General features: G+C 39.9%; 4 protein-coding genes across 4 annotated transcripts; 2 read left to right on the top strand and 2 right to left on the bottom strand.

Annotated features, from left to right (window-relative positions):
• The first annotated feature begins 14107 nt into the window (after positions 1–14107).
• On the top strand, positions 14108–51253 carry LOC139306176 (astrocytic phosphoprotein PEA-15). Its single transcript, XM_070930137.1, has 4 exons — positions 14108–14216; positions 50432–50606; positions 50810–50965; positions 51161–51253. Exons 2-4 carry the CDS (start codon positions 50435–50437, stop codon positions 51223–51225), a joined length of 393 nt encoding a protein of 130 aa, XP_070786238.1. The 5' UTR covers positions 14108–14216; positions 50432–50434; the 3' UTR covers positions 51226–51253.
• A 17288-nt stretch (positions 51254–68541) lies between these two features.
• Positions 68542–71937, bottom strand: mrpl48 (mitochondrial ribosomal protein L48). Its single transcript, XM_070929969.1, has 8 exons — positions 71797–71937; positions 71315–71373; positions 70938–70969; positions 70695–70774; positions 69799–69968; positions 69532–69634; positions 69327–69416; positions 68542–68792 (listed from the first exon to the last, which is right to left on the bottom strand). The coding sequence occupies exons 1-8, from the start codon at positions 71815–71817 to the stop codon at positions 68715–68717; spliced, it is 633 nt and encodes a 210-aa protein (XP_070786070.1). The 5' UTR covers positions 71818–71937; the 3' UTR covers positions 68542–68714.
• Positions 71938–73599: 1662 nt separating this feature from the next.
• LOC139306235 (E3 ubiquitin/ISG15 ligase TRIM25) lies at positions 73600–79512 on the bottom strand. Its single transcript, XM_070930186.1, has 8 exons — positions 79105–79512; positions 78881–79059; positions 78225–78333; positions 77154–77249; positions 75348–75581; positions 74911–74933; positions 74331–74479; positions 73600–73895 (listed from the first exon to the last, which is right to left on the bottom strand). The coding sequence occupies exons 1-8, from the start codon at positions 79510–79512 to the stop codon at positions 73600–73602; spliced, it is 1494 nt and encodes a 497-aa protein (XP_070786287.1).
• Positions 79513–102478: 22966 nt separating this feature from the next.
• LOC139305827 (GTPase IMAP family member 9-like) lies at positions 102479–104101 on the top strand. Its single transcript, XM_070929779.1, has 2 exons — positions 102479–102547; positions 102883–104101. Exons 1-2 carry the CDS (start codon positions 102505–102507, stop codon positions 103968–103970), a joined length of 1131 nt encoding a protein of 376 aa, XP_070785880.1. The 5' UTR covers positions 102479–102504; the 3' UTR covers positions 103971–104101.
• The last annotated feature ends 17032 nt before the right edge of the window (positions 104102–121133 follow it).

The following is a 121133-nucleotide window of genomic DNA, read 5'->3' as shown; positions in this document are numbered from 1 at the left end:
TCTCCCCCTGCCAGTGTGGTGGGTCAAACAGTGTGTGTGTGTGTGTGTGTGTGTGTGTGTGCTTATTTAGATGCCAGTGAGGGTGTGTGCATCAGATAGAGCATCATGATAGTGTGAGCTTTCAGATATAAAAATGTTTGTCTACTCGTATGGGGTTTGTATGATATGTTTGACTTAGAGGTAGTGTCATAGTTTGGTTGCATCAGTTCTGTAAAAGATGTTTAATGTTACTGTTTAATCCGAGTAAAGGGCCACTTCCATAAAGTTGGGGGACTTAAAAAATACACATAAATACAATTGTCAAAATCTGTGCAGCAGAGTTGGACATGGCCCAACTTCTAGTCCTTAATCAAACTCCAAAAACACAGGAACCTACATTTCCCACGATGCATTGTAGTGTTCAAGCCCAGACTTGACAAAGCCTCTCCAGATCTCAAAGTACCTCTCAGCCTTTTAAATGAAAGAATTGAGTCCACATGTTTTAATCTGGAATATATTTACTTTATTTTTTAATTCTTTTTTTTTTTCTTTTACATTTCAACTTCATCATAACATAACAAACATCATACTGTACAGCCTCCACAAACAGCTGGAGCAAGGTGATGCAGAATATATACGTATGTCGTCATCAGACAGTGTGGAATAAGGGGATGTTACCAACCTTAAAGCTAATTAAGGGAAAATAGACATGTAGAGATCTCACGTTATACCTGCTGCTTGTTTCACTGGTGCTGCAAATTTCTTCCCTTTTCCAGCTGTCAGAAAGTGCAATAAGGATCTGGTGAAAAGCTGACTGAAAGGCTTTGGGTTACACTTATCAACTCCTGTATCAAATATTTTGAGAAGTCGCAGGCAGGCAGTAACGGCAGGCAGCAGCAAGATTTGACATTTTTTTTCAAAGACTCGTCGGAGTTCATGCTGACAGAGAGTGGAAGAGACTTGACACAGAGATACAGGCCGACTACACACATCCCTTTTTCTGTATTCAGCTTCTAACATCTATCATCACCGGAGGATCAGGTTCAAAACGAGACTTTCACTGCCACTCGGAACTGACATTTCCCCTTAAATATGAGCAGATGTGTGACCTATAGCTGATACTTCCACCTTCATTTAATTACCCTCTGTACAGGCAGTATGTATATCTGTGTGTGTGTGTGTAGATACATGTGTGTGACAAAGTGACCCCCTAACTGTTGCACCTCTGAGGTAAACAGCACCCTCCTCTGGCAGTTGCACTAATAAACCTCATGTGCTTTTGCATTATTACAAGTCCATCTTCTCCCTCTCATCCCTCCTTTACCCTCTTTTCAAAACGACTCGAGCTAGATGGATGATAACAAGCGTCCGAACGGTTTGTGCCGAGTCATTTGACTGTGTGTGCTGTTGCTACGGCGACTGGAAAGTTGTCTCAAACAGCTGGCTTTATCAGATGAGAAAGCACAACTCACACTACTGCAAAGATGTCTCATGTCGAGGATTTGATGAGGTAAAGTCCATCCTTCAGTCCCAGTTAATGCAGATACATTCTATTGAATGTTGTTTTGTAAAAAAAGCCTTTTATAATTTATCTGCGTTAAAGGTGCGGGCTAGTTTTTATTACTTTTTCAGACTTCAATTCATCAGCTTCGAGGTTCATGATGATATCACAGGCTGTACTGCTTTGTCCCTTTACAGTAATGATTGAATTGGTCCTGGTTGGAGACAGGCGACCCTCAGCGTGTCTCCTCAGGGTGATGAAAGGCCTCCATGTTGTACGTCACCTCCTCCGCCATGGCAGAGGGTGAGAATCTGACACGTCTGAGTTCGGCGCTAATGAGATCTAAAGGCTCTATCGCAGGGAGACAGAGTCCGGGAGAGACGGGGGGAGGTGCGAGATGTAATGGGGAAAAGAGGTGAGAGATCGAGGGGTGGAGAAGAGAGGGAAAGTCATGAGAGGAAGAGGAAATGAAGGAACAGCGGCACACGATGGAGATGGGGTAGACATTAAATAAGGGAGTAGAAAACAGTAAAATGTGCCCGTGCGACTAATAACTAGGCAGTAATTAATGTGTATAATAAATGCAGTGGAGTGCGGTGGAGACTCACCAGAAGAGTGGAAAATGAGCACTTACACACACTTCAATGCAAATGTTCAAAAAACGGAGATTAAAATGACTGAAGAACTATATTTCATTTGCAAATTCTCAAATCTGCTCTCATTAGTTGTTGCACAAGATGTTTAATGAGCTAAAAAGCATGACCTGCTATACCTGTCAGCTGAACGGCAGCTAAATAAGGAGACATTCATTGGAAATGTATAACAATATATATTGAGGAGACTTTGACGATTGGACTCTATGGATATGAACCTTCTTAATAAATATGAAAATAGGGACAATAGTAGGTCTGAATTTCTGGGCTTCTGGTGTGAACTTGTAACTCTCATTTTAATGTTTCTCGTTGAGTGAGTCACTACAGTGTTTGCAACCAAACATTGTTTAAAGCGCCAGAAATTAGCTCCAATACATGGAGATACATTTCCACCTGATGGAATGACGCAGCCATAAAAACAACATGGAGTCTTTGGTCTTTGGAAGATTTCACCAGTACCTCATCATACAGATGAGACACAAGAATAATATGTTCATTTAAAAGAAAGCATAATGTATTTCAGCTTTGAGGCATTTTTGTATTGACTTTAACATTCAGCCCTGATGGTTTCTGCTTGGTATAACACAAGTATCCTGCAGGCGTAGCAGTGGGCGTGCACATATGACATCAACCTGTTGCAATCACGATTTCATCTCGTCTGAGTCACATCAACATACTGCAGCTGACCAGATTTCAGATTTAACATGTTTAATAAATTATTTGTTTGACTTGTAGTTTATCTAATCTGAGTAATCTGCCAAATCAGACCCCCCCCCAACACACACACACACACACACACACACACACACACACACACACACACACACACACAGTGCCACCTCCCACCAGGACCAGTCTGGCCCTGGTGCCCGCTCTCTCCCTCTCTCTGTCCTACACCCACGGTCCGTATGCTGGCATAAATGTTGCTAAGCGTCTCCACACGCAAACAACACTCTCTCCTGCTCTGACACACACACACACACTAACATGCCCAGAAGTTTGTAAAAAAAAATCACAGAATAAAACAGAGACCGTGGCAAAGAAGGTTAGAAAAAAAAACACACGGAGACACAACACAATCATTCAAATGTAAAGATAAACATGAAAACACACACATTCATCTCTCTTGGTAAAGCGATGAGTTGGCACTCAGAGTGAAACACAGGCCATCCTCTCAGTGCTGGTGTCCAGGCAACCAGAGAGGGCAGAGAAGAGTGTACTCTCTCACACACACACACACACACACACACAACAGCAAGGACAGATATACGCGTCGATTCTTTGACATGCAATTTTATATTATTAGCAGTTAAGGCCTTGACATTTCCAGAGGACCGGGGGAAAGGGTGTGTGCAGCGGCTGTGAGTGAGACAAATCTTTTACAGTTCAGCGGTCCCTGTCTCTCAGGTGAGACACTTTGACTGGCTGTCAGACTTCACCCGTCTTCCAGCACTCAGCTGTGAATAAAAGGGCAGTGCAGTTTGACTTCATGCAAGATTCAATACTTCACTGCAGTGTCAAATAAGAGGCGAGGCCTGAACTCGACTCAGCTCAAAAACAGAAGTAGCATACACAACGAAATACAGCATGCTGCAGGGTAAGAAGTAGCTTTAAATCATTTTATATTCAAATGTTATTTTTAAATTGTTTTCATTTCATCAAAATCCAGATAGACAAAGTTAGCGACTAGCTAGTGAACATAGCATGTAGCAGCCAAAGCGCCAGATATGAATATACTATATCAACTTAAGAGGTGATGATATGGAAATATTGTGCTCAGAATTTGTTTCTGCTGCCCCCAAGTGGCCACAAAAGTCAGCTATTGTAGATTGTAGATTTTGAGTTTTTGTATTATTTCAACATATTCTCATCCCAGGTCGCAGCTTTGTCGCGCCCCTTCGCGTCATGTATGAGGGGTATAATTGGGTTCTGGTATTTTTTATGCTTGATTACATGTTTATGAAAATTATTAAAAATAATGTGAAAAAGAAATAGAAACTGACATCGTTGCTGAGATATTGGGCAGCAAGATGTCATGTTTGCAGTTGCCTTTTATTTTTTTGTTGCCCTACTGCTGGCTGTGTGCCAACATTTCCAACTGCTTCAGGCTGCGCGCTCGGTTTTCTACCACTTTTATTTTTCACACCCAGAATGCACTGGAGAGAATCCCCCAGTCACACATCACCCACGTCGGACCTCGGGGGACGGCATTTGCATCCTCCATGAATATTTGGCAAGTCAGGGAATAAAATGTGAACGTAGTGAGATGCAAAGAAAGTGCACACCTAATCAGGGACACTTTGGGTCTTTTACTGCTCATTTTATGAACGTTTGAGAGCATCTGTGCCTGGAGCAGAAGTTAATTCTGACTCTAGCTTCTATTCTCATGCCAGTACTGTGAGACCATTTAGTCTCTGTCAAGAAATGTCAATATGAAGAGACTATTTGACAGTTGGCTGATGACTGGAGGATGAAATGTTGCTTGGTAACCGAAAAACCTGACAGACTGACTGATCAAGCTTCAGACCGAACAGTTGGTGTGTGTAGGATGGGTATACGTGCTGTAGAAAGAGTGTGTGTTGTGTGTGTATGTGTGAGTTGGGTAAATCTTTGAAGAGGAGATGTGGCAAGAGACAGTGAGGGGAAAATGCAAATGTTTGAGGCAGGGTCAGGGGTTTAACCTCTTTACAATCAGGATGCCTACAATCAAGAGACTGAAGCAGATGGTTGTTCAATCAGAAGGCCACAGCTTGTCCTTGAACTCCCTCCATGTGTATGTGTCACCAGTGACATCAGAACATATTATGAAGAAAATGATGTGAAAATCAGGGTTGTGGCTATGAGTTGATATTGTCTGAATAAATAATGAAAAAAACACCATAATGTGGGATTTGCAGAATTGTCCAATATCAACATTATGTCTGGTGCATGAGTGGGACTTCCCTAAATTGGTACCTGAAGCAACCCCTTGTGTCTTTTAAAGACAGGATTGTTTTGGTTCAAACAAACACACAAATGAATGACCTGCCTCAGCTGCTTTCCCGCGTTTCACCAGTTGCATGCTGGGAGGAGATCCAGCCCCGAGCCCGACTGCTATTCGAAAACGTGTTGGTGCAACAACTCCTCCAAATAAAACTAAACTAAAATATATCGGTTTTAAGATGTGACATTGCATGGTTAATGTTTGGTTAGGTTTAGGGAAACACTGCGGTTTGGGTTCATATCAGTACTTCATTCAAGTTAGGGATCCTCCATCGTCATGGTTACAATAATACAGTAAGTATGGTTAAGATTCGGGAACGATCGTGAAATGGAAACTTGGTAAAGTTTGATCTGTTGTCAAGAGGAAAATGGATGGATGGATGGATAATTTCACCACACCTCTTTCTATTGTGTTTGGGCTTCACCATCCTCAAGACCCGGGTGAGGAATCAGTATAAGGACATGTTTGAGAATGAACATGTTTTTTTAAAAAGCACATTTGCTTTGAATGTGAGTGTATTTACACGTGCAACTTGTTCCTGCAGGATTCTTTAATTTCACTCAGTTTGCCTGGATCATTTTTGGATTGTCGGCTCTCTAGCGAAGCCCGCCCTTGTTCAATGTTCTAGATTTACAATAATCTTTCTCATTATCTCCTCAAATTAACTTTGAGACTCTTTTCCATCTATAAATCCCCTCAAACCATGCACAGCCTGCCGAGCCAGCCCCACTGAAACAGTTGTGCGCTTCGTGTTGGAAAAGACATCCACTTCTTTCAAGCCTTTCGTCTCTTTGTTGAATAACAATCATTTTTCCAACAGCAAACCCTTTTTTCCCCACACACAGCTAAAAAATGCAGCAGCCATTTTGTGTTGTGATTAATGAGCTGTAATCAATACTTCTGCAGGTTTCTGAGCAACACCTAATGTGACAACCCTTTCAGGCCGTAATTGCAGATTGTAATTGTGCCCTGGCTAACAGGCCTTGTGGGGATGATATAATTAAGAAACTGCTGGTAATGGAGAGCAGCTATCATTGTAGGGATGTCTCACCCAGACCTGGTTTAATGCAGCTGTGTGTGACAGCTGGGAAACGGTGGAAGCAGAGACACAAATAATAAATACGAAAGTGACTAAGGGAGAAGAAAAGGTGTTGAGAGAAGTGATGTGAATCTGCACAGCGGGAGAACGCATCAAACCTGACTTCCATTGTATTTCACTTTGGCTGAATCAGTTTGTTTTAGTAGATTCTTCGGCTTTTTATGATAAAAAAATAAAATAAAAGAACACAAAGACGGAAAATGGATAAAGACTCCAGGAGCTCACCTTCCAGCTGGGGATGATTGGACGGCGATCTGCCTGATGACAATGAGCGAGGAACCCAAGAGCGACCCTCATTTTCATGTTAACAGAATGTGTCATGAAGTGTAATGTCATGCCCATGTTATGACATGGTACAAAAATAAAAATCTTTTCATTTATTTATTACTCCTCACAGCACCAGACAACGTCACCGGGATGCAATTAGCGAACCACGCTGAGGAGTCACGACCGTCTGACACATTGAGACGAGACTGGAGTATTTCAGGAGGGGGCAAACAAAGCCCCGAGTGACTCAAGGCACCCCGAGAAGATTTGGATTTTGACTCGTGACCATCATCTCGAAAGGCACTCATCTTATCAGGCTTAATCAGAAAGTGGGGGTGCAGTTAATTGTTACAGGAAGACAAAACAGGAGAGCCAAAATTATCCAGCATAACCAGAGAGAGAAACAAGTGGCCGATATTCCTTCATCTTCTTTCTTGTTGTTTCATCCACTGATGCTGTCTCTTGTACTGTAACTTGAAAATCGGTGCGTCACTTACTGTATCCACCTTGAATGCTGTTCAAGAAACTTAATTAATTTTAATTTTAATTAAATTAGCAAGTGAAAATGTACTTCTAGGCACTATTTCTGTGGAAACATGATATAATGTTGATATATTTTGATTATGATTATCTGGTTTTGGTGTCAGTCCTGCATTAAAGCTGCATTAATTGTTTTTTATTCATTTACCGTTTGCTTTTCTATTCTCTACGAAATTAGTCTGACTAACCTGTGGGTTTGTTGAAATCTTATCAGACTGCTCATGTTTTTTTTGCCTTGTCGGACTGCTTTTTTGCGATGCCACTGTGTTCCCAGCTCTCAGCAGGTTACTTGGTAGCCGGTGAGAATAATGTCATTATAACTGACATGATTGATGGCTAAAAACTACAAAAAGAGCCAATATGAATAAACACGTATTATCCTTTAATTGAGGTGCAGAACAACATTTACATGAAAAGCCCTGAGTTCACACCTGTTGACTGGTAATTGTGAACAGCATAATAATAACTATAATTTTTACATTGTTCACAGGCGTAAGCTTTTAGTTTTAATATTTAATCAGAGAAGCAAGCACATCAGAAAGCATTAACTGGTGTCATGGTTTAACAAGCGAGGGCAGGGCCGCCTCTCTGTTATCAACCGGCTGCTTTGTGCGGTTTGTCATTACCGCTCTGAGCCGACTGTCTCTGGGTTTATAATGGGGTCTGATGCCCTAAGCTGCCGGCCTGCACTTAGCGCTGTTGGTGATTAGAGCTCGGCCTTTAATTTCTGCTGCGGAGTCAGTGTCATCGGGTGGAAGGGCGAGGACAGGGGGAAATGAAAGAGAGGGTGAGGATGAGAGCAGGAAAGATGCTGAACAAAGATTAGATGAAAGTACAGGTGAGCACCTTCCGAGTTTCAGTGAGTGAAGCGAAACATACTCGAATCTCAGAGTGAACTGTCTGTAGTTGAGTTGCATTGTGGGTAATGTATGCACCAGGTTTTGACAAAGAAGACGAATGCATGGAATGTCCACTCTGTAGACCTTCATGTCCCAAATTGCTGCTCATGTTGGATTTAATTGGTTGTATGTCTTTTAGTTTTTAGATATATTTATAATAAAGTTCATGAGACAAAGTCGTTCGGCTGTTTTTATCTGGCTTGGTTAGAAAAATAACTATTGCCATAAAGTTACAAAACATTCATGTAAATGTTGAAAACAAATGTTTGCATGGAAGCAAAAAAGGCTTTTTATTAGGCTATTAGGTTTATTTTATTGACCAAGGCCATATAGAGCACGTGATGTGATGTAGATGATGGTAACAGGTTGCTAAAATCCCAACATCCACCCCAGATCCTTGGGACATGACCCCAGCGTCCTCAAGTGAATTAAGAAAAAAGAAAATAATAAGAAAAATAATGATTTATGCGTTCAATACATGACAGGACAAAAATATAGGTTATATACCTCAAGGTTGATGTTTTTGTTTGACATATCCACCTGAGCCAGATCACAGTGATTAATAAATACCAGAGCCCACTCAAAATGTGGTGATAAAAATCCAAATTGAGGAAACATTCAGCCGAAATGTGAATGAGGCCTTCAGCCGACAGAAAGGAGAAAAAAGAGGTAGAGAAAGTAAGAGCAGCAGAATAAGAGACGTGAATGAAAGGGGTGCAGTGACTCTGCATTTTCATTGTTTCTCTTTCCACTGACTCATCCCTTTCAATGAGCACATTCACACACAGTGACACAACAGTCCCTCTCTATCCCTCTCTCGCTCTCTGTTCATCTTTTTTTCCCTCCATCCTTTCAGTTTTCTCTTTCTCCATCCCTTTGTCTTTGTTTCGTCTTTTCACCTTCCTGCCTCTCTCTCTCTCTCTCTCTTCCTTCCTTCCCTCGCTCCTTCCTTTCTCTCCAGCTGAACCCTCGGAGTTGTTTTCTTTGGGAGAACTTCCTTTCTGTGGCTCTTTCTTCTCCCCTTCGAGCCAGTCTTGTGATGGGAAACAAGAACTTCCTTATTTTAGTCTGCTCAGGGGAAAACACACAGACAAGCGCAATCACATACACACACATATATATATATATATATATACACCTACACACACATTCAGACAACTATACTGTACATGTACTTTTTTATTCAAATGTCCTCAGATTTACATGTATGTGTGCGTGTGTGTGTGTGTGAGAGAGAGAGCTTGCCGTTGTATATTCAATCTGGATCCTGTTTGTCGGTTAACTGCCACATCCACATCCCCAGGATGCAAACACACTCACATGAATACACACACATGCTCTCTGCACATTTTACATGCAACAAAAACACATCCAACACAGCAATACATGCAACTAGTCTAAAATTCAATTCAAATCAAATTTAAGTATTAAAGTATGACATAGTATGTGCATCCTTTTATACACATTTCCCCCAAATTCATTGGTATCTTTGGAAACTTTGGGAACTCCTAACCCTAACCCTTTGTACTGACTAGCCCCCCATCCCTGAGGTATAAGGGGTTAAAGAAAGTGAGATGGGCAGTAAGAGGTTTTTACTTGGTCCTTTGTAAACTGAGCATGTTGTGAAATTCCTATAGAACCACTAATGGATTAATGCTCCACACCGAGGCGGTGCTTTCTTCCCTGCAGCGGCTCTGTGAGGTGCCCTTTTTCCACGTCACTTTTTCTATAGTTCAAACTCCACGTGAAAGCTTTTGGTTGCCGAAGCAAACCTGAACAAATGTACTGATGTTAGCGGTTAGGGTTATATGTATATGCTGATACCTGTTGATCATTTGAACAATGTAATAATATAATAACTCTCCAACCAACTAAATGATATAGAAACAAACTGTGTTCCTTCATTATTCTCGGTAATGTTGGGAGCATTTCCATAAATCCCAGCGTACTAATCAACATATGGCCTCCCGGGCAGCCAAAGATCATCCACTGACTCATACATCACCCACTGAGAGCTATTTGAATGTCTGTAAAGTACAAGTTAGAAAAAAGGTTGTTTTTCACTTCATTTTACTTTTGATAATGTATTCGGTTTTGTTCATGAAAGAATAATTTGCTTTCAGTTTGGGTTTTTATACGTTGGCAAGTGGGGATGCTAGTGTGCATTTTCTGTTGCTCCAATGCAAATGACTGTGTGCTTATTTGCATACATTAACAACAATACGCCGTTTGTTTCGGTGAAATCAGCCACTGAGAGGACTCCATTTCATTTAGCTGGTCACAGGTAGAGGAAGTAAAAGCAGGTGGATGGAAATGCCCTTACAATGATGGCAGACGTGTTGATTACAGGCCCGCAGTCTTCTCTTCAGTAATGAGACGAGGCAAGATAAAGGTTGCATGGATGTAACTCCAGTTCTATAAATATGCGTGTAGTCCATCATCTCTGTATAATCACAAAATAAATGAAAGATTGTAAACACAATTAGAGTAGGGAATATAATTAAAGCACAATCCGTCCCGCTGTAGATAGCTAGAACTAGAATAAAATAGTAGAACTGACTATCCTCATTAAAAGCTTATTAACAGACAGTGAAAGCCGCAGAAACGATCATGATGTGATCAATCTGTTGCAGATACTTGGCTGCCGAGCTGTTAACCTTATAAACAGTGTTCATCTGCATCTAAACATTGAGCCGACTGCTCTGCTGCTGTTTGTAAAATGTGTGGCTGCCTTTTGAATTGAGGCAATATGATAAATAAAATCAAATATGGTCATTAAAAAATCTAAGTCAAAAGGGTTGGAAACTTCAAGCGCAGTGTGTATATGCTTGAGGACGTGTCTTTGTGCAAGCATGTGTGTTTACGCTTGTGCAGTTGTGTTAAAAAAAGAGACTTCGTCCGTCCTCGCCTCGGGGTCACCGACCTCACAACAAAAGTCTGATTCATGTCCAAAGCTTTTGAAGATCCGCCTCATCATGAGTTATAGACCAACTACAAAGTCACAACTCTTTTTCTGATGAAGCACAGTTTGAAAGACTGAAGGTCATCAGATGCACAACACATTTTAGGAAATTTCCCGACCACAAAATAGTTTTCAGAGTGACTCGTTTCAGAGCCATGCACCGCTGCACATCCCAGATCCAAATGAAAGGAAAAGAAATATTATAAAAGGTCAAAAAGACTTCGACTCAGTCTCTCTGTGCTAAAATGTACTTTTTTTATTCATGTTATCTGTTTGGATCCTCTGACCTTGGTCATCTTACAAATGGAGGGAAAAACACACAAATTCACACAAACCTGAGTTATGTGAAAACATCAGGAGTCATCAGCCCTGAATCATTTCTTTCAGTGGCTTCATGTTTGGTTGTGAACGCTCGGGGTTTAAGTTACACTTAGAGACCGCTGACAAGAGCTGAAGCAGCTGTGCGCTTCACACCCACGTATGAGCAGTTTTGAAGAGTTTTGTGGATAAAATCAAAAAAGAAGAAGGCCTTTTAAGGAAAAATATACAAAAACAACAAGATATTACAGCATCAGTTTTCAGTTGTGTGGTTGTAGACCGCTGACTTTCTGACTGGCTTACCTTGAAAGAGGCTTTGTCTGCCAAAAGCTTTATATTACAGTAACTAGTGCTGCAACTGTCCACACATCTTTGCAAACTGAAACATCAAGAGTGAGCACCGACGCAAGTTACGTTTACTTAAGAATGCCGTGGGATACGGTCAAAAGCTGGTAGAGGAAACCTGAGTTTAGAACATTTCAACCACAGATGTGTTAAGAATATCCACGCTCAAATCAACAATAAACTCATCCACAATTGACAGTAGCCTCAGTAGACCAGAATGCAATGCAGCCACAAGAAATGGGTAATTAAACAGAGTAATGCTCGTTTTTGTTTACTGGAAACTCTCTTTTTTGCCATTGTTGTCATTCATTGATCATACAGTCCTGTTTTCCCCACTAGTATCCATTTTAATTGTACTACAGGGCAACTTTTCTTTCAGGAGGACAGAGAAGAGAAAAGTGATGAATGATTTAACTTCACTGGAGGAATCAACACCCAGCAGCACAGCTCCTGCTGGCTCTCTGACACTTTTTAAAAGAATGGTGTTGGGGTTGGAGGGTGGAGGTTGTGGGAGGGAGTTGGTGTTTTGGATCGTGTTGTGATGGAGAGAAAAAGAAACAGGAGGAGGGATTTGCGGACCGGATAGCATGGTGACATCAGCTTTGAAAAATGTGTGTGTGCAAGTGTGTGTGTGTCTGAGTGTGTGCCAGTGTCTGAGAAAAAGCAAAATCAGAAGGGAGAAGGACACGAGCACAAGAGCTCTCACTCTGTTCTTTTTTCTGAGGACCAAATGTCAGGCAAAGAGAGCAGGAAACCAAAACCGTGGTTGCGTCCCAATTCCATGTTACATATTATATTACATGATATTACATATTCCACATGAAGTCCCAGCAGGTTTTGAGTATGTAGTGTGGTCTAACTTGAAAATGACTGAATGAAGATACTCAAAGAAAATGCCATGTACACTAAAATTGCTTGATTTATGAGAGTAATGTTGATTAAAAGTTAATCAGACCGGTAAGAAAATCTACATAAACTGTGGATGGTGGTGAAACAGCTCCAGAAAAGTATTAAATATTTTGAACAACAATTAGCTGTCTGTTAAAGTTTGACTCCAAAGTTGCAGCTTTATAATATACAATAATTAATAGTATGAGGTTCCTAACGGATGCTGTTGGTATGTAGTGTGGAATTAGGACACAGTAGATAGGGTTACACTAGGTGTCGCTACAGTCAGACATTTTTAAATTCTACACCAGCGTTAAATCACTTTAGCTTAGCTGTCCTGTGCGAACTAAAGGTCTTCATGGGTCCACTTGGGTCCTAGTATCCAAGACCTGGTTTTTATTGAGTCTAATCAAACCGTGTATACTGCAAAGAGAGATGTTGTGCAGAGTTCGAACACATCTAGCGGGTGTGGTCAGGGACTTGCAGGACTTCCTAATACCCAAATGTATCAGAGCAGCTCCTATCAAGTGGGGCGTCAAAGTTATTGCAGAAAAGAAATGTTTTGTTGAGATGGAGAGTATAAACTGTGGTGCTGTAGGTGTACTGTAGGTGTAGGCGCCCCCTGTTGATCCCTCCACCTACAGTGTGTACAGTATGTACCCTCCAAGTTCCCAAATCCAGTGTAACCAGTACTCCTATGCTGGAATAATACTTCATTTGTGTTAGTTTTACTAGTAGTAGTTAGTAGTTAGTAATTTGAGTGAATGCAGCTTTATTCAGAACTAACCCTAACCCATGAAGTGAGCACAATACAAACAAAAACAATAAACCTAGACGGTCACATTGTTGTTTACAGTTCATATTGTGCTTTAGTGGTGCAAAGTCCCTAACAAATGTGAGATTAATCTAATTGCCAAAACCAGGTGACATGAAGTAAACCTTTTGGCTTGTCGGGCCCTGGGCTCAGTTGCCCAGTTGGTAAGCCTCGGGTCCGTTTGGATTGGGGCTGATTGTCCTCGGGTCCCGTTCAGATCAGGTCTCCGTCTTTTCAAATTTTACTTATGCAAGTAGACCTCTTGTGTGACCGTCGACGTCATCCACATAAATAATTTATTATTGTTGTTATTTGAATTTCACCAAATTTTCATTCACCTATTCATGCACTCCTTCATTGAGGAGTTTACTGAGGGAGTGAGCCGTTGTCTGCAATAGACGATCTCAGGACGAATCAGACAGCGTGCTGAACCGTGACCGAGAGAGAGAGAGAGGGAGAGAGAGAGAGAGAGGAGAGAGAGAGAGAGAGAGGAGAGAGAGAGAGAGAGAGAGAGAGGGAGAGAGAGAGAGAGAGAGGGAGAGAGAGAGAGAGAGGGAGAGAGAGAGAGAGAGAGAGAGAGAGAGAGAGGAAAAGGCGTTTCCACGTTTCAGCAGCCGGTGACAGAGCAGCGGACAGCGGAGCAGACGGAACCCGGCATTCCTGTTTGATTATCTCCAAACACTGACAGCTCGCCTCGCCCGTGTCCCCTTCACGGCCGCGTCTCCCCACGCTGATGAAACTGACTCAAATCCATCACTGAGCGACTTGAACTTGACACCGCCGACGTGAACCGAGACTGACGGAGTGGACTTCCCCCCCCCCCCCCCCTGCAGCACGTCTGTCCTCTCTCAGGCCGAAATTAATTTCCCACAGAGCTGCTCTCTGTGAGATCCAGAGGAGATTATCTTCCCGCAGACTCCCGCATTTCTCTCCCCGTCTGTCGCTGACTCAGTTTTGCTGCGCCCGGGGTGAGTAGCCTACATCTCTGTTTAACTCTCCTTTTCTGCCTTCCTCACATGCAAACCGCTTTCTTTTTTCTATTTCTTTAAGACAAAAAGCTCCAGGGGTGTAGTTCATAAATCGGAGTCCGGCAGCCTCCTCCAGTCATGGATATGGATCATTTCTCTCCTCGCATACCGTTACACGATGGCTGTGTGAGAGACTCGCCTTACTTCACAGCCTGCCTGTAACATTTAGTTTTCGGCTTGTTTTGGCATCAAATGGGTCAATTGCTCAGAGGGAAAAAGTTGGAGAAATGGGGCGTTCAGGACCCTTATGGATATATGAGGTATTGTGGATGATATTTATTCAAGTGGACAATTGGGACAGTGGAAGAAAACTTTCTTCCTGTTATCTATATAGGATTTGGTCAAAAAAATGAAAAAGTCAATATATATATAATATATATATACATATATATTATATATATATATATATATATATATATATATATATATATATATATATACAGATAAAAGCGTTTTGTATCTGTAAAATGGGCAGTGAAGTAACAAGCCATGAGAAATGTGCATTCACTGTCATGAACTTGCTAAGTGGCAAGTAGACGAATTTCCCATTCTCAAGAGGGCATTTAACACACCATTGATTAAACTAATTGGATTGGGTTTAGTGTGGCTGTAGGCATTCACGTATCCAATGTCCTTTCCATTACTTCACAGCAAAATATTCCCATAATACTCATATAAAGACTTGATTTAGTGATATTATTATATATTCTCCTGTTGAATCCTAACACGTTCCTTTATTTAGATAATATTATCCCACATGGGTTTGTTCCCTAAGTTGTCTGCAGTGTTTTTACTGGGCCATATCTGTATTTGTAAGGATTCTTAAGTTCTTCTCGACCAGTTTATCTCTAAACCAACGTGAAATTTCAGTCAGAGGAAAGAGGCGACCACCTGTGACCGTCCCGGATGGCTCTGTGTGTGTGTGTGTGTGTGTGTGTGTGTGTGTGTGTGTGTGTGTGTGTGAGCGGATGGGGAAGGGGTGGGTCTTTTATGAATGGATGTGTCTGGCCTGCCATCAATGTATGAGTGCATGTGTGCTGGGAGGGGTGGGGGAGACTAATACTCCTCTCTCTCACCAATAGCCGGTTTATATCACCTAGTATCACTGTGTTTAATCCCCAGATAGTGTCACAAAAGTATTCATGTTGAATCCTTTTAGGCCTACAATGTAGAATTTGTGAAAGACAAAGCAAGACAAGTTTTTTTTTTTGTATAGCAACTCAAAGTGCTGCTCATACGACATAAAATGGCTTTAAGACAAGGTAAAAAAAAAAAGAAACCGGAGGGGCAAAGTAGGCCTGTTTTGTAAAGTTTCTGTTAAAGGTGAAAATAAATGTATTAGCTTTTGTTTAGCCTAAAATAACTCTTATTTGCACAATAAATAGAATGGGAACGGGAAACATATTCAGTTCTAACTTTAAGCGATTTAAATGTTTTGCATGTGTTGAATCAATGTCCTTCCCTTGCATCCTGAACCCATGTGACACACATACATCCACATACTGCACACAAACACTTCAGAGTTTAGGACACTTGCACAGCATGACAGCTGTCAGTCCATTTCCTGTGAGGCTGCATTCCAGTCGTATTATCCCCCTACAGTGTGTGTTTTTTACCAGCTGTTAAACAATCCGAGTACAGTAGAATAGAGAAGAGTCAACTTCATTTTATAGTAACAGTAACTGCAAGTTCCTTCAAGTTTCAGAAAGAGTAGTAAATTCTAGTTAAGTTTAGTGTCTAGCAACAGTAAAGCGTCCCTGTAATCGGTGCATTGAATGTGTGTGTGTGTGTGTATGTATTCTTGCAGGTTTATGAGGACGTTTTTGAAAAGAGGGGACATTTTGACTTCCTCAGAAGGGTCTTTTGAGGGTTAAGACTTTAGGGCCAAGATAAGATTTAGTTTTAGGTTTCAATTAAGGAAAGGGAATGCAGTCGTGATGGTTAAAGGCGAGGGTCCTCAAAAGTATACGAGTACAAAAGTGTGTGTGTGTGTGTGTGTGTGTGTGTGTGTGTGTGTGTGTGTGCCTTGACTCAGCTTTTTGGGAGCCGGTCTCCTCTCCTCCCTGATACATATCGATCTGTCTTCTCGAACGGAGAAAAAAAAAACTGGGCAGCGCAGCAGAAATGTGCTTCCTCTCTCGAGTTCACTTCCTCTGTGTGTGTGTCGGTGGTGTCGGTTGTCCCCTCGCCGCCGCCAGGGGAACGTTTGTGGTTGACTGTTTGCAGGCGCTGAGTCAAACACAGTTTTTGGGAAGATCAGCGTTAAACTGGTGCAACTTGAAACAATCAAAACAAAAGAAAAACATGTCAGTTTTGTTTTTGTTTGTTTTTTGCATGGACTTTCTCGACTCCCTTGTCAGCAAGCTGTTCGTTGTCACACGTTCCAGACGATTTCGGCCTAACAACCAAAATCTTAAAAGGACGTGTTATTTTTAGCATGCACAGAAAAGCATCTCTTCACCGCACACTGAAACCCAAAAATTCACTCAAGTTTAAGGCGTACAGTCACTTCTGCAACCACAGGAAATGAGGAATCGAAACTTTGTTCAGACAAAAATGGGCTCACCAACATCTGATCTATTTCCTCTCTTCTTTGTCCTCTGGGGACCATCAATGTCTGTACAAAGTTTCATGGCAATCCATCCAATAGTTGTTGAGATATTTCAGTCTCATTTTTAGCTCTCATGGCTAAAAATACACATTATTTCATATTGCTATGAAGTGTCACCTATGTTTCAATTAAGCAGAGCAATTTAATAATCTGTTTCATCACAGACAAGAGTAGAAACTCAACGCCTGCACACTAATGAGTCTGCTCCTGCTGTTTATGTGTCCTGACATCAACTGACAACTGGTTCGCTTGCATTAGTTTCAGAATAGTTATTCCATTAGCATGTTGAAAGAATAGTGTACCTGTCAAAAACACTTTGAATGCCCCGATGCATTTGGCATTGGCCTTCCTCAGGGGGCGTCACTAAGTTTCCAACAACTGTCAGTGGAGTAGACTGAGAGCTTTTTAAACCTTTAGTATAAAGAGACCCTTGGATTTTGTTTTGTTGCACTTTGAACAAAACAGGCTTGATGTCTACACCCAAATGTAGCTCTCTCTATTCAGTTATTTAACTAAAATGTCGTCGCTGACTTTCTTTCTGACTGCTGATATTCAGTTTTCTGTGATAAAAATCTGCTTTTATTACTGTTAGGATTGAGGATTTGCTCGTGTAGTGTAGTGTTATATCATTATGAGACCCTGGCTAACCTCCATTGCATCACTTGTGGACGACACTGACAGGCCAACATTTGATATTTAATAAAGCCCAGCATCAGCCTGATCTGACAACAATGCATGTCAATACAGTTAAGATCACATCATGCTGGAAACCAACACAAATGTGTGTGGTCTCAAAGTAGGCACTCAGATATCATGAAAACAACCTGTGTTATTCAGCAGAGCAGCTCTGAAAGGATCACTTCCTGCAGCCGTGGATTGTCTGACATGCCTCCTGGTACACAGAGGGAACAGATATTTCACTGTCAGACCATCTCTGCCTTTTGTTTCCCCCCCCCCCCCCTTCTGCGTGTTTGTTTACTTTCACCATGTGTGCGCCACGATCTCAGGAAGCTATGAGTTACAGAGGGTCAGTGTCATTACGTCGCGCTACATCACTGCCTGTAATCTGCGCTACGGCTGCTCGCTTACACCGTCTTCAGCTGCCGCCCACTTTTCTCAGCTCTGTTCTAGGTGTCCATTTACAGCAGAAGCAGATGCCACTTTCGACCAGAACAGGAAACAAACACACATGTTGTAGACACACAACGAGCAAAACACCTTGCGGTTAGAACATGCAACAAAATTTGCATCGTAATCCTGCAGCCCACATCAGATGCAAAGTTCGAAGTGATGCAGATAACGATAACATTATGGAATAATCCTCTGACGACAAATATTCAGGCAGTTAGTATATGAAGCATCAAAACAGCACTTAACAGGGCATTGCTGTAAACAAGCAAACAGCCAAACTACCAGAATAAATAAAGGTTAAATACACAAATTGTTGATGTTTAATTGACTAATTGTCTCCAAAGCTTTGGTTCCCATTGACCCTAACCTGGATTTAAAGAGGCTGCCGCTTAAACTTCAATGATATGAATCATCAGTTGAGAAGCCCTCGAGCTGAACCTCATTTGTCAGTCAAATCACTGCGCTTTCTTTTAGCTGCGTCATTGTACACAGAGCCATGCAGTGTTACAGCGTGACAGGTTATAATGGAAATAGTGAAGGGTGATGGAGGCGACGCAGGGCAGCACAATTTGCTGAATTTTACCAAAGTCGGCTAAATTACTTTAAATGAGATGCTGGTACAACCTCCAGCTGTTTTCTTTCTTTGACTGTGTACAAGTCTGTACAGTTGACTGAAGTCCTAATACAACTGTATATCAGGCGAAACTGCATAGGAAACATAAGCCTGATGTCTCTGTCTCAGTCACTGGGGTCACAGGAAGTGATACTGCAAACAGGACAGAGTAGGACTGGGCCAAGAGTGAAACCAGTACCCAGAGCCAAGCTTACCGCCCCCACTGTATTAAAAATGTCTTTAATAAACACTGTTTATTGTGTTATCTGCAAACAGGAAGTAATGCCTTAAAGGGGAAGTCTGCATTTCCAGTTACATCACTGGTTTTTATTCCCTGTCACAGATTTCTCACATTACAGATGATCTTATTAGGTGGGTTTTGTTATCCAACTAGCCTACAGTATATGAATAATTTGCAGGTTAATGTGTTTGGCAAGATGATTATGTTTACTTGGAAATTAGCATAAAAAAAACCATGTATATGTTACTTGGAAGAGGAAACGTAACCTGAAGGAGAGATTTACCTTGATACAGTGTTTGAATATCTGAAGCATGTGCAATGATTTATTTTAAATTCCCCAATGCCACAAAGGTTAAGCCTTTCTCTCTCAGGCTGCAGCCACATGGACACATAGAAAAAAAACGACACGCATTTAATCCCTCCAGCAACTGCTTGGTTGCGTGGTCGGTCGGTTGCTGTGCTGCAAGTGACGCCCACACCAGCAAAAAAGCTACTTTTTAATGCTTGCTTCCACTTTTGATGCTGTTTATCTGCTGTGTGTTGTAATTGCGTCTGTGCAAATACAATAGAAGCTGCAGAGATTTCAAATTTCCTATTTTGGGGTGGAGCAGGAAGGCATCAACAGGGTAGTGGGGATGTAAAAAGGTACGACTTTAGCATTAGGTTCTGTTCAAAACTGATTCTGTTGATTTTATGGATGGGGGGAGAAATGTTAGGGCGTTGCCTGCCTTAGCACATCTGTGGAAGTGTTTCATAAACCCAATCTGTCTGACTGGCTTTCACAGTGGCCAGAATAATGGATGAAATGATCCGCACACACATGCAGTACACCTAAGCCCACACAGACGGGCAGAGCCACACAAACATTAACAGTGCAGATGGGCTGAAGCGCACACATGCACAAACACGTGGATATGCACACACACACACACACACACTAGCTCTTTCTCTCTGTTTTACGTACACACTTTGATTCAAGCCATTCCCCTTCGTCTGTGCATAATCTACTCTGCCGCTCGACTCCAAATGAAATGCCTCAGTGGGTCTGATTGGATTTGATTCGATTGATTTGAAGAGTTGATTCGATAGAAGCAGGAGGGGAGGTAGGTGAATACAGTTCTGCAGTGTGAGTGCATGTGTGTGTGTTTCTTTCAGTGTGTACATTAGTGTAAATGTGTGTTTGACCACACCAAACTCTCCGCCACTTCTTGAGCGCCATCTTTTCATTTAAGTTGTGGTTGAGTAGGAAACATCATGAGACTGAACGCACAGTAGTCAGCTATTCAGCAAGCTGATCTTCTCACATAACCTGGTAAGAAAGTGTATAAATGTCTTGCACTGTGAAATTTCAGGGTCGTCCTCTCAACAACCTTAAAATGCAATTACAATATAACTGGAAAAAGATATGAAATACCTCAAAAATTTAATTCAATTGAACTGCAATAACCCTGATTTGTGTGAGTGTGTGTGTGTGTGAGAGTGTGTGTGTGTGTGTGTGTGTGTGTGTGAGAGACACAACTAACTTTTTGGCCAGTTTGTTGTCTTGCAACAGACGAGGACTCAGCCTGTGGCACCGTGGAGAAGCTGGCAGTGCCCGTCGGGGGGTCTGGTGTGTGTTTGCGCTTCTTCATCTGCTCTTTGGATGATGACAGATATTTGTGTGTGTGTGTGTGTGTGTGTGTGTGTGTGTGTGGGATGCTCGTGGCGTGGACGGTTGCTCTGATGAGCCATGAGTGTCTTGATGAGACACTTTGTGTTGCTGAGGTGATTCAGAGCGGCTGCTTTTTTTTTTTTATGCCACCCTGAATTATGTACTTAATTGCACATGTTTTATGGGAGATTTTTGGTTGGTTCACTCTTTTTTGGAGAATAACAAGCTGCTTAAAATCTTCTTTTAAAGCTCATTTTCTGGCATTTCCTGGTAACTGTTCACACAGCACCGCTCAACTATGAGCATCCATCCATGTCATCCATCTCACAAAAGGAAGTTTGCTTCCTGAACTCATCAGTTGAAGCTCAGAACGTGTCTTTGCCCGCCTTAATGTCGTTACCTCCATCCTCTTCTCTAGTGCATGTGTGTTCAGGGTTGTGTGTGTGTGTGTGTGTGTGTGTGTGTGTGTGTGTATGTTCATGTACTGTATGTGTGGTTGGAAAAGCCTCGGGAATCAGGTTAACCTCGTTGCCACAGAGATGAAAAATTCACAAAGTACACACGCACGCACACACACACACACACACACACACACACACATGTACCTTCTCTCCGCTTCGACTCAAACTGATAAAATGCGATGCAGGCGTCAAACTTGCTCTGTGTATGTTTATGTAACCCTCTGGGGACCCGTGTACCCACCTAGTGCTCGGGGTGTTGCAGCTCGCACTAATGCATTGTACCATTACACAAAGGCCCACTAGAAGCTTTAATGTAATACCTTTTCACAGAGTTTTTGGAGAAACTAAACCCATGGCGGGCAACGAGCAACCCACAAGCCACATCTGCCCTTGTCATTGTTTAATTTCAGTCTGGTCCCATATCTGTTTCTGTATTTGCATCACTTAGTATTCAACGTTTGGAACATCTTCTCATTGAAGAGTTAAATTATAATAATAATATTATAATATAATATATAATATTGTCCCAGTGCTTAAAAACTGCTTTAACCTGCCTGCCTCTTCTTTCAAATCAAAAGAATCATAGTTTTCAAGAGGCAGGTAGTGTTTCTCTTTGTGTATGTTTAAAATAATGAGCACTCATTTGTATCAACCTTCAAACCTAGGCCCTTATCCTTTTACATGTGATTACATGTGCAACCTAGTTAGCAAATGAGGATCCGCTCTATTAAGTTCAGCTGAAGCTTCATTTACACACATTTTGTTACCATTTAACACAATTAGCTTATGTCTTGGTATCGACGCTGGGACAAATTGGCTACAGTGATTCAAGGTGGATGCTTGATGTGTGGATTTCTGCAAAGATGATCATTATAGATTTTCGACTGTATGTACTGTTTTCAATGAATTACCTAAAGCTTAAAGACAAACTTTGGAAGTCGAGTGAAAATGTGTCGACGTGCAGGTATTTGCTATAATAAGTATGTAAGTTATATCTGGACAAGAAGAGGAGAGAGAGACGCTGGTAAAAGATTGTTGTGTGTGCATGTAGATAACTAGAAAATACTTGAGGTTTTTAATTTGTCAGCAAATGCCATGATGACGTTAATTGTAATTAAAATAACACATTAGCGGGTTAGCTGACCAATTACTTACCTGACGTTAGCTAGCTAAGCTGGCATTATATAAAACCATACACTATATATAAATAAAGATGGAAGACATGACAACTCCCCAAAAGTGAAGCCAAAACGTCTCGATCGCCCCCTGGTGGCTGGCTGTCATAAGCCCCGCCCCCTCCATGTTAGCGGATGGGACATGGCAACATGGCAGCCGTCCATCTCTATATACAGTCTTTGTATGAAGTGATTTGAACGTCAGTAAATCAGTTTCCAGACAGAAACAGCACAGAAATGATTAACATTTCCAGTTTGACATGCAGCTCAATATTGGAGTCACTAACTGAGTCACACTCCACTGTACGTACACTCCATTATTACAAAAAACCTCTTAGTCATCACGGCGCTGCACTGTTTCCCATATTGATGGAGTTTTAGACAGAGCTTGGACAGACGGGGAACTATCAGGCAGGAAAGTCAATATCACTTCAGCGTTATGTTGATGTTCCTTTTTAGAGACCTCACACAGCATCTAGTCTGACATTAGGACGACAACAAGGATGTGTAATAGAGCAAAGTGGTCTTTAATGGTCGCATTACATACGCAGTAATTGAATCACAGCAGTCTTAGTGATGAAAGTTGCATTTCAGCTGCACTGATAATTACTGTATGAAGACAGAGCTGTGAGCTGCTTTGGTTGCTAAGGCAAGTGGTTTGGTAACCATGGAGCTAATTAGCAATCTTTCGTAATGGCATCCTACTACTACTACATCTTGTAATAATTCCTTGTCTGTTCACATGTGTTGGTAATGATATGGTGAAAAAAGAAACATCCTTGAGGTTGTTCTTCACTGTAATTGTGGGTACTTTGATGGCTACATAACTGCTCTTTAAGTCGCTATGTACCACGAGTCGGAAAAAAAAGATGTCTTCTCAGTACTTTAAGAAATTACGGTTATACATGAAATTGGCAGATGTCCATGATACCCATTTCCTCTACCGCCACCAGCAGGTTAATGTTTTTGTTTTTTAGTGAAATTTCTCAGCAACTTTTGGACATTTTCTACAGACATTCGTGGTTTCCAGATGATGTGTCCCACTGACTTTGGTTATCACAGAATCGTCCTCTATCGCCACCAGCAGGTTGACATTTGGTTGAGATATCCGTGTTCCCCTCTGAATGAATTGCAACAACTTTGGAGATCTCTTAGCTAACCATGTAGCAACATTATACTTTGGTTTATGACGAAATACCTGCAAAACTAATGACATTCCCATCAGCTTCAACTGTACTTTGTGTTTAGAGCTAATTAGCAAATGTTAGCATGCGATCACAAACATTGAAAACATTATACCTGCCAAACATGTTTATTTTATTTTTATTAGATGGGGTCAATGCACAATTAATTTATTGCACCAAATGCAGCTAAATGCTAATTTCCATCTGTAGTCCCTACACCACAGTGCCTTAATTCAGCCTTGCAGAGCCGCTAGCAAGGCTGTAGACTCTTAGTCTTGTTCAACAGAATGAGGTGCAACTCTTGCCGTTGAATTCTCGTCAGTCAACAGGTTACGAGTGCAACATGGCCATAAATATCTCCATGTATCCTGCTTCGCTGACGGGAACACTCATTTAACTGTGAGTTATTACCTCAATAATGTGGAGGAGAAATAGCAGGACTGCACACGGAGCCCTGCAGTGAATTCATCTACTGTTGTGTTATTATAGAAATCCATAATGGAGCCATAATGCCAAGAGGCGATGAAGGCAGTCAGGTAAACTACACCAGTTAGATGTCCCCCCGATGCAAGGTGATCTACTGAGTTTCATTTCCTCTGAATTGCCCCCATCTTCCTCCCTGGTACCAGCGTGCTTAATCCACTAATGGAACAATAGATGGACGGAGCTATAGAAAGGAGAGACGGAGGGAGCAATAGAGGAGGACCTGAAGAGAAAGAGAGCGAGGCGGGGAGGAGGAGAGGAGGCAGACGAGCAGGCAGAGTAATCTGAAAATTTGAGTCACGCCTGGAGTCTGAAACATAGACTGAACAACTTGTTTAATCTCTAATGGACTGTTTGGGGACTCCGGCCCATTTATGTGTGTGTGTGTGTGTGTGTGTGTGTCAGAGAGGGGTCAATGGCTCTAATATGGACAACCATTCCCCACAGTCCCTGACCATTTGACTCCACGTCCCCGTTAGTGAAAGAGAAGGGGAAGCTGCCATTAAAGATTGCCTCTCCTCTGTTTGTGTGTGTGTGTGTGTGTGTGTGTGTGTGTGTGTGTCTCTTATCCCCTTCGGCTCAGATGATGGCTGTAACTGACGATGACTCAGACTACACCCCACCCCTTCTTCCTCCCGTCCGTCCTCTTCCTCATTCTGCTCTCCTTCCTTTCTCTCCCCCTCTTTTTTCTCTGACCTCCTCGCGTCTCCTTCCTCCCCATTTCTTTCTTAGATTTAGAGCAGCAGCAGCAGCAGCTCTTGTGTTTCTCGTGGCGGTTACTGTAGATTAAGGCTCACAGTACAGATGTGCTCTTAAACGCTGACAATTCAAGATCAAGAGGAATCTTAATCCCTCAATTAAAAGCCTTTTTACAGGCTAATGCAAGACCTTCATTGACAAAAGAACCCCTTTTCATAGTGGTCCTTTTCTATTTTAAGGTATTTAAAGATGTTATCAACATCATAACACTTTAACCAACAGGATCCTCCACATTTTGATATGGTTATGTTGATATATTAGCAATATGAGGGATGTTGCTCTCTGATCGAAGCCTGTAAAACCTGCAATGAGGTTTTTATTTTATCTCTACCTTTGTGCTCTTTATTTTGCAAGCACATTTTTAAAATCAAACCAGTGATGCTGTAAGTTGGAACTGGGTAATTTCCTAATTCTATCCTTTTTTTTGTGCTTTAAAAGCTCTTTCATAAACGTTTCTACCTCAACAAAAACACAGTTTACGGGGGCCATTTTTGAACCATTAATTGGTTACAATGAATCAAACCAGTCAAAGTAAGAAGAAAATTATTAGAGGGAGATGCAGAATATCAGCAGTCTTTCTCAGTCATACAGTATTGGCAGGTATGGTGACTATTCAACAGAGAAATATCCTGTTAGATAAGAAGGTTGTTGCAGTAGATAAACGGCAGAATGCAAGTAACGCTGTCTAAGAATATAAGTTATCCCTCTGCCGGGGTACTTTTGAGTCCTGCAGAAAATGAGACAAACAGGCATAGAATTGTTATTATATAACCCAAGGTCTCAGATGTACATGCCTTCTGGTGTGTGTGTGTGTGTGTGTGTGTGTGTGTGTGTGCTAGGTATGTTTATGAGTAGACACTAAAACCCATCAGAGGAACACAAAATAAGATTAAACAGCAGCAAAGGATTACAATATATGAAATCATTATGCATCAAAGATTATGTTAAAGTAGCATTGCCCCATTTCTGTTGCCTTCAGGAGAAATAAGTCTATAAACTCAATAGTTTAGCCAAAACTTGACTGGAAATGGAAGTGATTGGATGGATCTTCACACAACAAAGTTTAGTATCTGAAAATATCAAGATATTGCATAATAATTGGAGTTGAAGGCATTGGATTGGAGTCCATAAAAATTAGTAACAGAGGCTGTTGTTAACTTCTGTAACTGTAAAAGTTACATAAGAAAGAACTCCACTTTTTTTAACAAGATGCAGAATCAACAGTCATGCTAGCTGCTCTGTGAGGCTGTACTTAGGCAGAGCTACATGCTAGCATCAGCATGCTAACATGCTCACAATAGCAATGCTAATATGCTGATGTAAAAGATTTGCCCTCGCATCAGTGAAACAGCTGAAGGAAGAATCGGAATAACAACACTGTAATTTAGAGTAAAGTAAACAACTAAGTACAGATCAGAAAAAATGAAAAGCTAACACAGATCTTGTTGCGGACCCCCCCCCACCCCCACCCCACCCGCTGTGCTCTTGAAGGGGTAAACCAGCTCTGGTGCAGAGCTGCAGAAGAGGAGGCTTTTTGGCTTCCTTGTCTAAACAGGTCAGAATGGGGCGGAATAACATTATTACTTTTCAGCGACAAATCCTCTCACACATCCTGGCTCCTCTCGCCTTTCTTGTCGCACAGAGCCTGAAAATACAACAAAAGGCAGTCTCTCCACCTCCCACTCCTCTGCCACCTTTACTTTCTGCTCTTGTCTGACTGTGGAGCTGCATGATTACAGCCAACACTCGATATGAAGTGTAGCTACTTTATGTAAGGGTGTGTGATGTCAGTGTGCACTGACACCAGTTTTGTTGTGTTGTTACGTTGAATGTCGCGGCTCCTGTGCACGAAACTGTATGTGCGTGTTTGCAAGTGTGTGTCTGAGCACGCCCGTGTCTGCTTCTGTGTTTCACCAAAACATATACAGTAGATATGACGATATGCGTCTGTTTTTCTCGAGATGCAAGCATTCATGTGGGTTGATGCAGGCGTGGGTGATCTGGCCTGTTTATCCTTGTGTGTGTGCGTGTGTGTAAATGTGTGTGTCTGCAGCTGTGGCTCTTGTCCACTGTGTAAGGCGAGGTTATGGCATCCTGTTCCTTTTCCTCGCTGCCTCTCCATCTGGAGCCGAGCCAGCCTCAGTGAACTGTGCATTACAGTGGACTACAGCCCCATTATCACTGTGGAGAATGCCGGCATCCGGACCAAGGCCTGCTGTGTAACAGTGTGTGTGTGTGTGTGTGCTCATGATTGTGTGCAAGTTTGCAGCTATGTGAAATGATTTTTGAACTGAATCTACTTGCTAAAATACCCCAAACAGTGGTGTATGTGCGTGTTTATGCTGTTGTATTTCTATATTTGTGAGAACCAAATGTCTTAACATAAACGTGACAAAAAGTGACAAACATTTTGTGGTAAAATCAGGATTAGTGTTAAAGTGATGTACTTTTTGAGTATGAAATAAACTGCCTCTGTAGACTTGAAGGTGGCTATAAAAAGTCTTTATTTTCCTCATTGACAGAAGAGAGGATGTGGTCAGTGGCGATGGTGAGAATTGTGACAAACGCTTAGTCAACATGGGTTTCTTTTAACCATGACCACTGCTGTTCCCTAACCAAGTGTTTTTAATGTAACTATGACAACGAAAGTCCCTTAACCTTAAAGAAGTAGTCATTTAACCCAAATCAGTTCCTTTATTTCAGTAAAAGTGGCCATACTACACCACAAAAATACTAAAAGTAAAAGTCCTGTTACTTAAGTAAAAGTATGTGAGTATTATCAGCAACATGTACCTATCAAAAGTAACAGTACTCATTGTGCAGTAAAATGGTCCCTGACAGTGTTTTAGTATTATATATTGGTGCATTAATGTGTATGTTGCATTTTACTGCTATAGATGTTTAAGGTTGTGCTAATTTTAACTACTTTATATACTGTTGGGTAGTTGAATCTACAGCGATGCATCATTCGATGTACATGTAAGAACATTTTTAATCTTAAAAGTAACTACAACTGTCAGACTAATATGCAATATTTGCCTCTGAGATGCAGTGGAGTAGAAGTATATTGAGTAAATGTTGTATTCCACTACTTCCCCTCCCCGACAGGCGAAACAGCAGCTGCTGTAACGGCAGTGATAGGCAGACGGCACAAACCCCGAGTCGCAGGCTAACACTCCTGCATACGCTTCACACTCGTAAACGCCACAGGCCAACAATAGGAGAGAGAAAACATGTTGTCGAAGGCACGATGTTCTCATCGATAACAGCTTGAAAAAAAAAGGTGAGAATGTGGGTTTGTGCAGGTGTCTGTCAAACACAGACTCAAAAACATACAAATACACCTACACTGTGTGACAATATGCAGCGGATGAAGTGAACGGTAGCTGGAGAAAACCTGTCTCGTATCTTATTCAGAAGAAGATGCTATTTTGGTTCGTCCCAAACGGCAGAAAGCTCATTGGCATGATACGCAAACACGTGAGCAAGAATGTTCTTTCCCCGTCTTGTCCAAATGCTCCAGCAGACTTTTTCCAATCTAGCCTTTTCTCCATCTGGGATCAGGCAGGAGCCAAACAGGAACTATTTTTTCTTTCTTTCTTTCTTCCTTTCTTTCTTTGTTGTTCAGTCAGCAGCTGGAAGTTATTTATGCAAAGGTGCTGCGTGCAAAGTGAGAGGGAAACAAACCTTGCACCATCAAAGTCAGAGCGGGCCTTTTATCAGCATTGCTTTGCATGTCGGCTCAAGTGATTTTTGACCCAGTGTGTGTGTCACTCGGCCCCTGTGCTTGTTGCTGTGAGAGAGAGGGAGTATACTGTATGTGTGGCGGAGGTGTTGTTTTCAGGGTAAAACGCCACGTCGTGGCCCAGTCTGAACTCCCCTTTATCTGCTACAGTTAAAATGTCTCCTAATGTTAAAAAGGCCTCCACCATGGGAATCATTTTTGAGAAAGTGGCAAATTTAAAGGAATAGTCAACAAATAGTTCAACACATTAACTCCTGTTAAACCGCAAGATGTTGTTTAGCTTAGCATAAGGGCTGGAAACAGATTCTTCCTATCTCTTCCTCTAAAGCTCACTAATTAACACGTTTTGTATTGTCTGTTTTAATCTGTGCAGAAACAGGAAGTTTCCTGCTGGAACTATTTCTTGCCTGGCATCGATCTTCTTATCTAATTCTCGGCAAGAAAGGGAACAAGCGTATTTCCCAAAATGTCTAACTATTCTTTTATGATGAAGATTAGGACAAAGTTGTTGAAAAAGTGGTGAACAGTGATGGAGTTTGGGAGGAAATAGTGTCGGGGAAGAAAAGTCTGCAGCGAGTGATGGCAGGGAACAGGAAGTGAGTCTCTTCTGTAGACAGTTTTTGCTAATATCTGATATTTTCTGACACTCTGAAAGTGGAAAACATCTAGGTTGCATCCGCATTTAGACCAACATAATAGTAAGACTTTTACAGAGAGTTTGTGGTTGCTTGATTTACATCATTTTGATTTCCAGAGTGTAACGTGTGTCAGAGATTAAAACAAAGACAACAAGATCAAGAGGGTCAGGAGGCCGGCTTCACATACATCAAGAGTGTAAGATGTTGGAAGAGTCTCAGAAGAGAGAAAAAGAGAAACGGGGGAGAAAGTAGAACGTGTGATGATTACGTGAGCAGCACCACGAGGAAAAAGAGAGATGTGATAATAGGAGTGAACGAGAGGGAAGGGCGGAGGTGGTGGAGATGTTCGGGGGTGAATGGAGGAAGTAAAGCAACACGATGAGGGGGGTTGGATAGTGAAGGAAAGGTGTTGGAGACTGTGAGGATGTGAGAAAAGAAAATGAGGCGTGTGGTGGGGGGGGGGTTGTGGGGGAGGCGGTGTCTGCAACACTCGGCTGGACTGACATCACCTGAAGTGTTACATGTATTTTTCTCTTCAAAGACACCAGGATGAAGTTAGTCTGATAATCACAAGGTGGAAGTTGGGTTGGCAGCACTTACCACCTTCTCAAACTAACTAAATACGGACCTTTTATTGACCTGTTTAGTCCGACACTTGCAGCAACTCAGTAACTACACCACAAGTGTTCACATGCAACTGAACAGTTGGACAGAAACCGAATGTGTTGCTGCACACGATAAACAGATATTAGACTAATGAAGGAACTTCCATCTTACAAACTCAACGCCTTTTTGAGCAGCGGCCGTGTTGCCTTCGAGTGCTCCTCGTAAACTTGTATTTACAACTTCAGAAGTCGTAATTAGGACTGTCAGGCGGGCGCTGACATGTTTCAGTCGGAAGTAAATAAGATGAGCGCAGTTGTTTTGTTGCTGTTGAGCTTCATGATGTGAAGACACCATAGAAAGATTCAAGGTCCCTCGATAGTATTTTAAAAGTTACTACAGTATTTCAAAGAAATTCTGTTGTAGGATCCTCTTACAAGTATCAGATATCATCAATATGTGATGCTTGATGTATTTACTCAGAGATGAGGTGATTAAAGAAATTAGTTTCCTTCACCGTGTCTACGTTAAATTTAGGATCGAAGGAGGCTTCAAACTTGTAATCAGCTTTTTAGGTGAAAATGAATGTTCCTGCTCGGCTTCCTGTCCACAGAGTATTAGTCCTATTCACCTCTTTCCTCTTCAAATGATGAATTTGCTGTGTGAACTTCAACCCCTTGAGGAAATGAGATGCCATTAGAGTGACTGCTCTGCCATCTGGCTCTCATCTTCTCACCAGGAGACGGGCTGTAAAATCGTCTTAAACACAAGTCGGAGCTCACTGAAAACGCAACTTACAACAGGCTGCTCGAGTTTAACATCTCAACGCCGCCTCACCTCCTCTTCCTCCTCTCCCTCGGGCCCTTCCCTGCTTGTCTTTTTAATTCAGTGCTCCCTGTACACACACAGCCAGACACGTCATCAGCTGATCACAAGAAACCAGCCAGACTCCTGTCCGATTTTCTTGATTATTGGACAACCAATCAAAACATCTGACAGCGTTTCCCTGCAGGCCGACTGTGTCTGAACGTTTTTGGCTCTTAATTATTTTTCCCGCTTGACTACCTGGCCACCTGTCTGTCTGGCTTGCTCACTCGTTTTTGAAGCAGAGCCGCACATTTAGGGGCAAATCTTATAGTCCTGATTATTTTGTTGAATACTGGGGTTCAGGTTCTGGATGTGAAGAGGAATATAAGGTGTTTTGGACCTTAAACTACTCGTCTGGTGGTATTGCATGTTTTAGCCCATTAACCACAAATCACAGCTGTCCAGTGAAAAACATGTATTTCAAAATTTGGTGATTTTAAGTGTTCAGATAAACTCAAATGTTAAGTGCTCCTATACACCATCAATGGATTATCTGAAAACAAAAGCTTCATAAAGTTGAAAATAGATTGTTTGTTCTTAGCAATTTTTTGTAATGGTTTTATGGAGATACATGGTTTTCATAAGACATAAAATATTTAACATTACTGCTGATCAAGCCCTTAAAACGCTCACTTTTTAGTGTTTAGAGATTGATTTTCATTTTTTTCAATACGCATGGAAATGTACATGCAGTAGAGACTTTGCTGTTATAAAGAGTTTTTTTAACTCAAGCGTCTTCTGGGTTTGATTTCCAGAAACATAACTGGTGAACTCGTTGAACATTAAGAGTGTGTGATTGGTCGTGTGTCATGTGCCTGCAAGTATCCCCATTTCATTCATATGAAATGAGTGCAATTTGGTGTAATGATGCTGAATTAATTGTCAGAGCAGATCAGAAAGGTGTTAGCCATACAGTATGTTGCTGTTAGCCTGAAAAGCAGAAATGTATGAAAATGTGTTCAAGTTCAGTTTCAGGTGGTTGATTTAGCTTAAAATATATATTGAAATATGAATGTTTTTGGATACATTTTCCTACAATTTTCTTTGTTGTTGGTTTCATGGTCACCAATGCACGTCTTCATGCACCGCTGCATACGCGCTCACAAAAGTCCGCAGTGTGGTTTTTGATGAAGGAGCAGGAGGAAGAAGTGAGGAAGAGCTACAGAGTGAAGGAGGCAGCGATGAGGAGGAGAGATATTTTTGACTTCACAGCAGGATGTCTGGAGAGGCTGACGTCAGCTCGTGATTTGCACCTTTTGTCACATTTTGCCTGGAAGTCTTGCTCAAAACGATGTCACTGTTGCCGTCTCGCTTGTGCACAAAACAGACCACAAACACACACACACACATTCACAGCAAAAAAAAAGAGAAAAGAATTTAAAAAAACTCTCGCATCCTCATTTCATCTCCACACACATTCACCAACACACAAGCCGGCCCCTCCCCTCCTCATCCTCTCTCCTCCCAGAGGCACAAAGATATTTTTATCTTCCATAAAGCCCAAACGCTAATGAAGCATCGACGACACAAATACATTTCCATGATTTTTCAAATCTGGTTCCTACCACCACCGCTGTGACACACCGCAGCATCTCTGTCTGCTGTTGTGAACATGAACTGTCACAGCGCATGAGAGTCAACATTATAGTAGCAGCCGCGTCTGCTGCATTTCAGTGATGATTGTACATTTTAAAATAGCCATTTAATCATGTCTTAAAATCTCATTAGGTGAGAGAGGCAGCGAAGTGAGACGATTCCACTTATTTCCAGTCCATTTAGCTGTTTCAGGCATTTTCATGAAACAGTTGACAGTCACAAAATAAGACCCACAGCTCCTCCAACACAATGTGACACTTTCATTCATGGGGAATTTATTAGCATTGGAAATGAGTGAAAGTAATCAACACAGGTTTTGTCGTGTTTTAGGAAAACAAGATGTAAAAGAACTGGATCACTGGATGAGTTTTGCTCTCATTCACACTGTATATCTGGCAGTATTTTGTACTGCACGAGCAGACATAAAGGCTTACACAAGGAATGCAATCAGGAAATATCATCACCTTTACTGCTGCATCATAAGATCAAAATCACTGTTTTCAAACCCTTAATCTATGACTATGAACATGGACACACAAACCCAGAGATGTCTGTATCATGTTATTGCTATCGAGGGATGTGCTTTCAGTCTGCATGATGCAATAGATTGTCATCGAGCCTGACGTTCGGAGGCAGTTTAACTCGTCAGCCTGTGGCCGAACCACGCAGGCCGCAGACATGATATCATTCCTCTCCAATGGTATGAGCCCTGAGGCGATGTGATATACCTGTTCTTTGATTATTTACTATCAGGATTTATGTCAGATAACCCTCAGCAAACATATACAGTTCGTATGATGCAATGCTTCATGGGTAAATCCAGTTGTTGTGCAGGCGAAGACTCCTCAGTGTACGCCGCACTTCATCTTGTGCAAAATCTGACAAATGCAGATGTGATGGAAAACCATGAAGACAATTTGCTTGTAAGAGATGCCTGAAGGTTTGTTATCTTAATGCTGGAATGTAATTTAGACAGGTTTTCTACTTAAAGTGAGCATAGCGACGGATTGTGTGATAGATGTGTTGGCTTCAAAATTCATTGTCGATTAACCAGCAGATCATTTTCTTGATTAATCCATTTATCGTCTAACAGTTCAAAACCCCAAAATATTCAGTTTACTGTCGTTTATGACAAAGCAAAGCAAAAAATCCTCACATTTCAGAAGCTGGAACAAGCGAATATTTGGCATTTTTGCTTGAAAAATGCCCAAAATAACTAATTGATTATCAGCTTCATTATCACTTCACTGGTAAAGCCTTGGAGCAGGTGGCATGAGCACAAACCTTCCTAATTCAACACACTGGGAGTGAAAACAATGTGTTTTCTTTCACATCGTTTACCACTTAGAAAGGATCCAACAGCAGCAGTATACATGGCTGTGTAACCTCAATGCTTCATTGGTACAGAGATGTATCTTTTCTTTTGTTGTAGATGTGTAATTCTGTGGTCGCTGATGGATACGAGGCTAGTAAAAGTCAGCGTTCACTTACAGTAATTTACACTAAAAGGCTTGTTTGCGTTATGATTTCATTTCATGGTTTCCCCACAGAACTCACTTCACGTCTCTCTAAGCTCCAGTCAGCAACACCTGCATCATCAAAACAAAAGGAAATGACATTACTAATAGCACGTCCAGCAGCTTAACACTACCTTGAAACATAAACAGCTTGTAATGCCTGTTGACTGTGCCGCCATATCAGGTGCTGAAGGTTTCTGACTTGCTTACGGTAGCTTAGCCGCATGGAAGCAGGATTTTAATGGATTAGGGAATTAAACCTGGCGGTTCAGCGTTGTGGGGGTGCGTTGCGTGACTGCTGGCTGTCGCCGTCTCACTTGGCCTGACCGCTGTCGCAGCGGGGTCACCGAGTCGTGAGGTTTGTCCCAGAATAAACAGGGCTTTGCTTTGATTAGAGGGAGTACAAAGGACTGCGTCTGTCTGTGTGTGTTTATACATGTGGGGGCTCAGTAACTCACTCCTGGTATTTCTGCACATGCTCTAACCCATTTACCTTCATCTCCTCCTCGTCCGTCGTCTTTATTTCCCTTCCTTTTATGCAGCCGGTATCTCTTCCTGCATCTCTACACACCACATCTGGTCTCTCTCTCTCTTTCTGGTTTTACTCGTGGCCATCTGGTCTTTTCCTGCATCCACGATGAAGCGTTTGCCATTTAGAATTTAGATTAAGCAGAAGGCTGCTCCAACGACGGGATGGAGTAACTCACTCTCTCGTCTCTCTATGTCTCTTGTCCCACCAGAGCACTCATCCACGTGTGTGTTGCTATTCATGCATACAGTTAAAGACATTATCAACCCTCGTACAGACATGCAGACCGTCAGTTCTTAAACTGTTGAGGTGATAGAGACAAACGTGTGTCTGTGGTTATGTTTGCAGCAAAAATCCATCCAATTTAAACAAAACAAAATAGGTAGTTTGTCATTGTATTAGCAAAAATGCTGTTTTCTGATCCTGCAACTCATCAGGGGCGATATGCTTCCAGTTTGGTTTATGCAGCTAAAACAATGTGGTTAACAGTCATGGCCGCTGCCAGACGGTGTCTGTCCAAAGTGAACGAAATCCACCTACCAGCAACTCTAAAGCTCTCTAATTAACACGTTTAATCGCATTTGTTTAATCAGAACAAAAAAAACGAGTAAAAGCGACACATTGTTCCAGACTTCCTTGCACATATTATCAATATTTCATGAATATATATATACATATATATATATATATATATATGTATATATATATAACCTTTTTGTCATCAGTGAGTCCTGCACAGTTCAGTCCAACTAATAATGATAGTATGTTGTCAACAAAGCCGCTAAGTCTCATGTGCAGCCTAGACGTGTTCCTGTGGATATGTCTATGTATTTTTGAGAATGTGGTTTGACAAATGAGAGCCACTGTCTGCAAAATGTCTCTCCATAAATCCCCGAGGCGAAGAGTTTGAGAGAGAGGAGGAAGAGGGTAGTGTTGAACAATGCAGAAAGGGATTAGCTCCAGTTTTAATTCCGATGCCGGGTCCAGCTGCTGCTTTTTTTTTCTCTCTCCATCCTTTCTGCTGTCCCTTTCTCGCCCCTCTCTATCTACTCACTCTCTCTCTCTCTCGCTCTCTCTCTCTCTTGGCGGCGGCTGTTTTTTCCGCTGCCCTAAACCACGGGCCAGGAAGTGTGTCCATGGTGACGGCAGGAAGTAAAGTCTCGGCCAGGTCTCCACGGCACGCAACGCAGTGTCTGCGGCTCCTTGAATTGTCTTGTTTTCTCATTCATCTAAGCCCGAAGAATCATTAAATGTTGCATCTTGCATCATCCTCTTACAGTTATGTGATTTCATGTTAATATTGGATAAATATAATCCTGATTGTATGTGTTATTCTTCTTATTTTGTTATGGATCAGAGAGGAACGACAGGCGAAGTTGCACTCAGGCTATCAGGTCTGTGTTTTGTTTGCTCACTCAGTGTTTAGCGTTGAGAGACGTGACAATATGTGTTATATGGTTTTACTAATGAATCTGCCCCCGTCTGGACAGAACGGCACATTTTGCTCCATCTCTCTTCCACCACTGAACAACAAATCCAGGACATTCTTGGACGTGCATCCACACTCCCATTTTGTATTTATTCCAGTGTTCACTCAGCGAAACACTTCGATTTAGTTGCTGAAAGTCTCCTGTGGTGTTTTTCTCTCGCTCTCTCTCTTTCTGTGACCTTTACCCTCTGGCTTCACGCAAGCTTGTGCCAAAAAATGAGGGGTATCTGTATGCAGGACACATCCACACAGTGCCTACAGTGTGTGCGAGTGTTTCTGTGTTTGTGTGTCACTTGGGAGGGATTGATTGTTGGCTCTGCCTACACAAACTCCTCACCGATGTTCTTCTATAGCTTGGAGAAAAATGAGAGGGAGGAAAGCGCCAACATACATGTGAACAGAAAATAAGCAGATGAACAGATGTTATTACATATGTGAATACATTAAGTAAATCAAAAGATTGGTAGGCGTGTGAAAAATCCACCTCATCAAGTAGTAGATTATATAAACGTAATGACACAATTGAATGATTTCTAAGATGGCAGCTGGGACTTTAAAGGACTAATTCTTTGATAAAAGGTCGTTCCAGGGACTACTTTTCGCAGTAAAGCCTTCAGCATTATTCAGAGCCAACATGGAATTATTATTTCTTTTTTTCTTCAAGGAGACATTTGCACGTCTCAGATGCAGGTGCGTTGGGAAGTGTCACTTCAGTCTTGAAGAAAAGAGCTCCTGCTAACTTTATTGATCACACTTACGTTTCGGTCCCTCTGGACCTTCATGAAGAGACTTTTGATGAAGGTCCAGAGGCTTCAAGGGGCTGCACAGGAGAAGACAGAAAAATGACTGATGAAAAGATGAATATATTTGAATCAACTGCACTATTTTTACACACAGCAAATCTTCTTTTCTCCTCAATGAAAAATGGGCCAGTGGCCTATATTCTCCGGCGCTTCACTGCTTCTCCCCAGATTAGCGCTTCCTCCTTTCCTCCGTATCTCTCCCCCCCCTCTCCCCCGCCCTCTCTCGCTCTGGGCTTCTGAACTGATAAGTGCTGGCAGTACTCGCTGCCTCATTGGACACGAGGCCGTCTGTAAGGAAAAGGACCTAGCCTCCTTCTTTCTCTCTGTCCCTCTCCACTCCATCGTCTAACCTCCTCTCATCCCTCTTTTTTCCCCCCTCTCATCCCATAATCCCGTGCACAATATCACTCTCTCCGCTCTTCCTCTTCACTTCTATATCCCTGTTTTTCGCTGTCCATGCCTGTGGTGTGAATGAGAGGGGAGCGCTTGAGGGAACATGACCGACCAGACAAGGGTTAATCCTGTGGTAATGGGTAGGGAGTCTCTCCCAAAAGCATGCAAAAACAAACAGGACATCCGAGAGAGAAACTTACAGGAAGAGGAAGAGAGAGCAAGTGAGCAAAGCAGTTAAAGGAGGGAGAAGACAGGAGAGGTGGTGTTACACAAGGTGTTTTATTTGGCGAGTGTACATAGGCAGTGTTCTCGACGCGAGAGACATCAAAGTAAGATTAATGGTCAGAAATCAATTCTAATGTTTCCCGGCAGCAAGATGCTCCTGTGATGATGACGGCTTCGTTCCTGCCCCGTGTCTGCGCTATAAAGAGCACAGCGAGGCTTAAAAGAGCAGTTATGAAGAATGAAAGAGAAAAGCAATGCCAGCGTAGTGATGACGAAGGGAGAATCCGAAACTAAGAGGAAGAAAGAAGCTAGCGTTGGTTTAAAATGATGTGGATGAGGAGAGGGGGCGGATGGCACAACCTCGGAGCATTGTGTTTGACCTTTTGATGGCAGGATTGTATTTTAATTTGAGGCGTCTGTGTGTGTGTGTGTGTGTGTGTGGGGATGCATGTACCAGATGGCAGCGCTACGCTTAGCAGTGAAAAATGACACACTGTACAAGCGACATAAATGTCATCTCTGTTTAAAATCCACCTCGCTCAAACTTGCATTTTGCAAAACGGAACATCTGCTATTAACAGCCAGAAGTCTGACTGAGTGCTTCACCATTAGTGGACTAACTTAACTGTTAGCTCATCACTCGTATGAATAAATCATAACATGTCCATTACTAAATCCATTTCATATTTTGAGAGATGGGATTATTATAAAACGTGTCAGCAAAATTTGAATATTTACTTGCCTTGAAAGGGCAGACTAGAGCAGGTGCAATGTAGGTACTTTTACTCAAGTGCTGTATTTCATGCCACTTTAGGCTTCTACTTATTACTTACTTATTCAACGACTATAGCAACTGGTTAATTTACATTTATTTAAATTAAGGTTTTAGAAACAAAACATACGATAAGATTATGAAATACGATGCATTGTTATTGATTAAAAGTTAAGATGAACTCTACCTTGACCAAGTACAACAGTGCAATGCTCCTTACATATTAATGCATCAGTAATGAGTGGCAGGGCTATTTTTATGCATTGAAAACTTTTACTTTTGATACTTAAAGTGCATTTTGCTCATAATACTTACTTTTGCTTATGTAGAGTAGGACTTTTCTTTGTGATGGAGTATTTTTATAGTTTAGTATCATTACTTTTACTTAAGTGAAGGATCAACTGGACATTTATCACAAAAACATTCCTTACTTAGGACTTCTTAAAGACATGACTTGAATGTTTTGACCTACTCAATCCTGGAATAAATAATAATAAAAAATAAATAGGATTGTGACAGGCAGACCTTGCATGGCGTCACAACTTGAATTATTAGGGCTATGCGTTGAAGTGAACAAAACATTGTAAACACAGCTTTGAAAGGAAAATGTATAAATGATGCTTTAAAATGATGAGATTGAAGCCCTTTCAATGGTCAGCATTTAGAGACCTGACTTTGAATAGCTTATTAAAAAAAAGGCACAGCATTGGTTTGAGCCAGTTGGCTGTGGTTTCCAATCCATTTCAACCGCTAACCACGAAGACTAAATTCCCATTGAAAAGGTTCTGTCTGTAGTGTGTAGTGATTCAATGGCACACCAACGCCAACACCAAATTGAGCGCAGCTACTACGACTAGTCTCTTCTGAGGGAGCACCAAGGTTGCCTTCATGTTCACATAGTCAACCAGTGTGCTTTCATTGCGGCATTTGGTACGTTTATTCAGCATTGGTGGGATAATCCGGAGACCGAGGCAACAGCCGCTAGACTGCCAGAAACCGAACAGAAACAAGATGAGCACAAGCAGAGAAACCAAACTCAAACTGTCCCCGACCACCTCAGTAAAAATGAAAAAGGAGACACAGCCGCATGCTAACAGCATGGTGTCATTTTGTATCCCAGCAGGGTGCTGCAGTGTAGCAGCGGTGGATAATGCTTTTACATGGCGATGTGCAGCGAGGGCTAGTCGGTCCCTGCAGCGACTGGACAGTGTTTCCTGCTCCGCGGTGGCCGTCTGCAGGGGGCGTCTGTTTGTTGTTTGCTATTGGAAACCTGCAGCTAGGCAGGTTGGATATCTGTAGCGACTGGTGCATATCGAGCACTGATCAATGTCTGACTGTTGCTTGAGAGCCCGCGGGTTACAGAACAGAGAGCACACAGCATGTGGTTTTCATTGTTTGACGTTACGTTCAGTGTATTGACTGTGTTACGTCCCAGAGAGGTCCTGGGGTGAGGGAAGAAACATAAGGCCGATGTGCTCAAGCGCTGGTCGCCGTTTATTGTTTATGGTCAAATAAATGAATACAACTTGAAAACTGGCGCACCGTCGTGCCAACCTCAGGTAGCCAACAGGAAGTTCTAGTTTGGTGACTCGCAATTAGGAGAGTATTTCTGTAGTTAGTTATGCAATTATTATGTATTTGTTTGAATTACAATGTTTACAATGTCACCTCACCATGACATTCATTTATCTTGAATCATGATGGGAACATTTTCCATTCCTTTAAGAAACGTCTGAATAAGAAATGTGTATGTGTGCGAGAGAGAGAGAGAGAGAGATTAAGTCTAAGGGAAAAGGAGGTATTATGAAAAACAAAATATTTAACCAATTTCTTTAATTATAGCTGTCAGCGTGGCCAGCAACCACATCCAGTACAACACTGCTGTTAAAACAGAATAGCTTCTGTGTTTGTACAAAGATAGCCTTTCATTACCTCATCTAGAATTACTCACTTCAACCAACCCCAGTATTCAACCCAAACTCAATACTTCTGCTGGGTTGTGGAGATAACCACCCTGCACAGCACAAGGGGTTCTTTGTAGGGTTTGCATTATTGTGTTTCCTTGTTTGTACTAAGCTGAGAGACATGCAGTACTAAACCTGCAGTAACTGATTTTTTTAAGTTGATATGGTGAAGTTATTAGCACACAGCTGCCTATTTACACATCCAGCAGACAAAGAGCAACATTAGCATTCATTTAGAATCAAGTTTCTAACAGTAATCACTGTCCTTTTACCTCTGTTTTGGGCTCTGCTTTCTTTACCAGCAACTAACCGTGTCATCCTGCTGTTTGGTGCTGGACAGGTTGCATACAGAGGGTTTTTAGAGATGTAGAGCCAAAAACGATGCTAAGATAGCAGTCAGAGTGAACTAAAACGGTAAAGTTGTGGGCCAGAAAATTATAACAATGAGTTGAAAGATGCTATAAAGCCTCTGTAAAGCTGAAGGGACCTGCAATTCTCTGTGGGATCATCACTATAAACAATCCATCTCACATTTACACGTAGTCGTTTGATCCATTGTTATCATAAAAATATTGATCAGAGGTGCTTTAAAGAATAAGGGCTGAAACATTCTTATTTACACGGCATCTACAAAAGTATAAAGATCCTCTGTTTGCTTTTTTTTGTTAGATGTTATAGAAATAAACTAAACAAATGTATACCAATACTGTTCCTATGGCCTACAGCACACAAAGATACCAGGTATCTTATACAGTAGCTAATAATTATGTGTGATGCACGCTGCTTGTGCATTAAAATGAAATGTAAAGGGAGATACCAGCACTCAGGGACGATATATGTAACAGTGGACAGAATTTAAACATAATATATGTTTTAGTAATTACTCATTGTTGGTAATGCATGTAGTCACCTCAAGGAATAAAATTCTGCTGCATTAGGAAGCCGTCCCACAGCAGCAGAAGGACAAACAGAGAGCTGAGCTGAACTTAACACCAGAAGCAGCTGCAGATTGCAGAGTAATTTTTGCTAAATTTCTTTAATTTAATGAGATTTTTTTTTTTTGCTCTTTGTTTCGTCATGAGTGAATGTGAATAGGCGTCACGTGGGTTGACGTGAAATGCTTGAAAGAAAAGGCAATTAGCTGCATGCTCAGAGATGCAAACATCTTACATCTGTGGATGGGTGGGTGAGACTTCTGACCTGAGAGGTAGATTTTGGAGGCGGACATTTGCTACGACCTGCAACAGTAGAGCTCTTCGGCCTCCCACTCTCTAATCCCTCACCTCCTGCTGCTCCTGCAAGACAGAAGATATATTCTGAGAGAGGGGAAGAAGGCGAGAGTGAGAGATATAGATAAAAAGATGCATGGCGAAGGAAAGACGATATGAGAGAAAGACACACCTCAAACTGTGGTACGTTTTAAAGTAACATTGTCTGAATTAGAGAAAGATTACATGAGGTAATTATATAATTTGGTGTGGCATTTTGTCATTTTTGGAGCGCTATGCTGTTTTAGAACAGACACTGCCATACATGGACAGCCGAACAGATTTTTGTAAAGTCGAGGTGAGTTTCATGAGAGAGATTTAAAGATGGAGAGTGGGTGGGACTCCTACACTCTGCCTTCTTTCGGTCCATCTGAGTGAAAAAGAAAAATATACTGAGAGAGAGAAATAGAGGATAGGAGGTTCTGAAATGTCAGGGTTTATTTAATGAGAGATTTAATGAAGGAGACGGAGACTAACTGCTGCGTCCCCGAGTAAAACATGAAGCAACAGGGCCGAAACAGACAGAGTGAGAATTAGAAGACAGAATTAGGAGGTAGAGAAGTTGTACAGTATTAAATTGTTTTTTTCACATTTATTTTGACACTTAAATTACTCATATTACAGCCTATGTTGGCCTCTCTACTATGTCTACAGTTTGATGCCACTTTGTCAGATTTATAAGGGATTGTTGCTGGATTGTTTTATAGCAGAAAACAGAGAAGAAGAAGAAGACGCTCCTCTTCTTCTAGCACAAAGTCAACCAAAAAATAAAAGCAATGGTGGAAAGTTTAATTCCTCAGTCAATTGAAAAATAAAACCAACATACTTAGAGTGACGCCAGGGAAAGACTGGCAGCTTGTTGATGGAGAGGAAGTTATCTGGTTTATGGGATTTGTGGTTTTAGATTTTGAGGAGTAAAAGCACTGACGATAACAATGATGTAAAATCATCTACGGTATCATGTTATCAGCGCTGAAACAACTAGTCGAACAGAAACCTAATCAACATCAGTTTTGATGATTTCCATTTCTAGCTTTGATTGGTAGACAATTAATTGGCACGTATTTTTTATGAGTCTTTTTTCAAGGTAAAAATGCCAATTATTTGCTGGTTTCAGCTTCTCAAATGAAGATCTGCTGTTTTTCTTTCACTTATATGATATTAAATTTGAACTATTGTCTGTTTTGTATAAACAAAACCATTAATTGGCCGAAAACGTTTGGTGTTCTGGAGAAGAGTTGCCATCTGTTTTAATTTGAGATTGCTTTGGTAGGTAGCAAACATGTCAAAGGTCATTAAGCATTTTAATCTTAAAGGTCCAGTATAGACACTGAGAAAAGTATGAATTCTTTTACTCCAGCCTGTTTGGTGAAACTCAAACAGCTGAGAGTTTGAGGAGCCTGAGAAAGACGCATAAAGACGAACAGCAAAAAAGACAAAAGGCCAATTCGTGAGGGGAAGGAGGGATGGAGTAGAAGAGCAAGTTAAAAAGGAAAAAACAAACTGGCAAAGACAAACCAGGCACACAAAGTCTGGATATATTGTGTAGAAAACAGAGTACAAAACAGTACAACAGAGTCTATTCCTCTTTCCAGATCTCTGTCAGAGAGATTTTTGAGCTGCTATCCCGGTGGTTTGGTTGCCATGGTAAAATCTAAAGGCTTGTCTCCATGCTGAAGTCCAGCACAGTTGGTGAGCGCTCTGTGTGTGTGTGTGTGTGTGTGTGTGTGTGTGTGTGTGTGTGTGTGTGTGTGTGTGTGTCTCTGTGTGTGTGTGTGTGTGTGTGTGTGTGTGTGTATGCATGGCTTTGATAAGAAGAGAGACCGAGGAGAAAGAGTTGCAGAGTGTGCGAGCATGTGTATTAATCATATGACTGTCACGATGCGATCAGCACCCTGTCTTTGTCTTTTTATACTCACTCTTGTATTTGTGTGTGTGTGTGTGTGTGTGTGTGTGTGTGTATGAGTATGAGTCTTTTTTTGAACCAACACTGATGTTGTTCATAACAAAATGTAATGTTTCCCTGTTGCAATTAGACTAAAATTCAATGATAATTTAATCTACAGAAACATATGACTTACACACTTTAAATGTGTGTGTGTGTGTGTGTGTGTGTGTGTTTTTGTGTGCGTCAATCATCCTAATGGGGGATTTTATTCTGAAAGGGATGGGGAGGGTGCGAGGTGAAGCGAGAAGGGGAGGGAGGATGGTCTCTGCCCTGTCGCTAGGTAACAGTCTTTAGGCCTAAAGGCAAAGCCAGGCCTGGTCTCCATGGCAACGTCACTGGTGTGGAGGATGAATGGAGTTTTGGTGGTTGTGGTATATTGGTATATGTATGTATGTCTGTATATATATATGTATATATATATGTGTGTGTGTGTGTGTATGTGTGCTCAACAAAGGTTGAGTATCTGTGGTGAATAGTGAAATATGAAATATGAGACGTATAATAGAAAATAAAATAATAGATTTGATCTCTATAAGTGCTCGAGGACTCAGCCGATATTGTCACAGCTTTCACACCAAGGTCTTCTACACTTAATGTTATCTTTATTTGTACACACAACGACCTCAGGACTGCATTCATGTACTTGATAGAATATATTGATCGACTGCTGCTGCGTCTAAATACAAAGCATGTGCGCCTTCGTTCTTATTCCCTCTCATTTATGAAACCCCTTGTGATCGGACATGGAGATAAAGACAGACGTGAGGGAAAGGATCGAACAGGAAAAGAGACGAGAGGAATAATGGAAAATAAAGGGCCAAAGAGGAGAGAAAAAAAGAGCTGTATAGGGAGAACAGTGGGTCTCGTCTGGATGGATAATGGACTGATTGCACAATGTAAAGCAGACTATGGTGGAAGTGGTGGTGGGGGGTGAACAGTTTAGTCACGGAGTGAAAGAAGACTGCTTGGCATCCATTTACACCATGAGCAGCCATGGACGTTCAAGAACGGCGAAACTACAGAATGAGTGCAGAAATAATCCAAGCTGCAGTTATAGACTCATTATTGACTTTAAAATTAAGGAGAAATGATATAAAACACATGCTTTGCCATACAAACCTCGGCTTCTTTGACTTGCTTTGCAGCTTGAAATAAAACCGTATCAATTTAACAAAGCAAAGTATAGTTTTTGAAAGTCAATTCAATTCAGTTTGACCAGAGAGTGAAGCATGTACAAATAGGTTTATTGGCTTTCTGTGTTGAGAGTTATATGAGAAAACCCATGTGTCATGTCTGTATGCAAAATGAGAAGCTCGAGTCAGGACGCGTTTAGCTTTAGCTTAGCATAAAGACTGGAAATGGAGGAAAATGAGCGCAGTGACTTCCTGGAGTTTTAGTGAGCTTTTGAGGTGCTGGTAGGTGGATTTCTTTACCTTTGGGGAAAAAAAACAGGCTAGCCGTTTGCCCCTGATTACAGTATTTATGCTAAGCTAAGCTAGCTCACTGCTGGCCCTAGCTTCATATTTAACAATTCAAGATGGGAGTGATTTCCTAATCTAACACTCTCCAAGTAAACAAATAAGTGTATTTAAAGACTTTCACTGTACCTGTAAGATACAGTATGGCCCTGTTTAAGCCTATGTGACAAAAGTTGATGATAAGCTCTCCAGAATCAGTTAAAACTGCTGGAGAAAACAGTGAGAGAAGAGAGAGTTCATCTCCTTTTAGTGCAAATCTTTCCCTTGCAGACTGATCACAACTTGAATCCATTTACTTCTCATCCAAATGTTTTGTCACTAATTAACTTCCATATTTAACAGCACCACCCAAACAGCATTAACGGTGTTTATTTGGTTTATTGAAAACAACGTTGAATCAGGAACCGTTGTTTCTCCACCTTACCCTTTCTCTAGTCTGTTAGTAGTTTGTTTTTTTTTCCTGTGTCTGCTTTGCTCTCGTCGCAGAAACCTGTTGTCTTTGTTGCGTTTATTGTTCGGACTCAATGAACAATTCAATATATAGCTGAATTGGATTTTGTAATTATGATTTCAGTGACAACTCTTCCTCTCTCTGTCTCTCTCTCACATTTAAAGACACACACACACACACACAGGCAGCAGAGACAGAGGAACGAGCAGACAAAAGCATGTTTGTGTTCATGAGAATGTGAAGCACAGTGGGTCTCTATGTATGGAGGCAGTGTCAGGCTCGTCCCAGAGAGACGGGGGGGGGGCGTCAGTTAGAGGGGATTTTTCACAAACTCTTTTACTTAGAGCATGACTACAATATTGCACAGGAATTTAAAAATACATATATATACAGAACCTTTTACAAAACGCTGATGCATGGTAGTCAGCCCTGTTTTTAGTATAATTTACCTAAAGTATCAAAAATAAAAGTTCTCATTCTGCAGTAATATGATCCCTGTCAGGGTTTCCTATTATATATGATGCTTCTGGATTAATATTACTGCCTATGTTGCGTTTTACTGCTGTAGATGTTTAAGGTTGAGCTAATTTGAACTACTTTATATACTGTTGGGTAGTTTAATTTACAGCAATGCATCATATTCTATAAGATCAGCATATGTTTGTAGTGTTTCTCTCCTGTGAGAGGCACATGTCTCTAAATAGTCAACCTTTCATGAGCTCATAAAAACAACAGATGCATTTTCCAGCTAATCCAAGGGGGGTTTTAAATAGTTTATTTATCTTAAGAAATAGCAGTGTCAGAAACTATAGTAAGTAGTGACTGAAGTTGTCAATGTAGTGCCGTTAAAAAGTACAATATTTGCCTCTCAGATGTAGTGGAGAAGTAGAAAGTAGCATAAAATGGAAATAAGTAAAGTACAAGTACTTTATAGCTTCATTATAGCTGATCACGCAATACAGGTGGTTTCATTCATTGTCCAATTTTTCTGTCTTTGTTGGCAGGCAACAGCAAAAGCGTGGATATATATATATATATATATATATATATATATATATATTGATTTGACTTAAATACAGCTGCCAAGGAGCTGCTGTTAGACGTGGTTGAGAGGAAGCATTTATGACCTATGAACGCTCTTAAGATTTAAGACTCACTGGAGTTTTCTGCTTTCATCTAACAGCCGAACAAAGAGACATGTCATAGAGATCACCTGTATTGTATATATGTATGGAAGCGCATTTGTGCCAAAATAAGGTTTTTTTTGTCTTATAATTGTGATGAAAGTTTCTTTTTTTTTTTGGATTTTGGATAATTATGGGATCTAGAAGAATATAGAAACCAAACACCAAAGATATTCAGTTTACAAGGATATAAAAATGAGAAAAGCAGCAAATCCTCAAATATTTAAAAAAAAAATAAACAAGTCATTAATCAATTCTGAAGATTTTTTACAGATTAATTTTCAGTCAATTTACTTAAAAATAAATGTATTCATTGTTTCAGCTCTAGTCATAATTATGACAAGGTTTCTTGTAATTTTCGTCTAGCATCTCATCAAAGTGGATTTTCCTTTTAAAAGTGGCAGAAATGAGCTTCCACAGTTAGTGATTAAACACAAAATGATTGAGAGCTAGAGCTGAAAATCAAAAAGAACAGACTCATTTTAGAATAGAACAAATAAGAACAAAGAATAAAATAGCAAAGAAATCATAAATAGTAAATGAAAAGTACTATAAAAAAACCCAAATAGAATTTCATTTTTTCAAGTGTGAAGCATGGGCGACTATTTTGATAGAAACATCTCAATTTTGTGGCTGAGAAAGAGTTAAAGGCAGCAGGGAGAGGGAGCGATGAGAGGGAGGCGCTGGGAGAGAAACACTAAATGTAGCCACTCTATCTATTGTTTGGGGGAGTTTTCCCTTTTCTCCTCTAAAAGTACACAAAAGCAGCGCCAGTCCATTGTGGTGCAAAACAGAGAGCATGCAGGGCGACCTGGGTCGAGAGAGGAGGCACACACACACACACACACATTCATTCATTCATTTCAGTCTGCCTCCCCTCCGACACACACACACGATTCATAAGCTCGCGGGTCGAAGCGTTCAAACACACATTCACTTGAGTGTGCACGCAAATACATGCACACACGCAATTCACAAACTTGCATTTCAAGGCAGGAGGCACACACACACACACACACACACACACACACACACACACACAGTATTCAGACCCTTGTATTGAAAGGAGTTAAGGTGCATATCCCTGCTCTCTCCCACGCAGCGCTTTGTGTTGATTGAGCAAGTTGCTCTGGTTAGAGTGGAGATGAATGTGACATTTAAGACTGAAATAACACACACACTCTCTCTCACACACACACACACACACACACTCTCTCTCTCTCACCACATGCACGGTAAAAGCGCTCTGTCATCGTTGCGCTCTCGACCTGAGGCTGAGACCATGGATCAGACAAACCAAACCAAATGCCACCATTAGCCATTAGAGAACAGACAAACAAATCTGACCTTAAATCAGCCCGGTGGGACGGTTACATTGGACGTCATATCTGCTCTGGTGTGCTGCAGCATCCCATACATCGCATGCTGACTTAAAGACTTTTTAACTGTCAGTGTTTGTCAGTACAGCATGTAGACCTATTCATCAAGTCGCCAGTTATTAGCTGGAAATGCTCATTTTTGATGCCTTGTTGATTTAAAAAGTCTGTATAAAATCATCCTTTTCCTGTCACTGTTGTTTATCATCTTTTCAGGGAGAAATTGTGCATATTATCCATATGCATCCGTATGAGCATGCTTAAGACGATTAAGTAAAGATAACCTCATGGTTGTTGCACCATGAAATGCTTAAATAAGCTGCCGCTACAGTGTCCAAAGCTCCACAGCGAATGGGGGCCCTCTGGTGGTAGCTGCAGGTAACAGCAGCTCTGTTATATAGGTCACACCACTCATCACAGAGCTCTTCTGGGCTTTCTGTATGGCGTGTTTATCTGTGATGAGACTGAGGGGATCAGAGGCAGACAGAGCTTCGTGCCAGTGCCCATGATGCACTGCACCAAGCGGCAGCCTCTCGCCAGATGCATGGATGCCAGGGAGGGGTGGGGGGTTGGGGCTGCAGTGTGTGACACAGAAAGAGATGTATGCCTTCAGATGCACGTTTATATTGTAGGAGGCTTATGTTTCATGGTCGCAGGGACGGATAAGGGAGGGAAGCAGTCCGGCTGCGACTTGTATCACTCCCCAAAGTTGCCAAAGTGTCCCTGAAGTGTCCCATTCAGCTCAAATGCAGCTGGTTTTAAGTGACCTTAATCATTTCCACATAACTAAACTGGTGGCTGGGGAAAATCTCTCCAAAATGTTGGGATAGGAAGGCCTTTGGAAATCCCGAGGCAGCCATTTGATTGGATGTGAGGTTGAAAGTGTTGAACCTCTAGTCACTGTAGCATGATGTCATTGGCAGCCCACTACAGTATGTCTCCACCTTTTATCTATACAACTTTTATCCTTCATTTTGTTGAGACCTCTAACTCGCATGTGATTGTAAACTGAATTTCTTTGGGTTTTATGCTGTTGGTTGGACAAAATAAGTCATTTGAAGACATTGCGAGGGGTAATTTGTCACTATGTTTTTGACGGTTTGTAGACTAAATGATCAACGAATCAATATACATGATAAGAAAAAGAATGATTAATTGTAGCCCTAAATCACTTGTTCTATTAAATGTCATAAAAAGGGTCCCAGAGCCCAAGATGATGTCTTCCAATATCTTATTTTGTTTGAGCCACGAGGCAAAAACCCAAAGATATTCAGTTTACTGTCACAGAAGACAAAAATTTGCAAATGTTCACCTTTGGGACCAGAGGGGAATTTGGGATCAGTGACAGTTTTAACATTTTTGCTTTTCTGTCAATCTAATTATGCATTTTTTATAAGGATTTTATACGCCACCCGCACAAATTACAGACTTTTTTGTTCCTTTGTAGCTCTTCACATCGTGCAATTCACCATAATATCTACAGTAATATAAACGGCTATCTGGATATGAAGGTGCATATGAATAGCTTGACCCAAATGTGTTAATAGCGCCCATGGACTGTAAAAGCCTGCGTTTTCTTCTTGATCTATTTCCTTTGTTTTTTCTAAAGAGACGCAGCTGAACAGAGCAGACGGCCTCACAACATGTCTGAATCACTCTGTCTGTTTTTCTGTCTCTCTTTCACTGTGTTGTTTTGTTTTGTTTTGTTTTTGGTCTTTTTCTCACTAGCTGCCTGTTTCTGAACAACTCGCATGCCAACACACACACTCACACACACAACACACACACACACACACACACACACACAGACAAATACCCTATCTTTGTGAGATAACAATCCTAAACTTTGACCCATGAGTCAAGAGTTAAAAGTAAAAAGTAGTTGTAAATGTTGAATGCAGTTAAGTGTTGAAAAAGTAAGGACAACAACCATGTCTACCCAAAATGCCCTCCCTCAAATGAGTTACAGAAGGGTATAGTAACCATTTTATGTATGAGAACCAATTTTTGTATTTTAAATAATTCCTTCTGTTCTTCTTTCTGTTCTTCTTCAGTTGGTCCACTAGAGGACGACAGAGAGCCATAGAAACTTCCATTAGAGCTTGAATTGATTTGATGAAAAGCAACTAATAACTCATATTTTTTCCCCCCTCTTTGCACATGATGCTGCAGGTCAAACTCCATTTTTAGGGTACATGCTAATATATGTGGAAGGTACAGAGTTTGTATTTACAGCGGCAGGACGGTGGACTCAAAATAAACTAGTGTCCATCAACAGTGTGGCTCATTGATGTGTTTCCAATTGTTTTTGGACAACAATGGAAGTCAGCTCTTTCAGGCTCACAAATACACATCCCATGATACACAGGAAATGCTTGATAGTTGTTTCAGTTCGTTGTTGGGTTTGGTCTTTCCATGAGGTGTGTCGACAACAAGGATAATATAGAATATCATCAGCCTTATCAGTTAATCAAAGATCAGTTCAAGTAAAATCACTATAAATGGATAACCTTGTGATGGAAAACAAAAGCCGAATGCTGACCAAAGTCCTTCACTGTGTGCACAGATCTCCCCGTTGGGACGTCCTTAATTAATGAACAAGACAGTGTTTCTTCCCGTTTTGTCCCGTCCTGTCTTTTCAGTCAGTCTCCTCTTTCAGCTGTTTGCTAAAAACAAAATCTGCCACACAAAGAGAGAGGATGGACCTGTTCGATATGTTCTGTTCTCAGTGTCTTTGTGCTTTTTCCATCCCACTCTGACAGTATGCTATTGTCATTAGCTAAGATGTCCTAACTGTTTCTGGACTTAACATTCTGGAGTCTGGGAAGTAGGTGGGCTGTTTGAAAATATCCTAATGTTGTTAAATTGCCCGGTGTGCAGTCGCAGTTCTTTGTTTCTTTCTCCCCGTTAGTTTCTTTTGCCTCGCTCTGACGTCCTCTTTACTTTTGTCATCATTTTATTCCATCTATCTAACGGTTTCTCCCCTCTCTGCCTCTCCAGAACATGGCGGAGTACAGCTCTCTGCTCAGCGACCTGTCTGAAAACATCACCAACGAAGACTTGGAGCAGCTCAAGTCGGCCTGCAAGGAGGACATCCCCGAGGACCAGAGCAACAACATCACCTCCTCCAAGGAGTGGTTCAGCTACCTGGAGAAGAACGACAAGCTGGCCCAAGGTGAGACATCAAATCATCCATCAGATCATTCATCTCATATTTGATAATGTCTTGCTAATTCGCTATCTACCTGGGTGAAGAGGTGAGCTTTTCTCCTCTTATTTCCACATCCACTAGGCCTCAACTGATGAAGCATCTTTGCGTAACATGTCTGATATAACTTTGAGGCTTTTTCAGTGAACCTAACAACACTTCTCATGCAGATAATCTATCGTACATCGAGCACATCTTCGAGATTTCGCGGCGACCAGACCTGCTGACGAGGGTGATTGAGTATCGCACCACCGTGCTCAAGATCTCTGAGGATGACGAGATCGACACCAAGCTCACACGCATCCCCTCAGCCAAGAAATACAAAGGTAACACACTCAATGCTTGATCTGTAGAACATGTAGATATAGGGTTAGATTTATGTGTCAGTTTCCTAAAATATCATTAAGGTTACTCTGATTGGCTTTTCTGTTTTGGATAGAGCTTTCTTTGTTTATGGTGTAGGTTTCTTATGATTATCTCTTTTTCTCTACCCTCTTTTTCCAACCCCTCCCCCCTAAAAGACATCATCCGCCAGCCCTCTGAAGATGAGATCATCAAGTTGGCCCCTCCCCCTAAAAAAGTGTGAGGTCACGACCCCCAGCCCTGATCTTTGCACCTTGATTTCTTCACTCCTGGCACTCCAATCAACCAACCAACCAACCGTTTCTGACCAACCCCATCACTCCCCCACCTCAGCCCCCTCACACTTACTGCACACACCCCCCACACACACACACACACCACCCTCCTTGCACTAACACATGCCGTGACACAGAACCACGCAGGCAGCCACCTACAAAGCAACCAATCAGATCGTAGCAATGCAGCCTCTTCCCGAGCTGATGGGAGACAGGAAGCTGAAAAAAAGACAGTAGAAGAAGAAATCTGGAGACGGACCGGCAGCGTATGTGTGTGAGGAAGGAGCGCGAGAGAGAGCCAAAGTCTACCAAAAGCTGAGTGGGTCAGTTCAGAACGAGTGTTATCTGTAAAAACTGTTCAATCTGTGATGCTGTGTTTATGCAACCGTCTGTGTGTGTGTGTGTGTGTGTGTGTGTGTGCATGTCAGTCAAGGTTGTTATAATTAAAACATCCACTCACAAAGAGTTTTAAACTACAAACCCTGCCTTCAAAACTCAACAACAAAATGAAATTCTAAAAATGTCAGTAACCTGATCGGTAACCATAGAAACAATTAAGCTATGACACATAACTATGACTAACATAATTCAGCAGTGCTTAATTGTTTTTTTGAGGAAATGCAAAATAGCCAAAATGTCAAAACGGATGAAAACTAAAACATGTAAATACACAGTTTACATGATCAAAAACTATTTTAAAAACAAAACTGCAGTTAAAGTTAATACTTAGTCAAAAGAAATTAAAACTTATCGAAATCTCACACTTATGACTCTGGTTCATTTCTATGAGGGTGCTTGTTTTAGTGTGTAGCCGCATTAATTGTTCAGGCGTGTTTGTAACGTGAAAGGGATAGTTCGACATTTTGGGAAAGACGCTTGTTCACATTTTTGCTGTGACTTAGATGAGAAGATCAATACCACGTTCATGTCTGTTTGTTATTTAAATATGGTGCTACAGTCACCAGCAGCTTAGCTTAGCATAAAGACTGGAAACAGGGGGAAACAGCTAGCCTGGCTAGCCTCGTTTGAACACTTTGGTTTTTGTATGGATTAAATAAATTGGATATATTGTGTTAATTAGTGAGCTTTAGAGGTGCTGGTTGGCAGGTTTAGTTGCCTTTGGACAGAGCCAGGCTGGTGATTTCTCCCAATTTTCTGTCTTTGTGCTAAGCTCAACTAACTGGCTCAGTTAACGGCTTCATATTTACCATACATGAGTGGTATCAATCTTCTCATCTAAGTCTTGGCAAAAAGGACAGGACTTCCCAAATTGTTTGATTATTCCTTTAAAGCCTGTATAGTTCATTAAAAAAATGACAGTTATCAAGTTACCATCTTCTTGCCTCTTGTGGCCACGTTGCCATGAGGTCGCTGTATTTGAAACAAAACTTTAAGTCCAACTTAAAGGACAGGACAGTCACTGTTCCTCAGCTAGAGGTTTTGTATGCATTCCCTTTACTCTTACACAGATAATTATATCATGTTTCAAGAGCAAAAAAAAAAAGTCTAATATTTTAGAAGATACTTAAAGCTGATTTTCATAGGAAAAGCCAATATTTGCCTTTAGCTTATGAGTTACTTAGAGTAAAATATTTAAATGGGAAATTATAGCAATTATTTCTATACTATGGATGTTCCTTATTCACAGGTTCTCTTTTCATCAAGGGGATCAGTTAGCATGAAAGTCTGTTGTGTGAGCTGGCTAGAGATGTAAATATACAAATAATATATTACAAGAAAATATAGCAGAAATAATATATTGACCTGCAGTGTGTAGTCCATAGAGGACACTGCGGCTCTAGCAGCAAAATTCCACCGTACGTTCAGTTTCACCGTGTCTAGTTTTGTAACTAAGACTTTCACCCTAATTGTATGTAATTTGAAACTATTCAGTGTCTCTCAGTGACAGATTGAGATGAAAAACACATAGCGAGCACTAAAAGTACGTCTACTTTGGACTACATTGGGGAATTCAAAAGTATATTTTGAGAGAGCATTACTGTGTAAAAATGTTGTGTTACGTGACACACAGAGAGACAAACGCTAATCTATTCATTCACCCATTTTATTTGTTGCACAGAAAATAACTGACCAGCTCGGAAAGGGGACAAACTAAAGCCTGTGGAATTAGAAATAGATGCAGATGAAAGTGAAAGAACATTTCAGAGCGAGAACATGGCATGTGATAATAAAACATGTCCTCTAATAAACTGTACATAAAGTAGATTGTGATGAACACAACAGCTCATAACCCGCTGACTATGCCATTCCCACCATGCACCAACATAATAGCTAGCAAGACTGTTGAAACTAAACTATAATAACTGCTCTTTTGAACACTGTGTCTCTTTTTTCCCCGCGTTGAAGCCTTAGCGGACTTTGTGTTTACCCCGAAATTTTTCAGAACTGTGAGAGATTGTGTGTGAAGCGGAGACAGACGCCGGCACACAAGTCAAGTTAATCAAAAACGGCTCTCACTTTTAAAGAGAGTGATGCTACTTTTATTCTGAAATTTGCTAAGGACTTCAGTGTTGGTGTGTACAGAATGTCTGTGGGACTATTTCTGCCCCCATTTTTGTTGTTATCGAAGCTGTAGGATCAAAAAATGAACCAACATCATAAAAATCAGTGTATGACTAGTCATTTCTCCCAGCCCCGCTACCTCCCTCCTTCCTCTCCCTCACCACCACGCTCCACTCCAACCCCCAGTGCCAACAACCAAGACTTTTATTTTGATCGCAGTTTCTGTGATCTGTTTTGTTTTTTTTCTTTTGTATTGCTCGCTGTATATTGTAGTGTCGGACCGATTTGTATCCTATGCATTTACGTCTGTAGGAAAACTGCACTCTAACACATCCTCCCAACAACTCACTTAATCTAAAGAACTTTAATTGTGACAAGTCAGGATGTTTGACAAGATCCTGATATTGAATTTGCATGATTGATGTGCTGAGTGGAATGGCACTTGATAAGAGGAATTGAAGGTTGGCAGTTTCTGGAAAGAAAATAAATGCTTGTTACCAATATTCATTGTTTGAAACTGGAAAAAAACAACAACTTGTTAGACCAACTATACTGTACAACTCCCATTCTACTCTCTTGCAAGAAAAGTCTGAAGGTAACTAAAACATTCAGGAGTTCTTTAATGCCAGCAATTGTATAGCTAGGTTTAATAGTCTGAAAACAGTGGACTTGCATAAAACATCCAGTTTATCTAGGCCAGATCAAGCTTTTTATAGTATTATTAAAGGAATAGTCCACCCTTAAATACTTTAACACTTTTATATTTGCTATACTTTGAATTGAACTGGGCCCATGTGTCATTAACTATCAGATTGATTGCCATGAAATTGGGTACAGACATTCATGGTTGCCAGAGGATGAATCCTGATTAATTTGGTGATGCCCTGACTTTTTCTCTAGCGTCACCAATGAGTTAACTTTGAGAAAACTAACGCCAGCCTCAGCTGTGCTTTGTGTTTAGCGCAAATTAGCAATTAGCATTGTTCTCACCATCTCACCTCTTTCTGCAACTCAATACTCAAATATACAAAGATATCCTGTTACATGCACTGATCTTTTCAGACTGATAATATATAACAGTGTCAGAGTATTTGTAGGTGGATTTTCCCCTTCAGCGCCCCGACTAGCCCCCGCTAGGCCTGACCCTAAGTGAAGCGGTAGCTGCCCTCCTATAGCTTGAGCCTAGTGAACACCAAGTGGGACCACTGCATTTATCACAGAGCTGAAATAAGAGCATTTTGTCAGGCAAAGGGAGGCAGTTGTACTTACTGCTATGACCTGTGGGTAATGGTCTTTCCTAGCGTTACAATGGATGTGACTATTGGCCATAAATGTTAGATTTCCACTCACCATTTTCAGTGAAGAGCTTTGGTAAGTTTACAAACCAAAAGGCAGGTCTTTCCAGATCTTGGCATGTGTTTCCATTATTGTACAAATATCAGCAAGGGAGGATTTGGGCCATTGTATTTTTTTTTTCTTTTTATTTGAAGTGCTTTTTGAATAGCAACTTGTGAATTTAGATGTATGTGACCAAGTGACTTTTATTTTATTTGTTTTCCTCTCTCTCAGATTTTCAGTAGGCAATGGACTCATGTTAACAATTGTGTGGTAGTTTGTCAGTAGTTTGTCCATGCAATATCTGTAAACATCAAAAAAAAAAAAAAAATCCAATTGCGTAATGCTCTAGATGCTCCTGGTTTAGTTAAAACAGCAGTTTATTCAGTGGAGTGCTAAAATTTGTGTCAGCATCAAAATGTGGCTGTGCCCCATTTCTTGTACTCTAAAGTCAACCCCCATCAATGTCACCATGGTAACTGTGGCACAGCCCCTCCGACTTCATCACCAGGCAAATTATATGTTTGGCATTGCTTAGTATTTTCCTCTGTAGCCATCGGCACATAATATATCAACATATCAGTCACAAATGATGTCAAATTTGGATATCCACGTACCAAGTACATATCAACTTAGTAAATGCTGCAAAAGTATAAACCTACTAAAATGTGTATGTATTTATGGTGAATACCTGATTATAACCAATACATGAGCATAGATGAAGTAGGAAACGAAGAGGCAGATATTGTGTCAAGGTATTCAGCACGTAATGCTAACAGTAAATTAAAATTCATTCAAACAAGAGTATCATTTTCCCTTAAGGATAAGACTGTGTTTTGTTTTTTGTTTGTTGTTTTTTTTTATTTTATTAGGTTGTAAATATGTATTTTGAATATATATCACTGTGTTTGTTTTGAAATTGATTAATTTATTTAATGCCTATATATTGTTGTTTTTACGTATCCTGATTTTGTTTGACTAACTGGAAACAAATCAAGGGGATGAAAAAGTGTTACTTATCTAATGTTAAGCAGACCATGCATCAACACTTTTATAATTCATGTTATTCTCTTCATTTATGTTTTGCTTGTTTCGGCTTTGGGTGATGATTTTACAAAAAAAAAAAGTGATATTCATTTCATTGTATTTACTGATATGTAACATATTATGTTTTACTGTGTCGTATTTGATCAGATGTGTCGTGGTCACTGCTTGTGAAATGATTTTATTCAGAGAGTTTCCAAATCATGACAAAAGATAAAGCAGTCACAAAGTCATAATCTGCCATTTTGTTCGCATGAGACGTGTTGTCACTTGCACATTGCACCAAGAGCAGGAAATTTAAAGAGTATAGTGTCTTAAAATGTTGGGCTATGTGCATGTAGAAAGTTAAAGAAATGTTGACCCCTGAGAAACAGACAATTGACAAGCGTCATCTGAAAGATAAGCAGTCACTCTAGTTTTGTATGTAGCCAGAAAGTGTTCAATATTAAATAAATAAATAAGTAATCGTGACATGAATAAATAATTGAGCAAACAAGCTCAACAACTGCTACATCATTTAGCCAGTTAGCTCCTGCAAGCTAGCGCAAAAACAATGTCAAATAGAGGCTGCTGTAAATAAGTGCAGTACACGGACACTGTAAATATAAGAGAGGTTAGTTACTGTGTCTGTGTTTATTTACAGAAGCTTGTAGTTAGTTGAATCAGAAGGACTTGGTTGTTGTTTTTGCTCGAGCTAACTGGCTAAATTTGGCAGCAGTTGATGAGCTTGCTAGCTTAAGAGAGGCTGGGGGAATGTGATTGGCTCAGAGAACATTTTGAAATAAAAAGATCTTTAAAAAATAACATTAAATGATAATGAAGTTGAACTTTAATAATTCCTTGAATTACATCACAATTTATTGGTTCTTTTGTATATTTTACACAATGTATTAACATTATTATTTATTTCATAATGTTTATCTATTCAATACTGAACGCTTGACGCTCCATAGTTTTATTTGTTATTTTTAAAGTGATATATTAAAAATGGCACATGGATGAAGTGATAGAGTGAAGAGGTAACTAAACTAGTAGTGTAAGTAGTGAAGAGTAGTTTGGGGGGCTGTAGCTGTAGATAATAATTGGTGTGAGCAGAGAGAAATATGTAGGTTCATACTTTGGGGAAACATCTCTCGTGTGTGTGTACAAGATGTCACACCTCTGCATCCAGTTAGTATCATTTTGAATGTGGCAGGTGTTGCACAAGAATGCTGTATAATGTTGAGATGTAAGAAATGATAAGGTGTGGTAATGTTAGAAATGCTGAATGTCTGGTCTGTCGCATAAGATGGTTTTATGTTTTCCTTTGCACCTTTTAACGTTACAGGAAGAGTGTGAGTCATAATAAGTTGGGCGCAATATTTTTAACCACGCATACTTACAAATAAAAGTGTTTTTCTTTTCATTTTGACAAATACAGTTTAGATTTCATGCACAAAGAAGCAAGCTTTCACATTGGAGGTAAAAGTGCCAACTTGATTCAGTTGCAAAGTGCTGGGGTGGATGGACTTGAAATGCTTGACATTTAGCAACGTCTCCTGAGGTTTGTGGTGAACAATCTTTATTTCAGATGTTTGTGGCAAGATCGCAGATTTTTTTTAAGTGTGTGCGTTTTACAGTAACGGACAATAGAGGCTATTTTGAAGTGTAATCTGATTTTTGTAACTGAAGGTTTAACGTAAGGCTTAAAAACATTCCTGTGGTGTGGTTTAAGTTTCATGGCATCTAACAATTTGACTTTGCGTGAAAGGAGTTGTAGGTTAGAGGAGGTTTTTGCAGAGGTATCAGACAGGACTTGAAAAGTCTAATAGTGTTAGTATTATACAAATGATCTCATTGTCGTTGAGGGTGGACATATCTGTGATTTTGAAACACTAACCTCCAAGTAGCAGATATATTTCCCAAAATGCACTTGCAGGGTTTTGAAATGAAATTCAAATTTTTCCGATGCTAACTTGACTTTTGACAGTTTTGTTGCGTTAGTGCAGATGGGCAGCATTTAGAGCAAGCTTGAAGAACATAAGCAAATGTGAACATTTCAGCTATAAATAAGCGTAACATAACGTTGCTGAGTTTAACTCTTAGGCCCTGAGAGTTGCCCTCTGTGTGTCACTGCCTTGAGAGTCAGTCAGTGGGATGTTTTCTCTCATATTCTGTTATTGTAAAGTGCTTAGTGCTCAAATGGTGTAGCAAGTGACAGGTGTGTTTTTTTTCACAGAGTCAATCCAGTCCATCATGTTAGTCAAGACCTATTGCTGTTAAACAAATGTGATCATTTAGGTTCACGCCTGTTAGATAATGTGCACACAGAAGTGATCCAGTTCCAGTGACAAAGAAACTGACATGGTTTTGGAGGATGTGACACTGTGCTTAACAATGCAGTGAAGGGCGTCATTACATCCATTTTTACATTTTCGCGTACAGCTCACAACGTAACCCTGTTGGATGCCATGGGCTCAATGCTGTTAGAAACTTTTGCTAAGGTTTTCCTCTCATGGGGCAAGAAGTACTTCAGGATTTATTTTGCAATGACTGCAACAAAATATGATATGAGGTATTATTCAAACAAATATAAAGGTGTGGCTTTTGTCATGATTTAAATGAGACTGAACTGAAATTATGCCATTTTGTCATTGTGCTAAAATGAATATAAATATTATATATTAAAATATATTTGCTAACCTATACTGTGTTGCGTTGCTTTCTTTCAAAGATGGTTGAGAGGTGACAAAAAGAAGAAATTTGCAATAAGCCCACTGAAACCTTATAAGAGGACTCCCCTTTAAACTAATACACAACATGTGCTGAGAGGTTGTTGTTTGTTTCTTTTTTCAAGCGAAAATGCCAAACATTTCATGGTTCCTGCTTCTCAAATGTAATAATTACACTTACAAAACTATTAGATGGACGAAACAAGCATTATGAAGGTGTCACTTTGGACTTTTTTACAGGCCAAACATAGTAAACATAATCAGATTAATCTTGACAATAAATAATTATCTGCAGTCTCACATAAAATCGTTATGAATTAGCTCCACCACAACCAGCTGCAACAATAAATGCTGTTCACACAGTCATGCATGAGTAACAATAATCTAATGATATAGTATATAATAATATAGGGGACATTTTATTACTTTGACTTTTTATACCTTAAGTACGTTTTTCTAATTATACTTTCTTACTTTTATTAAGTAACATTTTTAGGACTTTTACTTGTAATGGAGTATTTTCACAGTGTGCTATTAGTACTTTTACTAAAGTAAAGGATGTGAAGATATTTCCTCCAGCACTGCAAAGTGACAGCTGCATAGCAACCGTAAAAGTCCAGCACAACTGTTGTCACTATACCTCATTGTCCATTTATCAAGCTGAACTTGTTTCTTGAGTTGTGAAGTATCTATGCAAAGCCCTGAGTCAACAGCAGAGATTTAATCCAGCTCTGGTGAAACCTGAACAGGTTGAAACAGAAAGTGAAGAAATGCATTGTTAGGTTTCCTTATGAGGATGAATACTGAAAGTGCATTTTGACTTCTTAACAGTTGAGATGACTAAGCTATGATGATTGAGAGATAGAAATCATTTTCATGACCTCCTGTCACGAAACATTTCATAGATCAAATCAACTCACCCCACCCTTTTTACAAAGTGGTTGCACCACCTGCAAACAAACAAGGTTATTTTGAAGTGTTATGTATTCAACACTAATCTGGTTTTTGTAACTGAAGGTTTAATGTAAGCATGGGCGTAATTTATGGTGGAGATGTATCCCTACAACTTTTCAGATTACCTAAAATTGTCCCCACCACTAATTTGATATTAATTGCATATGCGTTTAAATCAAATACAATTTCCATCGGCTCTACAAAGAGTTAACTCTCCCATGCCCCCATTGGATGAGAAATAGAGTCGGCCATGTGATCGCAGGAGTGCATTTGCAATCACAAACAATGCAGTGTGCTGAGTCAGAGGAGAGAGCTCGAGGCTGGAGCAAGAGACCATCCAGGCTGTCGTCTCGCAGGTGCTTTGCCTTCTGTGATCATAATATTATGGATTGGTATCAAATTAAACATGTTGATTGTTCAGTGACATGAAAGACTGGCTAACTCACTACAGACTGTAATAGTCTTGCTAACATTAGCACTGTACTAATAGTAATGCATATTAATGTTATACTAGTAGCTAGTATACTTTTAAGTAAGTAAATAACTTTTAAAGATAATTTAATTAGTGAGCAAACTAAACGCTGTGACAGTGTGTCTGCTGTAGGGTGGTTTTGTGCTATTTTGACTGTTCTTGTTCTTCTCATGTTGGCATTAACGTGATACTTGTTGGCCAAACAAGAGGAGCATTAGTAATTCTTCCAGGATTGCTAGTTTGCTATTCTGTCTTCCCCAGTTTCAAATCTGTTACAGGATGCAGGGTTACTGTAGTTAACATTACAATTCATGATTTTCTGATGATTGAACGTCCTGCAACGTTTCCTCTTAGTTCAGCAGTCTGGATTAGCATCATGGACGTCAAGAAAAAGAGAGACATAAGGTCTCATTTCTTGGTAAATGTAAGTAGCTGTGTATGCAGTAAAAAGCTGAGTCACTTGTGATGTGTATTATTTGATACTAATCATAAAAGTAGTCTTTTCATAAAATGATATGCAGTACAAAGTTGCCACGTATGCAGTGTTCCAGGTGAACAACTGAGCAGATGTTGGGGCCCCATACTGATAAGATTGATTACTGTTTGGATGTGGTCTCCCTCAGTATGTGGGAGTTATGCGATAGAGGTCAGGGTAGGGGAAAGGTCATTCTGAGAGGTCTCTTTTCCTGACCCCTAGACTGCTGTCAAAATAACTTGTCTATCATCGATTTTGGGGTACTGAGGGGCCCCTAGATTGGAAACAGAGGTTTACAGACTCATGTGTTATTGTAGGACCCCATGTATGCCTAAATGTATAAAAGACGAGTTTGAACAGAGTTCGAGGCAGCAGTACTGATTCGGCTACGGGTGCTGTACAGGTCTAGATGCGCATGCCTGTTGATCCTGATCTTGGATGCAAATAAACTATATTATGTGAAAAGTCAGTATCAGCGGAGTTTCCTGCCATCATTGGATCATCGCCTACCTCTGGGAATTAAGAAGAAATTAACATCACTTGCTATCACCAAATAACATTTGCATTTATAGCAAATTAGGAATCCCACTCATTTTCACTTAGCTTTGTTGTTGTGTACAGACATCAGAGAGAGACAGAAATAGAAAGACAGAAACCAGGCAGGGAAAGACTATGAGCTGTAATGTCATTGAGTACATCTTTCTGATGTAATTGTTAAAACTCTATTTATCCCATGTGCAAGACCAAAACTAGACAAATATAGTCATACTACTTTTGTGTAGAATTGCAGGAAATGTAAGGCTGAAAAAAAAATCCACTTGGCTTTGCATGAAAGGAGTTGTAGGTTAGAGGATAGTTTTGCAGAGGTGTCAGATAAGACTTAACAATGCAGTGAAGAGGAAGGATCTATCTGTTGTTAGGTTTCTGCTTGAGGATAAAAGAAACTGAAAGTACATTGTAATTCCCTTCAAAACAGCTAGTAAATGATTTCACCACCCTCACCCCACCCTTTAAGGTTCCAGTAAAACAAAACTACAGCAAAAATATAACACAACAACACCAAAAGATATCTTATTTCCCCCATTTTATCATTCTCAAGGACAAATCAAAACAAGATTTCACTCTTTCTAATTTCCATCACCTGTATCTGCCTGATGCATGCATGCATGCACAGATGACATTAATTGATTATCACCATATTTTCCTACCTTAATATTTTGTAATGTTATTTACCGATGATCAACTTGTTACCAACTAACTTTCAACTTTGCCCACTTTCCATTTATATATTTTTTCCCCCTTCTTTTAAAGAAGGTAGCAAATATGTGAGGGTGTGAATTATAGATGTAATCACACCTACAAACCTTGGGTGTGGTATATTAACTCCATCCACCTTTCAGTTTCCAGTACACACTGTTGTTACCAGTCACAAATACAAGACAAGTTCACAAGACTTCAGAGACCTCTGCATCATATCGAAAAAGGTAAGAAAAATTAGTTACAGTTTTCAGTTACACTAAAAAGATATTGTATTGATATTGTAATGAAGTTTGATGTTTTTACTGACGTTCATGTTCCATAAATCTGTATCTTGACATGAAGAGTGCCACATAATATACAGTGCTTAACAAATTTATTAGACCACCACCCAGTGTAAGGTGTTTACCCCCGCTGCCCTAAATTAACAGTATTGCTGATTACCAAAATATTTTATGTTTCTGTAATGGTTAATCCACCAGTATGTGCAAGCCAAGCTATTTAATCAAAACGATATCTTTAATGCTAAAATATAATTATTGTTGTCATCCATGAATTCTCAAATTTACTGTTTTACAAAAAAGCAGAAAAAAATAGTAAAGCACATTATTATTTTTTGATTGAGATGCCAAATTACAGTTATTTACTTGCATTCCTGAACAGAAACATTTGTTTTGTGGTTGCAAGAATGCAAGCTGTCATCAGGGCCAAAGGAGGTCGTACAAAATATTAAGATTTTTGGTTAATATATGTGAATAAGGACTATTTAGTTGTTACAGTTTGTTATTTGCCTAATAAATAACAATACAATTTTTAGTTTGAAACAAGTTTTTGACAGATTTCTAAAATATTTGTGTTTTCTCATTTTTATGACAGGTGGTCTAATAAATTTGTTAAGCACTGTATATTAGCATAACTGAGTGGTGGTGTTGAATGCAGCTTTCTTAACACATCCATGGATAGGGCCTAATACCTGTTGTATGTTTCATGATTTCATGATTGTAATGGAAGATGGGGATGCTACGAACCCCCTCACACCATGGCCACTGGGACAAAATGCCATATGTAATCAAATTAAAAATATACTTCATTCATTCACTCATACAACTTATTTTGATCTCGCTATTCAGTCATGAACATCATGAAATATGCTAGGCAACATCAAGCTAAACAGGCACAAGGCTGATCCAGTTAACAAGTTTTGTACAAGGTTAGTCCAGCCCAGTTGTACAGTCACAACATAACCAACTTCTCTTTTCAACTTTTTGTTGTTGTTGTTTTTTATATTCATTAAGGTACAGGAAACTGAAAGTCCGAGATGGCAAATGGACCAGCCCTGTCCACTGCTAGAAGTGGCGAAATTTACATTAAAAGCGAATTTAGATTTTCCTTCTCACTGTTGGATGTTCTCTATGCAAATCAGTTCGAAGGGAAGGTTTTCCATCCACAACGTCTTGAGCAGGTGGAGGAAAACTTTTACAGAGGTGCCCCACCCAAATGGTTAAACTTTCACATTAGTGAACTGGCAGAGCCGGATGGCCCTAGAACCCCTTTTATTAAACGAGATGGATACGATACACTTGTGGAACAAATTCGGCAAAAGAGAAAACACCCTGGAATATCAACTGTTAAACTGTTCCACCAGCCAGGATGTGGGGGAACCACCTTGGCCATGAAGGTGTTGTGGGACTTGCGGAAAACCTTCAGGAGCGCAGTTTTAACAGGCTCAACCTCAAACATCACAAATGTTGCAGAGGAGGTGATCGACCTTTTCACAGCAGGCAGTCAAGGCCACCAGAACACTGTGCTGCTGTTACTGAATGATGAGCAGATTTTGGAAAATCTGCAAGACAGCATTATGATGAAGATTGCTGGAAAGAAGATAGTCATCAATATGCCTGTGGTGATTTTCCTCAGCTGTGTTAGAAAGGATGTAGTTCTACAGAGAGACAATGTCGTCCTACAGCAAGTACTTTCAGAGTCAGAGAAGCAGAAATTTAATGAGAAAAAGAACGAGCTTAGCCGAAGGTACAGTGACAAATGCAAACAATTCCATGGCTTTAACATAATGCAAACTAATTTCTCTCAAGCTTACGTCAAACAAGTATGCAAAGTATTCAGTACAGTCCAAAGAGAAAATAGGCCACGGAAGACCCAGCTTGCTGCCTTCCTGTCCCTGCTGAATGTTTACGTACCAGGTTCATATCTCCTGGAGTCTCAGTGCCTGGACTTCTTCAAACATCAAGACTACAGCCATGAACACCTTTCACTGGAGGACAGAATGGAGCCCTTTAGTGATCTCATCGTCACCTTCCGACGGGATGAAAGATCTGAAGATGAAGTCCGCATGGCTCACCTCATGATAGCACAGCATTGTACTGAATTGATGGCTGAGGCGGGTGTGACCAGAAGTGACACAGCAAGAAACATCTTGACCCGTTTGTGCAGAGATGAGGTTCCTCCATTTTTGCTTGGTTTTGTCAAAGACATGCTAACCAAAAGAGAAAAGAAGAGGGAAGAGAACCCAATCAATAGTACAGAGATTGAAGAAGACAAAGAAAAGTTTTCAAGGCTGATTCTAGATATTCAAGAAAGAGAAAAGAAACCAGGCAAGAGTGCAACCCTTTTAAGGATGGCAACAGACAAATTTGATAAAAATCCATTTTTTCCACAAGCACTTGCTCGGTTTTTTTACATAGTAATAAACGACTACAATCAAGCCGAAATGTGGGCAAAGAGAGCAAAACAAAGAGATCCCCAAAACTCATTTGTTGCTAATACACTGGGCCAAGTCCATAAGAACCATTTGAAGAACAAACCAAAAGAAAAAGAAATTTTGCAACTGGTCACAAAGGCCATTGAAGCTTTCAAACATGAGGAACAACTTGCTGAAAATGAACAAGGGACAGACATGAAAGAAGATGGCGTGACCCAACTCTCGCATGTTTTTAACATCAGAGGGCAGATTGGTTACCTGCAGGTCTGCAGCCTTGTGGTAGACGTACTTGTCTGTAATAATCTCAGAGATGAGGTGAAGAAAAAATTTGTATTTCTTGATAAATATCTGACTTACTCAAAGCCTGACATGACGAAAGATGATGCCCCATACATTTCTAAAGACATCTCAGATTGCTACTGGAAGTATGTTGGAGACACCCCACCAAGACATTTCAAACAAAAAGGCACTGATTTCATCCAGAAGCTTAAAGAAAAGCTGGCTGACACCACCACCACTGGAGTACTCGCATGTCTTGTCAGAGAATACAGTGAATCAAAGCTTAAAGAAATAACTACATGGTGGGAAGAAATCTTTCTTCGTTCTTCTTGCATGTCAAGACAGAAAATGCCCCTGAGTCCCAACGATGCACCTGAGCTCCACATGGTAACCCTCCTCCTGTGCTGGCCTACAGACAGTGAAGACCAATGTGTCTTAGACCTTTGTCAATTAATTCAGCGTATGTACTGCTCTTATGACAATACATATAAGAAATACCTTCGATCAAGGTACCTTCGCCCTCTGTTTTTCATTGGAAAAGGTCAAGATCTGAACAGAATTGTTCACAGAAAGGTCCTCTGGGAATTGCTTCTTGAGCAAAATAAGGAAACAAAAGAAGATTGGGGCAATGAGAAGATTTTCCAACATCCCAAAGTCCAGGCACGCCTTCTCAAAGTTGATGGGGTGGTACGAAACTACAGAGTCTATGCAACTATTGGTGGCAAAGTGATTGAGGTGGATGCGAACCTGCGAAACAGCCTCTGGAAACCACGCCAAGTTACCTTTTACCTTGGACTCACCATCAGAGGTCCTGTAGCCTTTGGCATCCGGACAAAAACTACAGCAAAGGGTAAGAGGGGTAAATACTATAAATTATAATTAAATACCTACCTGGCAGAAATTTCAAAAAATAGTTACACACTTAAGTCTAATTTACTTCTTTCAGTATTGTTGCTCTGTGATTGAGCTTGTTCTGTTCTCTTCTGCTCTGTTCTGGACGAAACTTCAGAATAGTTACTCTTTGTATATTTTTATCAGAACAGTGCATAACTGTAACATAAATGTTGTACGCTTGGTCACACCATAGCTGTTGTTTTTCAGTGTAAAATATAGCTGATTAATCATTTGTCCCTGTTACCTGTTGTGCTGTTTAAATATCGCATTTTAATCACTTTAACATTACAAAATAGTGGAGTATCCAAAGTAAGTGACGCATTGTTTTTGGAGAGTAACATTGAATATTTTAAATGTTATTTTTCGTTGTTGTGTGCACCACTAATTAAATCCTCTACTTTGTAGCGGTGGAAGTCTCAGAGATGGAAAACTCAAAACCTGGACCAATAACACCAGAACTGTGTGCCTGGCCAGATCCCGCTGGAGGTAAGTAATATGCAATAATAAAAATTAGGATTGAGAAGTGATAAGATGACTTCACATAGTGGCTTCGAACACCATTGCCCCCCTCTGCTTAAACAGTTTTTAAATTCCTTGTTGTATGTGTATATATCTTTTAAACATATGACCATTATAACTTCTTGTACTCATTATTTGTTTGCTTTGCTTTTACCCTCCATGACAGCCTCAGGTCAGCATTTCGTGGATCGCCATCGGACAGCTCTGATTGACAGAGTGCACGATACAAAATTCATCCTGGATAAACTCAGGAGTCGGAGTTTGATCTCAAATGAGAAATATGAAGTTGTGACAGCTTTAAGAACCACACAAAGCCAGATGTATGGCATTCTTCAGTGTTTGATTTCAGCCAGCCCAAGAGGCAAAGACGCTCTCTATGAAATACTTAAAGGGATGAAAAGCATGAGGCCTCTCATTGCTGAGCTTGAGGAATCTGAATAAAGGAGCAAAACATAAAAGTAAAAAGAAGTGCTGTAGCTTTGGACACTAAGTGGACATCTGGCACTGAGATGACCAAAAACCAAAGCCGACTGTGTGTTCTGATATAAAGGTCATTTTGTTTTAACTATAACTTTAGAAAGAAGCTCCATTGAATATAAAAATGCAGTCTAAGCAACACAGAAATATGATAGGGTAATATAAGCACCACACTGAGTGGACTGGAGGGTAAACACCCCTTTCATCCACCTGGGAAGTAGCATACAAGCTGGCAACGCCAACAATGACAACAACTGATTAAAGAGGCTGTTTCTATGGACGCATTAATGTACTTTTTCCACTGGATTGTTCATTGAACTTTTTGATATTTTTACTATCTATATTTTTTACTACTTGGAGAAGAAGATGCTGGACAAAATGTTATCTATGAAATGTTTAGCGTTTCCTTAATGTACTGGTCAAACAGCAAAGCACTTTTAAAGATAGTAACTTATTGTTGTCTGCTGTGAAAAGGAATGCTACAGGTCTTCAATATCAGCTGATTACACAACCAGACACCTCAGATGAAGAGTGACTACTTTAAATGAAGCACCTAAAACGTAATTTATTTGCATTGTATCTATTTTAGCCTTTTGTTTTTGGATTTATGAAACATATGAAAGTAAAAAACCTAAAGAAAAAAACTAAAGAAACTTAACTTATTCTCAGTGGAAGATGTTTACATTTTTTTTATTACATCTGTCTTTTGATGTGTCATTCTTTACTTCCATGTAAATATTGTTTTACATTAAGCTAGATGGCCACGCAAACCCAATGTAATTGTAAAGAACATGAAAGAAATACAACCCAACTCAAGTTAAATGATCAGACCAGAATAATGTGACATGGATAATCTCCAAGCATGTTGAGAGTTTTAAATTAGAAAAGGGGGGAAATATTTTTGTCATGTCATTGACTTTTCTTTCTACATTACCTCCGTCTGTCATTTTATTTTGTCTCTATATTGTCAAAACAAAATAAGATTAAGAATAAGATTGTCTTTATCGTCACTATTTTCAGTTTCTCATGAGCCAAAAAAGAAAAAACATCTACAAATTGATTAGTAATGTGTGACTAAACATCTACTAATGCAACATTTTCTCGTGTATTCTCATGGAGGACTCATGTAATTGTATTATTATTACTTACTTAAATATTCAAATACGTTTTATTTCTGCAATAATAAATATACTCCAGTTAAAGACAAAAGTGTATTATTGTATTGGTTGTTTTCTGCACATTCACACACATTAAATAATTCAGGTGAAACTGATATATATTGATAAATTGATATTGAATATACATGAAAATATAAAATGCATACACTTCTATTCACTGACAAGAATATTTGTCATTTTAAGAAAGCCTCCGTTTCCTGGAAAAGTACAGTTCTCTTATTGGCTGCTTTTGAGTATTTGTTTACTTTTCATTTTTGTTCTCAGCTTTCTCACACTGTACACAAAAACCTCAGAGCCTCTGTAGTGGGAAGCAAATTATCTAAAATGTACTAAGAATACATTTTTAATTTACACGTACAAACATGTATATATATCGTTTGTTGCATCACATTTACAAGGAACAGAATTGAAGCATTAAATATGACATGTCTGAAGTTGGAAACAATCCTCCTTTATTCACAAACAAATGTCAAATATGAACAGTTATTACAATGCAAATGATCACCTTTAACAGCGTTCAACTGAGGAATGCCAGGGAATAAATAAACAAAATCAAACAGATAGTCCTTGCTGACGAGGTGTAACGTCTGTGGTCCACAGGTCCTATTGGCTCATCTGAGCGATGAGCCCCTCCAGCTCGGGGCGGCCCTTGAACCGGGCTTGGAAATCAGCCTCGGTGTGCTGAGAGGAAAACAGGGAGGGGAGAGATCTTTACTTCCATGTTAAACACTCATTTAACAGACAGATGTTGCTCATGGTAAAATGGTATTTTATTTAAATGTAGACTTGTATTAAACCACTCAGGGCTGTTTTATTTGGGTTCTCATTCATGTACACTACATGGCACACCTGACTCAGGTGTCCATATGACCACCGAAACAGGTTTTGCTTGCTGCAATTATTCCTCCTGTGCATACCGGACATTCAAAGATCCCTTCCTAATGCACCTTGATGTAAGTGATGCAGAAACAAAATCCACAGTCCTCCTCACATACCAAAAAGTATTCCTTAACATGTTCAACAATCATATGGGTGTAATGTTTGCGTGTCCTCGTGTATTTGGCCATTTAGTAAAACTAACTGACCAACTACCTAAATTGACCCAACCTGAATTGTGACACAAGTAAAAAGGAAAACATTTATTTTTCTGGTCTGGAAAAAATGTAAAAACATGCTTCAGTACAATATGGCAGAGCCGTCATCATGCTAACTCACCTCCTTCACAGAGAGCTGAACGCCCTCTGGTTGATTCTTTAAAAGAACTTCCATGAAAACGGGACACAATGTGGCGTTCAGAGTGCTCAACTAGACAAACAGATAAATGACACGGTTCAACAGTCAGATCCTCAAAACTCCTCAGGAAACTACCGAAGCATGCAGTGATCGAGTTAAAAGGAGACTTAAGGCGGATCAGTTTTACCTGGACGACTCGCTCATGAGTCTTTAGGATGGCGTCAACATACATCTTGGTGCCTTGCTCTTGCATTAGCATGACCTCTGTGCTCTTGGTTGGCAAAGCATAGCTGCAAGTAAAACAACAGCGATTAAATAATCAAAGCATCTTTTCTACTGTGCTGCAGAAACAAAAAGATCTTTGCTTTTTAGCTCTATTATATGCAAGATAGTTTGCAGTAATAGTTAACTGCTGACATCGGTGGTAAAAAAAAAAAGTTTTAAATATCCTCACCTTTCTGCCACTTTAATGCCGAGCCGGTTGCAGACGTTGTGGATGTACTGGGAGTAATGTTCCACCACTGTCATGTCACAACCCGACACCTTCACATTCAGAGTCCCGTACGCTTTATCCGTCACTGCCATGATCTGTTTCATCTGGAGTTTGTCTTTCTTTTTCTTTGGCTAAAAACAAAAACATGAGACACTTTACAAGATTTACAACGTTATTAAAACCAGTTATATTATACCTTTTGTCCAGACTAACTCGTTCAAATAAATTCAGACAAATTGCACATTAATCCGAATTCGTTCAAACTTGATTTTTTGAAAAAGTGACAGCGCTACTGTAGGCTTAACGAATCAGCATTTACCCTCTGTAAACCATAGCCTGTTAACAATGTAGTGTTTAATGGATCAGCAAGAAATAAAATGGGACAATCTCATGAATCTATTCATGTTTCTTCACCACAAGATGTTTCTGAAATAACCACAAACACAGCCTTTTATATACTGTTATGCTTTTTGTAACAAAAATCTAATACTTAACCAGAGTTACCATAGTCTCAAATCTAGAAATATGAGTTTAGAGAGGTACTTGTTGGCTTTATGTCGTTTTTATCAATGGTTTTACTTTCTGGGTATTTTATCCTCTTTGTTTTCAGCGTTGACTGTGATTTCCATGTTCTTATGGGTGAATAAAGAGAACCTTGAAGCTTGAAAGTCGACTTTGCAAATGTAATAATAGGCAATCAGTTATTAAAAGTTATCTTATTACAGCCTTACATGGGACGTCGGTCCTTTAGATAACTGAATTCTGCCTAATCTTGGCCGCACACTGACAGCTCATTAAGAGGCAGTCTTTTCAGCAGAAATAACTGATGTTTTTCCAAAAATACAATCTGGTCTTACCGCTTCTTTAGGCAAAAGATGTCTCCACCGTCCAATCCCATGTGTTGGCATGGATTTGTATTGCCTTTTGTTTACAGAAGCTGTGGGTGAAGAGAGAATAAAAAAAAGTTCATTTAAATACACATTCTGCATACACATGCAACACATCTTGGTATGTGCAAGGTCAATTTAACAGGCAAGACACACAAATACAGTATTTCAGATGCAAAGTGTTTTATTCATAGTAGTCTTTTAAATACTTACCCCAAACAGGATGCTGGATGGATGGTGTGGCCCTTTAAATACAACAGTATAAGTATTAGTCAGACACAGTACATATTATCCCATAGTGGTTGAAACAAATACATATTTCAACTTTGTTGTAGCAATGTCAAATGCGACATTGTCAGACTTTGTTGCATAAAATCGTATCACAACAAACAGAAAAAGACGGCCAAAACTGTGAAAATAAAACCCAAGTCGTAATATAATCTTTTACATCTTAGATTAAATGAAAGACCTGACGCTCTATAGTTGTTGTTGTTGTTATGAAGGACTACAATGACCACAGCTTTACAATACAGCCTTCAGTTAGGCCAACATGAGGTGTGAGAATTTAAAAATGCAAAGCAAAGACTTACCGGCATAATGTCAGTGCTTGATTTAACACAAATGCCTGTTGTGTGGCAGAAACCTGCAACTGGACCAAACAGAATAACATCAGCTTCTATATTTACATATTTACTATATTTATATCTCAATATTCTAGTAACATATTACCAGTTTTGAATGCAGTCAAGCTAATTAGTATGTTAAACTAGTTTTCTGACGCAGCACACACACACACACACACACACACACACACATATATATATATATATATATATATATATATATATATATATATATATATTGGATATATGATTTATTGAAAAAACTAAAGTAATCGTAAGAACCAGTTGCATCTGGACACAAAACATACACGGACTAAGCAGTAATAACGTCCGTCCACTAATGGTATCATAGCAGCGCTACAAGACACTGTCAGCTGAGTTGACATAATCACTGCTGTATGACCTCTGTGAAGAAACGAAACATTTAGCGGAGACAAAACAAAAAATACCTTTCGGAAGACAGGATTCATAGCTCAGCCTCTCTTTGTGTTAGCGAAAGACACTCACTGGGTGTTGCGGTGTGATTCGGCGAGTTAGCTACATGTAACTGGAACGAAACACATTCAAAACACACGCACTGGCTGCTGTTACTGAGCACGGAAGTGCTTCGAGGAAGCTCCTCCGTCCTCATTTCCGTCCGTAGTTTGAACACGCTAGAACAAAGGTTCCGGGGCCGGGATCACATTCCGCATAAATCACATTCGGGCTTTCTCATCATTTCTATTACAGCGTAACGTCATGAGTTCATTATGTGTTATGCTTTTGCGTGTTAAAATGTAGTGAATATGAGGCAACACAATGCGGTGTTAAATAACCCTGAACCCATGTTTTACATATTAAAAACCATGAATTAATGCTTTATTTTTATTTATCCCACTATTTCTTTATCTTATCTTACTGTGGTGTCATTCATTCTGTAGTATTATTATTATGTCTCTTGGGACGTTTCTAGCCAGTCCATCTGGTTATTAAGTAAACTTTAAGTATTAAAATCTAGTTTTCTGTAGTCCAAATCTTACTGAAGTTAAATCATGTACACTTGCATTTTTTAATATTTTCAAAGGACAACTAGACAACTGTGCACATTTCAACAGGCTTTATTGTTATGTATTAATTATTTTAGTTTGGCCCCTCACAAAATCACTCGTATCAATATAAAAATTAAACTTTTAACATTCAAATATTTCAGGCCTAACATAGCATTGTTTGTAGTAAAGTGCAAAATTCCTCATCACCTGAAACTGATATTTTGAGAATAATGTTTGAGCTGTGCATAGAAACATTTGACTTTTTTTTTTAACAATGCATTAACTACTTTTAAAGCACAACTATGAAAAGCAAAGTCATCCTGTAGCCTATGTAAACTATACACATTGCATTTATTTTTCTAACATCATGCCAAGTAAACAAACTTTTCAAAGTATCCATGCACACACACGCACATCCTTACTCTTTGGCTTGCAATGTTTATCTCTACCAGGAATGAAACAATCACAACAATCACGCAGGGCTCATTCAAGCAGATTGTTACTAGCCTTGCGTGTTTTGCTTTACTTCAGGTCAAATATGTTGCTGGCCTGTTTACAAAGTTACTGATCAAAAGGCTTTCTATGGTGATGGAAAGCTGGGAAACTCAAGGAATTCAAACATTTTCTTATCTATGCTTGGAAGCTTTCAGAAGCTGTCTCTGCTTAGCACCTGGTGTATCAAAAATTCAGGTGAACAGGTGAAAGTTCTCAAAACAAATCAGATCAAATCTGTCAATACTGTTTAGGTAAATTCCTCTCATTTTGTAAAATGTTTAGCAAAGTGGTAGAAAATCTGGCATCACAGACATGCAGACGTTTTGCCAAATTCTGCTTGAGGTGTTTGAGTCCTTCCAGCCACATTCTGTCGTTATACATTCACATCCGTGTGTACGTATACAGCAAACTGCTTCTAATATAAAGCACCTTAATCAAGTTTAGCAGAACACAACACAGGTTTAGCATGAGATTCACATTGGCAGATTCTCAGTTCACGGTTACTTTTAAATCCAGCTGAATCAAAGCTCTGTTATCATCCAGTATGTCATCTCAGGGTTTGAGGCAAAATGTGGTAGCTGCTCGAGTTCCTTACTGTGCGTGGGACATTCAAAGAGAAGATGGGTGCAACTCTAAAACATCTGTTGCACTCACCCGCAGTTGCGGATCAAATCCAAAGTGCTTTAATATGTGTAAAAATATATATATATATACAAATTAAGTCCTCGGTTAAACCCCTCTCTCTTCCTCATCTTCTTCTCCGTCCTCATCCTCTTCATCTTCTTCCTCTTCACCCTCTTCCTCCTCGTCCTCCCCTGGGCTGTAAAGATCATCAGCCAGCTCACTCTGATCATGTCCTTCCTCCTCGTCTTCCTCGTCCTCGTCCTCCTCCTCGCCCTCACTCCTCATTTCCTCCACGCTGCTGTCATCGAGGTCGTCATCGTCGTCGTCGTCATCGTCCTCCTCCACAGCCTCTTCCTCATTCTCCTCCTGCTCCTCCTCCTCCTCAAGATCTGAAAGCTGGCCTGATGGGGACAGAATGAAAACACTTCATGAACTCTGGCATTTAGCTGACTCTAACTTCAACATCAAACATGAAATATGATAACTTGAAACTGCATCAATATTTTTATATTAACAAGAGTACATTTCTGTGTGTAATGTAAAAGGGGTTCATCAGATGGACAGAAACATGACTCCAAATGAATACTAATGTGTTAATAGGCAACTGGTTGCCAACAAGTTCACTATAACAACTTTATAAAAGGTGATATGTGTTGTGTTTTCAGTTCCAAACATCTACAAATGCTGCTTGAAAATACAAGTCAAGTTTTAGTTGAATCTAATGAGCTAACTGAAGAATATGAAGCAATATCTTTGATCACAGCTAATGCAGATGACAGCGTTTAAGGACGAAGTGACATCTGAAGATGATTTAATGAATTACACACTGTACTTACACACGGTACTAATGGCAGCAACAATGTGACACGGTAGTTCCTCATCAAGGAACTTTCTCATTTCCTCTTCCATCATCACTCCAAGAACCTCCGTCTCCATGTCGACGTATTCTGGGTAGAACATGTTTTTTCTTAGCTGCCTACGGCACCTAAAACACACAAACACACAGTGGATTAAGGCTTTGTTTTGATTGGATACCAAATTTCAAGAGATATTTATATGTTTTTGTCCATTTTTCATCTACACACATTGCAATAAATATAGAGATTCAACAATTAGTCAATCAACAGAAAATTGTCTTTATTTTGATAGTTGATTAATTGTTTTAGTATGTGCTGGTTACAGCTTGTCAAATGTCAAGATTTGATGCTTTTTTTGTGATATATGACAGTAAACTGGATATCTATGAGTTTTGGACTGTTGGTCGAATAAAACAAGTTATGAAAATAAATCACTTTGGGCTGTGGGAAACCTGAACGAGCACTATTTTCTGACATTTTATAGACCAAACTATTATTCAATCAATCAAGAAAATAATAAGCAGATGAATCGATACTGCAAATAATTACTAGTACTTACTGTTTTCCTGTTGTCTTGTAAGCCTGAAAAAGGAACAAAAACAGATGTTCAGATGATACACAAATCAAAATCTGCCAAATTGCAGGTGCAGCCCTGTGCGAAAAGTGCAAGATTGATTAGGAATCTATTACCAATGTCAACTTCAAATTATATTTTTGTTTTTGTAATATATACTAACATAGCTGCCATAGGTTTTGTCGCTGTTTGTTCTAAAGCTGAATACATTCCTCCTAAATTTATTACAAGATAAACTCCACCACGTTTCAAATATCAGTTGATTCACATAAAGGACTTGCATGTTATTAACTTCCAATACTGCTGAACTTTTTCTAAGCTATGGTCTTTTATAGGTTGGTAGTAATGTAAAGTGTATGCGATTTGTGCTTAATGGGCAAAAACATGCAAACAGCTTGACCGTGCTGAACAATGCACCTCACCTCGATGAAGCGGAAGGGGTCGTTTTCCGCCATGAGGCTTTCGATGCCACAGCGGACTTCCTGGAGACGGGCCTGGTCCTGGCAGATCCGGGAGATGTTCTTCTGAATGGCCGGCCCGTTGGTGTCACAGTGAGTGCGTGTGCATTCCCGCAATCTGGTGACGAAGCGGAGTACTTTGGCCTTCATCTCCTCACCCAGCCTGGTCAAGCCCTGCTCAGAGTCGTCCATAAACTTCTAGATGAGGGAAGTGATGAGGAGACAAAGAGAAAGAACACAGGATGTCATCAGAATGACATTTGTTTTGGGAAATGTACAGTGTACGATTAGTCAGAAAACTGTCAACTCTTTTGATTATCAAAAGTCCAGTCAAATCATTTTCTAAGCAAAAATGCCGCTTAGAAAGTCACTAGTCACTAGTTCAAGACTATGTGCCAGAATTTGCTGCTTTGCTCTAGGACATGGGTCTCAATCTCGCGGCCCGCGGGCCAATTGCGGCCCGCAGGACAATATTTTGTGGCCCCCACCTTGATATAAAAGTTTAATGTTAGTGCAGCCCGCGATTTTTGTTCGTCCAATGTGCGCTGAGAATGTGCGCACCTCACGGTAGATTGTGTTGTTATTTTTGCTACACAGCTTTCTGTAAAATTCAAAGATGCATTATTAAACCTTAATAAAGCATCATTCTTTTAATTTGAGCATCATCTCCCCGTTAATGATCACTTAGTTTAACTATTGTGAAGCACTTTGTAAAGTCCGTTTCAACGCGAGCTCTGTCAATACATCACTTATCGTTCTTCTGATGTTTAATAATGATGACGGTTTGCAGAAACACGTGATGAATTTTGGGTAAAGTCGCCCCAAATATCCACAGCAGCTGTGCGTACTGATCAGCTGTTGGAGAACCTGTGCGTAATTCTCACTGAGGTCTAATGAGTAGAGCAGACGTACAAACGGACGTTAAAAGACCTTTACATCCATGTTTGGCGCACTGTGTGACAGCAAATGAGGCTCGTGCATGTGATTCCACAGTGTGTGACATTAATAAAACAGAACCAGGCGTACCTGCTGCTGTGCCACACCACATATTTGATTAGACAACACCGCTATGCTCCTGCTGCATCCATGGAGTTATTATAGAAAATAAAAGCCAGTAAATAACGCTTCCATGGGATAATGGTGTCCCACTGTCCCGGCTTCATGCTTTCACTTGTTTCTATGACGACGTTTACAACAACAACAACAGCACGGCGGATAATGAACAGCCCGGTAGAATTCGCCTTTTTTTGCGCTCACTAACCCGGTACTTTCTACCATCTACAAATGTCATGATGTTCATATCATCATGAAAGACAAAAAGAAAGGCGACTGCTACCGGGCTGTTCTGTTCGGCTCAGCTATGTGAGAGGAAGCGCTGCCAGGTTTCTGGCAGCAAGGAGTAGGCAAGAGACGCCATGTTAAGAAGGAACGTTCGTGTTCAGAAGAACCCATTGAAGTTAAATAACTGTTAGTAATGTAGTTTGAGAAGTTTGGATTTTTTTTTAGCAAAGCTTTTTTTGTGGAATACCTGATGCGGCCCAGCCTCACCCAGACTCTGCCTCCAGCGGCCCCCAGGCAATTTGAGTTTGAGACCCCTGCTCTAGGATATTGTGAAGGTTTTTTTTTTTTTTTTATAGTTTTCTGATGTTTTATAGACCAAATAATTAGTGTGACACTGTAACTACTGCGAATTGTAATCGCAAGCAGTCAAATGTTCAACAGTTTTCAAATGTGTTCGCCCTGTTGTACTTCAAATGTGTGCAATCTTACCTTATTCTGTCTCTCCTTCTCCTTTTGCTCCTGGAGTTTTCTCTCCGCCATGCTGTACTTTCTTTCAACCCTGTACAGCTGCTTATCCAGCGTGCCCTGGCGAACATAAAGAGGCAAGTGCACAACAATAATGATAATATGTCAGCGTAGGGGCTGAAGGCATGATTAATTACTACTGTACCACTGACATATCTCATCATTTTTTGGAACATTTTTTTCCTTTAATTGAATAGCTGATTGAATTGCTGTAGAGAGCTGACAGCATTATCATTACGTTATTTTACATGGAGCCAATACTGCAATCACCCCCTGCTATGGATCTTTTCATAGATACATAGAAAGACAAGAGGACAAAGGTGAAAAATTGTATGAAACAGGATTGTTACTCTCATTAATGCCTTTTTTCCACCAGAATTGCCAGAGAAGTTTAAAAGCCTACTGCCTTCCTGCTGACATTGAAAAATCAAATGTTACATAATAAGCTAGGCTGAGGCTAGGCTGAAAGGGACACTGGTTATTGGTCAATTCTGTCGGATGCCACCTATACAACATGTTGAATTCAACAGGTTTCTGGACTGAATATCCCCAGCAATGAGCTGGAAGCCTCTCAATTTTGTTGAGGAGAATGGAAGCACAGGAAGTGGACTCTACTCTCCTATAGAAAGACCACAAAGTCATGTGACTATTTCATTCATTCACACACTGACAATATTCATTCATCAGGATTCCAGACTCATCACAAGACTTTGTGTGAGTCAAACAATCAAAAGGTGGTTAAATGGAGGAGGCTACAAAACACATTCTCTTATTTCTGAATACAGTCCTCTTAAATACAGAAAATGTAATAACTTATCTGAATACAGGGATTTTGTGTTAGAAAATTAAATCATGTGTATGTGGGATTTGGTGATGTAGGCCTTTTGATTTCATGGGACTGAAAAATCCTGACTATTGCTTTATGAGCAATTCCAAAACCTTTAAAGATGTGACACTTTCCTAAATTATGTCCCATCATAATAATACAGAATTTTCTAACCTGTGTAGGAACCATGATGATAATGAAAAGTGTACCTTGAGATCTTTCATCGTGTTTTTCAGGGTCTTGATTGTGTGTCCAGAGTGTCCTCCTTCTATGGTGCAGGCATTGCACACACACACCTTGTCATCCATGCAGTAATACCTGGAGTTGCCAAACAAATAAGGATTCAGATAAACCTCAAAAATTATAGATCTATCTTGATTTACAGTACTGGACTCACTAATGCAGTGGAGCTCCAATGTGGCAAATAATACAACCACTACTGAAGAAATATGGAGGGGAAAAAAACAGTAAAAACTTTTAATGAGTTTGGTTGTGAACAAGTTATTGAATCAGAATAAAAGTATACAAAAGAATTAACCTTGGTATAGAAACCTGTAGTAAGATCCAAATGTGTGTTTTAGTGCCACAGCAATTCACAATCACAGCAATAATTGGCAGATTCATTGATAATGAAAATAATAGTAAGTTGCAGCCTGAAACATAAACATGACACTAGATATACAATGTAATATAAACATACACATTATCTCAATATGTTCCATGTAGTGCAGTGTACAGATCTTATATTTATTGCCGAGGTATATGAATCAATATTGACATCAGCTGACCATCACTGACTTCAAAACGAGACGAAATTCTTAACAAAATATTAACACAGCAATATATGAGCACACATGCCTCCTACCTGTATATCTCATCATGATCTGGGCACTTCCTCTTCCAGAAGTCGTTCATCGGTTCTGTAAGCGGGTGCTCGCGGAATGCCGGCAGTTCCAGATGTGGCTTTACGTGCTCCTGGCACATCGACACCTCACACTTCAGGCACGTCTTGACAGCAAACATCGATGCAGCAGCAGCTTCCTGCTTATCACCCCCTTCCTGAGAAACAGAAGCAGCAGAAGACCCGACCTCGGCAGCGCTGCTGCCCGATGCCTCGGTCCCGACTGAGGGGCAGTAGTCACATGGAACAGCAAACGCGCTCCTGGGTTGATGCGTTGCCAGAGAAGACGACAGCAATTCTCTGGATTTAAAAGCTGTAGCAGCTACAGTGGAGGCTCTGCGCCGGTGACGGTAGTCATCAGCAATATTGGCTAGTTTGAAGTTTTTCTGAAAGTTGGTGCCACACCGGTGGCTGTCACGGCACTCTGGGCAGCGGAAGCGGCCCCTATCCGCTTGCCGCTTTAGGCGGTCCAGGCAGGTCTTGCAGAAGTTGTGGCCGCAAGGAAGCAAGTAGGGGTCGCGGTACAGGTCCAGGCACACTGGGCAGGTGAGCTCCTCTTGCAGGACTCTGGACTGGTCTGACTGGGCAGAGGCCATGTCAGTATTCAGACTGTGAGGTCAGAGAGGTCAGCTGGAGACGGGCAGAGGTGGTGGGAGATGACAAAGTGATGAGGAATATAAAGATGGATAGAAGTGGTAAAAGGGGATGAGGACGTGGTGGGGATAGGAGATAAGATGGTGAAAGGTGAAAACAGACAAGTGAGAGCTGGAGGTGGATAGAAAAGGGAGTGGGAGAGGAGAGTGATAATCGGAGAGATGGAGAGGCAGAACCGGGGTGGAGGAGGAGAGTGAAAGGAGGCTGCAGGTTCCCTGATGTACAACTTCGCCCTTTGTAGATGTCAGGTTGCTGAAACTTTAAGAGGAAGAAAAAACAAGAAATGCTTGTTATTAAAAGTTTTAAAAGTAATGTTGAAACAATTAGTCAAGTCATTAATTAGCCGACAACACAAGCAACTTGAATACATCACCTTGGGCTTGGAGAAATTTGGGAAGTGGTATTATACATTTATAGACAAAGTAATTCATTGATTAATCTGGAATCTGCAATTAAATCAGTAATAAAAACAATTGTTAGCTGCAGCTATAACTATTACACCCTCAGTAACCAAGTAAACTTTTATTTCTTTCAACCATGACGTAAGAACATGTCAAACTGATTTCCCCACCAACAGTATCACTTCTCCTTCTTCCTGCACGTGCTTCAACAAAATGGTAAAAATGAAAGTAAAATATACTGTTTATACTTTAGGCCTTGCGACAACCTCCAGAACAAGGTCAGCTGTCCTGCTGCTCTGTTAAGCTTGTTAAAAAACAGTCTCGCCTCGTTTAAAGGCTATGACCTCAAGGTAACATGGAAACCTGCCAACCTGCCCTGTGTTGTTTACATGAGACAAAAGGTGGTGTCCCAGTTAGTGTGGTTTAACAGTGGTTTCCAGTCCTCCACCTGTCAGCCTTGGACATAACATAGGCCTATGAAGCTGCTCTGAAAACGGTTACCCCTTTATTAAAGCTATCCCAGTTTATTTAGCATGTGTTTCCTTACGGTTGGTAACGTTAGGTTAAGGGGTCAACCAGCAATTAACTTGGCTAACTTGCCCCCCTTTTAGCTAAGTCGCCCTAATAATCACAGTGATGAGCTAAAGCAAAACACGACAGACAAGACACGCTGTTAACGCCACTTACCTTGACAATGTAAGTGCTTATAGGTTGCCTTGGCACAAAGCTGAAACAGTGATTTCCAGAACTGTAAAAGCTGTCTGTATCACACACGATGAGGCTAACGTCTCAAATCTCGAAGCCGCGGTGCACCTGCCGTGCTGGGGCTAACATGTTAACGTTACCAACGTTAGCTCTGTATTTTGTTTTGTTTTTTCGTTCCCACAGTGTCCGCAAACAGTCCAGTCCCTTTTAGGAGTCCGGGAAAATATTCCAGTCATTGGGCATTTGGTTTCTCATCTGGAGTTTTCGGCATTTGACACAAAAGGACGCGTCGACACACACCTGTGCGACAGACAAACGGACGGCTAACTGATACCGGGAAGGTTGATGCGGGGAATATGCTGCCTTCAGGGCTCCTCGGAAATTCCGATGTTACACTATATTCGGCGTAAGTGGTTAAACGCTGAGGGCGCTGGTACATGAATATTGCCACACTTCGTTTGTTGTTGTAAGCTGCTGATAGTAATATTATTCAGTCTTTAACAGTGGTGGAAGGAGTATACAGATCCATTACTTACGGTGGTCCTGAGGTGCAAAGCACAACAAAATTTGAACGCATTAACAAATTAGTTAGGTTTTCTGTGTTTTTTTTGTTGTTTTTTTCTATTTGTTATGCGCTTTCTAAAATCTTTAAAACATATAAACATGAGGTGTTTTCTGTTTAAGACCACTGTCATTACTAATGAAATACTACAAATAATAATAATAATAATTATAAAAGTCCTGCATGAAAATCCTACTTTATTAAAAGTACAGAAATATTTGCAGTAAAAGTACTCATTTCGTCCCTGTGACCGATATATTATTATATATGACATTATTAGACTGTTGATACTGATGTATTTATGTGTATGTGCCATGTTACAGTTGTAGGTGGTCATGGTGGAGTTAATTTTAACTACTTTATATACAGATAGGTAGTTTAATCCAGTGGTTCCCAACCTAGGGGTCAGCCCCCTTCAAAGGGTCACAAGATAAACCTAAGGACTCATGAATGGAAGAGGAAAGAAGAAAAAACACAAATTCATATTCTCTTTTGGACGTTGGGCACATGTTTTTCTTTATTATGTCAGATAATTTTACCTCTCTGGACGTTGAATGGTTTGTGGAAATCACTATTTGGTGGAATCTAAAATGTGACAAGGGGCCCCAACTACACGCTGCTTTTTTGTAAGAGGTCACAAGCCAAAAAGGTTGGAAACCACTGACTTTAACAATGTGTTATATTTCAAAAGCTTATCATATTTTTCTTTATGTTAATCTGAAAAGTAACTAGTAAACTGTCAAATAAATATAGTGGAGTAAAAATTCCACTGAAATGTAGAGGAGTAGAAGTATAAAGTAGCATAAAATGGAAATACTTAATTAAAGTACAAGTACCATAAAAATTGTGCTTAAAAAACTTGTGCCCCGATCTTATTATTCTATTATTATTATTATTATTACTGTTATTTAATAGATGTTATATATATTAATGTGCCTCAGTCCAAATACATCTTGTCATTATGTCAAGTTCACAATATTCAAAGGCTTTGAAAGGTGGTTTTCTTTGATCACTTAATGTGTTTTGGATGGAATGTAATGGAAATTAGTTATCATAGTCATTACCAGACAATAGATGTGAAATAGTATATTTTCTTTATTTTTATTTACGTATTAAAGCTGCTTGACAAATAAGTATTTAAATTCAATATTTCCGAAAGTACTTGAAGGCAGCAAACATCAGTACACCATCTGACATAATTTCAGTGTATTTCAGCTGTTAACTTCCTCAAAAAGTTACAAAGAAAGAATACATTATTAGAATACACATAACTAATACATTCGAGTAACAGGAATACAACCAACAACTCATATAAAATATCTATATAACTATGAAAAACTCGTGGGTAAACATGGGTAAACAAAAACATCTAAAAATGTCAACCTGATTTTGAAAAACATGTTTTATACGCCGGCCTACCTTCACAAAAACAAAAATTAATGATTGGCTTTTTTAATCTATTAAGTATTACCTCTATAATGCTGTCAGGCTAATGTTTGTTGCATCTTTATTACAGTCCTAAAACATTCATTGTCAATCACTGCCCAAACGTGAGGAAATCACACGTTGAAGATAATAGGACCCTTAATGGTGAAGCCAAGATAGAAAAGCTTTGAGCTCAGCGCTAAAGCATCAAGTTCAACCTCTGTTGTAACCCTAAGTTTTTTCTCCCCAGCACAAACAAACACTTTCTGTTCTTCATGCTCCTGTAATACCTCTACCCGGACTGGGAGAAGGATATCTTTGATTTCTGGGACTCGCCACACTTCCCCCTCGATCCACATTTTATTGATCAATCTCCATTTCTTCTTATTTCTTTGACCTTGTCCATCAGCTAGCTCAACATCCACCTTTTCTTCCACTATTGCATCCAACCTTGATTTGTGAATCCATTTGCTCAGTCCAGGGCCCTTTCCCAGAAAAAACAGAGGCAAAAGGTACCGGCCTCGAAGGTACTTGGCATACTCAGTTACCTCAAACGCTCTCTCCATGAATGTGGCATGCTGTTGCAGGTCAGGGTCCAACATGAGGTCTAGAGATACCTGTGCAGGCTCTGCTCTTGTTTCTTGTTCCTGATCCTCCCAGGTTCTGTCTTCAGACCCATCATCCTCAGTGGCCTGTTGTTCCACTTCTTCATCATCCTCTTCTTGCACCACCTGTGGCTCTTCCTCAGGCCAAAACAACAGCAGAACCAAAAGGTAAAACTCAGGGCTTCTGCGCCCCACTTGTGTACCCAAGAATCGATATATTATTGTTCTGAGTTCTTCCACCGGGGTGAGCTGAGGAGAGTTGCCCATCTTGTTGCTCAAGATGATGTTGGAGAGGATGTATCTCTTAGCTGCTTTGACATCGTCAACATTTTCCTCGTAGGTGGTTTTCAAATCATCTCGGATTTTCTCTAAATCAGACACAGTTTTCTCAGTCTCCTGAAACCCAGCCCGTTTTCCTTTTGATGTGAAAAGGCTGTGATTCAGACAGTCTAGAAGGCCTGGAAAGCTGGTGGATTCAGCTGCTGTTTCAGTTGTGTAGTGTTCATAACAAAGCACAACATCCTTCCAGAAGTAAGGTGGCTCTGAGGATGTCATGTCAGTCTTGGAGTAGGTTAGGTACCATTCAAAAAAGTCAAACTTCTTTTCAACTTCCATTTTTAAGTTTTGGATTAAACTCCTGTGTTCCTGTGAAGGATAAGGTATTAACACACGGAGTCTCTCGAAGGTTATCTCTGCCACTTGAAGGAAGCCAAAAAGGCCTCTGTTGTTGAAGGTATTTGAAATGCTTCTAGTACCTGCTGTGTCCATCATTTCCAGGCCTTCTTCTTTGTCAGCTTTCTCTTCCACATCTTTAAATGCTCCGAAGGCCTTGTCTGCCATGTTTAAGACATCCTCCAGTTGCTTGACTTTCCTCAACAAAAGGTTCTTATAAATCTGCCCAAGAGTGTCAGCCACATAAGAGTTGTTTGGAGCTCTTCTAATCGCTTCCTTTGCCCATTCTTCAGCTCTTTGGTAGTCAATGTTGCCTCTACTGGTGTAATAGAGACGGGAAATGGTTTGGGGGAAAATGTGTTTCTGTCTAAATTTATCTGACGCAATTTTCAAGACAGAGACAGCGTTGTTATAATTCTCTTTCGTCCTTATATCTTTAATCAAACATGAGAACTTCTCTTGACCCTTTTTTCCCCATTTCCTCTTTGTCAGCAAATCTTTGATGAACTGGAGTATATATGGCTGGGGCTGATCTCCACAAAGTGTGATCATAAATTTCTTCATTGTAGTACTCCTCGAGATCCTTGACTCCACAACTGTCTCTGCATACGCTGAGTCAGCCATACATACATGTCCAGGTCTTGGACTGGATGTGTCGATAAAATCGATAAAAGCCTTCATTCTTTCTTCAAAGGGGGGACCTCCATGGATGGGATCAGGTGGTCCAAGGACCTTTTGACACTCAGACATCAGGAGGTAGGAGTCAGGAATGTACACTTTCAGCAGTGCCAAAAAAGACAACAGTTGTGTTTCTGGATCAGTTTCTGTTGAGTTACGCTCCATGACGATGGCTTAAACTTCGGGATGACGATGAAAGTTTTGTGTTTTCTCTTTGGCTCTGCTTCAAAAAGATAACCTGAAGAGGTGAGAACAGAGCACATGTTAAACATTTAGTTTTGAAATATACAATGCTTTATATATACTACTAATATCACCGTATATAATCTTTAATTGGTACCACTTTCTAATACGGCCTTTGTAAAGGGTTTTAACGGAGTGGCTCTTTGGACGGTGATGACGGTTGATCGCTTAATGGATTGGCATGAACGTTTGTGTAGAAATGAATGATCCCCAGAGGATGAATCCTAATGACTTTTCCTCTAATGCTGGCATGATGTTGTACATTTGTGGTTTTGAACGAAATGCCGTCATGAAATTTGGTACAGACATTCATGTGTCCCTCATGATGAATTGTAATCACTTTGGTGATCCAGTCACTTTTCATCTAGCACCATCATCTGGTCATATTTTTTATTTGCCCAATACTTTGGTTTATGACTAAATACATGCAAAACTATCGACATTCCCATCAGCCTCTGCTGTACTTTGTGATTAGTTATTAGTGCTTAGTCCAATTCTTCTAATTCTCGTTCCAATGCACTTTTGACCTCTGACCTTCTGGGAAATAGCTGCAGGGAATCTAGACCAAAACTAATTCATTAAAAACTTATTCACATTTACAACTGCCGACTTGAAGGACCAGTGGTCAATGATTACTAATAATACATTGCAAATGACTTCCTTTTGCTGTCCACTTCTCTGACCCATTAGTAATTATTTTATTAACATTTGTAACAGCAGAATTGACATTTTTTCCCCTTTATTAATGACGTATTAACTTTTAGACTTGCTGGCTTATTAGAAAGTGAACTCACCATAGAGGTTTTTCACAACCTGGATACCCAAAAGTTGTTCTCTTTAATGGTTTATATAACTGATATGAATATATAATCATTACTAAATGGTTTAATAAACATTATTAAGTTAGTAGCAACTTATAAACCCTTTTATAACTGGTGAAAGTGGTACCCTTTATGGTCTCATATTTACTGAAATTTAATGTTGTAGTTCACTGACCTGCACCACCACTTATTATGTTGCCTAATTTCTGGTCAAATCAGTTTGACTGCAGATTCCTAATTACAAAACACATATCACAAAACAGGTTACTTACAACAGAAGGTTTATAAAAAAAATGTAAAAATGTTTTACTTAAGTTAAGTAAAAAGAGGAAAGATTAATAATAGCATTGATGGACTGGACAGCATACACTCTTACCAAATATTGCTCAAATCATGTTAGTACTGATAGCATTCAATCATGTTTTTTATGAAAAACACATGAAAAATGAACAACAAATGATTACACAAATCTTACCTGTTAGCCGTTTGAGTTCCTGCAGGTGTGTGGGTGACTACAGAGCCTGAGGATGTTATTTATAAACCGCTTTAAGTCACACCTTCTGCATTCAGTACATTTTTGTGTCTTGGATATGGCAAATATCTCATTGTGTTGAGTGTCACACCTCTTTGGTGATCCAGCATATCAATGACAGCACATGTACTATTGTTTGTATGAGTAATAATACTTTAAATAGCTTGTGCTTGAAAGACAAAAAGCCTCTCAACTTTCAAGTTACGTTTACACAGAAATTAAAAGGAAGTCCTTCAGCTCATTCATATCTCTGGTGATATGTTCTGCTTTCCTGTAAATGTCTTTGAACTTTATAAGTCTGCATTACCTTGTGTTTAACCTATCAATCAAAATAAAACAGCTTCACTATTAAGCTATTAAGTTTATGATGAAATCCAAAACACAGAATTTATTTTTAAAAAGGGTAACACAGACCAAAACATATTTTCTTTCATTCACATACTGACTGACAGAGCTTTTGTGCTGCATCAAACTACAACCATCAGACAGTTAAACATTAAAGCTGCTCCAATCAATATTTTCACATTAACAATGGATTAAACCAATGTGTGTGATGTGAATTTTTTCACTCAAAATGAAGAGCCCACTGAGAATTATTAGCCAACTCTGCAGTTCAGTTCAGCTCTACAGAGCTTTGCTGTTTTGGTTCAGTCCCACTATTTTGATCTGCGTTGTTTCCAGATGCAGCAGACAGCTGTTTTTAAGAGAAAAACTTCAGAGCACGCGATCTGCACAGCACCAAACTACAGACAGACAAAGTTAGCGACTAGCTAGTGAACATAGTGCATTTAGTAGCGAGAAACATGTTTCCCTCAGGAGTTGGTAGAGACCAAAAACAGAGCTAGAGAGAGTTACATTTGTCAGGTGGCCAGAAACATAACTCTAACATTGGTCCAAAAAAAAAAAAAATTGGACTTAAACACAAATAAACTACATGCTTTACACAAGTCTATTACATGTACTCAACAACACACGACTGTTTTTGTCTTCAGTGAAAAGCCGTTTCTCCACAACCTCAGCATGCAGGAGCCTTTGAATGGTTTCTGTAGTCAACAACCTGCGTTAAAATTTTCAAAAGAATGATGTGATTAATTCATAAGCCTCAGAGTAAGTTCAACGAAAGACATGTAGGAAAAACTGGTTTCATTGTTCGACTGTCACAGTGTTAAATTACTAACGATTGTTTTACCGTAAAACAAAAGTCATCTAAGGAGTAACAGGTGAGTGTGTCATTTATTGCATCAGTGCTCTTAAGATAGTCTCAAGTAAACTAATGCACCTGTTGTATTGCTTCCATTGTCTTGTTTACGATTGAAGATGTGTCCGTTTTCGTCAGCTCGCCAGCGGATTTTGACTTGAGACACACCCTGCTCTTCCAGCCGTGCCTGAAACTGAATGCAGATATGCAAATGTTTCAAACTACAGATCCATTCTCCTTAATAATGACTCAATCTCTTTCTCATTGTGTTTGTTTCTCTTTCTCTCTCACCTGCTTCAGCAGCGAATTGCTTTCTGAAGGAAGACTCAGATTTACCTTAGATCTTATTTTCACTTTCACCACAGTTCTCTTTTTGACCTCTAAAACGGTTCCAAAAAATAAAAAGATTCATTTGAAGGGTTCATTTTAAGACAAAGTATACGTATTTGTTTTGTAAAGGAATAGTTCAACAGTTTAAATACATTTGAAGCTACAGCCAGCAGCAGAAAACGCAGGATAAGAAGCTGCTATGACTCTCAAACTGACATGATTGCTTCAAAGTTCAACAGCGCAATTGTTTTAGAGACAAAGTGTTTTTATCCCAATAAAAGAAGGAAACCAAATAATTAATAACTCACCACTGTAACAGGCGAAAGGATACTTGAGATAACAAGCACTGTCATCCCAGTGGAGCTGGAGGTGCTTTCTGATCACAGCACAGTTCTGATCACCTCCATGATTATCAGGGTTTGCTTTATCCCATTTTCTGAAAGAGCCAGCGCTTCTGTCAGACCACATCCAGTTGTCTTTGAACAGCCCGATCCAGATGTCGCTACTGTTGGAATGTGTATGAATCTCTGTATTCTGTGCCGTAGTTTTCACACTGACCAGGTCAGTGTAATGCTGTCTGCAGAAGCTCTGAGCATCTCGCCATGACATAGGTGTAGTATTTAGAGTATACATTTCTCTCCCGTTGCTGTCATCTGGAAGAAAATACTTGATTAATATAGATAGAATCTATCCATCACTGTTTCTGTCTTATGTATTTTTTCTGGGAACTTGGGGGATTTAGAAATCAGAGGGCAGTTTACATTCTACATTTTTAATAAAATAGAACACATTATGGCTGATTCTAGTATTTTTAGACTCAATAAATTACAATTAGACCAACCATAATACATTGTTTAGGATTTTCTAGAAGTGTGGAGCAGGCTTTGAAAAAGGCTTTGGAAGAGCAATTTTACAATTGAGCAATTAGCTGAATAAATAAAATATGGATCAGTCAAGCTGTACAAAATATCAAGATATATACTGCCCGTATTGGCCTGACATTTGTTGTGGCTGTGCATGGTCCCCAGAGGATTAATCTTATTGTTGTTGGTGACCCCTAACTTGTCCTCTAGTGCCACCATTAGATCAAAATATCCACTTGAACACAATAAACTACATTTCATAATCTAAGCAGATTTTAATGACATTTGCTGCGTATATTCATGCTCCTAACAGGACAAACCCTTTGAATTTAATGAGGCTATGGTCTTTTGGGTTGTATCTTGAACAAAAACAAAAATGTTTTGTCATCAAATGCAACTGTTACGTAAGGTATGTGGATTCACAAGTGTGTGTATTAATGGTAGAATAAAGAATACCACCAATCTTTGCTGTAACTTACATTTAAAGCAAAGAAAGGCCTTCAGCTTGCTACATTGGTCGGCGTGCCAGTACCCTTTTGCTGACATCCACGCACAGTGGCCAGCCTCTTCCTTTGCAGCCCAGTGGAAAACTTCAAGTACCCCAATGCCCTCAGACCACATCCACCGATCAGTCGCTGATCTCTCCAGACCAATCAGGACCTTATCAGCATTGCCAGCGCTCTCTGTCAGTCGCATATGCTCCACCATGGTGTCTACCATAGCCAGGTCAGTGTAGTTCACTCTGCAGAAGCTCTGAGCTTCACTCCACGTCTTAGGGGTGTTAAAAAAGTGGTACTGATGACGCACTGTGAAATATAGTGGAAATAGAGAACCTAGTTTCATGACATGGATCCCCAGGTTTTTCAAGCTCCTGTGTGTAGAAGTTAATATTGTAGCATCTTTTCAATTATTCTGGTGTTAGACAATCCCAGTAAAAAAAAAAAAAGTGCATTACTTATTTATTTTTCAGCTCATTAAATCTGAATTTCTCCTGTTCGGGTTGATCGGTGGTCGGGTGTAAATCTATCAGCAACAGAGTATTTTCACTGTTTCCATTTCATTGTCACTTGCCTGCAGATTCTGCATTCACAAGCAGAAATCTGTTTATAGAGATTATACGTTTATCAAAGTAACTTAAGGTTCTCAAATGTAATTTTATAGTCAAATACTTGTCTGAGTTTATGAAGTTTGTTTTGCGGAAAATTTAGCCCCATAATTTGAGTGCATTTTTTTCCCCTTTTGATCATATTGTTATCCAAATCAGAAACAAGCACCCTGATTCACTCACTTTAAAGAACAAGTTTACCAAATTTATCCACATCCTCATCCTCATCCACACATACTTGGTGAAGTAACATTAACAAAAACTTAGCAAAGCAGATTAAAACTAAACAGAGTGTTGCAGTGCATGCTTAGTTACCTGTGGTACCTGAACCTGTCAAAATCTGTCCTTTGGTCATGGCAACAGCCATCAAAAGCATCAGGAAAATACCTGCAATTCAAGCATTAACTAGCATTAACTAGCATAGTAAACACCAAATACAGAATTTCATGATCTGGTAGATATTTTCATGCAGAATGTTCTCTACGTTTTCAGCTCATGACCCCAAAATATAAAAGGAATGAGAAGTAGAAGTAGTAGCAGTCATCAGTTGTATGCACAAATATGTATCAGTAAAAGTTCTGAGTTATGCTTCTTTTTTTGAGATTTTCAAACTGTTTCCATCAACTTCTTAAAGATTGTTCAGAGGTGAAGAGACTCTCTGTTGGTCCTCCTGTGTGTATTGAAGATTTTTCTTTTGAGAAGATACATAAATAAACTCTTGATGTCCAACATTATAGTGCGTTATAAACTGTTAATTGAGTGTTATTACTGCTTATAAATGATAAATAGGGGGTTTAAGTGAAGTGCTACCATTTATTCTGGTTCAGCAAGATATTGAAATTAATTAAGATGCTTTCAAAAGGCTGTTTGATTGTTGCTATACACCGGTCTGTATTTTAGAAAATTGGGATTTTAGAAATACTTAAGCCATATCCAAATCCCCACCCGGCATTGTGAACAAAATTGTCTGGGGGAGCAATACTAGATAATAATAAATCCCTTAATTACATTTTAATCAAATTTAAATATCTTTAGTCTAAAATATATCAGTATTAGCTATCAAAAATCCATGTTTGTGTCAGAACCCTGAAATTCCATAACACAATACAGAGGGCATGGCTTTGGTGTCCTTAAAGGTTTTTACAGAATATATCATTAAGAACTTCTGATCACATAACTTTAATATATTCCCACATCTTTTACCTTTGCTGGTGCATGTCCTTGTACTTCCTACTGGCCTTAAATATCCTTTAACATAAAGTCGAATGAACATAATTTGCTTACATTAAACCTCACTGCAAACCAAATTTCCGAGATTTGATTTTCACTAAATTCACGTCACTATTTAACTCTCAATAAAATCAACATTTTCACAATTTGGTGAAAAAAACCTCCAATAACTAATACATACAACCATTAATGTTTCTCAGAATAACATATTGATGATCGTGCCTATATAAATACAATATGATATTAATGATTAATTAATGTGCTATTTTCTTTGACGGTGTTTTTGATGCTGACGATAGATTTTCAAATTTCAGATCAAAAAGTGGTTAAAAGTGAATTTAGTTTATCGACTACACTACGCTATATTTTAACATATTTCATTCACAATCAAGACATTTCAAAAAACTATAAAGATATTAATTAATTGTCAAGTTTACCTGTAAACTTAGGGTCCATGGCTGCAAACGAACGAGTTCAGATACGTGGAAATCACATTCAGAAACTAAAAGTTTAAAAAACAAAAACAAAGCTAAATATATGTTTTTCTTTTTTAGTATATTGTCCACCAGTAACAAGCTGTGAAAATGTGAATTATTTTTTAAAACGTTATAAACATACCTCATCTGATGCGCTGTGTTCGTCGTGTCTCGCCACTCTAGCCCTGAACTTTATGTAGACGTGTGGATTAAATGGTTTTAAATGTATGCAAATCTATGTGGCGTGTGATGGTGTGGTCAATGTATATTTGGTTATAAGTGTACCGTAAAACATTTACACAATTTCTGGCAGGATGAAGATAGTACGTGCCAAGGTCATCAGGTTAAACCTCCATCATTAGTCTAATAAATTACTTCAGAGATCAAGAAAACTTCTTCTTGACTTCTTCTTGATGCTGTTTTAGCTTTCAGCACACATTTTGTAGGGTGAAAGGCATATGCAAACTATACCTAAACAATTTATATCTCATAAAATCATAAATCAACTCAGAAATGAATTAAGTTTCTTTCCAATTAAAGGTCTTTTTAATCTTTTTATTTAGTAACAAATGGTTTATGATTGACATTCTGGCCTCAAAACGTGGGTAATCACATAAAGTCACAACTCATTTTGAACATGAATATCTCCTGAAGGCCATCAGTCTGCCTCGTGTATTAAAAACACCTCCAATAACAGTCTGAAGTTAAGAGATTCTTATAAACCACTAAATTATAGAAAGTTTACATGCATCAAGCCACAAATAAGTTCACAAGCATTAGCAAAAGTGTAAATGTTGACAACAAGAGAGAATATTTGCAGTATATAGTATGTAAATCACGTGTATGTAAGATGTCACTTCACCAAAATAAAAGCACAGTCTTAATCTGGAGTTCTTGAACACCACTTCAACTTGAGCAAGGAGGTCAGGTGGATAACTTATTTACTTAACAAAGCAGGGTAGAATATGTTTAACTTTCAAGAGTATACGTTCTTATGAAGCAAAACTATTAATGCGTACACAGTACATGACCACACAGCTAGATATGAATACAGTATTAAAATGATCTCACTCAGTTCTTCAACAGTACAATTCAACCCACTGTTGTGTTGAATTTATATGGGCACCTTTGCTTGACATCTAGAATCCTGTAATGAGAAAACGTTTTTAGAAAATGACTTAACTGAATTAGCACCAAAAAATGAAATGAATAACACTGAAAGATGGTCCAAATGTGAAAGTGACATTTGATTTGAAATGTTTACGTCTGCTGCTCAAAAGCATATTATGTTTAGGAAAAATGAACATGGTGAAATTAATGCTTTTCTTTAGATATTTGCCCCATAGTCTGTGTTTCTTGCAGGCTTTTCAAACTTCAGACATTTTTAACAAACAGCATTAGCTCCAAAAGACCAAAGTCTATATGTGCTATGAATTACTGGAGGCTCAGTTTGTTCAAATGTTGTGATTAGAAAAATACATTTTGGGATTCAAAATGTTTAACCAGTTCTTAAAGGACTAGTTAGACAATTTTGGAAATACGCTTATTTGCTTTCATTGTAAGGGGAAACAGCTAGCCAAAACCCACCTCTAAAGTTCATTTATTAACCTGTTAAAAGCTACAACTTGTCGTTTTATGTGTTGGACTATTTTCTGGCTCCAAGCAGTTGCCAGGCAACTAGCGGAGACTCCAGGAAGTTATTGCTTGCTGACACTTTGCTTTTTGCTCGCTGACACTTTGCTTTTTGCATGGCTTAAACAAATAAGATAAAGCATGTTAATCAGTGAGCTACAGTGGTGGAAGAAGTGCTAAGATCTTTTGCTTAAGTAAAAATAGAAATACCACAGTGTAGAAAATAAAAACATATCTAAAATAAATAAACTAAATAAAAGTACAAAAGTATTGTCATCAAAATATACTATATAAATCACTTTAATGTTGGAGCTGGTAAAGGTGGGGCTAATTTAAATTACTTACACTGCTGGGTAGCTTGTGAATTTGCCACAGGCATAATTTATAATAATACGTCATCATTCATTTGTTGAATATGTTTTGTATTATTAATCTTAATCTGCAGAGTAAATGTACCTAGTTACTTTCCACCGCTGGTGAGCTACAGAGATGTTGGTAGGAAAATTCTGTTACTTTTGGACAGCGCAAGGCTAGATGTTTCCCCCTGTTTCCAGTCTTTGTTCTAAGCTAAGTTAGCCAGCTGCTGGCTGTAGTTTCATATATTATATACTGATAGATTATAAGGGTGGAGATATAGATAGATCTTCTTATCTAACGCTCAGCAAGAAAGTGAATGAGCGTATTTCCCTAACGTTATCATACTGTTCTTGGGTCAGTGGGTCTCAACTGATGACTGGTCGGTGAACGGTGTCTGGGGCCAACATGCCTTTTAAGATTAGGAGGCAACACTCACCTGTCGTCTTTAGAGCCACCAACTGCTCATGACGTTGGAAGACGGGTCCAATTTTGTCACTTTGCCAGCTGAGATTGAAATCAGTCACCCACTGAAGTCTCAGGCCTGTCTCCAACTGAAGACACCAGTGTTACAAAAAAGACAACTTATACTCTCCAGAAAGAGCATCACCTGCCAATCTGTGTAACATTAATATATCTGCAAATTACTTCAGCTGAAAATGTAAATAAATCTATAAATCTGTTCATCTTAAATAAGCACGTGGGGATGTTATTATGAACTTGAAAGTGGTTACTAATGGTTACAGGTCAACTCTATACCTGTAGCCTCATTTCTCTCATACACACATATTAAGTTTCACTTTATCAATTATATTCTTTACCTTTTTGAGGAGTGCGTCACCGACTGCGGAGTCAGTGAGATCCACACCAGAGCGCACCTTCATCTTTATTACCATCTTCTTTGCTTTGAGACCTGCAGCATCCCAACACACTGTCAGTGATCTGTCATTGTAATGCACCTAAACCCAACACTGCTCTTTTTTAAGCAAGGACGTAATTTCCACAGGGGATTGGAGGATATGCCCACCTCACTTTTCAAAATCGTATTTTTGAACCTCCCACTGTTACAGTTTCAGTCTGATTTACTCCCTAAAATCTCTAAAACAGCGCCCTCTACTGTCCAGCTGAGAGTGGAGGTGAGAAAAAAGTTACATCTAGGTCGCCTCAGTTATTATCACACAATTAAGCTTAAATGCAGAAGTGAGTTAGCTGTCATCTTTGTTTGCCCTGGGCTTCGCCTCTCAGGCTACATATATGCACTTATTTATGAATGCTGTTGGAACCTTAAGCAGCCTGAGGCGATGATCTGCAGACACTACCAAGTAGTTTCACCTCATCTTCAGCGTTTCAATCAATATCTATATACTTATTATGAAAAGCATGATTTAATTGCTTCTCTACACCCAAGTGATCAATGCTGACGAGGTTAAAATGTACGTGCCAACTTCTCCTAAACAACAGTCACTTTGGTAGCATGTCCAGGAATTAAATCATTCATTTTTACATTTCAGTAACTCACCGCCCTGACAGACGAATGCGGCCTTCGCGTTGCAATGAGCTCCAACCCAGCGTCCCTGCTGTGACACTGCAACAGACGCACAGTTGCCCGAAGAAGGCACGCCACTCAGCCAGTACCTGAAGGAGGTTTCTCTTCCATCCGACCACATCCAGGCATCACTGAACAGACCGATCCACACTGTCTTGGATCTGGCTAAACTGGCAATTTCTGAATTATCTGCCTCTGTGCTCACGTAGGCCATGTCAGTGTGCTTACTTCTGCACTGCTCTTGACTGTTCACCCAGCTTTTTCCTCCTGAGTAATACACATACCTTTCCTTGCCATCATGCTGACCTAAAGAGAGACACAGAGAGACGTCAGCAAAAGTCAATTTCAGGTCTTTCTTCTGCAAAGTAAGCAGGGGTCAAGTGAGAGATTAAGAGTGAGAAAAAAGATGAGAATTTCCACAAAAGATTTGTTTAGATGGCTTTAAAATGGCAAATAGACGGACATGTATGCAAACAACAACTCTTACATCATGCAGTGGTTTGCAGGAAGGAAAATTTCATGGAAAGTTAAGGAAATTCCTTAAATGAATTCCTTTTTAAGTCTCTGATGCTAGTGTGTTAGTGAGCAGTGGTTCCCAACCTTTTTGTCTTGTGGCCTGTAAAATGAATCAGTATTTACTTGGAACACCTCATTACAAGTTATGAGTGATCAGGTAACCAAAAGAGTGATTTGATAAACATGTCAGATGTCTAGGAGTTTTAGCAGTTCCACCAAAGCGACATTTTCTCTCTAAACTCAAAATAAAGCAGAAATTCCCAAAGTGAATATGAATTCGTGGAGCAGAATTTTGTCCCCCCCCCCTCCCCATTAATCATCTCACGACCCCTAAGATGTATCTTGTGACCCTTTGGGAGGCCCTTCTCCTAGATTGGGAACCACTGGACTACACTACCTAACTGTATATAAAGTAGTTAAAAGAAGAAGAAGAAGACACACACATAGGCCCAAAATGCTACTAATATATATTATATAGTTGCTGATCATCATTTGAATGTTGCTACATCTGGATTTTAATCAGTGTTTTTAAAGCATATTTTTATCACTTAACATCTGCTACAAAAGTCACACTCACGTTCATAACACATAAAACCTTTTTCCTCTCCACACGGTATGTCGTTCCACCTGCTTGTCTCAGACACCTCTACACACCATTCGTCCTTTGCGTTGTTGTTCGGTTCACCGTCAAGCCACTTGGTGAAGCGCGCTCTGCCCCTGCCATCGGACCACATCCACCTGTGAGTCCCTCCTGCCTGAAGCCCGATCCAGCTGTTTGTCACATGACTGCCCAGCGTGTTGACCAGCTTGTTCTCGTCGTCCATGTTGTTCACCGTGGCCAGGTCGGTGTACTTTACTCTGCAGAAGCTCTGAGCCTCGTACCAGGTCAGGGAGCTGCTGATGAGGTGGTACTGCTGAGGTACTTTGGGCAGAAGTTTTAGACATTTAAAAAATGTCTTCCTCTCAAGCAGAGCAGAAACATTAATATTCACAAACTGCATCAACAAAGAGGAATTGGGGTGTCCTGAATTACTGCAGAACTGAACCAACACCTCTGGGACACAGACTCAACAAAAACTGTACACTGTGAGCTTTTTACTTTTAATCTAATAATGAAATGCAGATAAAAAAACACAACCTAGTGGCGCACAAAAAAATCACTAATCTTTTCTTTAGTTTGATTTTGTAAAAAAGTAAACCTAGTGGTGGATCTGTAATAGATCTGTTTGGGCAGCCTTCTAAATCTAAAAGGGTTGACTAACTGTAACCTCAGGATTTTTCCAGATTCATAGAAGATCATAAAAGCCACGACACAAGCTGAGTGAGTTTTATTTGAATGGTAACTTAAATAAAGGGGCTAATGACCTCTGACAGGGTGTTACTAATTAGCTCACTCAGCATCAAAAGTGATGACTTCTACTATGTTATTCAAAACAGCGTGTTTCTTCCCATTTCCTTGACTTTTGGAAAGCATCTTTTGCCACTTGTCGTACATTATTAATAACAAAACAAAGGGAACAAGATGTGACATTAATGTATGCAGGTACTCACTCGGCTGAGCAGTGGTCCTCTGGAACAAAAGGAGAATCCCTGTGGAAACAAGCACACTGTTAATTTTATCTTTCAACAACCATCATATTCAACAGTATATTAAATAAAAAAACCTGCTGCTCCAGTAAGTTATGGATTGTGCTTACCGATGAAGAAGATAGCATTTTGTAGCCACACCATTTGTCTGAGCCAGAAGAATAAAAATGATATGTTACTGTATGTCTGAACTCTTATCACAGAGAGCACGTCACACTCAGAAAGGAAGAAAAACACTCAAATAACAACAAACAAATAATTTCAGATTAACCACATGATTTGTCTGGTTCTATATTCTACAGTATAGAATCATTTACATGTGCTTATATTTTTTAGCATAGACTTACCTCTCTTGTTGCTGAAACCTTCCAACTCTGTTCAGGAGTTCAGGTGCTGTGTCGGGAACATTCATGGAAATGTTTGTCATTTTTTTGTATTGTCATTTTATGCAAAACTCAACCAAACACGAACACATTTGGTTACCGGTGGTCCTTTGACATCAGGTGGTTAAACGAGCTCGTTTGGTTGCCCACCTTTGTGTTGGCTTTGCAAGTCTCACCAACCTCGTTCCTAAATTCTAAAATATCCATTTGAATTAAAATAACTGTCTTAGTGTGCAGGAATACCATAATAGAATTACACTTAGTAAGTAAATATATACAAACCCTCAGACTTTCTGTGAAAATATTTCTCAAGAAAGACTAGTTTTTATGTCAAACTCCTGAAAGCATTCCTCTTGATTGAGCTTCAACCTACGAGAGACATCTGGACATAAAATACAAAAGCCAATACACAAAACCACACGTTTGCTTTTCAACTTTATTCATTTTTATTCACTATCAGTATTTTGAATATTTCCATAGGCAAACAGATACAAATTTCAGACTTTGGATTGCAAATTTTCATAAATATTGCATTAGTCAAATCAATGCTTTTGTTAGCGGACAGAGCCAGGCTAGCCTCCCCCTGTTTCCAGTCATTATGCTAATCTAAGCTAACCGGCTTTTAGCTACAGCTTCTGATTCACTGTACAAACATGAGTGAAAGTGATCATCTGATCAAACTCTTGGCAAGAAAGTGAATAAGCTGATTTTTCAAAATGTCAAAGTACTCCTTTAATGCGTATGTTATGCTGCTTCCATAATATCTGACATGAAAGTGTAAAATACATTTAAACTTTTTTTAACGTAACATGGACTTTTTTCAGAAACCTTCATGTTTTCACACGTTTATCTTTGTACTATACAAACATACAAAACATGTCAGCTTCACCCTTCTTTAATTTAGAAATAGTTGACTGTGTAAGATTATTGTGGCTCGGCTAAAACGTGAAATGTTATCAGCACACGGGCAAAGCAACTTAAACTTTGCATATTGCCTACAACATACACAGTACACATAGTACACCAGTCCAGTCGGATCTGACTCCCTCCAGAGGTAAACATGTAGAACAGCACAGTGGAAAATACACATTTTGGGTTTAAGACTGCTGATATTATTGATGGTGTAGAGCAGTGGTTCCCAACCTTTTTCTTAAGGGACCCCTATTTTACCATTGTATATACACTGACGACCCCCACCCACGTACAATTACAAAAAAGGGGAAAAAGTAGCCTACTTCTTTTGGAATATCTTTATGTATATTTCATTATATTCATTGCAAAAAAAACAATTCAATGTGCAATTATCCTAAATAGTGAACTTAATACCGGCAGGAAGTTTGTGTAAAACTAGCAATTTGTATAAAATTCTGAACAGACTATTTCCTGTGGATATTCCAATGTATCAGACGATTTCTCCTTTTGTTAATAAATTTGTTAATAAAAAAAATCTATGTAGACACGACAAAAGATTAATATCTAATAAATACTACACTTAAATTCTGTCGGGACACAGCTTCACACATAAATGTTTCAAATTCAGGGAATTATATGATAGATGATAGATAATTCAAACAGACGCTATTCTAAAATCTTCCCTCTTCTTCCATTTTAGGGGTAAAAAGTCTCAGTCGAGGTTTTTCTCTATTTCCTGTCCACATGCATCTGTTGGTAAAAGACACAGCAGGTGAGTCAGGATGGAGGTGCAAACACTGCATCTATACTGTATTCATATTTATACTACTGTCTATACTGTATCTGATCTATACTGTATTCATATTAATACTACTGTCTATACTGTATATATCTGACCTATACTGTATTCATATTTATACTACTGTCTATACTGTATATATCTGACCTATACTGTAAACACTGTATTCTTATCATCCCTCCAGCTGTTAATTCTGTATATAATGTCTTACTATTGCCATTACTTGTACTTATACCTGTTATACTGTTCATAGTGTATATATCTTAGTGTGTCCAAATCTAACCCTTATTGTTTATTTATATATTACCACTACACATATGCATATTACTCTGCACTTTCCTGCTTTTTGCACTTCTGGTTAGATGCTAAAGTGCATGTCGTTGTCTCAGTACTCTGTGCAATGACAGTTGAATCTAATCTAACCAAATCTATTCAGATATATATGTTAGTACACCTGTACTTGTAATTTACGAGGTCAAATGTATTTTAAATAAAGTAAACATCAACATTTCTGGTGCTATTTTATTTAGCATCGTTACCTCTCTCTGTTGGTTGAGGCACTGCTCTTAAAGTCCTCCAGAGCAGCTTGACGTCAGTAAATCCCTGCAAGTGAAGAGCTGCCTCCAACTAAAAACAAACAAAACAAGACGAGAAAAGCTGGTTTTCTGTGGTGCTGTGAGTAGAATAGAAAAATAAAGTATTTCAAAGGAGCCTCAAAACAAACCTGTACCTGCTGTAAGACTTTATGTCTGATGGTTGGATGTGTGAGATCAGAGTTAGTCAGTAACTTCATCTTCACTGTAGTCCTGATGGTGGCGAGTTCAGTTGGAGGAGCTGTGGTCCCTTTAGTTATTTCTGTTAGAAAGATGAAAGTAAAAAAGAGTGTTGTTTGATATATATCATTGTAAACTGAATATACAATTGTACAATGTACAATGTACAATTTCCCCCCAGGGATCAATAAAGTATTTCTGATATATTTGGGTTTTAGACTCTTGGTTGAACAAAACAAGACTGCACAAGGCCGAGGCATCTGAGGACATCACCTATTTTTTGTCATTTTATGAACATTAGTTGCAGCCCTAATATGAATATAAAAGAACATGTCTGCAGTATTTGAGCTTACTTTGGCAGAGGAGGTTAAATCTGGTGTCACATTTCCAGTCGTTCCATCTCCCTCTTTGCATAGTAGCACATGACTGAGACTTGTTTTCATTATCGGGCTGGTCCCCCCACCAATGTCTGAACGAGGAGGTGCTGCCATCAGACCACTTCCAGGAGTCTCTGTGCAGGCCGATCCAGGCCCCCTGCACGGTGCTGTTGCCCTGCAGTCTGCTCCTCACCTCCTGGTTCTCAGTCGGACTCCTCACACTGACCAGGTCTGTGTGGTGCTGCCTGCAGTAGCTCTGAGCCTCAAACCAACTCTTCTCCTCGGTCACCAGCACATATTGATCTTCTCCACCGTCTACTTGGAGAAAAAAAAACAAGAGAAAGGCAAAACCCGTACATACTCATTTTATACATTTCAGCTGTGCAGTGTGCCATTTGTGCTGGTCAGTCAAAATTCATTCCTCTTAATGCAAATTTGATATTTAGGAAGTATTTATGGTTGTTTGTTTGTACTGAAGAGCAGCTGTCACAAGTACATAATTAAAATTACAATATTCTGTGGGCAAAAGTCTTCCCTTTCCTGGTGAGCTTTTAATGTGAAAATCTGCAGGAAGTGCCAAGTTTCATTGACAGTATAAATAATCAGTAGATAAAAACAGTATATCTGTTAAAAAGAGAATATCACAGCACATATTTTTTGGCTTAAAAACCGTGTTCACCGCCTTAGGGTTAGCATTTTCACATTTTGCTAATTAGCACTAAACACAAAGAACAGCTGAGACTCCTACTCAAACCCATAAATGTCAACTTCATGGTGGCTCAAACTTCTCATGTCATGCCCCCTTTCAGAAGCCAAAAAAAGGTAATGCCCCCCCACACAAGGTTAGCACGAGGGCTAATCACCTTGGAATAATGAACACTCCCTAGTTGGAATAAGGGGGAGGTTGTGGTCATGGTTAAAGGAAAACAATGTTTACTGTTTACTGGAAAATGGAGACGAACAACGTCCCGAGTCAACCCAGCCCTCCTTCCTCCTCCCAACACCACGCTACTTCTACCTTTGCTCCAGACATAAGTTACAATTGACATCCACCAGAGGTCCATGTTAAGCTGAACACAGTCAGCTTCACATTTACACTGTCAGGTACAGCTCACCTCTGAAACAAATGAGAGGCATCTTGACGAGCGTGCAGCTGTTGTCCCTCCAAAAGCCGTCCTCCATCATGGAGACGCAGTGCTCGGCCGCCCCTGCGTTGTCTGGCTGATCTTCCTGCCACTGCCTGTAGTCCTCCCCTACTCCTGTGTAGAAATGTTCACCCTCCAGAGACCAGCTGTTGACGGCATCATACAGACCGATCCAGAAGGACTTGCTCCAGTCCCCGGTCATGTTGTTGATTCTGCTGATGTCCGTCCTATCAGATATGGTTCCCAGGTCACCATACTTCGACCTGCAGTAGCTCTGGGCTTCCACCCAGCTCATCTTCAAGTGAGTGATGAGGATGTACTCATGGATGTAGTATGTAAGGCCTGTGGGGTGAATTGAATATATGATACAATTGAAAATGTTGTTGCCTTGCCTGCCATCATCTTTCAGGTCTTAAAGGTTTGCAAGTTTTAGCACTTTAACTGCAAATCATGTTCACTAACATCTGTGCTTATAGTGCAAACTGTGCAAACAATGTATGGGGAAGTACCCAGAATTATATAGTGATGTCCCCTTACCACAGCCAAGCCTAAGACCCATATCAGATACAGAGCACTTCAAACAAATGCAGCATCATTGTCATTCCAGATGGGTAGAGATTTTCCTGCAGCTTGAAAGAACTGCTGCCATTTCTTGTAAATGGTGGAGGGAGGGGTGAGCAGTGGATGACGTGTTCAAAGACTTCTTTTCCCCCCACACTCAATATTTTCTTAATTAATTTAGAATAACTGGTTGTCATGGTGATTATGGTAGGTCATTAATAAGGTAAAATGTCTCGCTATGCTAGATATATTGATTCAAAATGGTTAAAGACTGTGTATTGTGTTTTGAATATATTCCCATTTATACCCCATCTATTAAAAAAAAAAAAATCCCCCTGTGAACAAAACAACACCAAAAAGCTTTAGTTTCACTTTCATAGTGAGTCCACTGCAGCTACTTGAGGGTGGGGTTTGGTGCACTGGACCAGTATAAAAGGGAGCTGGACTCTTCGTCTGGTGTCTTCATTTCACAGCTGCAGGACTCGGTGCTCTTTGACCCAAACATGACCAGCAAGCTTTACAACCCAAACGTGATCGGCAACTTCGGTAAGTCATGATACTGTATGCATGTATCAAGTATTAAAGGACAATTATTTTTACGTACTATTGTATCTACAGACTAATACTTCTATAGACTTATACTGGGAAGAACTGCAAATAAGACAGTATTTATTATTTTGTGGTTCTGACCTAACCTTTTGTTCCAAGATCATAATCTCACTACAAATTCTGGAGTACTTATTAATGTTCTGAATTTCCCACATTATTTTGGCTCTCTCAAAGAACAGATGTTGCTTCTATTCCATGTTTGTAGAAGTTGCATGAAGTACAATGTATGTGCAACCTGATTCTTATTCAGTCTCACTCATTCTTCTACACAGAATGTAGAAGAACAAATGATGAGGAGCTGAGGATAGTGATGGTGGGGAAGACTGGGATTGGGAAGAGTGCCACTGGAAACACCATTCTGGGAGAAAAGTTCTTTGAATCAAAGTGCAGTGCACGGTCTATGACTGTAGACTGCTCTAAGGGCCATGCTGTTGTGATTGGGCAACATGTTGCTGTCATTGACACCCCAGGCCTGTTTGACACCAGGTTTGGTGTTGATAAAACAAATAAAGATTTATGCCAGTGCATCTCTTTCGCTGCTCCTGGACCCCATGTGTTCCTGGTGGTCATCTCGGTGGGCAGATACACTGAAGAGGAAAAGCAGACGGTGCAAAGGATTCAAGAAATCTTTGGCCAGGCTGCAGACAAATACAGCATGGTTCTCTTTACTCATGGTGACAATCTTGACACCACTATCGAGGACTTCTTGAATGAAAGCTCAGACCTTCAAGAACTTGTGAACAGGACAAGCGGCCAGTATCATGTCTTCAATAATAGGCAGAAGAATAGCTCTCAGGTCACTGAGCTGATCCAGAAGATCAGAAATTTAGTCCAGAAGAACGGAGGAAGCCACTACACCAACGAGATGTTCCAAGAGGCCGAGAGGATAAATGAAGAGGAGAAACAACGCATCCTGAAGGAGAAAGAAGAGCAAATACGAAAAGAAAAAGAGGAACTGGAAAGGGAAGCACAGGAAAAATATGAAAAAGAGATGAAGAAATTTAATGAACACCTCCAGGCAGAGAGAGAGAGAGAGAAGAAAGAGATGAAGGAGGAGAGGGAGATGCAGAAGAAGGAGATGAATGAGGAAAGAAAGAGGGAGATGGAAGAGAGAAGAGCAGAGAGGGAGAGAGAGAGAGCGGAGAATGAAAGGGAGCTTACAAACCTGAAGAATAAAATAACCGAACAGCATGAAAGGGAACTGAAAGAGAAAATGGATCTGTTGCAGTCCAGGCATGAAAATGAGGCCAGACAGAAGGCTGAGAGGTCAAGTCCACTATATCATATGGCAAAAGCTGGTGAAAATGTAATTGACACAGTTTCACATGTGGGAAAGGCATTTTTAAGCTTTTTCAAGTGAGTGGTCCCAAACTCATTTCAACTATAATCACAACTATCTAAGTGAATGATTATGCTAATTGTATTTGTTGAAGTAGAGCTATATACTGCAGGTTAGTAAGGCTAAGTCACTCATCACATCACAATCTCAAATTGCGTAGTGTTTAGTTGAATGTGACTTAAGATATTTAGTGTGTAGGTTAATAGTATATATGTGACATATACTGTATATGATGATGACAAATGTTTGCATATCGTTAACATTTTTAAGATCATATCATGATTCTTCTGCAGACTAAAAGTTATCCATAATTACAAAAAAGTTGTCACAGTCCTCTGCTAGCTTATGTCTTGTGGTGGTGCCACCAGAAAATATAGAAATACAGTATATGGCTTTAATCAAAACCTATTTATCTATTTACTCACATTGGTTTTGATCAGTTTTACTTGAATGTTTACTTGAATCTTTAAATTGTTTGATTTTGTTTTCCTGTTGGTCACAGTTTGTCATCAAAGCATTTATTTCATGGGTTATGTTGATGGTTTATGCCTCTTAAGAACAAATATGTGTTCATGTGCTAAACGGAACTAGAAATAAAGATGTGATATTAACACCAAACCTTTGTCAAAGTGGTAATTCACTGTCCAATCAAGAGTTCAAAGGTCACAGGTCAATGCTTTTTTTAAAATGGAGTCTTACACTGAACTAGTTGTGGACACCCTGAAACAGTCCGATTCTCACAAACTCCCTGGGATGAGTATAAGAATATCTAATATTTACTTGTCTGCTGTTGCATATCTGCTCTATAAATCACCTGCCCTGTGTTGTATTTTTTATATTTTTTGGTTTCATGGTGGCTCCATCTACGTAGATGTAGAACTTGTTTCAATACAGCCCAAAGGACTTTTTGATTGGCTGTATTTTAATTGTATAATTGTTGTTTTTTTGGGGGCCACTTGGGGGCAGCAGAAACCAGTTAAGGACACAACAATGACGTATCATCACTTTTTAGCAAACAGCCACTTACTTACAAATCCAGCAGTAACGTGTACACAGAATATGGTAATTAAAGTGGTAATACTTGATAAAGATGTATTTGTTGCATGTGTACGCGTGTTGGGGGGCAAACAGATACATGGGGTAAGGATCCTGACCTGGTGGAAATTAGTGATCACAATAATAATAATGATAATAAAAATAAGCAGCAAAATATATAGATTAAATAAAACTGACTGAAACACTAAACAACACTAAACACTGTCTTTGGTAGTTGTACTTTACTTGAGCATTTCCATGTTATACTTACTTTATACTTCTACTCCACTACATTTCAGAGGGAAATATTGTACTTTTTACACCACTACAATTATTTAACAGCTACAGTTACTAGTTACTTTTCAGATGTAGAATTTACATGTAAAAGAGATGATGAGTTTATAAATAATAATTAGCTCCACCTTGACAACATTAAAATGCAGCTTACATGTTAATGCATCAATATTATTGATGCTATTATTGATACTGTAAATGTGTATATTTTGTATTTTGTATTTCTTATTTTTATATTTTGTACAAACTTTTAGTTCTAAATTATGCTACTTTCTACTCTTGAATGGGAGCACCGGTACTGTACAATTTCCCCCCGGGGATCAATAAAGTATTTCTGATTCTGATTCTGATTTCTGATTCTGATTCTGATTATTATTCCAATTATAAACTATATGCTTTTACTTTTAAATGCATTTTGCTGATCATACCTCTGTACTTTTACTTCCTCCACGACTAACTATCATTATTATTGTCCTTATTAATATGAATAGTAGTAGTAGATGTAGTAGTGTGAAGCCCTACAAGTTGTTTGTTTTTTAATATTTTAAAAAAAGGAGCACGTTTAAATTTGCAACAATGCTTGACTGAATCTGAAGTTACATACAAGAGAAAGATGTGAACACATATTTTCTTACCTGTCTGGTGTGTGACCTCCACAATGAAAAAAAATGTCCCTGTGAATTAGAAGTAAAATGTACTTTCAAAATAAAATAAAAAACACATTGGAAAGAATACAGATGTATGGATATTCTAAGCAAATCATAAAATGTTGTATCTAATTTTGACCGAGAGACAAGTACAAACCAAAGAAAAGCAGTTTCTTCAAACTTCCCTCCATGATCTGCAGTAATGAGACAAATTCCACACATATGTGAATCAAACATCTCTATTTTTTAAAATAAATACTTGAAGTACACAAAATGGTGCGGCACTTTTGTAAATGTGGTCTTACCTTCTCTCTTTGTGTCCTCACGTCCTCAGCATCTCCTTCCCTGTGGTGGTGTGCTTTTGTTTTGCACTTCCATCTCAGTGAGAACCATTGTCCAGTTCAAGACATTCAGGGAGGGGATGTTTGTGCAAAGTGAGGACATTTTTACGGTGGGCCTGAGCGCCCAACACACTGCAACTTAAGAAAACATATGCAAATAGACAAAACACAAGCAAATTAAGAAAACATCTTCACCCATTGAGAAAACACAACTAAATACAGAAAACAACACCAAATATAGAAAACCTAATCAAATACAGAAATTCTGCAAGTAGCCCAGATGACAAAAGAAACATTTCCACCCACCAAAAAAAAACTACATTTTCTTTTAGCTTGTTTTCCAACAACACATTCTCACTACTTTAAAAGACCTCATTTTAGGGATGAGGGTAGTGTGTGTATGTGTGTTTGTGTGTGTGTGTGTGTCAGACGTTCCTCCATATATTTTGGGTTGCAGTAGACCAGTGCAATGTGTACATGATGTCTGGACTGAACATTTGGTTAATTTTGTTTGTCTGAGGGGGTGGGGGGCAAGTCAAAACTACAACTTTGTTGTGAAAAGACCAGGTGAGCTGTTTGTTTGTGTTGCACACAGTTCCCTCCCTCTTCACAGTTTATCAGAGAGAAATTAAATAATTTATGAAATTATTATTTTCACCAGAATGTATAAATCCCTGAACATCACATAGTATATTTTGGCTCAGGAAAAGAAGGGAAACCAGGACGTTTAGGGGATGTAAAAGCACAATATGAAACAATCATACTTGTTTATTGTTTTGTTAAACATTGTGACAGTCTAACATACCTTCATCGCATTAAAAGAGCTTTTTAGAGATAGGAGAAATGTCCAGTTCTCTGTTGTTAAACATGAAGCAAATTAATTGTGGTCAAAGCAACAAAGTGCAACATCCTTTTTATCTCTTCACTGGTTCTTCACTTATCCTTTATTTCGGTGGTCTCTTCAAGCCCACCTTGATGCTCGTAGGAAGTCCCATTTCTATCAGTAGATTGTGAAACTGAATAAGCACAAAAGATTTAATTTAGCAATTTCAGTATCCTCCAGGTGGCATTTTGTAGCTGATCCTAACCTCTGAACTCTCTTTAGAGGAAACAGGAGAAAAGAGAATTCAATGACATTATAATAATTACAAAATGAGTGTGAATGATTTCAAATAAAGAACGAAAATGGACATTTAGCGTTTTGGACATTCATGTTTTATATCTCACCTCCACTAACACCAGCTCTTTCACGTCGTCGTCACTCAGTTGCATCTTAGATGTGAGTTTCATTCTCAGGTTAATCACATGTTCTGCTAAAAACAAACAACATTAACTGTAACATGAATTGATTTTAGAAACACAGACATATGTAGCCTTTAATTAACTTATGGTTGGACTGTGACATCCCACCAAAGTTTCTGAAAGGCTGTTTTGGAGCCTGGAATTCGGTTTATTTTTGATACAATCCTTTGAAAGACACCGAAACAATAACTTTCAACACTGCCACCAAGACAAATGGCAGAAAAAGTCGAATTAGCTGTAGAAACGTATTCAAAAGTTGTGGATAGTTTCCTGTTCAAGCATCATGATCAAAATCATAATTTCCCTCACCAGGAATACTTCTTGTTTGATCCACCTTTGGAGTTGAATACTGCTGAGATGAAACCTTTGTACTGGTTGAGTCTCTCTCGGTGGTGGTCATTTTGGTGGTAGACAAAGCTGGCTGGTGAGGAGTTTCATCTGCAAAATGGAGACATGATATTCACAGAATGTGACAGTAATATCATCGATAAAAAAATATATAATGTCACTCACAGGAGATGGGTCTTGTTTGGTCCACCTCTGTGGTTGAAGGCTGCTCAGATGAAGTAATCTCTGTACTGACAGGACCAGTGGTTGATGTTATCTCTGCTGTGTTTCTTTTATCTGGGGTCACTGTGGTGGTGGACAAGAGCGAGTTGTTTGAAGCTTCTTCTGCAGAATTTAAACATCGATAATACAGATATGTTAATGAAAAGGTTTGGGGAACATTGATGTTCACTGAATGGATTTCTTTTATATCTCTTTTCTTTATATATACATACCAGAGGTAATCTCTGTACTGGTTGAGTCTCCATCAATGGTGGGTCTTGTCTGGTCAACTTCTGGAGTTGAAGGTTGTTCAGATGAGGTAATCCCTGGAATGAGATGACCAGTGGTTGATTCAATCTCAGTGATGGTTTCATTTACATTGCTATGTGAATGATGCCCAGCTTCATATATTCTCAAAGCCCAGCTACGTAAATACTGACTAGGTGTAACTAAGAATGAAAACTTGAATTAATCTCACCAGGAATCGGTGCCGTTTGATCCAGTTCTGGGGTTGAAAACCACACCGATAGGGTCATCTCTGTACTGGTTGAGTCCCCCTCAGTGGTGGTCATTTTGTTTGCGGTCACTGTGATGGTGGTAGGCAAAACTGGCTGGTTTGGAGTTTCTTCTGCAAAATGGAGGCATGGTAATCACAGCGTGTGACAGTACCACCACCAATGCAAATAAAACTTTTACCCACCTGTAATGGGTCTTGTTTGGTCCACCTCTGTGGTTGAAGGCTGCTCAGATGAGGTCATCTCTGTACTGACAGGACCAGTGCTTGATTCTATCACAGTGGAGGCTCTTTTTGGGGGGGTCGCTGTGGTGGTGGACATGAGCGACTTGTTTGGAGCTTCTTTTGTAAAATTAAGACATTGGATAATAAAAATATGCTAATCAAAAGATTTGGGGAAGATTGTTCATTGAACTAATGTCTTTTATGAATCCTATATACATACTTGAGGTAATCTCTGTACTGGTTGAGTCTCTCTCAATGGTGGTCATTTTGTTTTGGATCACTGTGGTGGTGGTGGTGAACAAACCTGGCTGGGTTGGAGTTTCATCTGCAAAATGGAGGCATGGTATTCACAAGATGTGAAATCTCGTTTCAGCCATCAGTTTAAAAATACAGTGTAATGTCACTCACTGGAGATGGGTCTTGTTTGGTCCACCTCTGTGGTTGAAGGCTGCTCAGATGAAGTAATCTCTGTACTGACAGGACCAGTGGTTGATGTTATCTCTGCTGTGTTTCTTTTATCTGGGGTCACTGTGGTGGTGGACAAGAGCGAGTTGTTTGAAGCTTCTTCTGCAGAATTTAAACATCGATAATACAGATATGTTAATGAAAAGGTTTGGGGAACATTGATGTTCACTGAATGGATTTCTTTTATATCTCTTTTCTTTATATATACATACCAGAGGTAATCTCTGTACTGGTCGAGTCTCCATCAATGGTGGTTAATTTGTTTTGGATCACTGTGGTTACAGTGGACAAGCCTGGCCTGTTTGGAGTTTCATCTGCAAAATGCAGATATAATATTAAAAAGGTGTAAAATGACCACCACCAATGAAAAAAACTAAATGTAATTGAACTCACTGGAGATGGGTCTTGTCTGGTCAACTTCTGGGGTTGAAGGTTGTTCAGATGAGGTAATCCCTGGAATGAGATGACCAGTGGTTGATTCAATCTCAGTGATGGTTTCATTTACATTGCTATGTGAATGATGCCCAGCTTCATATATTCTCAAAGCCCAGCTACGTAAATACTGACTAGGTGTAACTAAGAATGAAAAATTGAATTAATCTCACCAGGAATCTGTGCCGTTCGATCCAGTTCTGGGGTTGAAAGCCACACCGCTGAGGTCATCTCTGTACTGGTTGAGTCCCCCTCAGTGGTGGTCATTTTGTTTGCGGTCACTGTGATGGTGGTAGGCAAAACTGGCTGGTTTGGAGTTTCTTTTGCAAAATGGAGGCATGGTAATCACAGCGTGTGACAGTACCACCACCAATACAAATAAAAATGTTACCCACCTGTAATGGGTCTTGTTTGGTCCACCTCTGGGGTTGAAGGCTGCTCAGATGAGATCATCTCTGTACTGACAGGACCAGTGGTTGATTCTATCACAGTGGAGGCTCTTTTTGGGGGGGTCGCTGTGGTGGTGGCCATGAGCGACTTGTTTGGAGCTTCTTTTGTAAAATTAAGACATTGGATAATAAAAATATGCTAATCAAAAGATTTGGGGAAGATTGTTCATTGAACTCATGTCTTTTATGAATCCTAAATACATACTTGAGGTAATCTCTGTACTGGTTGAGTCTCCATCAATGGTGGTCATTTTGTTTTGGATCACTGTGGTGGTGGTGGTGAACAAACCTGGCTGGGTTGGAGTTTCATCTGCAAAATGGAGGCATGGTATTCACAAGATGTGAAATCTCGTTTCAGCCATCAGTTTTAAAAAACAGTGTAATTGAACTCACTGGAGATGGGTCTTGTTTGGTCCACCTCTGTGGTTGAAGGCTGCTCAGATGAAGTAATCTCTGTACTGACAGGACCAGTGGTTGATGTTATCTCTGCTGTGTTTCTTTTATCTGGGGTCACTGTGGTGGTGGACAAGAGCGAGTTGTTTGAAGCTTCTTCTGCAGAATTTAAACATCGATAATACAAATATGTTAATGAAAAGGTTTGGGGAACATTGATGTTCACTGAATGGATTTCTTTTATATCTCTTTTCTTTATACATACATACCAGAGGTAATCTCTGTACTGGTTGAGTCTCCATCAATGGTGGTCATTTTGTTTTGGATCAATGTGGTTACAGTGGACAAGCCTGGCCTGTTTGGAGTTTCATCTGCAAAATGCAGATATAATATTAAAAAGGTGTAAAATGACCACCACCAATGAAAAAAACTAAATGTAATTGAACTCACTGGAGATGGGTCTTGTCTGGTCAACTTCTGGGGTTGAAGGCTGCTCAGATGAGGTCATCTCTGTACTGACAGGACCAGTGCTTGATTCTATCACAGTGGAGGCTCTTTTTGGGGGGGTCGCTGAGGTGGTGGCCATGAGCGACTTGTGTGGAGCTTCTTTTGTAAAATTAAGACATTGGATAATAAAAATATGCTAATCAAAAGATTTGGGGAAGATTGTTCATTGAACTCATGTCTTTTATGAATCCTATATACATACTTGAGGTAATCTCTGTACTGGTTGAGTCTCCATCAATGGTGGTTAATTTGTTTTGGATCACTGTGGTTACAGTGGACAAGCCTGGCCTGTTTGGAGTTTCATCTGCAAAATGCAGATATAATATTAAAAAGGTGTAAAATGACCACCACCAATGAAAAAAACTAAATGTAATTGAACTCACTGGAGATGGGTCTTGTCTGGTCAACTTCTGGGGTTGAAGGTTGTTCAGATGAGGTAATCCCTGGAATGAGATGACCAGTGGTTGATTCAATCTCAGTGATGGTTTCATTTACATTGCTATGTGAATGATGCCCAGCTTCATATATTCTCAAAGCCCAGCTACGTAAATACTGACTAGGTGTAACTAAGAATGAAAACTTGAATTAATCTCACCAGGAATCGGTGCCGTTTGATCCAGTTCTGGGGTTGAAAGCCACACCACTGAGGTCATCTCTGTACTGGTTGAGTCCCCCTCAGTGGTGGTCATTTTGTTTGCGGTCACTGTGATGGTGGTAGGCAAAAGTGGCTGGTTTGGAGTTTCTTCTGCAAAATGGAGGCATGGTAATCACAGCGTGTGACAGTACCACCACCAATACAAACAAAGATTCAATGTACCCACCTGTAATGGGTCCTGTTTGGTCCACCTCTGTGGTTGAAGGCTGCTCAGATGAGGTCATCTCTGTACTGACAGGACCAGTGCTTGATTCTATCCCAGTGGTGGTTCTTTTTGGGGGGGTCGCTGTGGTGGTGGACATGAGCGACTTGTTTGGAGCTTCTTTTGTAAAATTAAGACATTGGATAATAAAAATATGCTAATCAAAAGATTTGGGGAAGATTGTTCATTGAACTCATGTCTTTTATGAATCCTATATACATACTTGAGGTAATCTCTGTACTGGTTGAGTCTCCATCAATGGTGGTCATTTTGTTTTGGATCACTGTGGTGGTGGTGGTGGTGGTGGTGAACAAACCTGGCTGGGTTGGAGTGTCATCTGCAAAATGGAGGCATGGTATTCACAAGATGTGAAATCTCGTTTCAGCCATCAGTTTTAAAAAACAGTGTAATTGAACTCACTGGAGATGGGTCTTGTCTGGTCAACTTCTGGGGTTGAAGGTTGTTCAGATGAGGTAATCCCTGGAATGAGATGACCAGTGGTTGATTCAATCTCAGTGATGGTTTCATTTACATTGCTATGTGAATGATGCCCAGCTTCATATATTCTCAAAGCCCAGCTACGTAAATACTGACTAGGTGTAACTAAGAATGAAAACTTGAATTAATCTCACCAGGAATCGGTGCCGTTTGATCCAGTTCTGGGGTTGAAAACCACACCGATAGGGTCATCTCTGTACTGGTTGAGTCCCCCTCAGTGGTGGTCATTTTGTTTGCGGTCACTGTGATGGTGGTAGGCAAAACTGGCTGGTTTGGAGTTTCTTCTGCAAAATGGAGGCATGGTAATCACAGCGTGTGACAGTACCACCACCAATGCAAATAAAACTTTTACCCACCTGTAATGGGTCTTGTTTGGTCCACCTCTGTGGTTGAAGGCTGCTCAGATGAGATCATCTCTGTACTGACAGGACCAGTGCTTGATTCTATCACAGTGGAGGCTCTTTTTGGGGGGGTCGCTGTGGTGGTGGACATGAGCGACCTGTTTGGAGCTTCTTTTGTAAAATTAAGACATTGGATAATAAAAATATGCTAATCAAAAGATTTGGGGAAGATTGTTCATTGAACTAATGTCTTTTATGAATCCTATATACATACTTGAGGTAATCTCTGTACTGGTTGAGTCTCTCTCAATGGTGGTCATTTTGTTTTGGATCACTGTGGTGGTGGTGGTGAACAAACCTGGCTGGGTTGGAGTTTCATCTGCAAAATGGAGGCATGGTATTCACAAGATGTGAAATCTCGTTTCAGCCATCAGTTTAAAAATACAGTGTAATGTCACTCACAGGAGATGGGTCTTGTTTGGTCCACCTCTGTGGTTGAAGGCTGCTCAGATGAAGTAATCTCTGTACTGACAGGACCAGTGGTTGATGTTATCTCTGCTGTGTTTCTTTTATCTGGGGTCACTGTGGTGGTGGACAAGAGCGAGTTGTTTGAAGCTTCTTCTGCAGAATTTAAACATCGATAATACAGATATGTTAATGAAAAGGTTTGGGGAACATTGATGTTCACTGAATGGATTCCTTTTATATCTCTTTTCTTTATATATACATACCAGAGGTAATCTCTGTACTGGTCGAGTCTCCATCAATGGTGGTTAATTTGTTTTGGATCACTGTGGTTACAGTGGACAAGCCTGGCCTGTTTGGAGTTTCATCTGCAAAATGCAGATATAATATTAAAAAGGTGTAAAATGACCACCACCAATGAAAAAAACTAAATGTAATTGAACTCACTGGAGATGGGTCTTGTCTGGTCAACTTCTGGGGTTGAAGGTTGTTCAGATGAGGTAATCCCTGGAATGAGATGACCAGTGGTTGATTCAATCTCAGTGATGGTTTCATTTACATTGCTATGTGAATGATGCCCAGCTTCATATATTCTCAAAGCCCAGCTACGTAAATACTGACTAGGTGTAACTAAGAATTAAACCTTGAATTAATCTCACCAGGAATCGGTGCCGTTTGATCCAGTTCTGGGGTTGAAAACCACACCGATAGGGTCATCTCTGTACTGGTTGAGTCCCCCTCAGTGGTGGTCATTTTGTTTGCGGTCACTGTGATGGTGGTAGGCAAAACTGGCTGGTTTGGAGTTTCTTCTGCAAAATGGAGGCATGGTATTCACAAGATGTGAAATCTCGTTTCAGCCATCAGTTTTAAAAAAACAGTGTAATTGAACTCACTGGAGATGGGTCTTGTTTGGTCCACCTCTGTGGTTGAAGGCTGCTCAGATGAAGTAATCTCTGTACTGACAGGACCAGTGGTTGATGTTATCTCTGCTGTGTTTCTTTTATCTGGGGTCACTGTGGTGGTGGACAAGAGCGAGTTGTTTGAAGCTTCTTCTGCAGAATTTAAACATCGATAATACAAATATGTTAATGAAAAGGTTTGGGGAACATTGATGTTCACTGAATGGATTTCTTTTATATCTCTTTTCTTTACATATACATACTTGAGGTAATCTCTGTACTGGTTGAGTCTCTCTCAATGGTGGTCATTTTGTTTTGGATCGCTGTGGTGATGGTGGTGGTGGTGGTGAACAAACCTGGCTGGGTTGGAGTTTCATCTGCAAAATGGAGGCATGGTATTCACAAGATGTGAAATCTCCTTTCAGCCATCAGTTTTAAAAAACAGTGCAATTTCACTCACTGGAGATGGGTCTTGTCTGGTCAACTTCTGGGGTTGAAGGCTGCTCAGATGAGGTCATCTCTGTACTGACAGGACCAGTGCTTGATTCTATCACAGTGGAGGCTCTTTTTGGGGGGGTCGCTGTGGTGGTGGACATGAGCGACTTTTTTGGAGCTTCTTTTGTAAAATTAAGACATTGGATAATAAAAATATGCTAATCAAAAGATTTGGGGAAGATTGTTCATTGAACTCATGTCTTTTATGAATCCTATATACATACTTGAGGTAATCTCTGTACTGGTTGAGTCTCCATCAATGGTGGTTAATTTGTTTTGGATCACTGTGGTTACAGTGGACAAGCCTGGCCTGTTTGGAGTTTCATCTGCAAAATGCAGATATAATATTAAAAAGGTGTAAAATGACCACCACCAATGAAAAAAACTAAATGTAATTGAACTCACTGGAGATGGGTCTTGTCTGGTCAACTTCTGGGGTTGAAGGTTGTTCAGATGAGGTAATCCCTGGAATGAGATGACCAGTGGTTGATTCAATCTCAGTGATGGTTTCATTTACATTGCTATGTGAATGATGCCCAGCTTCATATATTCTCAAAGCCCAGCTACGTAAATACTGACTAGGTGTAACTAAGAATGAAAACTTGTATTAATCTCACCAGGAATCGGTGCCGTTTGATCCAGTTCTGGGGTTGAAAGCCACACCGATAGGGTCATCTCTGTACTGGTTGAGTCCCCCTCAGTGGTGGTCATTTTGTTTGCGGTCACTGTGATGGTGGTAGGCAAAACTGGCTGGTTTGGAGTTTCTTTTGCAAAATGGAGGCATGGTAATCACAGCGTGTGACAGTACCACCACCAATACAAATAAAAATGTTACCCACCTGTAATGGGTCTTGTTTGGTCCACCTCTGTGGTTGAAGGCTGCTCAGATGAGATCATCTCTGTACTGACAGGACCAGTGCTTGATTCTATCACAGTGGAGGCTCTTTTTGGGGGGGTCGCTGTGGTGGTGGCCATGAGCGACTTGTTTGGAGCTTCTTTTGTAAAATTAAGACATTGGATAATAAAAATATGCTAATCAAAAGATTTGGGGAAGATTGTTCATTGAACTCATGTCTTTTATGAATCCTATATACATACTTGAGGTAATCTCTGTACTGGTTGAGTCTCCATCAATGGTGGTCATTTTGTTTTGGATCACTGTGGTGGTGGTGGTGAACAAACCTGGCTGGGTTGGAGTTTCATCTGCAAAATGGAGGCATGGTATTCACAAGATGTGAAATCTCGTTTCAGCCATCAGTTTAAAAATACAGTGTAATGTCACTCACAGGAGATGGGTCTTGTTTGGTCCACCTCTGTGGTTGAAGGCTGCTCAGATGAAGTAATCTCTGTACTGACAGGACCAGTGGTTGATGTTATCTCTGCTGTGTTTCTTTTATCTGGGGTCACTGTGGTGGTGGACAAGAGCGAGTTGTTTGAAGCTTCTTCTGCAGAATTTAAACATCGATAATACAGATATGTTAATGAAAAGGTTTGGGGAACATTGATGTTCACTGAATGGATTTCTTTTATATCTCTTTTCTTTATATATACATACTTGAGGTAATCTCTGTACTGGTTGAGTCTCTCTCAATGGTGGTCATTTTGTTTTGGATCACTGTGGTGGTGGTGGTGGTGGTGGTGGTGGTGAACAAACCTGGCTGGGTTGGAGTTTCATCTGCAAAATGGAGGCATGGTATTCACAAGATGTGAAATCTCCTTTCAGCCATCAGTTTTAAAAAACAGTGCAATTGAACTCACTGGAGATGGGTCTTGTCTGGTCAACTTCTGGGGTTGAAGGTTGTTCAGATGAGGTAATCCCTGGAATGAGATGACCAGTGGTTGATTCAATCTCAGTGATGGTTTCATTTAAATTGCTATGTGAATGATGCCCAGCTTCATATATTCTCAAAGCCCAGCTACGTAAATACTGACTAGGTGTAACTAAGAATGAAAACTTGAATTAATCTCACCAGGAATCGGTGCCGTTTGATCCAGTTCTGGGGTTGAAAGCCACACCGCTGAGGTCATCTCTGTACTGGTTGAGTCCCCCTCAGTGGTGGTCATTTTGTTTGCGGTCACTGTGATGGTGGTAGGCAAAACTGGCTGGTTTGGAGTTTCTTCTGCAAAATGGAGGCATGGTAATCACAGCGTGTGACAGTACCACCACCAATACAAATAAAAATGTTACCCACCTGTAATGGGTCCTGTTTGGTCCACCTCCGTGGTTGAAGGCTGCTCAGATGAGGTCATCTCTGTACTGACAGGACCAGTGCTTGATTCTATCACAGTGGAGGCTCTTTTTGGGGGGGTCACTGTGGTGGTGGCCATGAGCGACTTGTTTGGAGCTTCTTTTGTAAAATTAAGACATTGGATAATAAAAATATGCTAATCAAAAGATTTGGGGAAGATTGTTCATTGAACTAATGTCTTTTATGAATCCTATATACATACTTGAGGTAATCTCTGTACTGGTTGAGTCTCCATCAATGGTGGTCATTTTGTTTTGGATCGCTGTGGTGGTGGTGGTGGTGGTGGTGAACAAACCTGGCTGGGTTGGAGTTTCATCTGCAAAATGGAGGCATGGTATTCACAAGATGTGAAATCTCCTTTCAGCCATCAGTTTTAAAAAACAGTGCAATTGAACTCACTGGAGATGGGTCTTGTCTGGTCAACTTCTGGGGTTGAAGGTTGTTCAGATGAGGTAATCCCTGGAATGAGATGACCAGTGGTTGGTTCAATCTCAGTGATGGTTTCATTTACATTGCTATGTGAATGATGCCCAGCTTCATATATTCTCAAAGCCCAGCTACGTAAATACTGACTAGGTGTAACTAAGAATGAAAACTTGAATTAATCTCACCAGGAATCTGTGCCGTTTGATCCAGTTCTGGGGTTGAAAGCCACACCGCTGAGGTCATCTCTGTACTGGTTGAGTCCCTCTCAGTGGTGGTCATTTTGTTTGCGGTCACTGTGATGGTGGTAGGCAAAAGTGGCTGGTTTGGAGTTTCTTCTCCAAAATGGAGGCATGGTAATCACAGCGTGTAACAGTACCACCACCAATATAAACAAAGATTCAATGTACCCACCTGTAATGGGTCTTGTTTGGTCCACTGGCTTGTCATCTGTAACATCATGTAAAATATGAATAAAGAAAAACAGACCTGAACAGTATGAACATTTTTCATTGGAAGGAGAAGCTTCCCTATGACAACAGTTTGCAATGAGTGCCATGAGCTTTCAGAGACTGTGGATGCCCCTCACTCATTGATCTATCCACAAGTAAAGAGTTAAGTGAAGAACTACTTTGCACAAGCAGCGGTAGCCAGCAGGGCTTTCACCGAAACTGAGACGGACACACTCACTTATTTTTCCATAGCAGATAAAAGCTAGCTTCTTGCTGCACTTTTCATCTGACCACAGGCCTGCGTTGCCCAGATCAGTCGCAGTGCAGTTCTGTTGTCGTCCGGCATTATCAGGCTGTCCTCTCTTCCAGTAGCGGTAGGTGGAGTCACTTTGATCTGACCATTCCCACGTCCTGCACAAAGAAATTAACGTCTGTCACAATCTATTGTCACATGCGACTTTCAATTATTTTGCAGTGCAAGAAATTATTGTTTATTCAAACTCCATCCCACGTGCTTGCATGCTATGTAATGTGCTCACATTGACAGTGCTACCATGCCAATGTTCAGCAGGTATGATGTTTTTCACCATCTTAGTTTATTGTGTTTAGCATGTTAACATTAGCACTAAACATAAAGAGCGGCTGAGGCTGATGGGAATGGCATTAGTTTTGCTGGTATTTGGTCATAAACCATCCTGTGGGAGACCTGAATGTCTCTACCAAATTTCATTGCAATCAATCCAGTAATTGTAAGCATATTTCAGTCTGGACCAAAGTGGAGGAGCGGCCATTCCACATTGCCAGAGCCATGCTGCTAGCGCGGCTAAAAAGCTAGTAAGTGGTCTTTGTTTCCAAGCTCTCAATTTCTTATTCTGTTTTCCATACATCTCCCCACAGTTGCTTTCTGCTGTGTTTTGTGTATTTATGTAACTCTGCTATGGCATTTTCTCAGTTTCACATCCTACAACGGGAAGAATAAAAATATGATGCTAGGATTGAGGGGTGGTTCTCTCATGGGGCCAAGTAAGCAACCATCCACCAAACAAAGTGACACATGTAGCACTTTCCAGACCTATAGAGGCCAATCCAGACGCTCCTGTTTTTGGCCAAACGCCGTATTTCCTCATTCTCTTTCTGGTCTCTAACACTGGCCATGTCTGTGTAGCGCTTCCTGCAGTACAGCTGAGCGTCAGACCAGCTCAACTCCTGCTCGACATAAATGAAACGCTGGTCGGTAGTGGTTGACCCTGATGAAGAAGAGAAAGAGAGATCAGAGAAAGAGTGAAGTGATAACACAACATATCACATATCGAGCCATTTGTGTCCTATCTATGAATCTATTTATAAAATCTTAACAGAGACCATTGTAGCAGATGAAGGGGTTTCTCAGGAAGCACCGCGAGTCGTCCCACACCCCTCCACTCCACATCTTCACACACATCTGGTTCCCGAGGAAGTTGTCAGGCTGACCAAAATCCCAGTTCCTGTAGTCGCCCTCTTTCTCTCCGTAGTAACGGCTGTCTGAAAATGACCACCTCCAGCTGGACGGATTATCGTGCAGCCCAATCCAGGCCTTCTCCGTAAAGCCTCCAGTGGAGTCCTGAGCTGTGTTCACCAACCGGTTCATGTCCTCTATGCCGAACACGGTGGCCAGGTCAGTGTACTGCTCTCTGCAGAACGTCTGGGCCTTCAACCAGGGCAATGCGGTACCAATGAAGTGGTACTGGTGAGGATGGCAGCAGGTGAGAGTACACAGCCCTGAGGATTGAGGTAGGAAGTCACTCATTGTGTCTTTGTTAGCAGTGCTTTCAGCTAAATGCTAACATGCGCACAATGAAAAGAGCTAACATGTGGATATTTAGCAGGTAATTACCATGTTCATGATCTTAGTTTAACATGTTAGCGTGCTAAGATTTGCTAATTAGCACTAAACACAAGGTACAGCCGAGCCGATGGGAACGTTTTGCAGGCATTTGATCAACTTTGTGCCAATCCATGAAGTAGATTAATGGATATTCGAGTGGGTAAGTGATAGTTTTGACCTGCTGGTGGCCCTAGAGGTAAAATCAGGGGATCACCAAAGGCATTAGGCTTAATCCTCTGGGGAACATGGAAGCCTGTACAAAACTTAAACGCCAATCCATCCAATAGTTGTTGAAATATTTCAGTCTGGACTAACGTGATGGACCGACCAACATTGCGACCCCTGGAGCCACACCGCTAGTGTGGCTAAAAACATTTCTGTCACACAGGCATGAATACTTACCTTAATACTACCTTTCTGTGCCAATGAAATTCCATTGAATAAAAAATCTGACAAGCAATAATCACTTTATCGTTAAAATGCTCAAAAGTCATAACCTCTGACAATGCATCACAATCAGAAGTGGTGTAACAGCTCAAAAAGGTTATGACTAAGATGTTCAAGTCAAGTGTGTTTACAAGTTGTCCAGCAGGTGAGGTTTTGCATGAGTAATACTTACACAAACAGTGCAGGTGCTGAGCCTTGCATGAAATAAACAACATCTCAAGCCCAAACTGGCTCTTTTTTTAGGAACATCCTGCATGTCATGTCTTAAATATCAATAAATTCAGCATTTGTTGTGAGTCTTTTGGAAGACATATGTAATATTAACCTGTAAGGAACAGGAGGACGGTCAGTCTCCTCTTCATGTCTGCTCAGCTTTCTTCACAAATCTCTGTTTTCCTGCAACACACACATCAACATTTACCTTTTACCAGACACCAAACAGAGGATACTAAAAGAGGGACAACCTCACGGTATCTACAAGCCTTCAGGTAGTGGTGTAATATCAGTCCATTGAGTCAAAGTACTGCAATTAAGCACAATTTGAGGTACTTGTACTACTCAAGAATGTTACTTATACTTTACACTTCTCCTTTATCACATTTCCAAAGGAACTATTGTACTTTTAACAGGTCTTCACAATCTGTACAACACAATTTATTATTACACCCTCGATTTGGATAGTGGTGGAATGCAATTAAGTACATTTACTCAAGAACTGTACTTGATTGTACAATTTTGACATACTTGTATGTCAATTATATTTACTAGTTATTTTTAAATTATAAAAAAAGATATGCTTATATGACACAACAGTGATAAAAACAGAATGATATATTCTGTAATAATAGAGCACTGTGAAAAGAGCCATTCTGCATAATGAGTACTTACTTTCACTTAAGTAAAGAATCGGAGTACGTCTTCCACCACGGCTGCTGTAATGAAGCCTCTAAAAACCTGCATGAATAGATTCTATAATTTAAATGAAGATGCTAGGAATGCTTTAAAATGATCAAATTCAAGCATAAAGGACACTTTATTGCA

This window comes from Enoplosus armatus, chromosome 23, assembly GCF_043641665.1.
Source record: "Enoplosus armatus isolate fEnoArm2 chromosome 23, fEnoArm2.hap1, whole genome shotgun sequence".
In the NCBI taxonomy this organism is placed as follows: Eukaryota; Metazoa; Chordata; class Actinopteri; order Centrarchiformes; family Enoplosidae; genus Enoplosus; species Enoplosus armatus.
This window is presented reverse-complemented; position numbering and strand designations above follow the sequence as displayed.

Coding starts and splice junctions, on each gene's coding strand:
- LOC139305827 (XM_070929779.1), top strand. CDS start 102,505: ATGACCAGCAAGCTTTACAACCCAAACGTGATCGGCAACTTCG. Junction 102,548..102,882: donor AAACGTGATCGGCAACTTCG/GTAAGTCATGAT, acceptor TCTTCTACACAG/AATGTAGAAGAACAAATGAT.
- LOC139306235 (XM_070930186.1), bottom strand. CDS start 79,512: ATGGCCTCTGCCCAGTCAGACCAGTCCAGAGTCCTGCAAGAGGAGCTC. Junction 77,250..78,224: donor ACACGATGAAAGATCTCAAG/GTACACTTTTCA, acceptor TATGTTCGCCAG/GGCACGCTGGATAAGCAGCT. Junction 75,582..77,153: donor AGAAGGAGAGACAGAATAAG/GTAAGATTGCAC, acceptor TCCCTCATCTAG/AAGTTTATGGACGACTCTGA.
- mrpl48 (XM_070929969.1), bottom strand. CDS start 71,817: ATGAATCCTGTCTTCCGAAAG. Junction 70,970..71,314: donor CAAGCACTGACATTATGCCG/GTAAGTCTTTGC, acceptor TTGTATTTAAAG/GGCCACACCATCCATCCAGC. Junction 69,969..70,694: donor ATCTTTTGCCTAAAGAAGCG/GTAAGACCAGAT, acceptor TTTTGTTTTTAG/CCAAAGAAAAAGAAAGACAA.
- LOC139306176 (XM_070930137.1), top strand. CDS start 50,435: ATGGCGGAGTACAGCTCTCTGCTCAGCGACCTGTCTGAAAACATCACC. Junction 50,607..50,809: donor GAACGACAAGCTGGCCCAAG/GTGAGACATCAA, acceptor CTTCTCATGCAG/ATAATCTATCGTACATCGAG. Junction 50,966..51,160: donor CTCAGCCAAGAAATACAAAG/GTAACACACTCA, acceptor CCCCCCTAAAAG/ACATCATCCGCCAGCCCTCT.